The sequence below is a fragment of the Lepus europaeus genome, chromosome 23 (assembly GCF_033115175.1).
Source record: "Lepus europaeus isolate LE1 chromosome 23, mLepTim1.pri, whole genome shotgun sequence".
Lineage (NCBI taxonomy): Eukaryota > Metazoa > Chordata > Mammalia > Lagomorpha > Leporidae > Lepus > Lepus europaeus.
In genome coordinates this window covers 30,049,153-30,192,173 of record NC_084849.1, presented here as the reverse complement: position 1 = coordinate 30,192,173, position 143,021 = coordinate 30,049,153, and the positions used below count along the sequence as shown (strand labels likewise).

The 143,021-nt window shown below is 50.6% G+C and overlaps 2 protein-coding genes and 1 pseudogene across 11 annotated transcripts; 1 reads left to right on the top strand and 2 right to left on the bottom strand.

Moving 5' to 3' along the window:
• Window positions 1-27,610: 27,610 nt before the first annotated feature.
• Window positions 27,611-29,580, bottom strand: LOC133752166 (condensin-2 complex subunit H2-like). Its single transcript, XM_062182522.1, has one exon. The coding sequence runs from the start codon at window positions 29,538-29,540 to the stop codon at window positions 27,711-27,713; it is 1,830 nt and encodes a 609-aa protein (XP_062038506.1). The 5' UTR covers window positions 29,541-29,580; the 3' UTR covers window positions 27,611-27,710.
• Window positions 29,581-43,424: 13,844 nt separating this feature from the next.
• On the top strand, window positions 43,425-93,785 carry LOC133752191 (zinc finger protein OZF-like). Of its 10 annotated transcripts, none has more exons than XR_009864903.1 (6): window positions 43,425-43,643; window positions 72,167-72,293; window positions 72,536-72,628; window positions 73,838-75,806; window positions 90,933-90,967; window positions 93,304-93,785. XR_009864903.1 is itself a non-coding variant. In XM_062182562.1 (6 exons), the coding sequence occupies exons 2-6, from the start codon at window positions 72,167-72,169 to the stop codon at window positions 93,334-93,336; spliced, it is 1,671 nt and encodes a 556-aa protein (XP_062038546.1). In that variant the 5' UTR covers window positions 43,425-43,643; the 3' UTR covers window positions 93,337-93,785. The 10 variants fall into 10 exon arrangements, 5 of the variants coding, with proteins under 5 accessions (XP_062038546.1, XP_062038545.1, XP_062038547.1 ...); XR_009864899.1 differs by having other exon boundaries at window positions 85,924-90,967; window positions 93,307-93,785; XR_009864901.1 differs by having other exon boundaries at window positions 85,924-90,967.
• LOC133752071 (vasculin-like protein 1) lies at window positions 65,646-67,215 on the bottom strand (annotated as a pseudogene).
• Window positions 93,786-143,021: the final 49,236 nt, after the last annotated feature.

The window sequence follows — 143,021 nt, the reverse complement described above, 5'->3', positions numbered from 1 at the left end:
CATATCTTTTAAATAAACCGGTGTCCTCATCAAAGTAGGAGGTACCTTTCTCTGAAGGGAGGAGAGAACTTCCACTTTGACTATGGAACTGTTGGAATAGGATCGAAGTCAGCGAACCCTAAAGGCTTCCATAGCCTCGGCAACTCATGGCTAGAGCCTGAGGAGATTACTGACACAAGAAACAAGAGTGTTAAATTGTTAAATCAACATCAGGAGTCACTGTGTACTTACATCCCATGTGGGATCTGTCCTTAATAGGTTGTCCAAGGTGAGGTAATGATATAGATAGTACTGAAACCGTATTTTTACACTTTGTGGTTATGTGTGGGTGCAAACTGATGAAATATTTACTTAGTATATACTGAAGCGATCTTGTGTATATAAAGATAATTGAAAATTAAAAAAAAACACTTGGTGTTAAATTGGAAATTACATAGAAAAGTAATCAATCTTTTTAAAAATATATCATGCAGGATCTCTGTCATTAATGTGATGCACACTGTTATTTAATGGCATGTAATATCTTTTTCCAACCTTTAACTTTCAGTCTGCAGGCATCATTGTTGGAAAGATGAGTTTCTTGTAAGCAGCAAAAAGATGGGTTTTGTTCCTTAACCCAATCAGTCAGTCTGTGTCTTTTAACTGGAGAGTTGAGGCCATTAACATTCAATGTGACTACTGATATGTAGTAACTTTGCCCTGCCATTTTCCCAAAGATATTCCTAATATATGCTTTGAATTTTCTGTGATCTTTTACCAGGAGGTTTTCTTCTCTTACCTTCTTACATATTGATGACCGTGTTTCTGTGTTTCTGTGTGTAACACATCTTTAAGCATCTTTTGCAGGGCTGGACCAGTGGTGACAAATTCTTTCAATTTCTGTTTGCTGTGAAAGGTCTTTATTTCACCTTCATTCACAAATGAGAGCTTTGCAGGATATAATATTCTGGGCTGGCAGTTTTTTTTTCTCTAAGTACTTTGGCTATATCTCACCATTCCCTCCTAGACTGTAGGGTTTCTGATGAGAAGTCTGCTGTGAGTCTAATTGGAGATCCTCTGAGTGTAATCTGATGATTATCTCTTGCACATTTTAGAATCTCTTCGTTATGTGTCACTGTGGTGAGTTTGATTACAACGTGTCATGGTGAGGATTACTTTTGGTCATGTTTATTGGAGATTCTATGTGCTTCCTGCACTTGAATGTCTCTTTCTTTCTCCAAACCTCGGATGTTTTCTGCTAGTATCTCATTAAAAAGGACTTCTAATCCTTTCTCTCTCCATGCCCTCAGGATCTCCTAGAACACAAATTTTTTTAATAATATCTTGTAGATTCCCAACAATATTTTTTAGATTTCTAATTTCCTCTTCTTTTCTTTGGTTTGACTGTATACTTTCCTGTGCTCTCTCTTCTAAGTCTGATATTCTCTCTCCTGCTTCACTGATTCTGTTTTTAAGGCTCTCAAATGCGTTTGTCATTTGTTCCATTAAATTCTTCATTTCATTTCGATTTCTCTTCAATATCACAATTTCATGTTCTACTAAATTCCTTGTTTCATTTTAATGCTTCCTTAAGGTTTCATTTTCATGAGAGATTTTCTATCCTGTCCAGTAAGGATTTCTGTAGTTCATGAATTTATTTTTGATAACTTCTAAATGTTCTTATCATAAATTTTTTGAAATCCATATCTTGCATTTCTTCCATCTCATCATCTTCATAATCTTGTATTGGAGTGTCATGTTCATTTTGGGGGTGTCATAATGTCCTCCTTGTTCCTGTTTCCTCAGTTTCTGCGTTTGTTGTTTGGAATTGTGGAGATATTCTTTGGTTTCTTCTTTTTTTCCTCACTGTGGTGGCTTTTCTCATTATACTATGACTCTAGATTAAGTGGACTGCCTGCTTTTGGTGAATCTCTAGAGGCTTGTGGTGGGTGTGGCCAGAGAGCTCTGTTCAGTTCTGTTCATCAGGGTTATAGGTGTGCCAAAGGTAATGCACCCAGGTTTGGTGTGGTAAATCTTCTCTTTTTTTATTCAGAAGGGAAGTAATTCCACCCAGCTGAGCTATTCTCCTTGAAGGCAATCAGTGCCTGAGTGCTAGCCCCAGTGGGTATAATATTCATCTGCTCTGTCCCAAGGACCACACAAAGGATCTGTACAGTCCTCAGTGTAAGCTCAGATTCCTCTACAATGTCTCCCCCCATGTTGCCAAGGTTACTAAGTTTGTGGCATCTCCCACCAAGAGTACTCACATCTCAGGCACTCCATCAGTTCTCCCCTATACCCTCAGTTTTTTTTCACAGTCCCAGCTCATAAGCTCCACTCATAGAAGAGTTTGGCAAAGTAGCAGGATATAAAATCAATGCACAAATTTCAGCATCCTTTGTATACACAGGCAATGACACTGCTAGGAAAGAACTTTTAGATCAATCCCATTCACAATAGCCACAAAAACAATCAAATACCTTGGAGTAAACTTAGCCAATGACATTTTTTTTTACCACCAGACTATGTTTTATTCACTTTCAAACCATCACAAAATTTACAGGCAAAAAAGAATACATTTCCCATACAGTTATCATTATTGTCATTCTTCCTTGGTAAGTTTCCAACTTTTCTTTCAGTATCATTTCCCTTCTTTCTAAAGAATTTCCTTCAGCAGTTCTTTTGGAACACGGATGCTGGGGGAAATGAGAATTCCTTCATCAGAGCATGTCTTTAACTCATCTTCGTTCCTCAAGAATATTTTTCCTGGATTTAGAATTCTGGGTTGAGAGTTCTTTTCTTTCAGCACTTTCAAAATGTTGTTCCACTGCCTTCTGGCTTTCATGATTTCTAGTTATAAATACATAATCATTCCAATACTCCCCTATAAGCAAGCCATCATTTTCCTTGGGTTCTTTTTTTTTCTTGAGATTTGCTTTATCTGTAAAATTTAACAGTTAAATTATGCCATAACTTGGTATGGCATTTCTTTTTTTTTGAATTTTTTTTTAACTTTTATTTAATGAATATAAATTTCCAGTGTACAGCTTATGGATTACAATGGCTTCCCCCTCCCATAACTTCCCTCCCACCCGCAACCCTCCCCTCTCCTGCTCCCTCTCCCCTTCCATTTGCATCAAGATTCATTTTCAATTCTCTTTATATACAGATCAGTTTAGTATAAAGATTTCAACAGTTTGCACCCACATAGAAACACAAAGTGAAACATACTGTTTGAGTACTAGTTATAGCATTGAATCACAATGTACAGCACATTAAGGATAGAGATCCCACATGAGGAGCAAGTGCACAGTGGCTCCTGTTGTTGACCCAACAAATTGACACTCTAGTTTATGGCGCCAGTAACCATCCTAGGCTGTCGTCATGAGTTGCCAAGGCTATGGAAGCCTTCCAAGTTTACCGACTCTGATCATATTTAGACAAGGTCATAAAAGACAGAGTGAGGATAGTAACCAATGATCCTAAGAGTGGCATTTACCAGGTTTGAACAATTATACAGCATTAAGTGGGGAAGAGGACCATCAGTACACACAGGTTGGGAGTAGAGCCATTGGTGGTAGAGTAGAGGTTATGATTATGAAGGAATGAGGCCCAAGTGCACTAGATAGGGCCTAGAACAAAGGACAGAGTCATTATTAGAGGAGCTAAGAAAGGTGCTGTCTAAGCTACAAGTAATTTTTCTGATTGAGAGGCAAATAGAACCTGATAGAAGGGGCTTGATAATAATCTGGTGGGCTTTAGGCCTTGTAAATTCAGAGGCCCAGACCTATCTATCTCTTCACATGGGGTATATCCTAAGGGAGGTATTAAAGTTCTCTTTGATGAGAATTAAAAAATCTTGAAGAAAGTAATAGAAGAGGATACCAAAAATTGGAAAAATCTTCCAGGCTCATGGATTGGAAGAATCAATATCATCAAAATGTCTATTCTCCCAAAAGCAATTTCTAGATTCAATGTGATACCAATCAAAATACCAAAGACATTCTTCTCAGATCTGGAAAAAATGATGCTGAAATTCATATGGAGGCACAGAAGACCTCAAATAGTTAAAGCAATCTTGTACAACAAAAACAAAGGCGGAGGCATTACAATACCAGATTTCAGGACATACTACAGGACAGTTGTAATCAAAACAGCATGGCACTGGTACAGATGGATAGACCAATGGAACAGAATAGAAACACCAGAAATCAACCCAAACATCTATAGCTAACTTATATTTGATCAAGGATATAAAACCAATTCCTGGAGAAAGGACAGTCTTTTCAGTAAATGGTGCTGGGAAAACTGGATTTCCACATGCAGAATCATGAAGCAAGACCCCTACATAACACCTTACACAAAAATCCCCATGTAGGATCTCTGTCCTTAATGTGTTGCACAGTGTGAATCAATGGTATAACTAGTACTCAAACAAACTTTACACTTTTTGTTTCTGTGTGGGTGCAAACTGTTGAAATCTTTACTTAATATACACTAAATTGATGTTTTGTATATAAAGATAATTGAAAATAAATCTTGATGTGAATGTAATGGGAGAGGTTGTGGGAGATGGGAGGGTTACGGGTGTGAGGGAAGTTATGGGGGGGGGGGAAAGCCACTGTAATCCAAAAGCTGTACTTTGGAAATTTATATTTATTAAATAAAAGTTTTTTTTAAAAAAGAGTCAAAGGGATCACATAAACAAGACAAGAGTTTCCTAATACTCACTGATAGAATTAAAAAGGAATGAATGATCCAACGTGGGAAGCGGGATACACAGCAGACTCAAGGAATGGCAGATGTCCTAAACAGCACTCTGGCCTCAGAATCAGCCCTTAAGGCATTCAGATCCAGATGAAAAGCCCATGAGAGTATTTCAGGCATGGAAAGCCAAAACACTCTGGCAAAAAAACCTAAATGAAAGATCTCTGCAAGTGAGATCCCAGTGGAAAGAACGGGGCCATCAAAGAAGGAGGTACCTTTCTCTGAAGGCAGGAGAGAACTTCCACTTTGACTATGACCTTGTCTAAATGAGATCAAAGTTGGTAAACTCAAAAGGCTTCCCTAGCCTTGGCAACTCATGACAAGAGCCTTGGGTGATTACTGATGCCATAAACAAGAATGTCAATTTGTTTTGTCAACAATTTGAGTCACTGTGCAATTACTCCCATGTAGGATCTCTTTCCTTAATGTGTTGTACAATGTGAATTAATGCTATAAATAGTACTCAAAGAGTATTTTACACTTTGTGTTTCTGTGTGTGGGCACAAACTGTTGAAATCTTTACTTAATAAATACTAAATTAATCTTCTGTATATAAAGATAATTGAAAATGAATCTTTATGCGAATGAAATGGGAGGAGTGGGAGATGGAGGGTTGTGGTTGGGAGGGAAGTTAAGGGGGGAAAAAAGCCATTGTAATCCATAAACTGTACTTTAGAAATTTATATTTATGAAATAAAAGTTTAAAAAATAACTATCTTAAATGTAAATGGCTTAAATTAATAAATATTAATATTATCAAATTTATTATTAATAGAGTGATTGGATGAATAAAAAAAAAACTGCCTATAAGAAAATCACCTTGAAGCACATGCACAAACTGAAAGTGAAGGAAGAGATGGAAAATTCCATGTAAATTCAAGTGAAAGTTGGTTTAGTCATACTTAGGTCAGATGAAATGAATTTAAAATTAAAGGTAATACAAATACAGAAAAGGTCATTTCATAATAATGTAAAGGTCTGTCCAGCAGGAGGAAATAATACTTGAAAAATATATATACACCCTGGGGCAGGCATTGTGCTACAGTTGATTAAGCTTCCACTTGGATGACTGCATCCCATGGTAGTGCTTGTTCTAGTCTCCACTACTGAGATTTTGACTTCACATAAAAGGAAACAATCATCCAGTAAAGATATAATCAAAATAGTAGAAAAAATATTTGCAAGCTATTTGTAAGCTATTCATCTGACAAAGCATAAAATCCACAATACTGTAGGAACTCAAGGAATTTTTTTTAAAAAATTAAGCAATGAGAAAAGGATATGAATATGCATGTCTCAAAATAATAAATATAAGTGATGAAAATATGTATAAAACTCTCTATCATTATCCATCAACAAAATTCAAGTCAAAAGTACAATGCGACATTTTACATCAGCTAAAATGGACAATACCAACAAGACAAAACAAAGTCTAGTGAAGATGTAGAGAACAATGAACCTTTATACATTGTAGGTTTGATTGCAAATTTGTACAGACATTAGGAGGATGGTATGGAGGTTCCTCAAAGAAACAAAAAACAAATCTATTATGTGACCCAGCTATCCTGCTTGTCTTTATATGTAATCCAGAGGTAATGAATTCAGGATTTGGAAAAGACATGTGCACTCCCATATTCACTATAGCACTATTAGCAACAGCCAAGATTTGAAATCAATCTAGGGGTCCATCAATGGATGACTAGGTAATGTGGTATATACACACAATAGAGTTTTGTTCAGCTACAGATATGAAAGAAATTCATGGGGGCCAGCACCATGGCTCACTTGGTTAATCCTCCACCTGCGGTGCTGGCATCCCATATGGGTGCCAGGTTCTAGTACCAGTTGCACCTCTTCCAGTCCAGCTTTCTGCTCTGGCCCATGAAGGCAGTGGAGGATGGCCCAAGTACTTGGGCCCCTGTACCCACATGGGAGACCAGGAAGAAGCACCTGGCTCCTGGCTTCGGATTGGCATAGCTCCAGCCATAGCGGCCATTTGGGGGCTTAACCAATGGAAGGAAGACCTTTCTCTCTGCTCTGTCTCCCTCTCTCACTAACTCTGTCATATATAGAAAAAAGAAAGAAATCCTGATATGTGTAGCAAATGTATAGAACTGGAGGTCATTAGATTATGTGAAATAAGTCAGACACAGAAGGCAAATAAAATACATTCTGCCTCATATATGGATGCTTAAAAATGATGATCTGGCCAGTGCATGGCTCACTTGGCTAATCCTCCACCTTCGGCTCTGGCACACCAGGTTCTAGTCCTGGTCGGAGCACCAGATTCTGTCCTGGTTGCTCCTCTTCCAGTCCAGCTCTCTGCTGTGGCCCGGAAGTGCAGTGGAGGATGGCCCAAGCCCTTGGGCCCTGCACCCACGTGGGAGACCAGGAGAAGCACCTGGGAGCTGCACCAATACGAAGCCAGGAACCAGGTGCCTTTCCTGGTCTCCCATGTGGGTGCAGGCACCCAAGCTCCTGGGCCATCCTCCACTGACTTCCCGGGCCATAGCAGAGAGCTGGACTGGAAGAGCAGCAGCCAGGACTACAACCCAGTGCCCATATGGGATGCCAGCACCACAGGCAGAGGATTAACCAAGTAAGCCATGGCGCTTGCCCCAGAAAATACATTACAAACAACTGCAAAGATTTTCAAAAAAAAATTTGTGCTAAAACTTTAAACTTAGGCTTTTTTATTTGAAAGACAGAGGTAGAGGGAGTAGGGAAGAGGGAGGGAAAGAAGGAAGGAGAGACAGAGATCTTCTATTTACTGGTTCACACCCCCAAATGCTCAAAACAGCTGAGACTGGGCTTGGCCATAACCAAGAGCCAGGAACTGTATCTGGGTCTCCCATGTTGGTGGCAAGGAACCATGTACTTGGGCTATCACCTGCTGCCTCCCAGGATGTGCATTAACAGGAAGAGGGGTTGGAAACAAAGGCAAGACTCAAACCTAGGCACTCCAATATGAGATATGGGAGTCATAGTGATGTCCTAATTGCTTTGGCACAATGTCCATCCCTAACATTATCTTTTAATTCCATTTCCATAAACTTTTTGAAATTATCTCATACACCTTAGGAACAGAATAGAGGGCCTAAAGGTAAATTCAAACATCTCTAGCTAACTGACTTTCAACAAAAGTGCTAAGAATATGCATTGCAGAAAGGACAGTCTTCTCAAAAAACAGTGCTTGGAATATTGAATATCCACATGTAGAAGAATGAAACTAGACCTTACTTCTCACTGTGTACAAAAAAATAACTCAGGGATATTTATTTATCCTAGCGATTAAGATGCTGGTACTTCATATTAGAGTACCTCAGATGTTCCACCTCAACCCAGTTAGAATAGCTTTCATATAGAAATTTAAAAGTAACAAATGCTGGTGAGGATGTAGTGAAAAAGGTACCCTAATCCACTGCTGGCAGGAATGTAAACTAACACAGCCACTGTGGAAGACATTATGGAGATACCTCAGAAATCTGAATATAGGCCAGAGAATTTACTCAGAGGAAATGAAATCAGGATGTGAAAGAATAATCTGTACCCCCATATTTATTGCAGCTCAGTTCACAATAGCTAAGATATGGAATCAATTCAGATGTCCATCAACTGAAGACCGGATAAAGAAATTATGGGATATGTACACAATAAAATCCTAAAAAGTAGTAAAAAATGAAATACTGTCATTTGCAACAAAATGGATGCAACTGTAAACGATTATACTTAATGAAATACACCAGTACCCAAAAGACAAACACCATATATTCGCCCTGATCTGTGGTAACTAACAGAGTACCTAAGAAGTAATCTAAAGAAGTGATATTGACACTTTGAGATGCAATGATTTTTAACAATGCTTGTCTTGGTTGTTGAGAAACAGTTTTTTTTTTACTATTTGTTTAGCTTTTTAATTAGTGTACAGTTAATCTTGTGAGTATAAAGTTAATTGAAAATAGATCTTTGCACGGCCGGCACAATGGTGCAGGTTAATCCTTTGCCTGCAGCACCAGCATCCCATATGGTGCCAGTTCTAGTCCCAGCTGCTCCTCTTCCCATACAGCTCTCTGCTATGGCCTGGAATAGTAGTACAAGATGGCCCAAGACATTGGGCCCCTGCACCAACACGGAAGACCCAGAAGAAGCTGCTGGCTCCTGGCTTTGGATCAGCACAGCTCAAGCCATTGCGGCCAACTGGGGAGTGAACCAACAGAAGGAAGACCTTTCTCTCTGTCTCTCCCTCTCACTGTCTGTAACTCTACCTCTCAAATGAATAAATTTTAAAAAATCTTTAAGAAAAAAGAAAGAAAATACATCATTGCAAAAATAAGAATGTGAATAGGAGAGGAAGGAGAAAGAAGAATGGAAGTGCAAGAGGAAAAGAGGATGGGGTGGGAAGAATTACTATGTACATAAGTTTGTGAATATGAAGTACATGAAGTTTGTATATCTTAAATAAAATGTTTCTAGGTCTTTTAAAAATCTCAGTTGGATACCCAGGTCTGACTGCTGACTCATATTTCTTGTTAATACAGATGCTGAGAGGGAGTGGTGATAGTACTGAGTTCCTTCCACCCAGTTAGGAGAGCTGGATTTAATTCCCCACTACTAGCTTTGATCTAGCCCAGAGTCATCCTTTTTTTTTTTTTATTTGCAGCGTGGAACCCTGATTTCTAGAGAGAGACCTGCTTCCCCTCAGCTTAGTGGCCAGCCAATTACCTTTTGTCATATTCCTGTACTTCACTTATAAATTTTTTTCATTTATTAAACTTTTATTTAATGAATATAAATTTCCAAAGTACAGCTTGTGGGTTACAATGGCTTCCCCCTCCCAAAACTTCCTTTCCACCCACAACCCTCCCCTTTCCCGCTCCCTCTCCCCTTCCATTCACATCAAGATTCATTTTCAATTCTCTTTATATACAGAAGATCAGTTTAGTATATATTAGGTAAAGATTTCAACAGTTTGCCCCATATAGCAACACAAAGTGAAAAAATTACCGTTGGAGTACTAGTTATAGCATTAAATAACAGTGTACAGCACATTAAAGACAGAGATACTACATAATATTTTTAACATTAATTAATTTTCTATGCCATTTCCAATCTAACACCAGGTTGTTTTTTTCATTTCCATTATCTTTATATACAGAAGATCGATTCAGCATATAATTAGTAAAGACCTCATCAATTTGTACCCACACAGAAACACAAAGTATAAAAATACTGTTTCAGTACTAGTTATAGCATCACTTCACATTAGACAACACATTAAGGACAGATCCCACATGGGGTGTAAGTACACAGTGACTCCTGTTGCTGACTTAACAATTTGACACTCCTGTTCATGGCGTCAGTAATTTCCCTAGGCTCTAGTCATGAGTTGTAAGGGCTATGGAAGCCTTTAGAGTTCGCTGACTTTGATCTTATTCCGATAGGGTCATAGTCAAAGTGGAAGCTCTCTCCTACCTTCAGAGAAAGGTACCTCCTTCTTCGATGGCCCCGTTCTTTCCACTGGGATCTCACTCACAGAGATCTTTCCTGTAGGTCTTTTTTTCCCATGTAATCTTGGCTTTCCATGCTTACAATACTCTCATGAGCTCTTCAGCCAGATCCGAATGCCTTAAGGGCTGATTCTGAGGCCAGAGTGTTGTTTAGGACATCTGCCATTCTATGAGTCTGCTGTGTATCCCGCTTCCCTTGTTGGATCGTTCTCTCCCTTTTTGATTCTATCAGTTAGTATTAGCAGACACTTGTCTTGTTTGTGTGATCCCTTTGACTGTTAGACCTATCAGAGCCATCAATTGTGAGCTGAAATTGATCACTTGGACTAGTGAGATGGCATTGCTACATGCCACCTTGATGGGATTGTGTTGGAATCCCCTGGTACATTTCTAACTCCATCATTTGGGGCAAGACTGATTGTGCATGTCCCAAACTGTGCATCTCCTCCCTCTCTTTTTCCACTCTGAAATTTAACAGGGATCACTTTTCAGTTACAATTTAAACACCTAAGAATAATTGTGTGTTAATTACAGAGTTCAACCACTAGTACTAGAACAACAACAACAACAACAAATACTAAAAAGGATAAAGTATTACATTGTACATCTAGAGTCAGGACAACAGCTGATCAGGTCATGTTTCTTATAGTGTCCATTTCACTTCAACAGGTTTCCCCTTTGGTGCTCAGTTGTCACCGATCAGGGAAAACAAATGATATTTGTCTCTTTGGGACTGGCTTAATTCACTCAGCATGATGTTTTCCAGATTGCTCCATCTTGTTGCAAATGACCAGGTTTCGTTGTTTCTTACTGCTGTATCATATTCTATGGAGTACATGTCCCATAATTTCTTTATCCAGTCTACTGTTGATGGGCATTTGGGTTGGTTCCAGGTCTTAGCTATTGTGAATTGAGCTGCAATAAACATTAATGTGCAGATGGCATTTTTATTTGCCAAGTTAATTTCCTTTGGGTAAATTCCAAGGAGTGGGATGGCTGGGTTGTATGGTAGGGTTATGTTCAGGTTTTTGAGGAATCTCCAGACAGACTTCCATAGTGGCTTAACCAGTTTGCATTCCCACCAACAGTGGGTTAGTGTCCCTTTTTCCCCACATCCTCTCCAGCATCTGTTGTTGGTAGATTTCTGAATGTGAGCCATTCTCACCGGGGTGAGATGAAACCTCATTGTGGTTTTGATTTGCATTTCTCTGATTGCTAGTGATCTTGAACATTTTTTCATGTGTCTGTAGGCCATTTCAATAACCTCTTTCGAAAAATGTCTATTGAGGTCCTTGGCCCATCTCTTCAGTGGGTTGTTTGTTTTGTTGTTGTGGATTTTCTTGATTTCTTTGTAGATTCTGGTTTTCAACCCTTTATCTGTAGTATAGTTTGCAAATATTTTTTCCCATTCTGTTGGTTGCCTCTTCACTTTCCTGACTCTTTCTTTTAAGTACAGAAACTTCTCAATTTCATGCAATCCCAAATGTTAATACTTAATTTGACTGCCTGTGCTGCTGGAGTATATTCCAAGAAGTCTTTGCCTGTGCCTATATCTTTCAGGGTTTCTCCAATGCTCTCTAATAATTTGATGGTTTCAGGTCGTAGATTTAAGTCTTTAATCCATGTTGAGTGAATTTTGGTGTAAGGTGAAAGGTAGGGGTCTTGCTTCAAGCTTCTGCATGTGGAAATCCAATTTTCCCAGCACCATTTATTGAATAGGCTGTCCTTATTCCAGGGATTAATTTGGATCTTTGGTCAAATATAAGTTGGCCGTAGATGTTTGGATTGATTTCTGGTGTTTCTATTCTGTTCCATTGGTCTATCCATCTGTTTCTGTACCAGGACCATGCTGTTTTGATTACAACTGTCCTGTAGTATGTCCTGAAATCTGGTATTGTGATGCCTCCGGCTTTGTTTTTGTTGTACAAGATTGCTTTAGCTATTCAAGGTCTTCTGTGTCTCCATATGAATTTCAGCATCATTTGTTCCAGATCTGAGAAGAATGTCTTTGGTATCTTGATTGGTATTGCATTGAATGTATAAATTGCTTTTGGGAGAATGGACATTTTGATGATATTGATTCTTCCAATCCATGAGCATGGAAGATTTCTCCATTTTTTGGTATCCTCTTCTATTTCTTTCTCTACGGTTTTGTAGTTTTCATCGCAGAGATCTTTAACGTCCTTGGTTAAGTTTATTCCAAGGTATTTGATTGTTTTTGTAGCTATTGTGAATGGGACTGATCTTATAAGTTCTTCCTCAGCCATGGCATTGCCTGTGTATACAAAGGCTGTTGATTTTTGTGCATTGATTTTATATCCTGCTACTTTGCCAAACTGTTCTATGAGTTCCAATAGTCTCTTAGTAGAGTTCTTTGGATCCCCTCAATAAAGAATCATATCATCTGCAAAGAGGGACAGATAGAGTTCTTCCTTCCCATTTGTATCCCTTTAATTTCTTTCTTCCCTAATAGCTCTGGCTAAAACTTCGAGAACTGTATTGAATAGCAGTGGTGAGAGTGGGCATCCCTGTCTGGTACCAGATCTCAGCGGAAATGCTTCCAACATTTCCCCATTCAATAGGATGTTGGCCGTGGGTTTTTCATATATTCCTTTGATTGTATTGAGCAATGTTCCTTCCATACCCAGTTTGCTTAGAGTTTTCATCATGAAAGGGTGTTGTATTTTATCAAATGCTTTCTCTGCATCTATTGAGAGAATCATATGTTTTTTCTTCTGCAGTCTGTTAATGTAGTGTATTACGTTGATTGTTTTGTGAATGTTGAACCATCCTTGCATACTAGGGATAAATCCCACTTGGTCTGGGTGGATGATCTTTCTGATGTGTTGTTGCATTCTATTAGTCAGAATTTTATTGAGTATTTTTGCAACTATGTTCATCAGGGATATTAGTCTGTACTTCTCTTTCAATGCTGCATCTTTTTCTGGCTTAGGAATTAAGGTGATGGTGGCTTCATAGAAAGAATTTGGGAGGATTCCCTCTTTTTCTATTGTTCTGAATAGTTTGAGAAGAATTGGAGTTAGTTCTTCTCTAAATGTCTGGTAGAACTCAGCAGTGAATCCATCTGGTCCTGGGCTTTTCTTTGTTGGGAGGGCCTTTATTACTGTTTCAATTTCTGTGTCAGTTATGGGTCTGTTTAGGTTTTCTATGTCTTCTTGGCTCAATTTAGGGAGGTTGTATGTGTCCAAGAATCTGTCCATTTCTGATAGATTTCCCTGTTTGCTGGCATACAAGTCCTTGTAGTAATTTCCGATGATTCTTTTTATTTCTGTGGTGTCTGTTGTTACATTCCCTTTTTCATCTCTGATTTTATTGATTTGGGTCTTTTCTCTTCTTTTTTTAGTTGGTTGGGCCAATGGGGTGTCCATTTTGTTTATTTTTTCAAAAAACCAGCTCCTCGTTTGGCTGATTTTTTGTAATTTTTTTTATTCAATCCTGTTGATTTCTTCTTTGATTTTAATTATTTCTCTTCTCCTACTAGGTTTGGGTTTGGTTTGCTGCAGATTTTCTAGATCCTTGAGATGACTTGAAAGCTCATCTATTTGGTGCCTCTCCAATTTCTTGATGTAGGCACCTATTGATATAAACTTTCCTCTTAACACTGCTTTTGTTGTATCCCATAGGTTTTGGTGTGTTGTGCTTTTATCCTCATTTACTTCCAGAAAATTTTTGATTTCTCTTTTAATTTCTTCTATGACCCATTGTTCATTCAGGAGCATGTTGGTCAATCTCCATGTGTTTGCACGTGCTCTAGGGATTCCTGAGTTGCTAATTTCCAATTTCATTCCCTAGTGGTCTGAGAAGCTGCATGGTATGATTCTAATTCTTTTGAATTTGCTGAGACTTGCTTTATGGCCTAATATGTGGTCAATCCTAGAGAAGGTTCCATGTACTGCTGAGAAGAATGTAAAGTCTTTAGATGTAGGATGAAATATTCTGTAGATATCTGTTAGATCCATTTGGGCTATAGTGTCATTTAAATCTACTGTTTCCTTGTTGATCTTCTGTCCTGTTGATCTGTCTATCTCTGAGAGTGGAGTATTGAAGTCCCCCAGTACTATTGTATTGGGGTCAAAGTCTCCCTTTAAGTCCCTTAACAAGTCTTTTAAATAAGCTGGTGCCCTGTGATTAGGTGCATATACATTGATAATCATTATATCTTCCTATTGAATGGATCCCTTACTCATTAAATAGTGCCCCTCTTTGTCTCTCCTAACAGTTTTTGTGGTAAAGTTTATGTTGTCCGATATTAAGATGGCTACGCCTGCTCTTTTTTCATTTCTGTTGGCATGGTATATCTTTTTCCAGCCTTTCACTTTCAGTCTGTATGCATCATTGTTGGAAAGATGAGTTTCTTGTAAGCAGCAAATAGATGGGTTTTGTTCCTTAACCCAATCAGCCAATAGGTGTCTTTTAACTAGACTGTTCAAGCCATTAACATTCAATGTGACTATTGAGAAGGAGTAACTTTGCCCTGCCATTTGCCAAAGATTTTTTATAATATATGGTTTGAGATTCCTGTGTTCTTTTGCTGTGAGGTTTCCTTCCTTTACCTTCTTTCATATTGGTGACCGTGTTTCTGTGTTTCTGTATGTAACACATCTTTAAGCATCTTTTGCAGGGCTGGACGAGTGGCGACAAATTCTTTCAATTTCTGTTTGCTGTGAAAGGTCTTTATTTCACCTTCATTCACAAATGAGAGCTTTGCAGGATATAATATTCTGGGCTGGCAGTTTTTCTCTCTTAGTACCTGGGCTATATCTCGACATTCTCTCCTAGCTTGTAGGGTTTCTGAAGAGAAGTCAGCTGTGAGTCTAATTGGAGATCCTCTGAGAGTAATCTGGCGTTTCTCTCTTGCACATTTTAGGATCTTTTCTTTATGTTTCACTGTGGTGAGTTTGATTACAACGTGTCGTGGTGAGGATCTCTTTTGGTCATGTTTATTAGGGGTTCTATGAGCTTCCTGTACTAGGATGCCTCTGTCCTTCTCCAAACCTGGGAAAATTTCTGCTAGTATCTCACTAAAAAGGCCTTCTATTCCTTTCTCCCTCTCCATGCCTTCAGGAACTCCTAGAACCTGAATGTTGGTTTTTTAAGAGTATCCTGTAGATTCCTGACAGTATTTTTTGGATTTCTGATTTCTTCTTCTTTTCTTTGATTTGACTGTTTCCTTTCCTGTTCTCTGTCTTCTATTTCCGATATTCTCTCTTCTGCTTCACCCATTCTGTTTTTAAGGCTCTCTAATGTGTTTGTCATTTGATCTACTGAATTCTTCATTTTGTTATGGTTTCTTGTCACTATCACAGTTTCATATTCTACTAGTTGTTTCATGTCATTTTGATTCCTCCTTAATATTTCATTTTCACGAGAGAGATTTTCTATCTTGTCCATGAAGGATTTCTGTAGTTCAAGAATTTGTTTTTGAGAACTTCTTAATGTTCTTATCAGTTTTTTGAGATCCACTTCTCGCATTTCCTCTATCTCTTCATCTTCATAATCTTGGATTGGGGTGTCTTGTTCATTTGGGGGCATCATAGTGTCTTCCTTGCTCTTGTTACCTTGGCTTCTACGTTTGTTGTTTGGCATGTTGGAGATAATTTATGGTGGTTTTTTTTTTTGCTGTGGTGATTTTTTTCTCATTATACTATGCCTCTAAGTGGGCTCTCTGCTTTGATGGATCCTTAGAGGCTGTGATGGGTGTGGCCAGAGAGCTCTGCTTGATTCTTCAGGTTTAAGGCTGTGCAAAAAGTGACTCCAGACTCATCCTTTGTGAGCATTTGTAGGGTCAATCAATAAATGAGAGCCCTCTGTAACTCTTTTTGTGTGTTTCTGTTCTCAATTAAATAATTTTTAAATCAATTCAAATTGGATTAAAGACCTCAATGTAAGACTTAAAACTACTAGGAAAAAACATATGGAAACACTCCAGGACACTGTAACAGGCAAGCATTTTTGGGATAAGACACCAGTACATAATAATTTTTAAAAATCTAATAGTCAAATAGAATTTAATCAAATTAATAAGCTTCTGCACAGCAAGTAAAATAATCAGTTCAGCAAATAGACAACCTGTGACATTGGAGAAAATATTTGCAATCCATACATCTAATAAAGGGCTAATAATCAGAATATATAAGAAGTTTCAAAAATTCAGCAACAAATGAACAAGTCACATAATTTTTAGATAAGCAATGGACCTAAACACATTTGTCAAAGAAAGTCAATAAAATGGTCTGCAAGTGCAGGAAAAAAAATGCTCAGCATCACCAATCCACAAAGAAATGTAATTCAAAACCACAGTTAGATACTAAGTTACTTCAGTTAGCATGCCTATTATCAAAAGTATAACACAGATTTTATCCAAGATGGCTGAATAGGGTCCAGCCACAATAATTTAAACTCCTCTGGGATATGAAAAGAATAAAGGAAAGACTAGGTTTCCAGGGTCTGACTGATGGAAAATTTTCAGTGAAGAAGTAAAAAAAAAAAGACAAAGACTTCATGAGACAAGAGGAGAGAAGACAGAGAGACCACTGCAGCCAACCATGTGACACAGACATCTGCTGGCTGTGAGCCCCCATCTTACTATGTGAAAGTAGGAAGAAATTTCTGTGAACCCCACTACTTTCAGTTCTAGCTGACAAGGAATTCCACAGTCACTCACTGAGTTTTACTTACCTGGAGAGCTGACTGATGTCTGAGAACCTGCTGGCCTTGGAGCATAGAAACTGCCTTGCTTCCTTCCCCTCCCTCACTCCCACAGAACATAACACTCTGCAGTGGAAAGTAGTGCAGCAGGCCTCTGTTCTGCTCCTACCAGCACCACAGAGTCAGGGAAATATGTGGGTCAAAGGACAGATCTCCTACATCCTTCAATGGTGGGAATTTTTGGGCATTAGACCGAGAGCTAACTCATGAACTCTACATGAGCTACAGGGGATTCACCTTAGCTGCTGGAGACTAACAACCAATGCAGCCTGCAAAGAAAAATCCACTCTCACTCTGGAAGATCTGGGTAATGATCCCATTATACACTGCAAAAACAGGACTGTAACAGTTCATTCAAAATTTCTTAATGCCACTGGAATCTATCTGATGAACACAGGGAAAAACATGCCTGTATTCCACCTCTCTGGACTCATACCCTCCAGAGTAAAATATCATGTAAGCATTGTAGACACTCTGTAGGACTGGAATAAGGTTCAACTCACATATTCTAGTCCTAAGACTAGAGCTGTTTGTATTACAATCCACAGAACCAGTTAGACTCTCCCAGCAGGACCAGAGGAAGTATCCATCCATATCACTGTCTCTGAGCCTAGAAATTGGTGCAACAAGCCCTGGCATCCTCAGACTGGCCAGTAGGATAAGGAAGCAGCAACCCTTGTCTCCCTTAGCACCAAGAATGAGGCCCTGTCTGTCACATTCACTAGGGAGACTTACAAAGGACTCTGTGGATCAAAGATAAGCCCTTATTCATCTTAAATCTACAGTTCTATGCCTACAAACTGCAGCAGATTACAAAACAGGGTCATTTATAGACACAGCTGACTTTGATGAAGACAAAAGAAATCACCTAGAGACTACACTCCTGATCTTCTCTGGAACCAAAGCCAAACTATAAACTCTTTAATAAAATCTACTTCATAAAGAAGAAGGGATTATTTTACCTGAAAGGCAGACACCAATGTAGGGACCTAGAGACATAAAGAAGCAAGGTAGCATGATGCCTCCAAAAGAACAAATAACCCTCCAGGAGATCCTGAACTGAAGGAAATCTATGAAATGACAGATATAGAATTCAAAATAATGATTGTAAGAAAACTCAGTGGGATGTAAGAGCATACAGATATATTAAAGAAATGAGAAAATTAATGAGTGACAAGCATGGAAATATTACTAAGGAGCTAGAACTCTAAGAAGAACCAAATATGGGCTCAGTAATAGGGCTCAGCAGGTAAAGCCACTGTCTTTGGCGATGGCACCCCATATGGGCATGAGTTTGAGTCCTGGTTGCTCCACTCTCAATTCAGGTTCCTGCTAATGCACCTTGGAAATCAGTGTAGGATTTCTCAAATACGTGGGCCACAGCACCAATGATGGAGATCCAGAAGAAGTTCCTGGCTCTTTGCTTCAACTTGGTCCAGCCTTGGCCATTGAGGCTATTTGGGGAATGAGCCAGTGAATGGAAGATGCCTCTCTCTTTTTGTGCCCTTCCCACTCCACTCCTCCTTCCTCTCCCTTCCCTTTCCTCCTTCCTCTCCCCTCCCCCTTTCCCTCCCTATCCCTCTCCCCCTCCTTCTATCTGTAATTCTCTGTCACTCTGTGTTTTTGCCTTTCAAATAAATAAATACTTTTTAAAAAAGAACAAAATAGAAATATTGGAGATGAAATTGTCAATCAGTGAAATAAAAAATGAAGGAGAGCATTTTTTAAAAATGTATTTGAAAATTAGAATTGCAGAAAGAGAGAGAGAAAGAAAGAGAGAATCTTCCACCTGTTAGTTCACTCTCCAAAGGGCTTCAATTTCCGGTGCTGGGCTGGGCCATAGCCAGGAGCCTGAAGCTTCATTCAGGTCTCCTGTGTGGGTTCAAGGGCACAAGGACTGGTGTCATCTCTTGCTCTTTTCCCAGGCACATTAGTAAAGAGCTAGATCAGATGTGGGGCAGCCAGGATTCCCACTGTTGCCCATATGAGATGCTGGCACTGCAGATGTAGTTTAACCCATGTGAATACAACACTGGCTCCTGATTGAGAACTTTAACAGTAGAATAGGCCAAGTGGAAGAAAGAATTTTTGAACTTGAGGACAAGAATTTTGAAACAATGCAATCAGACAAAAATAAACAGAAAAGAAATAAAAAGAATGAAGTCTATGTGAAATATGGGATCCCATAAATGACTAAATATTCATATTATATGTATTCCTGAGATAGGAGCAAAGAAAAAAGGTGTTGAGAACCTTCTAAATGAAATAGTTGAAGATTTTCCATGTCTTGAAATAGACATGGACCTCCAGTTATAAGAAGCTCAAAGAACCCCAAGCAGATAAAAACAATAAAGGTCTTCTCCACAGCATATTGTTACCAAACTGTCAAAAGCTAAAGACAGGAGAAAGTTCTAAAGACAGTAAGAGAAAAGCATCATTACAGATAAAGGAAAATGCATTAGATTGACATCAAACTCCTCAGCAGAAACCCTACAGGCCAGAAGAGAGTGATATGATTTATTCAAAGTCTTAAAAGAAAGAAAACATTTCAACCCAAGAATATTATATCTAGTGAAGCTATACTTTAAAAGTGAAGGAGAAATAAAGTATTTTCCAGATAAGCAAAAACAGAGAATTCACCACCCCAGACCAGACTTACAAGAAATTCTGAAGGGTGCCCTTGCCTTAGAAGTAACCATGAAAACACATGACACCACCTAATTCACCAACAGCAGATAAAATAATTATCTAATCAACAAATAACAGCTATTAGTTCTTATTTATCAATACTAACTTGGAATGTAAATGTTAAATTAAATTCACCAACAAAAGACTTAGTTTGGTTAAACAGATAAAAACCACAACCCCACTATATGCTGCCTACAAGAAAATCACTTCACAAAGATACACACAGACTGAAAGTGAAGGGTTGGAAAAAGATATACTAGGCAAATGGAAATCAAAAGCAAGCTTGTTTAGCTATCCTGATATCAGGTAAAACATACTTTAAATCAAAAAATAAATAAAGAAGGACATTATATTTTGATTAAAGGCTCAATTCAGCAAGAAAACATATCATATATATATATATAAATATATACCTGACACAAGACCATCCATATATATATGAAAAATACCATTAGATCTAAAGGGAGTGATACATTCCAGTATAATAATATATGTTGATAGACAATAAAGGAATAAGACCAGAAAGAAACAATAGAACACTCACAATATTTGGAAATCAAACATTTTCTAGGATATCATATTGAGTGAAATAAGCTGGACCTAGAAAGACAAAATTCCAGATGTTCTGCCTTACATGTGGGAGCTAAAATTTTTTTAAAAATAAATTTCTATGTGTTACCAGTATTGCAGCAAATATAGTTTTCTAAAACTTTGTCCTATACCTTTGTCAAACCAATGGTTAGGAATGTTATACTACTGTAGACTTAAGGATCTGTGATTACTTTAAGCTTTACTGTATATGGGTGAAATGGTCATTTTTCTGTTCAAGTATTATTTATAGCCATTGTCTATATTCCCATTAAGTTAGGGTCTTTTTGCTTTTTACTTGTTAAGTTTCATATTGGTGAAGTATTAAGCCTTTTTATTGTAAAGTTTAAAATATGTTATCTCAAAAACTAAAAAAAAGGTGGTGAAGGAAGGTGGTAGAAAGAATGGTGAGAGGGATGAAGGGAGGTAGAAAGGAAGAGAATATCTTTTTGTTGTTAGAATTGTGTCTATGAATCATTGAATGTGTTAAAAACTAACTAAAAATTAAAATTAAACAATTAAAAAGAAGATGAAACAGGGGCTGATGTTGTGGCACTGCAGGTTAAGCCATGACCTGTGACACCAGCATCCCATATGAGCACCAGTTCAAGTCCCAACTGCTCTACTTTCCATCCAGCTCCATGCTATTTTGCCTTGGAAAGCAGCAACATATTGTCCAAGTTCTTGGGCTCCTGCCACCCATGTGGGAGATCTTGTTGGATGTCCAGGCTCTGGCTTCAGCCTGACTACAGGGGCCATGTAGGAAATGAAGCAGAAGATGGAAGATTTCTCTCTTTCTCTCTTTTTTAACTCTGCCTTTCATATAAATAAATCTTTTTAAGGAATTGCATGCAAATTTTACAAAGAACTTGTAAAATTCAATAAAAGAAGGAAATTCCCCAATTTAAATACTGATAGAATACACAGACACTTTAAACATATATATGTTTAGATGTATACACATATTAAAAATAAGCAAATAAAGCATTCTGAATATTAAGAGAATTATTAGAAAGTTAAATGCACTGTACATTAAGGACAAGCATATTTGAATAGCAATAAGATGGACACATCATGTATTAGGATGGTTTTATTTAAAAAGTCAACACGATAACAAAATTTTTGCAAGAATATAGAATAGCAGTATAGCTCATTCATTACTGGTGAGAATGCATAGAGGGACAGCCATTTTATCAGACATCTTGATGTGTTATTAGAAATCCAACCATAGTGTCACCATATCATACAGCATACAGGTTCCAATATCTTTAAAATGAGTAGATAAAAACTGATGTGAGGAGCCAGTGCTGCAACAAGTCCTGGCCTGAAGTGCCAGCTTCCCATATGGTTGCCAGTTCTAGTCCCAGCTGCTCCTCTTTGATCCAGCTCTCTGCTATGGCCTGGGAAAGCAGTAGAAGATGGCCCAAGTCCTTGGGCCTCTGCATCTGTGTGGGAGACCCAGAAAAACTTTCTGGCTCCTGACTTTGGATCAGCTCAGCTCCACCCTTTGCAGCCATCTGGGGAGTGAACCAGTGGGTGGAATACCTCTTTCTCTTTCTTTACCTCTACCTCTCTCTGTAACTCTGTCTTTCAAATAAATAAAATAAATCTTTAAAAAAATAAAAACTGATGTGAAATATATATAGCAACTTTATTCACAATGGCTAAAACTCATAGAATCAATTTGTTCTTCAGTAGTTAACCAGAAAACCAAATATTCAAAGTGGGTAGAGACCCTGGGAGAAAAGCAGGAGATACAGACATATGGGATGCTTAAGTTATGGTTATTGGGTGTGGGGACATAGAGAAAAACCTGGCTGCAATCAGAGGCATTCCAGAAGCCTAAGCATGACAGGGGTTCAAGCAAAGAGCAGAGAGGTGCATAAAGGTTACAATGAGCTGGAAGCACAGGCAATGAAGTTACTCCAGGGTAGTAGAAAGATTGCTCTGGAGAAGGAAAGCAGACAGTTGAGGGAAGATCATGGCTTCATGTAAGAGGAGCTGAAGGACATGATGATTTGCATGGTACAGGGAGACACTCAAGGAAATATGTGCTGGAGATGCAGGAAATGGAGACTCATGCAGTTGGCATATGCTGCAGGCACAAGAACTAGGGAATGTTGAAAGCTGACATGAAAGTCAGAGATTTTATAAATGGCAACATACCAAGGGTGAATAGTGGTCACAGTTAAATAAGAGATAGACACTGGAGAAAATACATGGGTTTCAGACATAAGACTGGAGACACATGGAGACCGATATGGCTGCAGGCACAGTGGGGATGGAGATAGTGGGGCAGATAGGGTTTGGAAATGTGAGAAAATTAAGGGATTGCAGAAAAATCAGTGCTGAGAGAAAATCCGCATCCTTAAGTGAATGTATTAGGACACACAAATCATCCCAGCTTCCTTCTAAAGAATTAAAAAAGAAAAATATTAGAAGAATATTTAAATAAAGTCAAGGAAAAGGTAATAGCAACCATCAATAAAATGCTGGTTTCACAAAAGTACTACAGAAACATATAAGCAAGGAAAAACATTTTTAAAAGTATTAAGAAAATTGGTTGTGTGAGTGCAGTCTGTTGAAATCTTTGCTTAGTATATACTAAGTTGATCTTCTGTATATAAAGATAATTGAAAATGAAACTCGATGAAGGGTGGGATGGGAGAGGGGGTGGGAGAGGAGAGGGCCATGGGAGGGAGGGAGGTTGGGGGGGAAAGCCACAATAATACAAAAATTGCACTTTGTAAATTCACATTTATTAAATAAAAAAGAAAAATTAAGAAAATTAATAAGCCAACAACCAATTTTAAGAGATTAAAACATCAGGCCGGTGCCATGGCTCACTTGGTTAATCCTCCACCTGCAGCACTGGCATCCCATATGGGCACCGGGTTCTAGTCCCAGTTGCTCCTCTTCCAGTCCAGCTCTCTGCTGTGGCCTGGGAAGGCAGTGGAGGATGGCCCAAGTGCTTGGGCCCTGCACCCACATGGGAGACCAGGAGGAAGTACCTGGCTTCTGGCTTCGGATTGGCACAGCACCAGCAAGAGCGACCATTTGGGGAGTAAACCATTGGATGGAAGACCTTTCTCTCTCTCTCTCTCTCTCTCTCTCTCTCTCTCTGTCTATAACTCTACCTGTAAAAAAAAAAAAAGAGAGAGAGAGAGAGATTAAAACATGGAGGCCGGTGCTGTGGTGCAGTGAGTTAAAGCTGGGCCTGCAGCACTGGCATCCTATATGGGCACTGATTTGAGTCCCAGTTGCTCCACTTCTGATCCAGCACTCTGCTATGTCCTGGGAAAGGGGCCAAGTGCTTGGGCCCCTTCTCCCACATGGGAGACCCAGAAAACACTCCTTGCGCCTTGCTTTGGATCAACTCAGCTCTGGCCATTGCAGTTATTTGGGGAGTGAATCAGTGGATGGAAGACCTCTCTCATTCTCTAGCTCTACCTCTTGCTGTAACTGTCTTTCAAATAAATAAAATACATCTTTAAAAACAAAGAAAAAGAAATTAAAACAGTGCTGTTCCTTACAGAGCTTATAGAACTCACCAAGATATTAAGATTCTGTTAAATTCTTATGAGTAAAAATTTGACTCCAAAGAGACAACTTACAGAATGGGAGAAAATATTTCCAAACTATGTAACTGATAAACTCAACACAACAACAAAGCAAACAATCCAGTTAAGAAATGGTTCAAAGGACTTGAACAGATATTTTTTTCAAATAGCCAATAGGCACATGAAAAAATGTTTATAGGCCGGTGCTATGGCTTAACAGGCTAATCCTCCGCCTTGCGGCGCCGGCACACCAGGTTCTAGTCCCAGTTGGGGTGCCGGATTCTATCCCGGTTGCCTTTCTTCCAGGCCAGCTCTCTGCTATGGCCCAAGTGCTTGGGCCCTGCACCCACATGGGAGACCAGGAGAAGCACCTGGCTCCTGGCTTAGGATCAGCGTGATGGCGCTGGCCGCAGCAGCCATTGGAGGGTGAACCAACGGCAAAAGAAGACCTTTCTCTCTGTCGCTCTCTCTCACTATCCACTCTGCCTGTCAAAAAAAAATGCTTATGATCACTAGCCATCAGGGAACTGAAAATAAAAACCACAATGAGGTTTTACCTCACCACAGTTTGAACAGCTTCATATAGCAACCAAAGAAACAATAAATGCTAGTAGGGATGTGGGGGGAAAATACACTTTTCTTGGAATGTAAACTAGGACAGCTGTTGTGGAAAACAGTATGGAGATTCTTCAGAAATATGAACATAGATCTACTATATGACCCAGCCATCCTACTCCTGGGAATTTACCCAAATGAAATAAAATCAGCTTGTGAAAGTTATCTGTACCTCCATGTTTACTGCAGCTCAATTCACAATAACTAAGATATGGAATCAACCTAGTTGTACATCAACTATTGACTGGATAAAGAAAATGTGTTATATATACACTATGAACTACTTCTCAGCTATAAAAAATAATGAAATTCTCTCCTTTGCAGTAAAATTATGCAACTGGAAGTCATTGTACTTAATGAAAAAAGCCAGTCCCTAAAATACAAATATATTATGTTTCCCTGATCTGTAATAATAAAGAGAACAAAAAATGTAATATATATGAATGAAACTGATGTTTTGATATCTGATTATTGTCTACAACCCTTATCTCTACTGTTGAGGAATTGGATTTTTTTCTTACTGTTGAATTCTTTACTTAGTGTTAGGGTAAGTTTATGAATATAAAATAAACTGAAAATGTGTCACTGTAAAAATTAAATGAAAGAATATGACAGGAATCAGGAGGGAGGATGGCAGCATGAATGGGAGGGAGGGTAGGGTGGAAATTAGCACTATGCTCCTAAATCTGTACATATGAAATTTATTCACCTTATATAAGTAGAAAATTATTTAAAAATTGACTTCAGAGTTCAAAATCTGCTACATTTTGAAATCCAATTTCCAAAAGCACAAATATAAGATGAAATAGGAAGATTCCTATATAATTTAATAAGTTGAATCAATATTTGGAAATCCAAACCAACCAATCAAAAAAAATGTTCCACAAGCAAAAACCTGGGTCCAGACTTTTGGAACATTATACACTTCTAAGAGAAAAAACACTGAATTTCCCTGACTTGTTCCAAGTGGACATACACAGAATGTTTTTGAATCTGTTTTGGGAAGCCAATGTGCAAATGAGACCAGGATATGCAATGAAAATGAAATCAAAAAGCATGTCTTTCCTAAACTGAGGTACATATATTCTAAGCAAAATATGATTATATGAATTCAATCACATAGGAAAGCATACCAGATCAATAACAAGTGAGCTACACTAAAAAGTAAAGATTTTTAGCATTCTCAAACAAACCCTATAAATCATCCAGATAGGTGAAAAATATGAGGAAATTACACGATCATTTAGATTAAATATTAAAAAACATTTAATAAAATTCAATATCCAACCAGAAAATAAATCAAACTTATAGCAGAATAGGAAAACACAGTGACTTCCTTCATGTGATCAAGATAGTATAAAATGGACCACAGCGCGCTGCTTAATACAGGGCAGTGAAAGCCTTCTTCCTGGGAACAGACCAGGACATAACTGGCTTCCTCCCCATCGCTCTTCAACACTATACTGGAGGAGTGATCAGAGAAATCAACAACAAAGAAACAAAGTTTAAATATCACCTTTTAAGCAATAAAACTCAATATATGAGGGTGACACCATTACATGGAGAGATAATCCCATCTGACCCCAGGCCAAATACAACCGGTAAGTGAATTTAGCAAGACTACCAGGTAGACAATCATTATAAGTCATAGCAAGAAACAGACAGGCAATATTAAAGGACAAAAGGCAAACTAGCGAACACATATCTACAAGAGAAATTTAAATTATGTAATATGTTTAAACATTGTTCAAATGCATATTAAACACACAGGCACACACACAAACAACACAACAGAGAAATAACTCCAGAACATGGAGAGAAGCAAAGACCCAGAAGTCAATAAAATACCAGTAGGTCAGGAAATTGTATCTTACCTGAATGCGGTTTTATATCACAAGAGCTGTGCCAGGGACACCGAAGTGATGGCGTCCACCTCTGGGGAGTCCAATAGTAGAGGAGGCGGCTTCAGACCCCAGCCGCAGCTCTCCTCACCTGGCAACAGTCCCCCACTACGCCAGGGAGCATACTGATTGGCTATGGCTTTATGACGTCATCCATGCCCACCCCCACCCCCCTTTGCAAACTGTCCAACCAGGCACACCTCGAGGGAGGGGAAACCATGTAATCTCGCGAGATCATCACGTCACTGTCCCTTCCAGGCTGCACTGGTCAAAGTGTCCGTGTGGTGGCGCATCTTTCTCCCGCTGCAAAGAGGAAGCCGGACACTTGAGAAGCAGGAAAGGCAGAGTGCTTAGAGTCAGGTGTCTGAGAAGGGAGAGGTGGAACTGCTGGATCCTGACGGAACTGATTGTCCAGTGACTCAGACTTCCCCATGGTGAGTTCTTGAATCTGCAGACTCCGGAGGTGAGGGATGGGCTGGCCCTGGAATATGGATGACATGCCTTGTCCATGCACACAGCAACTGTTAAATCGGATTGGAAAAGCCTTTGGGACTGCTGTTTGTCCAACATCATTCTAGTGTATTGGCCAGTCTGCCGAAGGGGCATCAGACCAGCCAGCGGTTAGAGCAGAAGGCAAGGCAACTTCCCCAGCAGGAGCCAAAGCTGGCTCACCCTCACAGACACACAGAGCCACACCTTCTCACAGGGAGGGGCCATCCAGGGAAACAGTCCCTGGTTCCATCCCCAGGATGCTGGTAAAGACCACGGCCCTGTGCTCTGGCAGCAGGTCTGTGTTTGCAAAACAGCTCTCCCCCCTCCTCCTTCCTGCAACAGTCTCTTAGGGGCAGCCCAGCTTTCCAGCATTGCTTCTATTTTAAAGCACCCTGACAGCTGGGCCAACACTAGCACAGCCTTCTGTGAGACTCAGGAGAATGCAGCTGACTGGGGGCAGTCCATCTGCCCACCAGCCCACCTGCCCACCCACCCATAGAGGGGAGAAAGCCCAGCCTGTGGCCAACACCCCATGGTCTGGGTCCTGCCTGACCCCTGGCACCTCACATTCATATAGCCATACTGCCTGGCTTGACTCAGCCTCAGGGTTGGAATGGAGCCAAATTTTTATCCTACATCACTTTCTAGGTGTGTAACCTTGAGCAAGTCAGAGCCTCTCCACCTGTCATTTCTCTGAAGCTCAAATATGGGAAAGGCATACCCTGCCTGGCATCATGATGAGGACTGAGGATGTTGGCACCACATTTTTTTTTTTTTTTGCGTGGTGACGCGACTTTATTAGGCTGGGCCAGCCAGGTGGCAGCACTGCAGGGACCACATGCTGGGGACAGGGCTCCCAAGCCCACGCCTCATCCACCCCCACTTCAGGGCGGGGCCATGGAGGGTGCTGCGTAGGTCTGGAAGCGTTTGTGGGTGCGCTGGTGCGTCAGCAGTCTTAGGGACATGGTGTCCACAGCCGCCTCCAACCCCGGCTGCTGGGTGATCTCCACTGTGTAGTCGTTGGCCAGCTGCAGGGAGGCCAGCATGGAGCGACAGACCTCAAAGGCAGGCTGGCCGGCCACCAGCTCTGCAAATGGACACCACTCGTTGAGCTGGGGGAACCGTGACACCACCTGGTCCCCGTAGGTGTGGATGTCAAAGGGCACGTGTTGCTCCTGCTCTTGCAGCAGGGGCTGGATGGTGTCCTCCCAGTCCCTGATGCGCTGGCTCAGCTCCATTTCCTGGACAAACTTCTGGGAGGTGGCAATGAAGAGCTCCACGTTCCTTCGAACCAGCTCCTCGTAGCTCAGGGAGGCAGGCAGGGCCTCTGCATCCAGGCCAGTGGCTTCCCCAGGCCTTGCGTCCTCAGCCTCCACACACCCATCAGCTTCCAGGTCATCTGCCGCCCCCAGGTCCTCCAGGGAGCCCTCCAGGCGGTCATCCTCTGCAGGCCACAGCTCCTCCTCGGCCCTTGGCAGCCAGCGTTCGGCCATCTCCCTCCTCTGCAGCCTGCGCAGGGTCTCCAGCTGCTCCTTCACGTGCCTCCAGTACAGGACCTCCATGTCTGCAAAGCTTGGGCCCTTTCGCCGGGACCTCCCACTGTCGTCAGGGTCTGCATAGGCAGCCAGGTACCACTGGTGGAAGTCCTGCAGCTTGGCTGGGCCCTTCCGCTTGCGCTTCTGTCCCGGGGCTTCCTCCACACAGAGGGGCACAGAGTAGGGCCTCCCTTTCTTGAAGGGCTTAGAGTCCAAGGAGTTGAAGGGGTCCAGGCTCTGCCAGGGGTCTGGAGTCTCCGTAGGTTGGGGTGGGGGCTCTGGGGCCCGCTCTCGGTCACGCAGCATGTACCTCCTGGGCAGCGTGGGGCTCTCCGGGCTCCTGGGCTCCTGGGCAGCCTTGGGGGTGACAGCCTCTGGGATCTCTGCGGCCTCCTGGGCATCATCGTCGTCACCCCCACCACTGGGCGCTGGGCCTTCTGGAGAGGAGCCTGGCTGCTGGGAGAAGCTGGGCACGGGGACAGGGCTCCTGCTCTCAGAGACTTCCATCGGCTGTTGCTCAGCCCTCCCAGCCTCATTCTGGTTCCTCGCCATGGGGAATGAGCCCCCTGGCTCCATGGGGGACACGCCCACCGGCTCCAACATGAAGGCCCCCTGGGGGTGGGGGGTGCACGTATTCATCCTGAAATCCTTCCGGCTGGCCAGGATCTCACCCTGACGGCTGTACAGGGGGTGGTGGTTCTTCACTGTCTCATCAGGGGCCACCAGGGCCATGGGCAGCAGAGGGACAATAAGCACTTCACTGGGTGCCTGGTCATTCTTCAGGTCCACGTTAGCCCGGGAGTCGGGGAAGTCGTCCAGCGACAGGAACTCGTCCTCTGCATCCTGGGGGGCCCTGGAGCCGGTGTCCCCACTGGCCCCATCTTCCTGCACTGAAGAGAGCTGCTTGGCTCGCCTCTTGCCAGAGATGAAATCAAGGGCCTGGTAGACCAGCGAGTACAGGTACTCCACCTTCTTGCTGTAGACGCACGCTGAACCCTGGATCAGCAGCGCTGCCTCAATGAAGTTCATTGTGGTTTTGCCTTCATCAAAAGAAATGCAGATCTGGTCCAGCTCCTCCAGGTACTCGCCCAGCTGGGCCGCCACGTCCACCTCCCAGTTCTTGGTGAGGTCGCGGATGGGCTGCAGGAGGTGGGCGAAGTGCGCCTCCACGTCCTCCATGTCCGGGAGGGGGCCGGGCGGCCCGAAGGCCACAGGGCGGACGTCCCTTTTTTTTTTTTTTTAACAACAAAAAAATCATTTATTTGCAACACAGCCCAGTCCCATTAATTTTTTTTATATTTGCGTTTATTCTTCATTCTTTCATTCATTTACTAGCTATGCCATAGCATTGGCCCCCTAAATAAAATTTTAAGATATAAACAACACACATATATCTAAGATTTCATAGTATTTAGACAGTCCCTTGAATTTAAACATAATAAAAAATGACCACATATAATAAACCAAGGATGAGATTTTGAGTCTCATTCCTTTTTGAAATAATTTTAATCCTATGTGGTTATGTATGGTTATCATTTCAGCTAGTCTTCCTTTCTCTCACCGTTTTTCCCCAGCTGAGAAATCTCAAAGTTTAGAAATTGAGCCAAAAGACAAACGGATGATTTCTTAAATCACTATTAGATTTTGCTTAGCCTCTCTTCTATCCTTTCTAACCATATTCCAGTGGACAAACTGTGAAAAACCATTTTCACTTCATTTTTCTTTTTGTAAACTTGTGATAATAGTGCCCCAGAATTAATCTAAGGATTGAATGAGATGGTATTTAGCATTTACTCCCTTAATCTGGCTTCTAGAAGATACTGAGTAATGTTCTCTATTCAGTTCCCCTGAAGATGGTGTAAAATAATTTGAAAAAAAAAATCCAGGAACAAAAGTATGATATTTCCAGAAGAAGGCATAGTTTATGGAGAGACCAGGATTTGGCTGGCATTTAGCAGCAGTGGTGTCACTCTTAAAGACTTTGGTTCAAATCAGGAAAAAGAGCACCAACCAATCCAATCAGATTTTTGTTGATGAAGGGGAGGGAAGGATGGGTGTTAACACAACAAAATCCTTTCTAGTTTCCATTCTGTCTCCACCTGCTGGAGGATTTGAAACTCTTAGGGAAGGCCCACAGGTCAGGTCTCTAGGAAATGCTCATAGACTCCATTTCTCAGAGTTCTTAGGTGTCCTAACACATTCCAAGCTCAGAGGGAGAGAGAGAGAGAGAGAGAGAGAGAGAGAGAGAGAGAGAGAGAGAGAGAGAGAGAGAGAGAGAGAATATGTGTGTGTGTATGTCTATGTGTGAATGTAGGAGGACATATGTGCTTACTTGTGGCTCTGAGTTCCTGAGACAGTGGAAGTTCAATCACTGATGACAGCCAGCCTTCAGAGGCAGTGCTGCTCCTAATCCCAAATTTGCAAGCAAACACCTGGCTGGCTCCCCGCCTCTTCCACTTCCTCTGCTACTGCCTCTGTAGCTTCTGCCAGCTCCAGGCACCAGGGACATTTCATAACCTACCTTGCTCCCAGCCTGTCCTGAAGAGAGCAGCCAGCTCCCCAGGTATTTCCACGACAAATAAGAATACCAGGAAAGAATGCAGATTGCAGGTGATTGGGAGACAAGACGTGTGGGTGCAAGGGAGAGAGGTGCATCTTGTGTGCTAAGACACTCAAACTTTCCTTCATGTGTTTTATTTGTGGAGGCTCAAGGTGAAGTAGGTTGAACTCTGTAATTAATACACAATTATTCTTAAGTGTTGAAATTTAACTGAAAAGTGATCCCTGTTAAATGTAAGACTGGGAAAAAGAGAGGGAAGAGATGTACAATTTGGGAAATGCTCAATCAGACTTTCCCCAAATGGTAGTTAGAAACCTGCCAGGGGATTCCAATTCAACCCCATCAAGGTGGTATGTACCAATGCCATCTCAATAGTCCAAGTGATCAATTTCTGTTCACAATTGATCATAATCATAGGATTAAGAGTCAAAGGGATCACATAAACAAGACTAGTGTCTGAAAATACTAACTGATAGAATAAAAAAGGGAGAGAACGATCCAACATGGGAAGTGGGACACACAGCAGACTCATAGAATGGCAGATGTCCTAAACTACACTCTGGCCTCAGAATCAGCCCTTAAGGCATTCAGATCTGGCTGAAGAGCCCATAAGAGTATTTCAGGCATGGAAAGCCAAGGCACTCTGGCCAAAAAAAAAAAAAACCTAAATGAAAGATCTCTGCAAGTGAGATCCCTGTGGAAAGAACGGGCCATCAAAGAAGGAGGTACCTTTCTCTGAAGGTAGGAGAGAACTTCCACTTTGACTGTGACCTTGTCTAAATAAGATCAGAGTCAGTGAACTCAAAAGGCCTCCATAGCCTTAGCAACTCATGACTAGAGCCTAGGGAGATTACTGACGCCATAAACAAGAGTGTCAATTTGTTAAGTCAACAACAGGAGTCACTGTGTACTTACTTCTCATGTAGGATCTCTGTCCTTAATGTGCTGTACATTGTGATTTAATGCTATAACTAGTACTCAAACAGTATTTTACACTTTGTGTTTCTGTGTGGGTGTAAACTGTTGAAAACTTTACTTAATATATGCTAATTGATCTTCTGTATATAAAGATAATTGAAAATGAATCTTGATGTGAATGGAAGGGGAGAAGGAGCAGGAGAGGGGAGGGTTGCGGGTGGGAGGGAAGTTATGAGGGGGAAAAAGCCATTGTAATCCATAAACTGTACTTTGGAAATTTATTTTCATTAAATAAAAGTTTTTTTTTTTTTAAGGTGAAGTAGGCAGGCATACAGGTTAAAATTGATTAGGTTTGTGAGCTGGAAGGCCACTCCTTCGCCACTGCCCCTGTGTGACCTCACGCCCTACCTGATACCTTCACCACACCCTTGTGTGACCTCATCCCCTACCAGCCACACCTGGGTGCCCACCAGCCAATCAGGTTAATTAACCACTCCCCTTTGGAAATGGGTTAAAAGCCTGGGACACAGTATGTCCCGGGCTTTCTCTTTTCCCTGGCCTCTTTCCAGGAGGAGGCTTGCTGCAGCCCTGTGCCTCCATGTTCTCATGGAGGACACATGTTCTTCCCCAAAGGCCACACACCCTAGGCTTCCTGGCCCAGATACTCCTCCACGTGGCTGGTTCCTGGTACTCGATATGAACCCATATTTACCTCTCTCTCTTAAATAAAGCACTCTGCCTCTGCTTTGCTGCCAGTGATAAGAAGTGGATAGCAGTTCAAGGTGCTTGCTGCATGTGGCTTTTGGCCTGCTCTCTGGTACGGATGCTACCTTATTTCCCAGACTTTCCTCTCTCCAACCTGAACTAATACCCTCACTTTCCTAGATACCTCTCACACTAAATAAAAGCTTAAAATGTACCATGCTGCCTTGTTTATCTGTGCCAGTATTTAGAATTCTTCTCTAAATATTAGGCAAGAACCCTCTTGGGCTAATTAATATTGGAGATTTAGTAATAATCCCACGGTGAAATCATATGGCACCCCAAATTCTGGTAGCACATGTGACACCCCAGATAGCACTTCTGGGGAACATTAAGGGCCACATGTCAGTGCAGATTTTAGTAGGTCATGTCTGATTTCAAAGTGAGAGGGACCTGACAGGGGAACTTGACAAGAGGGCAGGCCAGAAGATGGAGAAGGCAGGCGATGGGACACATGTTCTCCATATTTTTATTAACTCCATTGCCATTGTGGATCTGTAGCAAGAATGCTCTCTGGACCAGCTTCCAGGTGTATTCCATGGTGTTTCTTGCAGGGCTTGGAGGCCCTCAGCAGGGAGCCCAAGGTGGTCAGCAGGATGTGGAAGGAAGAGATGAGAATGTGAGGAAGTGATTAGCTGAGTACTCCGAGGACTTTCTCAACGGGAGTTAAGGGCAGGGTGTGCTGTGGCTTTGTGGATTGGTGCCTCCTCCTTGCTGGTTGTTGTTGTTGTTTTTTTTCTTAATATTGAGTTTGAGGCTGTGGAAAAGTAGCTGATGATCTGTTTGGCTGCTATCCAATTTCTGTTTTCAGCCTTTCTTTCTTCTTTTCTCAGGGATGTCAACTGTGTTGTTGTTGTTGTTGTTGTTGTTGTTGTTGTTGTTTTGACAGACAGATTTAGACAGTGAGAGAGAGAAGGACAGAGACAGAGTGAAAGATCTTCCTTCCATTGGTTCACCCCCCAAATAGCCATTACAGCTGGCATGCTGTGCCGATCCGAAGCCAGGAGCCAGGTGCTTCCTCTTGGTCTCCCATGCCTATGCAGGGCCCAAGCACTTGTACCATCCTCCACTGCCTTCCCACTGCCACAGCAGAGAGCTGGACAGAGGAGCAACCAGGACAGAATTTGGCACCCCAACCAGGACTAGAACCCAGGGTGCCGGCACCACAGGTGGAGGATTAGCCTAGTGAGTTGTGGCCTTGTCAACTGTTTTTACTTCTACTGATCCCTTTGTAAAGTGAGATTAACTGAAGTTAATGCACTCGACTAGTTGGCTCAATAAGTGGAGCTGTTTTCATCTGGATTTGCATGAAGTGCTAAGCTACAAAAACACCCAGGCAGAAAAATCACACTTTCCCTTTGCCCAAAACTCCACCCAGCAGGTTATCATACAATCTATCATTTTTAATTAAGAAGGTCAGTTTTATTTTGTATTCTGTGTTTAAGCCCATGAGTTTTTGACATCAGTAACCTATGATGGTTGATAGAACAAGGACAAAAAGCCTTAGGTCCTTGTTGATCTCACCTAGGTTACAACAAGCAGGCCTCCACTTCTCTGCCCTGCTAATACAGCCCCACCGTGCCTTTTCCAGCTCCACTCTGCCTAGACTGCTGGAAATAACACTATCGGAAGAGTCCAGCTGTCAGCCTGAGCTCTCCCCACTCCTCCCAAGCTTTCTGTCCCCAACTCACCAGCTCAGCCTCAGCACAAACCCCTCCCAGCTCACACTGTAACATGACAGGACCTTTAGAATTAGTCCAAGTTCTCCCTCTATGTTGGCCACCCAGCTTTAGTTCACACACCCAAGCATTCTCCTGCCACTTTGAACAATATAAACCACAAACCTGTAAGGGAAGGGACTCTCTGTCACGTGTTCACTGGCAAGTCTCTGCCATGTGTTCACCTGAGACTGAACCTCTCCCAGGCTTTACTCTCCTGACAACTCTCATCTCCTGAAGGCTCTGTACTAGTTATCCCTGTGAAGGAGTGGACTGAGAAGGAAACAGGAACAAAAATTCCTCCCTTTCCCCATGTAGCTGCCCACAAAATACAGTAAAAAGAAATGTGGCCTTGAGGGACCAGCATGGTGACTTAGTGGGTAAGGCCATCACCTGTAGTGCTGGCATCCCATATGGGCACCTGGCTGCTCCACTTCTGATCCAGTTCTCTGCTATGGCCTGGGAAAGCAGTAGAAGATGGCCCAAGTCCTTGGGCCCTTGAACCCACATGGGAGACCTGGATGAAGCTCCTGGCTCCTGGCTTTGGATCAGCACAGCTCCAGCAGTTGCAGTCAACTGGGGAGTGAACTAGCAAATAAAAGACCTCTCTCTCCCTCCCTCTCTCTCTCTCCTTCTCTTTGTGTGCAGCTCTGACTTTCCAGTAAATAAATAAATCTTTAAAAAAAAAAGAAATGTGGCCTTGAAAAATATGACTGCCTTATTTTTAGTGTGATGTTTTCACATGAATAACCTGGTTTATTTATATAGTACAAACTGGCTGGACGGGGCTTGAAGGTCTGAGCTAAAGCTGAGTTGCTGAGACAGATTCAGGCTGAGGCTGTACTCTGAGGCTGAGCTGCTGAGATGGGGTTACAGCTTGAGAGATCTGAGGCTGACAGCAGGGGTCTTCAGATAGTGCTGTGTAAAGGCAGGGTGGGGCTATATTAACATGGCAAAGAAAGAGGAGCTTGTTTGTTGTTATGTAGGTGAGGGGTCAATATTGGATCTAAGACTTTTTTGTCCTTGCTCCATCATTGTGTATGATAATATCAGAATAAAACAGACTTTGATGAAGGTAATTTCTAGTAGAAATTCTATAATAAAATTTTGGCCAATCAGACTCTATTGCAGTTCAGATAGATTTAACTCTTTAGCTGATAGGATTCATGTTTGGTGCCTTTCAACTGGGAACCTGAGGAAATGTCTAATAAAGGTGAATGCCCTGGGAGTGGCCAGACACTCTGGTAGAGACAATGATGTGCACCAACAGTAGCAAAAGCCAGCCCTAATGACAGAACTCCAAATCCCCAATGAGGGGCCACATAGCTAGCATCTTTCAAGTCAGCAAGGACTACTTAGATTTTACAAGAACTCTCAATCAAGCCTCAAGCTACGTGTATTCCTATTTTTGTCTTAAGGAAATATCATTTGCTGACCTTTTGCTGGAAAGACAAGCAGAAAGTTAGCCACATTAGGCACTTCATTCACAACTTCCAACATCACTACTATCACCAACTCAGGTTTAAGAAAATGTCAACTGATAACCTTTGGTGTGCATACTAATGAAGGGGCAAAGGAGATGTACTGTCTGCTATCTCTTTGCTCCATTTCTAGCCTGTACTCTTCTCCTCCCCTTCACTTGTAGTCCCAGGTACAAAGAAGTCTGCTTCACTTGCTCTCCAGCCTGTCTTGCAAATCCCATGCCCCACTCTCCCTCTGTCAGACCCTCAGAGTAGCTGTGTGGGTGAGCACATGGGTCAGCACCCAACATTGCGTATACTGTTGACACTATGACCCATAACCTGCGCACATTAACCAGAATGTCATCTGGTGGCTTCTCAGCATCACTCATACAGGTTGTTATGCTCAAACCAGGCTCATCTAAGTTCAGAAGTGTATAAGGGAAAGGACATGGGGTAAGGAGGCCAGTCCCCTTCCCAGAGCTGTCCCTGCTACTTCACCTCATGAAAATGCCATCTCTATGGTGACCCTCCAGCCTTAAGGCCAGTGCATCAGACTTCTTCGGACTGTAGATCCCTATAAATCCCTTGGTCTCAGCAGGTGCAGACTTGGTCCATGCATACTGCAGTGCTGGACAGAGGCAGGGCTAACTCAAACCACAGTGTACCACCCCTTCCTAGTGTGTCAACAGCTGCAGCCAGCACCATGAGCCCACAACCCATAACACAACTTCACAGACTCTGTGCCTGGCCTACCATGTGGCAAGTGTATGATGAGTCTGGCCTCTGAGGCGTCCACTGAATCTTTTGACCAGTGGATTCTGGAGGGGCAGGGCTTTTTCTCCTCAAATGCTTTCTTTCTTTCTTTTTTTTATTTAGTAAATATAAATTTCCAAAATACAGTTTATAAATTACAATGGCTTTCCCCCCCAATAAATTCCCTCCCACTCGCACCCCTCCCATCTCCAGCTCCCTCTCCCATTCCATTCACATCAAGATTCATTTTCAATTATCTTTATATACAGAAACACAAAGTGTAAAATCCTGCTTCAGTACTAGTTATAGCATTACTTCACATTGGACAACACATTAAGGACAGATCCCACATGAGAAGTAAGTACACAGTGACTCCTGTTGTTGACTTAACAATCTGACACTCTTGTTTATGGCATGGGTAATCTCCCTAGGCTCTAGTCATGAGTTGCCAAGGCTATGGAAACCTTTTGAGTTCACCGACTTAAATCTTATTCCGATAGGGTCATAGTCAAAGTGGAAGTTCTCTCCTCCCTTCAAAGGAAGGTACCTCCTTCTTTGATGGCCCCATTCTTTCCACCGGGATCTCACTTGCAGAGATCTTTCATTTACATGTTCTTTTTTTTTTCCAGAGTGTCTTGGCTTTCCATGCCTAAAATAAGCCCTTAAGGCATTCAGATATGGCTGAAGAGCCCATGAGAGTATTTTAGGCATGGAAAGTCAAATGCTTTCTATAATATTAAGAGAGTGACTGCCAGACTCTGGTCTTAGGGGATTTGTCATTTTCCAGGAGCAAGTACTCAGGAGATGGGTAGTTGCGTATTCTGAGCTGTGAAGGGATTTTCTCTCTCTCTCTCTTTCTTTCTTTCTTTCTTTCTGTTTTTGTTTTTTTTTTTTTGCTTTTACAGAAGGGCTCTAAGTTTGAGTGTGACCAATTCCACTGCCTCAGTTTTCTCATCTTGTGTTACAACCATATGATGTATCATAAAATGAGTCTTCTTTTAGATGACACTTCAAGATTCTGTTCAACAAGTCATTATCACCTGCCCTGTGGGAGATAATTAAAATTATCTGTGGGCCTGTGGGAGATCTGGTGGCAGGAGAGGTTTACACTAAGAAGAAAATGCTTGAAAGAGCCTTCTTTGAAAGAGGAAACCTCAGGGTAAAGAGATTCTGGCCTCAAATGTGGGGAGCTCCCACAGTCCTTCCAGTCAGCTAAAGCCAGATATGAGTTTCTTTTTCTTGGTTATGACTGCAAAGACATTGGTACCAGGACAGAAGCTGGGAGAGTTCAGCCTTGTCCAGATTAATAATGGGTTTGATAGCTTCTCAGGACCCATGTTCCAGTTCCAGCTTCAGTTAGCAAGCTTCTGCCTACCATCAGCCTATTTTCATTTCAGACAGTGGTGTCATTTCTGAGTTCTTCTACCTCTGAGATCTGACCTTATGTGATGATTCCTGCCTGACACGGGCATGACATCCACAAATGATGTAGGTGATTCTATTGTGCACCTACAGTTTTTGTCACATAGTTTTGTAATTGTGTGTGTCCTTGCCATCTGTCTTCCATGCCTGTAAGTGCCTGTAGGGTAGGCTTTAGATTCACATCACTCGTGTTGTATCAGTTATATCCAGGGGAGTACCAGGCATAGTTCAGACAAGTCACCCTTAACTTCCTCCATCATCTGCTCCTCACTCCTACCGTGCTAGGGCTCTTGCTCTTCTCCTCCTCCTCCACCCATGCACCTGCACAGCTACAACCAGCATGAGACCCTACACACCATGCTCTTCTACCTGCCCTGAGCTCATGTGCTTTGCAGTTCCAGTGGCTCCTAACAGGATGATCTAGCAAATGAGTGAGGCTAACGGCATCCATGAATTCAAGCTACTGTGTTCCATTATCACTAACTGAATTTTGGGTGCTGGCTTCAAATGCTCTGGCTGTGCTCAGTACTTACATCTCATGACAGTGAGAGCATGGCAATGTCCCAGAAGTCAAGAAGACGGCTGTCTCCATATTACATTCAGTTAGGGGCCATAGAGCTCTATGGTATTGTTGCTGATCTTTCCAGTTATTCACTGTTCACACTTACTACTTTCTTCTTTTTGTTTAAATCCACTCTCATCAGAGCAGCCAATACAGAGTGAGTTTATTTTAGAGCCATGATGCTGAGCCAGTGGCAGGCCACCTCACTTGGACTTAATAATGTGTATGTTGGCTATTCTGGGAAATTTTTACTTATTTCCTGATTCATTGTGCTTTGAGTACAGGTTGGTGGACACACCTACCATGAATTAATGATGTATTCCATATTCAGCTTTGAGTTATGGGTTTTTGAATTTAATTTTTTCACTAAGATTGTTCTTATAGACACTGATTATGGCTTCTCATTTCTAAGTCACTGCATCATAATGAGGACTATTGTATTTGGTCACAGTTAAAAATGCTTGGCTTGATGATTGACATAGGGCTTATAGATAGCATCTACCCATAATACTGTGTCCTGGATTTACAGAGATTTTATAAACTGACTGGAAGTAGCTTTTTATTTTTGTGGAGAATCCCACAGGAATCTCAAAAAGAATCATGGATCACTGCTTACCTAAAAAGGAGATGAACTGTGAAAACACAGTAAAACATTGAGTTAAGAAGTACCACTAGCCACAATATAAAAGTAAAGTGGAGTTATAAGTCAGGAGCTGAGGCAATGCCTAATGGCTGTTAGGGAGACACTCCTAATCATACCAAGCAGACATTTCTGGTCAGTCAGCTAACAGTGTGCTATGGACAATACCCTCTTACCCATGCTGACTGGACAGTTCAAACATAAGCAAGGAGGAAACAGCATTGATTGGACAAGTTGGAGGATGGCAAGCTAGAGAACTGCCGAAAATGAGGATAAAATGGGAGCCCTTGCACCACTCTTCTTCCTCTCAGGAATCATGGCCCAGTGTGTGTGAACCTCTGGATCTCCACACATCTGGAGCTGAAGTGGCAGCCTGCTACTCTGCACAGAGCAGGTAGCAGCACAAGCCAACCTGCAGAGCTGTGCCTGAGCCGTAACCCCATTGTCTGTGTGAGTGTGTGTGTGTGTGTGTGTGGCCCAGTGTGAGTGAATCTCTGGATCTCCTCGCATTTGGAGTCAAAGAGCCAGCCTGCTAGCTTTTGCTACGTGGCACAAAGCAACAATGGGATCAAGAGGCCAGTGGAGCTAGTGTTGCTGTCCTGCAGCCATGTCTGACCAGCCAATATGCCATCTCACCTCCTTGCCTGGAGTCCTTATCAGCCTGCTGCCAGACCTGATGGCAGAGCCAGACCAGGCCTCTCAACAGGGGACCTCTCCAACTTTTTGCCTGTTGCCCGCCTGGAATCTTGAGCCTACTGCCTAGAGAGATAACCTTCCCACAGCTTCCCACCTGTAAGTGACTGGTCCAAGTTCCGTCCCTGCTGAGACACTGAACTCTGGACACTGGACACTCCCCGAAGGAGAAACACATTCATGATAGTGATGCGAGCCTAGATAAACGTAGAAAACCAATGTTATGTATTGAATCTTTTGCTGTACTTGTATTGTTTATTGTGATAGTACTTAAGATTACTTTAATAGAGTTTGTTGTGACTTGTGGTATAATAATATTGATTGCCTAGCTGATAAGTGATATTGTTAAGATTGGGTAGATGTATTAAATTAAGTAGTTAAGTGGTTAAGTCAAGTAGTTAAGTGGTTAAGTAGTTGAGTAGTTAAATAGTTAAGTCACATTAAATAATAGTGTTAAGTTTAGTGATGAGTGTATTAAATAGGATAGATTGATGAGTATATTGATACTGATAAGTGTATTGACCCCAATGAGCATACTGATGAGTAGAGTGATATAAACCCCCTGGTGTGTCCCCAGTGTGTGAATAATAAAATTGGAAAAGACAGTCTTGTGTCCGTGTGTTCCTTTCTTCCCAGTGACTTAACAACTCATACGTCACACTTGCTACTGTTGAGCTACATAAAGTAGGCACTCACAACAATTTTTTTATTCTAGTTATTGAAGATTTATTTATTTGAAAGAAAGAGTTAACAGAGAGACAGAGACTCACACACACATAAACACACACACATACAGAGAGCGAGAGAGAGAGGTCTTCCACCCACTGGCTCACTCTCCAAATTGCTGCAATGGCCAGACCAGAGCTAGGGCAATCTGATACTAGGAGCCTGGAGCTTCTTCCAGGTCTCCTATGTGGGTGCAGGGGCCCAAGAATTTGAACCATTTTCCACTGCTTTCCTAGGCCATTGAAGAGAGCTGGATCAGAAGTGGAGCAGCCAGGACTCAAAATAAGCACCCATATGGAATGCTGGCACTGCAGGTGGCAGCTTTACCTGAACCACAGCACCAGCCCCAGAATTAACCTATTATTACTGATAAATATTAATGTACTGAAAACATCTTGTCCTTTAAATAATAGAATACAAATTAAACTTTACATGTGAATTTCATTCTGACTTCATATACTATGGTTAAGTGTTGAAATCCTGTTCATTCTACCTTGTAGATCTCACTGTAATGCTTTACTTCTTCTTTGTTCCCACTGCCACAGTACCTATTAAATTTCCTGTTATAGACCCATTATTTGACCTCCCTGCCTTTTGTCTTCCTTACCTTGGTGTCCAAAACCTTTTGTGATTCAGTCCACTCTCCCTGCCTATATTTGGTTGCTCAGTGTCTCTTACTACAATTTCTGGGGAAATCAAATGGCTGCTAGTTCTTTTCACACATCACACAAAAGATTGCTCAATAAATGATTAATAAATAAATGAATAAAATGCCTTACATAGCCAGGGTGAACATTTAATCTGATTGGCCCTGGATAGTTCCTGTTTATGCACTTCAACCCTGTGTAGTTATTATTATATTCCTTTTATGATCAAATTTGTCTCAAAACAACAAATTATATATTCACCCAATTGTGACAGTCATTAAATAGATTTCTATTTCCTTGTCTCCTCTACTTGGAAGTTCTTGGGGGTCAAAATCTTTTTTATTTTTTATCCTCATTTATGTATTCAACTAAGGGACTGACTCTGTCAAGATGCTGAGTTTTAATGTTCAAGCAAACAAGCTTCTTGCCTCATGAAGTTTTCAAGCTGTCAAGAAACAACAATCTACACAAAGAATATTAACTGATATAGGAAATACTAGTACAAAGTCAATGGGTAGAGTTAAGCATTCTGGGGGCTGATGCTGTGGGTAAAGACACTGCCTCCAGTGCCGGCATCTCATATGGCTCTGGTTCAAGTCCCAGCTGCTCCACTTCCAATCCAGCTCTCTGCTATGGCCTGAGAAGGTGGTAGAAGATGGCCCAAGTGTTTGGGCCCCTGCATCCATGTGGGAGAACCAGAGGAAGCTCCTTGCTCCTGGTTTTGGATTAGCACAGCTCTGGTTGTTGTGGCCTACTGAGTAATAAACCAGTGGATCTCTCTCTCTCTCTCTCTCTCTCTCTCTCTGTCTCTGCCTCTTCTCTTTCTGTGTAACTCTGACTTTCAAAAAAAAAAAAGAAAGAACACACATATATCTAAGAATGCATAATATTTATATGTTATCTTGATGTTAAGCATAAGAAAAAATGACCATGGAATAATAGCAACTTTGCATATCCTATCTTTTTTAAGATAAGTTATAATTCTATGTGATTCTCTACAGTGTAGATTACTGTTGTAGGTACTCTTCCTCTCTCTCACTGTTTTTTTCTGAATGAGAAATCTATGATTTAAAAACAGAGTCTCAAGGAAAAGGAAGATTTCTTAAACCAATATTAGGTTTCAGTTGGCCTTTAACCTAGACTTTTTTTGTTAAAGCTTTTATTTAATGAATACAGTTTTCATAGGTACAACTTTGGGAATATAGTGATTTTCCCCCCATACCCACCCTCCCTCTCTCACTCTTATCCCACCTCTTACTCCCCCATCCCATTCTTCTTTAAGATTCATTTTTAATTTACTTTATATATAGAAGACCAACTCTATACTAAGTAAAGATTTCAACAGTTTGCCACATACCTGTCAGCGATGTAAGAAATACTGTTTGAGAACATGTTTTGCAGTTAATTCTCATAGTACAACTCATTGAGGACAGAGGTCCTACATGGGGAGTAAGTGCACAGTGACTTCTGTTTACATAGACTTTTAACGATATTGCCATGGTCAAATACTAAACTTTTTCTACCTCAGTTTTGTCTTTGTGAACTCCTGATAATACTGTCTCCGGGATTAATCTAAGGTATAAATAATACAATGTAAGGAATTCTCAGAAGGTACTCAGTAATGTTAGTTCTGTATCCAATTCCCCTGTTTATTTCTGTATTTGGTGACTTAAGAATACTGTGAAATGATTTGCAAGGAACTATAAGTATCAATAAAACACAAATTAAAATTATTTTCTCAAATCTGGATGTTAAACTATGCCCTCTGCACCTCTGTTAAAAGTTAAACTGTATTCATGGTCATTTATTACTTAAGAGTCGTTTCCATGAACAAAGCAGCAAGTAAGATTTTTCTGGAAGGAGACAGAGTTTCTGAAGGAGCAAGGATTTGGGTGTCAGTTAGCAGCGGTGGGTGTCACTGTTTAAGATTTTGGTTCAGGAAAGACGGAGCACCAACTGATCTTTGAGATTTTTGGGGTGGGAAGGAAGGGAAGGAGGGATATAAACAAAAGCAGATGCCCTGTTCTCCTGTCTGTCTCCATCTGCTGCAGACAGAAGCCCTTGGGGAGGCCCATCTGGTCTCTTTGGGAAAGCCCCGGCCTGGACTCCATTTCCCAGAGTGCTAGGTGAGCTGATGTACTACGTGCTCCGAGTGCGCATGCTCCAAGTTTGGGCCCGAGGAAGTGCGTTGGGCGCTCTGAGTCAGCTCTACATGGCCGCACTGCTGCTTCTCCTGCGTTCGCTGCTTCTCGTGCCGGCAGTCACCAACCCAGCAGTTTGAGCGCACAAAGCCCCAGCCTGCCACCCGCTGCGTCTGTGCTTCAGCTTCTGCCGCCTGTGGGTCCCACGTGCCGGGGACTTTTCCTGCCCCCACACGCCGCTTCACTCCACGTGTGACCTGCTCCGGGGCTTTGCACGGCAAGTATGGAGGGAATGTGTTTGTGGGGCAGGGGTTTGGTGTGAGGTGGCTGGCGGCTCCCAGACGGGGCTCCCTGGTTTCTTAGCGATCCTGGCAGCTTTTCCTGGCAAGGCTGGGGATGGGGCCCTGGCTGCCCTGTCTCCCACTGCCGCTTCCCAGCCCCCAGCGCCCAGCCAGTCCGGCCGGCTACTTTGCTCCAATTTTCCTGAATGTGCTTTATTTAGTGGTTACAAGAGAAGGCACCGGTGGGGGAAATTAAACAAGCAGGGCCGGCGAGAGGACAGCGAAGGAAGGCAGAGATTCCAGTTCTCTACATTTAAATAAGCTCAGTTCCCACTTTGGGTGGGTCGCTGAATGCCTTCAGGCTGAGCCTCTGGCTGTGTCCCCAGGGTGCTTCTGGCGGGGCGGGGCTTGGAAGCCTAAAGCCTGGAGCCTGGGGCAGCAGGGGGCTGGGGAAGGAGGATCAGGCTAGGATCTGCTCCAGGGACCCCATCCTGCTTCTTATTGATTGGCCTGTGGGGTCCCTGGCGACTGCATCTGGCAGCTGTGGTCCTATGTGTTTGGCTTTTTCCCGATGGGAGCAGCGTGAAGGGCGTGCAGTAGCTTTGTGGATTGATCCCTCTTCGTTAAGTTAACAGACTTTTTTCAGTCTGGAGTTTGAGGCCATGGAAGCGTAGTTGATGATTTATTTGGCTGCTTTATGATTTCTGTCTTCAGCCTTTCTTTGTTCTCCTGTTAGCAAGGATGTCAACTGTTATCTGCCACTGATCCCTTTGCAAAATCAGAAGTGAACTGAAGTTAATGCAGATCTGTGTGTGTCAATAACGTGGAGTTAGTTTAATCTGGATTTGCATAAAGTGGAGAACTATAAAAAGCATACATGCAAAACAATAACACTCTCTGCCCCGTTCTTTACAGTAACCTTGCCAAGCTGACTATCTTAAGTCCATATAGTTTTAATTAAGAGGGCCTTGTCCGCCGGCACCGCAGCTCAATAGGCTAATCCTCCGCCTAGCGGCGCCGGCACACCGGGTTCTAGTCCCGGTCCGGGCGCCAGATTCTGTCCCGGTTGCCTCTCTTCCAGGCCAGCTCTCTGCTGTGGCCCGGGAGTGCAGTGGAGGATGGCCCAAGTCCTTGGGCCCTGCACCCCATGGGAGACCAGGAGAAGCACCTGCCTCCTGCCATCAGATCAGCGCGGTGCCATTGGAGGGTGAACCAACAGCAAAGGAAGACCTTTCTCTCTGTCTCTCTCACTGTCCACTCTGCCTGTCAAAAAAAAAAAAAAAAAGAGGGCCTTGTCTTACTTTGGGTTCTGTGTTTAAGCCCATGACACTTTTGACATGGGAGGATACTAGTTCCACATTTTCATAATCACTGTGTTCTCTGGAAATATCCATGGAAGTCACTAATGTGAGGAGGCTAAGAAGAGGAAAAACAAAAGTGTCCCTTTCCCCCCAGAGATTGCCCACATAATGGAGTAGAAGATGTGGCCTTGAAAACTATTGCTGACTGACTTTTAGTGTAATGGAGTTTTCACATAAATAATTTTGAGTGATTCAAATGTTCTATTAGAATGGTGTTGTCACCAGATTACTAATTTATGAAACTCATTTAGAATAATGCAGCCATCTGGGAAGTAAAACTAGAAAGTGACTCGTAAGTAGAGCCTCAAACACTGTTTGGGACTCCCATGTGGGTGGCAGGGACCCAAGTTTTGGGCTATCTTCTGCCTTTCCCAGGCATATTAGTAGGGAACTCGATTGGAAGTGGAGCAGCTGAGGCTTGAACTGGTGCTCATATGAGATGTTGGCATTGTGGGAGGTAGCTTAACACATTGCGCTACAATACTAGCCCATCAATAGACATTTTGGGTGGAATCAGTGGCTATGAAAATGCACAACCTAAAGTTACAAGGGAAGTGGAAAGAAGTTTCTTCTAACTGCAGTTGGTTCCAGGGGCCTTTATTGCACATCAGCTCTGACTGGGCCAGTAAGTGAAGAGTAAGAAGTCAGAACCTTAGTTAATATTCTACTCTAAATCAGGGATGGGGAACATCCAGCCTGTGGGCCATTTAGGGTCCATGAAATCATTTGTTCTGGACCTGCCAAGGCAACTGCATGTTGGATTGGATAATCAATCTACAGCATGCTAATTTTTAATTCAGTAATTTTGTATAGTCCATGAATGATGTTATAAATCTCCAAATGGCCTTGGCAGAAAAAACATTCCCACCCCTGCAAAATGTTAATGGTAAATCCAAGGCAACTTACAAATCTGTTTAAGAGTGAATGAATAGCTACAATTACCAATCCTGTGAAAGACACTTCTAGACAACACATTCCAGACATCGGTTATGTTTCTACACACTGCCAGAGATGCCAGGCATGTTGTTGAAATGGCTTTATTCCTTCTTAGAAAACAGAAGTGGGAATCCTGTGTGATGAGATAGGCATGTGCATCAAAAATAATGTTGCTGTCATTAGCTCATATAGAATCTGTTTCTGGAAACAGTGTTAGGTTGCATATGGAGATGCATGTTTGTGCATGTATACAATTTATACCAACTCGTATGTACAGATGTTATTTTCTGTATGCACATTATGTAGAAAGAAGAGACAATGCACATGTGAAGAAATTGCATAGCTCAAAACTGTTCTTTGCATGTATATGAGGCCTGCCATGAGTGGTGCTGCTTTAAAATATAGATTCCTCCACCTACTCTACTGGGTGACTTGGCTTTGCAAAGTTCATTTGCCATGAAATATTATATTTGAAGGTTTTATAAGTCTTTTTCTTTGCTTAACTTGGGTGCATTTCACCCAGAATGTGTACAGACCCAAGTCAGCTATGTATAGACAACAAGAAGCTGTCTGACTTTTCTGAGTGACCATGGAGTGTTGCTGCTGCCCAGTGGTTCTTAAAGCCTGTGGTGGCTCTTGGCTGAGCATCTGTAAGCCAGAAAGATGGAGTCTGTACCACATGGAGTTTCCATATTTTTCTCTGCATTTTTTCCCCCTTCTTTCTCTTTGCTGTTTCTGCTGGTCTGCAAAGGGGATGATTCCCCAGCAATAGTCATTGCCTTGATCTAAAATGCTACTTGGCCTGCCTTCTTAGGAAGACTATTTATTGTGTGACAGTGGGCATTGAAAGAGACTGATTGGTCACCTTCAAGGTGGACAACTTGTCATGCGTTCATTCCAACCCTTTGGCAGTGGAGTGAATGACACTACATTAGCAAATGTAGGTTTCTAAGGAATTTGATAGAGGAAAGGGGCTGAAGACACTCATCCATCCCTCATTTCATTGCTTTTCTTGTTATACTTCTCTAGTCTTGGGATCATTTTCAGGTTTTTCCATTAATTCACATCCAGTAGACTGTATGTGATTCTATTTCCCTACTCTCAGCCCTTGTTGACATCAGGCTATTCTTCAGAGAAGGGCAAAGTGTTTTCAGTCACCATGAAGCATTTTAAGTAGTTGTGTTTTCCTTGTGACTGCAGGACTAACAAGCTGACTTCTCTTGGGACCTAACAGGTTTGCTGTGTGCTTATCCTGGGGCTCACATTTAGCACCTAAAAATGTTTTCCTGTGTGACTGCTTCATATTTCACATTCTTTGTTGTGGAAAAGCTTTTCTCATGTTCTCAGCGCCTGGTTGGGCTACCTCTTCCCATAGTGGAAACTTAAGGACATTTTTTTGGCACTTGGAGACTCAGATTGCTGAGTGTAGTGATCTTCTGCATTCATTTAATCAGAAAATGTGTTTTAAAATATTTGGTCTGAGGGTAAGCAAGGCAGCTTTCCTGGATCCTGGTGAGAGCTGATGAACTGATGGTGTTTTCCAACCCACATTATGTTCTGAGACTTACTTCATTTTATTTTCTTCAGAAAACTATATCTGAGCTTTGCTCTCCCCCTTCTGAAATTCTTGTGCTTCCATCATGTTTATAACCACAGACATGAGTACATTTTTTTCCTTTTCTTTATGATGCTGAGATGAGCAATGGAGACGATTCAGCTCTCTCCCCTGTCAGCACAGGCTGACTCCTTGAATTAGGCACTGGGATAACTTGGCTGCACCAAAAAGCTTCTGCTTACACTCAGCATAATTTTTCTTTCTTTTTTTTTTTTTAATTATTTTTAAAGATTTATTTATTTGTTTGGAAGGCAGAGTTACAGAGAGGCAGAAGCAGACAGAGAGGTCTTCCATCGGCTGGTCCACTCCCCAACAGCCACAATGGCCAGAGTTGGGATGATCTGAAGTCAGGAGCTTCTTCCAGGTCTCCCACATGAGTGCAGGGGCCCAAGGACTTGAGCCATCTTCCACCACTTTCCCAGGCCACAGCAGAGAGCTAGACCGGAAGCGGAGCAGCCAGGACCCAAACTGGTTCCACATGGGATGCCGGCGCCACAGGCAGCTGCTTTACCTGCTTATGTCACAGTGCCACCCACTCTTTCAGTTCTTAATTCAAGAAGCCAGAAATTATTTCTTTTGGTAGAAATTCTTCCTGAGACAGCCTATATGCTAGAAAGTACAAAAGTTATAGTTCTGCTTCAGCCAATCAGGGAGTATGTTCAATGTAGCTTGAACAAATTCCCAACATCTCTTTAGACATCATCACCTTTTAAAAAGTGACTTCAACAATCACTATGCTTTCATCATTCTCCAGTTGTGCTCTGAAAAGTGTTTCTCATATTTAAACACCCATTTAAATGATCTCTATCACCTCCTTCACTTCACTCCTTAAAAAAAAAAAAAAATAGTCCACAAAATTAAACTTGTCAGCACTCTGATTTCATTTGCACAAAAACAAGCTCTTTAGAAAATGGAAACTCTATCAACCAAAACAGCAACAACCTTTCTTTTTGAAAGACAGAGAGATCTCCATATGCTGACACTCCCCAAATGTAACAGCTGGGACTGGTCAGAAATAGAGCTAGGGGGCCAGCACTGTGGCACAGTGGGTTAAAGCCTTGTCCGAAAACACCGGCATCCCATATGGGCACCAGTTTGAGACCCGGCTGCTCCACCTCCGATCCAGCTCTCTGCTATGGCCTGGGAAAGCAGTAGAAGACGGCCCAAGTCCCTGGGCCCCTGCACCTGCGTGGGAGACCCGGAAGAAGCTCCCAGCTTCGTTGCAGCCAATTGGGGAGTGAACCAGTGGATGGAAGACCTCTCTCTCTCTCTCTGTAACTCTGACAGGAAAGGAGAGGAGAGTAGAGGGGAGAGGAGGGGAGGGGAGGGGAGGAAAGAAAAAAGAAAAAAGCCAGGACTTGAACCTAAGCATTCCAACATGGAATGTGGCATTCACTCCTTTATGTATATATAATATATATATATATATATTATGTATATGTGTATATATCATGTATATACACATATACATAATACATATAATTGTATTACATGTATTTGAAAGGCAGAGAAAGAGGGTGAGAGATCTTTCATCTGCTGGTTTACTCTCCAAATGCCCACAGCAGTCATGGCTGGGTCCCTCAACTACTTGGGCCATCACTGCTGCCTCCCAGGGTGCATATTAGTGGAAAGCTAGAAGTAGAAGCAAAGCTAAGACTGGAACCGAGGTACCCCAATATAGGATGCAGTCATCCCAAGTCTTAACAGCTGCATCAAACTCTCACTCCCAGCACGTTTTTTAAAAATCATCTATTATATACTTAGAGCTAAAGAGGGTACCTACAAAAAGAAAAGCCCAAACCGGGTTCTTAAGTTTATGATCTTGTTCAGAAAATGACTTGTACCAGAAACATAAAAAACATGAGGGCCGGCGCCGTGGCTTAACAGGCTAATCCTCTGCCTTGCGGTGCCGGCACACCAGGTTCTAGTCCCGGTTGGGGCACCGGATTCTATCCCGGTTGCCCCTCCTCCAGGCCAGCTCTCCGCCATGGCCCGGGAAGGCAGTGGAGCATGGCCCAAGTGGTTGGGCCCTGCACCTGCGTGGGAGACCAGGAGAAGCACCTGGCTCCTGGCTTCAGATCAGCGAGATGCGCCGGCCGCAGCGGCCATTGGAGGGTGAACCAACGGCAAAAAGGAAGACCTTTCTCTCTCTCACTATCCATTCTGCCTGTCAAAAAAAAAAAAAAAAAAAAAGATACAGTGTGTGTCTAGGAGAAGTGCTACCATAAATTTAGAGCTCCCCCCAAAAAAACCTAGAGAGAAATTTCCTATTTCTCTATATAAATCAAATGTTTGTGTTATTTGATCATACTGCCCATTACAAAATATCATTTTTGCTACCATCCACTGAAATTAGTTGGCCTACCAGCAATTCTCCCTCCATCATTTCTTTTAAACAGATTTCCCTGTTAATCTGTCACATTCATGGAGGTTATAATTTATGTATTAGGCAAAATTTTCCAGTCTTCCTTTTCCCTGCACCCCCTGTAAAGGCATCTCCAGAAGATGTGTGGTCAGGAAATAAGAGTTAAGGAAGACAAAATTAATTCTGCTTTCCAAATCTTCAGTAAACGGTCTGGTACACAGATAAATGAATAATCCTGGGATGCTCCACAAACTTGCTATTAGACTTGCTGCTCTCTACTGTCACTAAATGAATTAGCATAGTTGATGGTGACCTCGCGTTCCAGCGCTGGTGGGTTGAGTCTGCCGCTGGTGTCCCGAACTTGGGCTCCCATGCTCTCCACGCAGGTCCACTGTGAATCACTAGTTCCGGAAGAGTTTCTGCTGCTGTTTCTTCCCCTACTCTTCCTTGACCCTGCAGTATCTCCACTTTTATTAACCTGTGTGTCTTGCTGAACTATCAATGTGCTCCCTGCCTATTCCACCATCTTGCCGCTCTCACTCAGCATAATTTTTCACTAAAAGGCATCCTAAAATCAACCTGCCTTGAAAACCTCTCCTCTGTTATTTTGAAATATGCTGTGAGTGTGTCTTTTATGTGAATGTCTGTAAGCTGGAGACTTCCCACTTGGAACAGAAGGCTGCTGAGGGACAGCACAACTGTAGCCTGGCTCTGTTGTTTGGATGTGGCTTCTTTTTCACCCCCCCCCCCCTTTTTTTTAGTACATTTTAAAATTTTTACTTTAAATTTTTACTTTAAAGGCAGATTTACAGAGAAAGAAAGAAGGCTGAGGATCTTGCATCTGCTGCTTCACTCCTCAAATGGCCACAGTGAACAGGGCTGGGCACGTTAATAGCCTGGATCCTAGGACTCCATCCATGTCTTTTATGTGATGCATGATCCATGGATGGCCCTAAAAGTGGTTTTTTAAAGAAGCTTATTTATTTGAAAGGCAGAATTGAAGAGAGGGAAAGACACCCTCCTCCACACACACACACACACTCAGAGAGAGGGAGAGAGAGAGAGAGAGGGAGATCAATCTTCTTCCATCCACTGGTTCACTTCTTCAGTGACCACAGTACTAAGTGCTGAGGATTCATTCAAGTTTCCCTTGAAGGAGGAGGGATACAAGTACTTGGGCTATTCTGTGGTGCTTTTCCAGGCTCATGACTAGGGAGCTGGATTAGAAGTAGGGTAACTAGGACATGAACCACAGCCCATGTTGAATCCAGTGTCACAGGCAGTGGCTTTACCTAAGATTCCACAATGCTGGCCCCACATATGCTGGCAACATATTTAAGGGATATTAGAAGGCCTGCGTATTGCCATTAGATGGCGTTCAGCCCTGTCTTTCTGAGCCATTTTGAAATAAGTAACATTTCTGCAGCAGTCCTGTAGACTGCTCCAAAGGGAGTGTGCTTCAGTGGCATGAGGGGCAGTGATGCAGAAAGGAGGTGAGGGGAAGGCCAGAAGGGAGATCGGGAAGTATTCAAAAGCACAGATAAGACATAGGTCATTTGTGCAGATTGCCAAAATTAAACTTCTATCTTTTAGGCTTTTAGGTTTTTTTTTTTTTTTTAAATTTAGGGTTAATTTCTAAAATAATTTGATATAGTTGACTCACTTTTCAGTATTCTTACATTGCTATTTCTATAAGCAGTAGAGAACTGGTGTAATTAAATGTAAAAAGACAATCCTAAATAAACAGCATGCAACAGAATTTTGTAGGAAAGGGTTGAATATGGCTGTGTGTGTGTCCTTTGCTAGGAGCAGAAGTTTTATGATTGCATCTGAGGTCACTGAAATCAGTTTTATGGAAACACTGACCACTTTCACTGCTGCAGTTACTCCTGACTCACACTCCACATTCCTGTGCAAATAGTCCACCTGTGAGCACAGTCAAAGGGGGTGCAGACCTGGAATAATGCACATGTGCCCTTTGCTTAAACTAGCGGATTGATAGACTGGAGTTCTTTATTTCAGTTTTCATTTTGTGTGTGTGTGTAGAGTGAAATACAGCAATTTGGGTTAAGTGTATAAGAGAAGTTGCTTGTAAAAAGAGGTTCCTTGGGGATGCATAACTCTCTATGAATGGGACTGAAATAATCACCTTTGATTGTCCCTTCTTGAGGTAGTTCCTGATGGTCATTGCTCAGAGAAATAATATTTATAGTCCAATTATGAGTAGTCCATGTATGTTTTACAGTCAAAGTGTTAACAGATATGTTTTCCAAAGCCTTTAAAATAAAGGAAGGGAACTTTACAACAAAAGAGAAGGTTGGCATGGTCTGCTATCTTGGGCTAGAATCTGTGCCTTTATTACCCCCTTAGCACTCTGGCTAACTCCTGTTTTGTGCATCTCTTTGTGGTGGTTCTTTTTAGGCCACTCCTGTGTCCAGATTCCTGAATGGGTGACACAATCTTTGGCCAGGATGCTGGTCTGTTCCCTCAGCCTAAATGTGAGTTGGCTAGTTTTTGTACCCACTCCAGGGTCAAGGGGGCCCAGAACTGCCCATGACTGGTGTTGTCTTCTTGCTCACTCCAGAGATGGACTCTGCACAGGTTCCAAGTGGCTTTGCTTGGGCCTCTTTCCTTGGTCTCCCTAGTGACCAGGCTGATTCTTAGGTAGGCAGGAAACCTGTTGATTCACATCAGCCTTTGGAACAATGTCTTCTCATCTGTGATGAGATCTCAAAACCATTCAAGAAGGGGTGTTATTTTATACTAAGATGTATCTATATAGAAGTAGGTATCACTGAGGACTGTGTGTCTTCAGGATCAGTTGAACTCACCCAGGCCTGGATGGAGTTCCAGAGTCCTGGCTTCAGGCTGGTGCATTCCCGGCTGTTGTGCGCATTTGGAATGTACCAGCAATGGAAATCTCTCTCCTTCTCCCTCTTCTTCTCTCCCTGCCTATCAAATGAAATGAAAAAATAAATGGATAAAATTGGGGGAAAAATGTTGTTCCTTGTGTCCTAAGGGGGAAAAATTACATTTACTGTATGTAGAACTCATTTTACAGTTTGCAAATATTCATAAATCTCAACTTAAAGGCTGCTTGACCACTTCTGTCTGGGCTGGCTACTTTAGCTCCCATTCTGGGATCCATCTCCTTCCATCATCTGTAGTTCAATGTGAGTGCTCATAAACCACAAAAATGCCTCCCAACTTTTTATTCTTGTGTTCTTTATACATAGCTTGGCCATAATCTCACTTTCTTTAGCAGCATGCTAATTCCTAAGATGTGTCATGGGCAAGGAGACAGTGAGGTCATTGATTTTTCTCCAAGTGTTCCCCATCACAGGTTTATTTTATGAAGTTTATTCTGGGTAGTTGGTAGACCTTGGCTGGATCTGAAGTTGGGATGCAGAGGTTGCTGTTAGAGAAATAGGGCTGTCACTGGCCCTTCCACTGTGCCCCAACCTGCAACTGATGCCTGCCTTGGGATTCTGTTTTTAGAGTGCTGGGATGAGGCAGTAGTGACACAGTAAAAGACAAAAAATCTTTTAATTTTTAAACAGTTTTATTTTTATTAATATAAAGAGAACAGATTCCATATTTTTCATGGATACAATTCTAAGAACATAACCATACTTCCTTACCTATTTCCCCCTTCTTCCTTTCTGTTTTTAAGGATTTACAAAGTTGGCTTTTATTCTTAACCTAATGTTTACAATCTCAACTCTAGCCTTCCTGTCCATTTGTTCCTTCTTTCAATCTAGTACTTTAGATGTTTAGATTTTTCCTTTCTTTCCTCTGTATTTTTGATTACTCCCAGTTCCACAGAAGGAATAATGGATAATTATCATGAACTATTGATTCAAATACAGGAATACTATCTAGTATGCAATATAGAAAAAAAAGATTCAATTTTTTAAATGATTTATTTATTTGAAAGAGTTACACAGAGAGAGGAGGAGAGGCAGAGAGAAAGAGATAGGTCTTCCATCTGATGATTCACTCCCCAGTTGGTTGCAATGGCCAGAGATGTGCTGATCTGAAGCTAGGAACCTGGAGCTTTTAGATCTCCCACATGGGTGCAGGGGCCCAACCACTTAGGCCATCTTTCATTGTTTTCCCAGGCCATAGCAGAGAGCTGGATCAGTAGTGGAGCAGCTGGGACTCCAAACAGTGCCCACAGGGGTTGCTGGCACTGCAGTCACAGAACTGACTATGTCACAGAACTGACCCACGCATTGATTTTTTTGTTTTGTTTTGTTTTGTTTTTGGACAGGCAGAGTTAGTGAGAGAGAGAGACAGAGAGAAAGGTCTTCCTTCCACTGGTTCATCCCCCAAATGACCAGCGCGCTGTGCTGATCTGAAGCCAGAGGCAGGTGCTTCCCCCTGGTCTCCCACACAGGTGCAGGGCCCAAGAACTTGGGCCATCCTCCACTGCCTTCCCAGGGTGGAAGAGGAGCAACCAGGACAGAACCGGTGCCCCAACCAGGACTAGAACCCGGTGTGCCAGCGCCGCAGGCTGAGGATTAGCCTACTGAGCCACAGCACAGGCCCCTGCATTGATTTTTAAGTTACTTGTAATTTCTTTTTCTTTTTTAAAAGTTTATTTGTTTATTTGAAAGGCAGAGTTACAGAAAAGGAGAGGCAGAGGCAGAAAGAGATCTTTCCTCTGGTCATTCACTGCCCCAAATGACCACAATGATCAGGCAGGCCTAAACTGATGCCAGGAGCTAGGATTACATCCACGTCTCCCATATGGAAAGAGGGACCCGAGCACCTAGGCCATCCTCTGCTTCTTTCTGAGGCTCATTAGCCAGGACTGGATTAGAAGTGAAGTAGGCACCCATATGGAATCCAGCACCGCAGGTGGCAGCTTTACTTGCTAAGCCACAGTGTCAGCTCCAGATTCCATTTTAACAAAAGACAATACAGAATTCTTCTAGATGACTTTTCCCCATGGCTACACCAATAGGAATTCATTTCTTGTTATAATGTGACCCTGATGAATTAGTTCCATGTTCTCTGATTAACATTCTCTGTTGGTTGAGGAGGCTGGCAGGTTGGGAGACCAGGGAAAGAGTACCTATTTTGTGTTTACTTGTGCTGAGCTTCAGGGAGGCTATTCAGGAAGTTTGTGAGCAGGAAAACTGAGGTTGGAGGTGTGAAACAAGGCAGCATAGAGGGTAAATATAGAGGAAATAAGTGCAAGGCCACATTCAGAGAGAAGTTTGGTAAGAAAGCCAAGTGTGATCAAAGAGCTAAAAAGCAGGAAGGGAAATTTGAAGATAGAGATCAGAAGAAATGGGAAATTGGAAGCATCTGAAGGAATTCTGACCCTGATCACACAGACTTGTTGAAGGTGTGGGGACACAGGCTCTTGCATTCATATTGGTAGGAATGTAATGCAGTAGAGTCTCTTTGGAGGATAACTTGGGAGATCTCTCTACAAAATACTTGAAATGCAAATGTCCCTTAGTATGATTCAATTGTAGAAACTTACCTTACATTAATTTGGTCAAATGCATAAAGACTGTAAGTTGTTTGTAATACTGTTCATGATGGGAATAAAACAGAAGCAACCTAAATGTATATTGATTGGGAATTGATAAACCCGTACAATCCAATGTTAAATATGTAATTGTTCTGAAAAATGATTTAAAGACAGATTGCTTATGTAATGCAAGGTACAGAAAAAATGCCCCCTTCTAAAGAAAAAAAGACACATGGGTATATATCTCATTTTAAATTTTATTTACTGGCCGGTGCTATGGCTCACTTGGCTAATCCTCCGCCTGTGGTGCCAGCACCCCAGGTTCTATCCCAGTTGGCGCGTCGGTTCTGTCCCAGTTGCTCCTCTTCCAGTCCAGCTCTCTGCTGTGGCCCAGGAAGGCAGTGGAGAATGGCCCAAGTGCTTGGGCACTGCACCCACATGAGAGACCAGGAGGAAGCACCTGGCTCTTGGCTTCAGATTGGCGCAGTGTGCCGACTGTAGCTGCCATTTGGTGGGAGGTGAACCAACGGAAAAGGAAGACCTTTCTCTCTGTCTCTCTCTCCCTCATTGTTTAACTCTGCCTGTCAAAAAATATTATTTAATTATTTTCATTTTATTCATAAAGCAGAGAGACAGGCTGGAAGAGATTTCTGCCTGCTAGTTCACTCCCCAAATGAATGCAATTGTTGGGACTTGGACAGGCCAAGCCAGGAGCCAGGAGCTTTAACTGGGTCTTCCACATGGGTACAGTAACCAAGGATTTCAGCCATCTTTCACTGCTTTGCCAGGCACATTAGCAGGGAGTTGTATCAGAAGTGGAACAGCCAGACACAAACCAGTGCCCATAAGGAATGCCAGCATCAAAGAAGGTATTTTGCCACAATACCAGCTCCCTAAATATGTCTATTACGAATGCACTTCAAAAGGATCATGGAAAATGGAGCTAAAAGATGACATTACTTTGGTGTAAATATTGAAATTCATTCTTTTTTATAACACATAGTACATAAATGTTTTTAAAACCTTCCAAAATTTATTACAGCAAGACAGACTTTTTAATGACACTATAAAGTACCCTTGTTTACATGTGTATAGATGTCTCGGAAGATAATATAGGATACTTTTAAGAGAAATATGTTCTGGGGGGCTGGCGCTCTGGTGCAGCATGTTAAAGCCCTGGTCTGAAGTGCCGGCATCCCAAAAGGGCACCAGTTCTAGTCCCAGCTGCTCCTCTTCCAATCCAGCTCTCTGCTGTGGCCTGGGAAAGCAGTGGAAGATGGCTCAAGTCCTTGGGCCCTGTACCCACATGGGAGACACGGAAGAAGCTCCTGTCTCCTGGCTTCAGATTGGTGCAGCTCTGGTCATTGCAGTCAATTGGGGAGTAAACCAGCAAATGGAAGACTTCTGTCTCTCTCTCTGCCTCTCTTTGTCTGTGTAACTCTGACTTTCAGGTAAATAAATCTTAAAAAAAAAAAAAAGTGTAATGTGTTCTGGGAAATATAACTAGTATAGAAAGAAGGGGTAATGTTTTTATTTTAGACTCTTCTGCAGTATTTAATAGCTAGTATGTGCATTATTGCTAAACATGTATTTTTTTATGGTAGAGAGAGGGAGAGAGAAATCTCCAATTATTGGTTTATTCCCCCAAATGGTTGTGACATCTAGGGTAGCCCAGGATGAAGCCAGGGACAAGAAACCCTATCTGGGTCTCCAACATAGGTTGTGGGGATCCAAGCACTTGGGCCATCTTCTGCTGCCTTCTCAGGTGCATTATCAGGAAGCTGGATTACCAGGAAGCTGGAACAGAAGAGTAGCCAAGACTGATATCAGGCTTTCTGTTATGGGATGCTGGCGTTGCAAGCAACAGCTTAACCTGCAGAATCACCATTCTGCCCTCATACATCATTTTTATAATGTCTTCCTTTAGATCCATTAACATCTCTTAAATTGTCAGGTGTCCTGTAATTGGGTGTATGTATATTTATTATAGTTACATCTTCCTGTTGAATTGACCCCTTAATCTTAGTGCCCTTTTTTTCCCCTTTTAATGGTTTTTGTGATAAAGTCTATTTTGTCTGAAATTAGGGTGATTACACTTACTCATTTTTGGTTTCCATAAGCATGTATACCTTTTCCATCCTTTCACTTTCTGACTGTGGCTTTCTTGGTGAGATGTGTTTCTTGTAGGCAGCAAATAGATGGGTCTTGTTTTTTAATCCATTTGGTCTGTCTGCCTCTTTTGGAGAGTAGAGACCACGTATATTCAAGGGTACTATTGATAAGTGATGACTTAGCCCTGCAATTTTTCATAAATATTTCCATTGTTTCCTTTGGATTTCCCTTACAATTTTACCAGGGGAGATTCTGCCTGTACATTCTTTCACAATGATGACCATTATTTCACTAAAATGTCATCCATTTTGTCATTCCACACCTTCAGGAACTCCTAAGACCCATATCTTTGGTCATTTATTATTATTCCATAAATCTCCATCCTGTTTTTTAATCTCTCTCTCTCTCTCTCTCTCTTCCTCCCTCCCTCCCTCCCTCCCTCCCTCCCTCCCTCCCTTTCTTTCTTTCTTTCTTTCTTTCTTTCTTTCTTTCTTTCTTTCTTTCTTTCTCTTTCTGTCTCTCTCTCTCTTGCTTTCTATCCATCTTTCTTTTCTTTTTTTTTTTGGGGGGGGGGTTGAATGCCCAGTCAGCCTAAGCCCTGGAGCCAGTGATGTCCTTGGAGTCTTGGGGCACCTCACAGTCTTACATGGGTGTGCAATCCCCTGTCAGTCCTACCAACCAGACTCAGATGCCTCCTCTCAGCTAGTTGCTGGGCTTGTGGATACAAGTTGTTGCAGTTTTCTTCTTAACTCCTCCCTGAGATTGCACTCTTTATACTTTTCTTAAACTTTCTTCCCTTAGACTAGAGCACTAAGCTCCCTACCTATTCTGCCATCTTGGAATCTCATGGTATTATCTTTAGATTTTTAACTCACCATGAGTTGACTTTTCTATAATGTAAGAGGTGTGGGAGTATATTTTCAGCCTTCAGTATATGGTTAGTCACTTTCTTTACTACTTGCTAAAGAAATTCTTTTTCCAAGCATTTTGGTTCCTTTGTTAAAGATGAGTTGCCTTTGGAAATGTGGGTTTATTTCTGCGCTGTCTATTCTGTATTCTGTTACACTGAACTATGTGTCTTTTTTTTTTTTTTTTTTTTTTGGCAGGCAGAGTTAGACAGTGAGAGAGAGAGACAGAGAGAAAGGTCTTCCTTCTGTTGGTTCACGCCCCAAATGGCCATCACAGCCAGTGTGCTGCGCTGATCCAAAGCCAAGAACCAGGTGCTTCTTCCTGGTCTCCTATGCGGGTGCAGGGCCCAAGCACTTGGGCCATCCTCCACTGCCTTCCCAGGCCACAGCAGAGAGCTGGACTGGAAGAGGAACAACCAGGACAGAATCCAGCACCCCAACTGGGACTAGAACCTGGGTGCTGGTCCCACAGGCAGAGGATTATCTTAGTGAGCTGTGGCACCGGCCTATGTGTTTTTATGCCAGTGCTTTCATGTTTCTGTAATATGTCTTGAAATCAGATACTGTAATTCCTTCAGATTTATTATGTTTTTAAAGATTGCTTGTACCATTTGAGGGTTTTCTTGTTTCAAATGAATTTTTAGTTTGCTTTTAGAGCTAAAAAGCAGGAAGGAAATTTTGAAGAATTTATTTTCTTTTTAAGAAGATTTATTTATTTCAAAGGCAGAGTGACAGAGAGATATAGTAAACGAGTTCTTGAATCTGCTAGTACACTTCCCAAATAGCAACCATTGCTGGGGTTGAGCCAGGTCAAATCCAGCATCTGGAGCTCCACCTAGGTTTCTCACATTGTTGGCAGGGATCCAGGAAGTTGGGTCATCTTTTGCTGCTTTTCCAAGCACATTAACAGGGTGTCGGATCAAAAGTATAGCTGTCAAGACTTGAACACTTGTTCTGATATGGGATACTGGCATTGCAAGTGGCAGCTTAACACATTGTGTCAAAGTGTTAAGCCCTCTATGAAGGATTTCATTGATGCTTTGATGATAATTGCATCAAATGTGTACATTATATTGGACAGTATAAAAATTTCAAAGATACAGTTTTTTCAGTATTGGAATGTGAGACATCTTTCCAATTGTTACATATTTAATTTCTTTCATCATTGCTTTGTGATTTTGTTGTAGGAGGCTTTCAAATCCTTAGTTGAATTGATTGTAAGATATTTTATGTTCTTGTCACAATTGTAAATATATTCTTATAATTTTTCCCAATGAGTTCCCTGTTATGTACAAAAGTCCTACTGATTTTGTTTTTATATTGTATTGCCAATTTTACTGAATTCATTTATCAGTTCCAGTTCTCCATTTTCCCAATAGACCTATGTTATCTACAACCAAAAATATAAATTTGAATTCTTATTTTCCTGTTTGAATAGGTACTGTTATTCTCTGATTTCATTCATTTGAATCATTTCCTATTTTTGTTAGTCTAGCTAGAGAATTATTTTTTCTTTTCAAAGAATCAGCTCTTCATTTTCATCAGTTTTAATATGCTTAAGATTCTTCCTTGTTTACTTCTGCTGTGATAATTATTATTCATTTTTCTCTACTGCCCTTGGATTTGACTCATTCTTGTTTTTTTCTGGGTCTTAGAGAAGGATAATAGTTGCTTATCTGGTTTCTTTCTTGGGTTTCTAGAAGTTTTGGCCATTTGAAGTTGTAGTTTGTAGTTTCTACATTTTAGTTTCTACATTTCTCTGATAATTAGACCTATGTGACTGCAGGACATGGTGGAAGCAATGAGGACGTATTGATTTACTAATAAACTACCACAGAGGATATGATTTAAGTCATGGAAAATTACTTCTCAGTGCTGTGGAGGTTGCAAATGTAAGATCAAATTCACAAGAGGCTTGATTTTTCCATATGCCATGCTCCCGATGGGCTTCACACATATGATGCTGTGTATGATGTTGCATTAGTTGTTAGCACTTCAGGGTATGAGTTTTTATGGAGGCACATTTCAGTTCATGACCATAAAAGGGCCCTATGTTTTGCTTCATAGACAGCCATCTCTGGAGGGGACAGAAAATTTGAAGTGGGTGTTAGGATTTCTCATAATATTACTTTCAATACTATCTCATCAAAAGTTGTACTTGCATGTACATATACAAACACAAAAATACTTGTATACTTGAACACATACTACAGAGGAAATGCCTGATGGCTGTGTACAGGTAGCATCAATACAATAATCCATAAGATTATCTTATTGGCAGACATTAAAAAGCAAATTAGAAGGAATGACAACAAAATCTACAGATCCATAATATATACATATATATATGTATATGTATAATATTCAGTGTTTATAGTTGTTAAAGAATAAATAATAACATGTGGGACATAAAACTTAAATCTATCTTACATTGTTACACACTAGTCTACGTGAAGGACGTCTCCCTAAAACCTTTTCCTAGGCCAATGCTGTGACCTAAGTTAAGCCTCCACCTGTAGCACTGGTGTCACATGGGCGCCAATTCATGTCCCTGCCATTGCACTTCTGATCCAGCTCTTTGCTAATGGTCTGGGAAAGAAGTGGAATATGGCCCAAGTGCCTGGGCTCCTGCATCCATGTGGGAGACCCAGAGGAACCTCCTAGCTCCTGGCTTCAGATCAGCCCACCTCCAGCTGTTGTGGCCATTTGGGGAGTGAATCAGTGGGTAGAAGACCTCTGTTCTCTGTCTCTTCATCTCTGTGTCTGTAACTCTGCCTCTCCAATTAATAAATAAATCTTTAAAAAGCAAAAGAGAAAACCTTTCACATCTTATAATTTCTGGCACGAAAAATTTACACAGGACTACAGTACACATAGGAAAGATACATTCTGAAAATCATAAATCTAGTTCATTGTAGCAGAAATTTTAACAAATACTTTTGATTTTCTCAACATTGTATTCTAAATTAATGACATAGTTAGTCATTGTGGGTTTTTCAGCTCTTTGGCAGCCACTCATACTACTTAACAGCTTTTCTAAATTTATCACTATGCATGTTTTTTAACACATGCATTGGATTTTACCAGTTTAGTGAACATGGAGTTGCCTATTACAGGATTTTTAAAAATTACATTTTAATGATACATGTAGTCAACATCTTCATAGTCTCCAAAACAACTAAATAATAACATGAATCAGTTTTAAGACTGACATTTGATTGTCATTAGCTAATTCAGCTAATTTGTCATTAGTATAATGTAATTACAAACATAATTAATAATTAGCTAAGCATGTAAGTATTAAAATTGAATGATTCATAGAATGTAGGCATGCCAGTGAGTAACAGTAGGGACACTTGTTAGTAAAATTTATGAGAATTACTTAACATCTAAACAAGAAGCTAGTAAAGTCCCAAAGATGTATAAGAAGCAAAGAAATACCACAGAAAATGTAAGATTCAATAAGAATAAGAGACTTGGTGCTCTCTGAACACAGGTCTGCTTACTTCTCCCGTATCCTGACACAGTGAAATGGAAACACCAGGACCCCTCTCCTGTCTGCTGCCCATTTGGGGGCAATCTATCCTCATTTGCTCTCTCTCCAGTTATCTGTTGCCAATAATATGCTCTGGGTGAATGTGGCTGAGAGGTAGGGTCTTGTCCTATCTGAAGTATGGAATCTCTTTGGTAAGATAACACATAGATCCCATCTTCCATTACATGTCATATTCAAAATAAGCATATCTACAGAAACATCACATTTTTAGTAACTTTAGACTGGAAGACATGGGGATAGGGAAGATTCTCTCTCTCTCTCTCTCTCTCTCTCTCTCTCTTTCAAATAAGTAATTTTATTTAGAAAAATAAATATACCCCCAGTCTCCAACATGTCTCTAAAGCTCCCACCTACTTGATCCCTTGATTCCCAGATTGTGTTCTTCAGGGTATGCTTTCACAGAAAACTGGAATTGTATCAAGAGTGGAGTTGGCACTCAAATCTGTGCATTGTGGAATGTGAGTGTCCATAGCAGCATCTTAAAAACTTGGTCAAATGCCCACTTTCAAATTTGCTTCAGGATGGACAACAATATTCTGTTGTTGAGAGTGGTGATATTTACACATAACTAAAATCCATGTAAAATATGACTTCCCTTTCCTAGGATACATTGCATCTTTTATGGAAAATCTGAATATTAATTCATGAGAAATTAATAGAGTAGTAGAAGGTGGTTCTAAAAGAATGACTCTGGATGGCCTTGTTAGGAATGGTGACATAAAATGTATCTGTCTTTTTAAAGAATGTAATTATAAAATAAGTAAATATAAAACTAAGTATGGTCAGACATGAGTGAAGACTAATACTTTTAATAGTGATGAATCAGAAAAATCTGATTTCAGGTTTTCTTTTTCTAGTATGAAGTTTATTTTTTATGTCTTCTTCTATTTCTTTAATGTTTTGCAATTTTCATTGTAGAGATCTTTCACCTGGTTGCTTAAATTTATTCCAAGATATTTGATTTTCTTTGGAGCTATTGTGAATGGTACTGATCTTATAAGTTCTTCCTCATGCATGGCGTTGTGTATGTATTGAATTTCTGTGTTAGTTTTATATCCTGCCACTTCACCACTATTATGAGTTTCAAAAGTCTTCTTTAAATGTTTGGTAGAATTCAGCAGTGAAGCCATCTGGCCCTGGGCTTTTCTTTGTTAGGAGGGTCTTTATTACTAATTCAGTCTCTATCTTGGTTACTGGTCCATTTAGATTTTCTATATCTTCATGACTAATTTTGGTAGATTGTATTTTTCTAGGACTCTCCCCATTTCCTCTAGGTTTCCTAGTTTGTTGGCATATACTCTTTGTAATAATTTCTCATGATTCTGTTTATAACTGTTGTTACATTTACTTTTTCATCTCTGACTTTATTGATTTGGTTCTTTTTTTGTTAGTTGCACCATGATGTATCAATTTTATTTGTTTTTAAAAAATCAACTTCTCATTTCACTGATTTTTTTGTGTTCTTTTATTGGTTTTGATTTTGTTTATTCTTTTTTAATTTATGCATGTATTCTAATAGTCTCTTTGTGGAGTCTTTTGGTTTCCCTATATATAAGGCTATGTTATCTGCAAACAGGGAAAATTTTAGTTTCTCCATTCTAATTTGTGTTTCTTTGATTTCCTTTTTGTTTTTTATTTTTGCTCTCGTTAAAACTTTCACAGTTGTATTGAATAGCAGTGGTGAGAGTGAACAACTTCATCTGGTTCCAGTTTTCAGTGGAGATGCTTCCAATTTTTCTCATTAAATATGATACTGTTGAAGATTTGCCATATATGGCCTTGATTTTGTTAAGGAATGTTCTTTCTACACCCAATATGTTTGCAGTTTTTATAATGAAAGAATTTTGTGTTTTATAAAATGCTTTTTATGCCTCTATTGAAATCATTATATGGTTTTCATTCAGTTTGTTAATGTGATGTATCACATTTATTGTTTTGCTTATATTGAGCTATATTCCCTCATACCAGTGATAAGTCCTTCTTGGTCTATGTGAATGATCTTTCTTATGTGTTGCTGGATTCAATAAGCAAGAACTTTGAAGAGGATTTTTGCATCTGTGTTCATCAGTGGTATTGTTCTCTATTTATCTTTCTGTATTGTATATTTTTTTTCTAGTTTGGGAATGGAGGTAATACTGGTCTCATCAAGGAGACCTGAAGTCAGGAGACTGGAGCTTCTTTCATATCTCTCACAGGGGTTCAGTGGCCCAAGCATTTGGCCCATTCTATGCTGCCTTCCTAAACACACTAGCAGTGAGCTGAATCAGTTTGAAGCATTAATGTTATGATACTATCCTTGTAGTTCAAGGATATAGAACCCATCTGGTACAAAGTCCCTTTTGTGGGTGGGCCTTGAGAACTAGTGGACTTCGCCTATGTTCCAGGTAATTTAAAAGGCATGTGAGCCCCTAGAATGAAGAAGACACAGAGAGCACTAAGGATAGCACCTATAGAATTTATTTTGATTGATTTTAGTACCTTTCATTGGAGAGGGTCCCATAAAAGTAGGGCTAATTTGTAGTATTAGTGACAATTAAGTTTTGAAATGAGGCATTCATTGCACCAGAACCCAAGAAGCATTGTAAGATATTAGCCTTGTATGTTCTTCACAAGTGTGTCAAATAGTCTTCTTCAGTAAGCATGTATCTTGTGCTCCTAATAAAAGTTGGGTGCAGTTAAATTCTTTGCAAAAATTGAGTCTGATGCCAAACTCAATGAGGTGCCCATGTATACCCTAGAAGAAATGTCTTTTCAAGGTGAAAACAAACTGAGCCTGAGGGGCTTTTGGGAAAGTGAACAAAACACAATTGCCATGCTTGTAATAGCCAAGACATGTCATTTATTTCTTGAGAGGCATCAGGTATGTTAATATTAGATATAAGGCATTGTAGACATAATGGATGCCATATAACATTAAGATTTTAGTCACCTACCATGAGGTGCCATATATTTTTTTCCAGATTTAAGTGGTAAATTAGTTTGCCAAATCATGAATTTTGGAAGAAAAACCTTATTTTTTCTTTTTTCCAAACTGATGCAAAATATTCCAAGTAAGTTATTTTATGCAGTAGTTTTCCCCCTTAACAGACCTGTGATAACCACATCTTTTAAATCTGTAAATAATATTATCAAAATAATCTTAATCTTTGAAATCTCACAAAAATTTATATTTTACAATCCACCCTGTATATCAAGGCTGCAAGAATAACACATTTCCTATATCCAAATATTTTACAGCTGTACCCAAAAAGAAAAACAAAAAACCACATATGCTTGGTTAAGGGCTAAAGTTACCCAAGCAGCCAAAAATAAAATAAAATATCCAAATTATTAGCATTAATTTAATACAATTATAACTTCAATAGTTACTTTGTCATTGACAATGATTGCTTGAGCACAGGGGTGCATGCCCCAGGGCTGGTAGTAGAAGCTGTTGCTGCAGACCAGTGTCTCCTCTGCATCTCTGCACTGCCAGCTCCCACCGTGTACACTGGGTGTATGTACACATATACTTTAAAAATCTTTCTCCACACAAACTTCTTTCTATTAAGCAGATAACATGGAAGAACAATGACAAAAGCTAAACAAGCCAATCGCTTTCTCTTTGGGTTACAATTATTTCCCTTGTGCATGAAGAAGTCAATGAAAACATAAGGAAAGGAAAAGAACGATTTCTCTTGTACACTCCCTAAACACACAGGCCGAGTTTGCTGGGTCAGAAATGACTGTGAGCATTTTTATGTCTACTTCCAGGCATCATCATCTGATGTTTCACTGCTACTGGTTTCCGTGTCTGAGTCCTCCTCAAACTCTGCTTTACCAGTGCTTCTCCAAGGGGAGAACAGGCCGGAACTGCGGCTCTGCAAGAAGCCATTTTTCCTGAAGCCATTTCTTCTCAGCTGCTCTGTCTTCCTGTGGAACTCTTTGAGCTCATCTTCTGTGAGGGGAAGGCAATTCTCATCATTTTCAGGGTACTCCTGCCATCCCATTGCTTTCAGTAACCTGTGCTCTGCTTCCAGGGAGTGTGAGAGGACCTCCCCTTCTTCCACTACAGGGAGAGAAAGACCATTCTGATGACAGCCTTCCTCTCCATTTTCCTTTGGTTCAGGTGTGCTGTTGTCCTCCAAATCCTCAGGTTTGTCACAGTCTCTGCTCTCTGAGAAGTCTCCATTTCGGTCATCCTTCAGAGTCTTCAGGAACTCACTCTTCCTGTCAGTGGTTCAGCGGCTCAACTTGGTCAGATGAGAGGAGCTGATCTCAATTGGAGGGGTGGTGCTGGAAGGACTCTCTTTGGGAGAGTTTAGAACTGCAGCACCAGCCAGTGCCACTGGCTTAGTAACAGAGATTGGACTGGTAAAAGCAGACTCCCGGCTAGAGGAAAGGGATCCTGATTTGTGTTCCAATCTGTTAGCTTTCCATGCATTTGGCTTGGAAGGAGGTGGTGCATACTTAGCAACCAAGTTCTTATAGACACTTGGAGCGATGGTTGATGCTTTGTTCCCACTTGCATGCTGAGATCCTGGTGAGGTGAATGCAGCAGAAAAGGCAGCAGCAGGATCCTTTTTGGAAATTTTTTTGATGACTAACATCTTGGAAAGTTGCTTGGCACTAGAGGGGTTTTCCCACAATCCAGAAAGGGTCCCAATAGGTCTGCATGGCTGATTCTGTGTGCCAGCTTCTGGATTCAAAGAAGGAAAATCTTCCTCTTCAAATTGTAGTTTTTCCACCTTGACTTCTTTCTTTTCTTCCCTAATCTCTGTTGGAGGCTTTTCCTGAAAGGCACAGCCTTTCTGGATATGCAAGCTGCCATTCCAGTGTCGATGGTTTCCTGCTCCACCTCCACTCCGCTGGCTCACACCATCGTGCTGACTTCGCGAAGAGCCATGCCAACCAGATGTGTTCCCTGTGATTCCAGCATATGCTCCTTTAGAGACACCAGAGTCCACAGAATCATGGCAGAACAGGGAGGGCTGGTGCCAGGAATCTGTAGTTCATAGGGGTCCATTGTTAAAAAAGCCATCAGAGGAATTGTGTCAATGGCGGCTTACTCCAAATCTACCTTCTCCTCAGGGAAGATGTTCTCTGTGTTTTTCAAAGGTGGCTGTAGGTGACTTAGCTGACTGTGGTGTTGAGAAATTTGGCCAAGCAGGAACAAAGTCATGCTGCGCCATTTAGGTCCAGAGTCTCTTTTTAGCAAGGTGAGGCATCCAACCTCATGGCCAGGATCCCAGAGTGTAACCTCTGTGGTCCTGTTCTTGAACTCCTTGAGTCTGCCAGCTGGATCTCCCATGAGATTTTCTTGTGAAAAGGGTGCTTAAGTAGCCTGGACAGCAGCATGCCTTGTGATGAAGCACAGAAAATGCCAGGCTCCGCGTGGATCTCTCAGTCCCTTCAATTGTTCATCTTAAACTATCTAGTTTCTGACACGTTTCCAAATGGGGGGAAGGGGGAAGAGGAAGGAGGAAGGGGACCATAAAAAGTATTTGTTAAATTTAAAAAAGGGGTGAAGGGGAAAGAGCTATGTCTACATTCACCTCATTCAACTTCCTTGAGTAATGGCACTATGATGTTGCTTAAATGGGTAATACATGGGCATTTGAACAGTGAGTGCAAACACTGTTCATAACAAGGTCATAGCTAGAGAGACAGGTAAGCTCATATGTGGGCAAACACTGTCATTAAGGTGATAAATGAAAAATAAAATATTAAAGCACTATAAAAGATCTTCTGAGTAGTCAACTCCAGTGGCAAAATATCCACATGACAAAGCCCTTAAAACATAAATCTCATTATTCTCACACAACTACTAAAAAGTGTGCAGATATATATTTATACTTGTCTTAACCTTCAAAATCTAAGGATAGGAATTTTGTTTATAAAGTTTTAAAAAAATCAGGAACTTGATATACTTTTCCCTCTAAGGAATAGCAGCTTTCAAGGCAGATTTCTTGGTATAAACCTCCTAAATGTATATTCTATTTCTTTGTTCTTCATAAATTCAGAGCAAAATTCAAATAAGTAAAAAGAGAGGAGTAAAGGATAGACAAGGAGAAAGTTCCAAAATGAGGTTTGCTTCTCTTCTGGTTTCTTTATTTTACTTGCTCTGCTCCTTCCCCCAAACTGTATCCAGCTACTGGAAGGTGATTGAAAGAATCTTCAATGCTTCAGTAGAGAAATCACTTATTATTTTGGATCCATTTCAGTCATTAAAAAGGCCACACAAATTCACCACTCGGGCAGTGGCAGGGCTACAACAGGGATGAGACGTGGCATCTGAAGACAGGGGCCCCAGCCTCTCAACCTGCCAGAGGTGACTAGCCCACAACCATAACAAAGCTCTTCCCAAAATGGCTGCCCAGCCCACAAGGCTCAGGAGGGGTAGAGCGGCTGGAGGAGGAGAAGCAACGACCAGCCTGGGTCCCCCTCCCCCAACCAACCCCCGGAATAAAAACCTTCTTATTAATTAAGTGTAATGTAGTACTTTTTCCCCAGAAAACTTTTATTTAAGGAATACAAATTTGATATATTTCATAATTAGAACTTTAGGATCATGTTGATTCTTCCCACTGTACCCACCATCCCACCCACTCTCCCACTGCTCCTCCTCCTCCCTCTCCTCTTCCAAGTCTGATTTTTTTTTTTGGGCAGGCAGAGTGGACAGTGAGAGACAAAGAGAAATGTCTTCCTTTTCCGTTGGTTCAACCCCGGATGGCTGCTGCAGCCGGCGCACCACACTGATCCACAGCCAGGAGCCAGGTGCTTCTCCTGGTCTCTCATGCAGGTGCAGAGCCCAAGGACCTGGGCCATCCTCCACTGCACTCCCTGGCCACAGCAGAGAGCTGGACTGGAAGAGGAGCAACTGGGACAGAATTCAGTGCCCTGACTGGGACTAGAACCTGGGGTGCTGGCACCACAGGTGGAGGATTAGCCTATTGAGCCACGACGCCAGCCACTAATATCAATTTTTAAATTAACTTCATACACATAATATAAGAGCTCAAAATATAGTATGGAAAAAATTAATTGTTCCTAAGTAGTTGAGAAAAGGGCTTTTCAAATTCACTACTTCTCAAAGTGTCACTTTGTCTTCTATAGATTACAATTTTGGTGTTCTATTTGTTATCAAAGGTCAGGCAGAACGTATGGTATTTGACCTTTTGGGACTGGCTTATTTCACTCAGTATGGTTTCCAGCTTCCTCCATTTGCTGCAAATGACTAAGTTTTTTTGTTTATTTTGTTTTGTTTTTTGTTTTTTAACTCTGTGTAGTACTCCATAGTGTCAATATTCCATAAGTTCTTTATCCAGTCTTCATTTGAATGACACTTGGGTTGCTTCTATGTCTTACTTATTGTTAATTCAGCTAGCTTCAATAAACATGGGAATACAGATAACTCTTTTATATGCTGATTTCATTTCCTTTGAGTAAATTCCCAGAAATAGAATGCTTCTGTCATATGATGGCTCTATATTCAGATTTCTGAGGTATCTCCAAACTGTCATCCATAGTGGCTTTACCAGTTTACATTCCCACCCAAAGTGAATTAGGGTACCTTTTTTCCCACATCCTTGTCAGCATTTGTTTGTTGATTTCTGTATGAAAGCCATTGTAATGGAGATGAGATGAAACCTCCTTGTGGTTTTTATTTGCATTTCCCTGGCAGCTAATGATTCTGGGCATTTTGTCATGGTCTCTTGGTCATTTGGATTTCCTCTTTTGAAAAATGCCAATTTGGGTGCTGACACTGTGGCAGAGTGGGTAAGGCTGCTGCCTGCAGTGCTCGCATCCCATATGGGCACCAGTTTGAGTCCCGATTGCTACACTTCCAATCCAGCTCTCTGCTATGGCCTGGAAAAATAGTAGAAGATGGCCCAAGTCCGTGGGTCCCTGCACCCATGTGGGTGGGAGACCTGGAAGAATCTCCTGGCTTCTGGATTTGGATCTGCAAAGCTCTGGCTGTTTTAGCCATCTGGGGAATGAACCAATGAATGGAAATCCTCTCTCTCTCTCTGCCTCTCTCAAACTCTTTCAAATAAAATAATATAATTTTTTTTTTTTTCAAAAAAGAGAAAGATGCCTGCTTAAGTCCTTACCTCATTTCTTAACTGGATTGTTTGTTTTGTTGTTGTTAAGTTTCTTGATCTCTTTATATATTCTGGTAATTAATCCTTTATCAGTTTCATAGTTTGCAAATAATATTTCTCATTCTGTTGGTTGCCTCTTCACTTTGCTGAGTAGAAATGTTTCCCATGCCAATGTTTTGCAGGGTTTCCCCAATGTTATCTGATTATTTGATGGTATCCAGTCATAGATTTACATCCATTTTGGGTGGATTTTTAATGTAATAAAATTTAATACCTGAAGACATTGAGTTTCCATTTATCAGGCCATTTAGGTAATTTATTTTGGGAATCTATGAATTCCTATTTTCTCTAGACAAGTTCTGACTTAAGAACTATATTTTATTACTCTCTCCTTTAAACTATCTCTTCCAGCTGTCAGATTGTTTTACTACACTTAACTATTGAAAATTAGGCAATACTATAGTTAAAGTGAGATATACCAAGTAAACTATTTTTCTTCTGATGCACATTTTAGAACTTATGAAAAATTTATATTGAGTACCCTGTTTAAATTCAGTAGGATGCTAGGGTAAGATTATTGTATACACTACTGATTATACCTTTGAAACTTTGTGAATAAGTGCATGCAGAACCAGAGAAAGTTGATGTATATTTCATGCTGTCAAGAATAAGAATCAGCATCTTTGTTATCTTTTTTAATTATACCATTTAAAAATAAATTTTAGATTTCCAAATGCATCAAACTATACACTTTTTAGAAATATTTACATATATACAAGTGTAGTTTATACCTTTTTCATTTTTCTGATTTATCTAGACTTTTAAAAAGATTTATTGGGGCCAGTGCTGTGGTGCTGCAGTTAAAGCCTCCACCTGTGGTGGCAGCATCCCATATGGGTAGTGATTCATGTCCCAGCTGCATCATTTCCAATCCAGCTCCATGGTAAAGTGTCTGGGAAAATAGGTCCCAAGTCCTTTAGCTTATTCACCCATGTAGGAGATGCAGAAGAAACCCCTGGCAGCGGGCTTCAGATTGGCCCAGCTCCACATGGCAGCTATATGGGCTGTGAACAAGCACATGAATGATCCTTATTTCTCTCTCTCTTGAAATCTGCCATTCAAATAAGTAACTTTTAAAGAATATTTATGTATTTGAAATAAATAGTTATGAGATCTTCCATCCATTGATTCTCTCCCCAAAATAGCTACTATGGCCAGAGGTGGGCCAGGCTGAATCTAAGAGGTGTGTCTGGGTCTGCTGTGTGGGTGGCAGAGGTGCACACACTTGTGCCATCTTTTGCTGCTTTCCCAGGAGCAGCAGCAAGGAGCTGGCTCAGAAGTGGAGCAACTAATACACAAACTTGCACACATATGGGTTGTTAGCATTGTTCATTCCCCTCATAGCGTCACATAAGGTTTCTAGTCTTTCCCGCTGAACACTTCTACATTCTTCTCCTTAACATTGCTCATTTATGGGTCAATATTGTCCCTCTTTCAGCCTGCCCTGCAATCCCCCTTGACAGATTCTGGCCATTTGTGACCTGAAACTCCTGTTCCTTGAAGTGGGTATTTTTTACAGTCTTTAGAATGCTTTTTACAGTCTTTGAATGCTTTTGTGTGGCTGCCCAATGCTCAATAAGTCTAAAAAGAAACCAGATCCTTGGGGCCGGTGCTGTGGCATAGAGTGTAAAGCCGCCACCTGCAGTGCTAGCATCCAAAATGGGTGTCAGTATGAGACACAGTGGTTCCACTTCTGATCCAGCTCTTTGCTATGGCCTGGCAAAGCAGTAGAAGATGGCCCAAGTGCTTGGGCCCCTGAACCCTTGTGGGAGACTCAGAAGAAACTCCTTGCTTCTGGGTTTGGATCGGTGCAGCTCTGGCCATTGCGGTCACCTGAGGAGTGAACTAGTGGATAGAAGAACTCTCCCCCTCTCTCTCTGCCTCTTCTTCTCTCTCTGTATAACTCTGACTTTAAAAATAAAAAGAAAAAAGAAATATCCTTAATTCCTCCTTCATACCCATGTAGAAAATACACAACTGTGAGTGTTGTTATGTGACAGAATTGATATGTTGACCAAAAGTGTTCTATCACAGATGATGATAACATTTGAAGACCTCGCTGTGTACTTTACCTGGGAAGAATGGCAGAATATGAACAAAGCTCAGAAAATCCTGTACAAGGATGTGATGCTAGAAACTTTCAGCAGTCTGTTCTCCTTGGGTGAGTGACATCCATCACAAGCTGAATGGCAATATTTTCTTGCTATTTGACAAATAAGTGAACACTTCATAAAATTTAATAATGGGCAGGTATAGAATTTAAGTCCATGAATAATCTGAAAACCTGCCATCGAGGAAAGGATTCACATTGGAACATCTGCTGCATAGCTCCTAGACCAAGCTGTACTCCTGTAGTTAACCCAAAATAAATTTCACAAAGTCTTACATTGTTTCCATTAATAGGAAAATGCATTAGCAAACCTGACTTGATCTTCAAGTTGGAGCAAGGTGCAGAGCCATGGATGATGGAAGAATGTCTAAATCAGAGCCTTCCAGGTCAGTTTGCACATAATGGGCAGGGGGGCCAAGGCAGAAAGAGTGCAACAGGTTTTGACTGGTGCTCTTTCCATGAATTATTACCAAGTCTTACTCCTGATGACAGCTGGTTTTGTGCACCAGACACTCAGACACAGAATATCTATGGCTACCAGTATTTCTCCAACTCTTTTGTTCTTGGATAAAGATGTTCTTTGATTTCAAAAAGACAAACAAAACCCTTCCAGTCCTCCTCTGATGTTACTAATGCACTTTTCTAGTTTAGATACATTCCACAAATGCTAATTTGTCCTTCTATACACTTTCATAACTTTTCCTTCATTAAGCTATTAATTCCTTTGGTGCTCATTAACTGGGTAACTTATAGAAATTTGTTACTCATCACTCAGATTGAGTTCCAATCATGTTTTCCTGGACAGGAAACTTGCTATTTTAGCATCTCAGGACTGAACCAGTAAATACTTTCTCTTTCTTTGTCTCTTTTAATTTTTTTCTCTCTCTGTGACTCAGATAAATAAGAAAATGATAGGTTGTTGGAAACATTTGAGAAGTGAGCCAGAGGCTGACAACCCCCTGTTTCATTCTCTTTTTGTGTCTCATTCTCTGTCTCTCTGATTCTCAAGTGAGTAAATAAGTAAGTAAAGGGCACATGATGGTCAGGAGTAAGCCTCTATGCTGTGATGTCATAAATCATGGAATTAAGCATGAAAAGCATGAAGCTAAGCATGCAAATAAGTGATTCTAGACTCATTAAGACAGTCGTGAGATTCTGAGTATCAAGGTCACATTCTTTCTGACGTACTACAGGGGATCAAGCACATGAACCATCATTTGCTGCCTTCCAGTTTACATAAGCAGATGTATTGGAAGCAGAATAGCCAGGGCTGAAACTCGCACTGTTTTTGGTTGCAGGCATCCTAAGCAGTGACTTAACACATGTTGCCACAAAACCCATTCTGCCACACTTGAAAAAAAATTCAGTTAGTAAACAAGATTATGTTGAACTTTGGGTTATATATTGGAACAAATTAAAATATGCATGTATTAGGGAGTAAAAACAATATAATTGTCATAAATTAGTATCTTGAACTAATATTGTAAAAATCTTATGCTACTTGGATAACAAGTAACTTCATTTCCTTTACATGAATATGCTAGAAGAAACAGTTATATGTGATTCATTGACATAGTTATATTTTATTCTTACAGTTTCCATGAAAAGGGGTGACCTGCCTAGGATCAACCAGGAAAGTCAGGACAAAAATATGAATCAGAATGTAATGAAAAATAATAAGACATCAACTCCCAAGAGAGCTGAATTAAGAAAAACACTTAATTTAAGTTCAAGCCATATTCCAAAACTGATTATTGAAAAGAGAAATAGTGAGCATGGAAAAGCTACATTCCATAAATCATACCTCATCATACATCAGAAAATTCACACAGAGGTTAAACCTCATAAATGTGATGACTGTGGAAAAGCCTTTGGCCAGAAGAAAAACCTCATAATGCATCAGAGAATCCACACAGGTGAGAAACCTTATGAATGTAATGAATGTGGAAAAGCCTTTGCTTATAAGTCCGAAGTCATCAGACATCAGAGAATTCACACAGGGGAGAAACCTTATGAATGTAATGACTGTGGAAAAGCCTTTGGCCGGAAGACAAACCTCATAATGCATCAGAGAATTCACACAGGGGAGAAACGTTATGAATGTAATGAGTGTGGAAAAGCCTTTGCTTATAAGTCGGAAGTCATCAGACATCAGAGAATTCACACAGGGGAGAAACCTTATGGATGTAATGACTGTGGAAAAGCCTTTGCTAATAAGTCACAACTCATCAATCATCAGAAAATTCACACAGGGGAGAAACCTTATGGATGTAATGACTGTGGAAAAGCCTTTGCTAGTAAGTCAGAAGTCATCATACATCAGAAAATTCACACAGAGGTTAAACCTCATAAATGTGATGACTGTGGAAAAGCCTTTGGCCAGAAGAAAAACCTCATAATGCAGCAGAGAATCCACACAGGTGAGAAACCTTATGAATGTAATGTCTGTGGAAAAGTCTTTGTCCAGAAGTCACACGTCATCAGACATCAGAGTATCCACACAGGGGAGAAACCTTATGAATGTAATGACTGTGGAAAAGCCTTTGCTAGTAAGTCAGAAGTCAACAGACATCAGAGAATCCACACAGGTGAGAAACCTTATGAATGTACTGACTGTGGAAAAGCCTTTGCTAATAAGTCACACCTCATCAGACCTTATGGATGTAAAGAGTGTGGAAAAGCCTTTGCTAATAAGTCACACCTCATCAGGCATCAGAGAATCCACACAGGGGAGAAACCTCATGAATGTAATGAGTGTGGAAAAGCCTTTGTCCAAAAGTCACAAGTCATCAGACATCAGAGAATCCACACAGGGGAGAAACCGTATGAATGTAATGACTGTGGAAAAGCATATGGCCATAAATCAGACCTCAGAACACATCAGAGAATTCACACAGAGGAGAATCCTTATGAATGTCATGACTGTGGAAAAGGCTTTGCAGCTAAGTCGGACCTCATCAAACATCAGAGAATTCACACAGGTGAGGAATCTTATGAAGATGACTGGAAAACCCTTGGCCAGAAATCAAAACTTAGAATGCATTAGAGAATTCACACAGGGGATAAACCTTATAAATGTAATTCCTGTGGGAAAGCCTTTGGCTAGAAGTCACAACTCATAATGCATTGGAGAATTCCCCCAAGGGAGAAACCTTATGAATGAGATGATTGTGAAAAAGCCTTTGGCCAGAAATCAAACCTCATAATGCATCTGAATATTCAGATAGGGGAGTATTCTTCTATATGTAATGACTATGTAAAACCCGTTGACTGTAAGTCAGAATTCTTCATCACAGAATTCATACATGGGTTGTTGCAGTTGATTTCTCAACAATGTTGCAGTAGATTCATTTCTGAGAGGAGGTGCGTGGTGGGGGCAAGAGGTGTGGGGTCACCACACAGACCCCGGGCATCAGATGAAAGCAGGCTTGAGGCAAGCAGCCCACAGACTCATTTATTTCAGTTGGTACAACAGCTTATATAGCCAAGACCAGCCTGTCCTGTCAATGGGCGCTGTATGCCCCAACCAATCACAGCCTGTTGCCAGGCCAACTCCATTGCCAGGTGGGTTTCAAAGCCATTCCTGAGTACCTGACGCTGGCTTGCCAGCGACCATCTTCTCATTCCACCACAAAGGGGAAAACCTCATGAATGTAATGATTGTGGGAAAGTGTTTTGCTATCTATTTTCGCACCTAAGACATCAGAGAATTCACAAGCAATTTCCCTCACAGTCACAACAGGGAGAACCTTATGAATAGAACAAGTGTAGAAAACCCTTTTGCTGTAAATCATACCTCTTTAAACCTAAGAAAATTTACATGAGGAGAAATTTTATGGGCGTAATTATTTAGAAAGCCGTAATTCAACCCGCATTGCACATCATGAAATTCATATAGATTGTAGGATCGCTGGCTGTAATGTTTTTGGAAAGCTGTGGCTGCTAGTGGCAGGATAGCTGGTATTGGCACTATAGCCAGGGATGCTGCTTTTCTTGCTGCTGTTGCTGCTGCCCCTGAGGGTGTCTGAGTAGGGCTATGCCTGGGTGGTAGCTGCAACTGCCATGATATTGACCATTTCCAAGTTGTAACAGCCTCAATTTCTGAGTTCTTGTTATGCTGGCTATTGTTAACCCAGCAGTTTTGGATGTATTTATTACCTTCACTGAATTGGAGAACTCCTTGGTGGTCATCTCCTCTACCACTATATCCACCTTGGTTCTGAAAGCCTCCTTGGTTACCTCTATGTCTTCAGTTGAATATACTTGATTTTTTTCAAGCTAGCAAAAATTGTTAGATCTTTATGACAAACATTATACAAACAACTTATAGCTTCTAAATCTGTGTTTTCACTGAACTAGTTTTTAGGTTCAGATTTTAGGTTCAGATTTTGGGATGTCAGCACTTCAGGCCAGTTCATTAACCCACTGCACAACAGTGCTGACCCCTGATTTTGTATCTTGCTACTTTACCAAAATCTTCTATAAATTCCAATAATATCTTAGAGCAGATTTTTTAATTTCATAAAAGAGAAGTCATATTGTCGGCAAATAGGAATAGTTTGATTTCTTCCTTCCCAGTTTGTATCCCTTTGATTTATTTTTCTTGACTAATGGCTATGGCTAAAACTTCCAATACTATATTGAATAGCAATGATGAGAGTGGGCATCCCTCTCTGGTGCCGGATCTCAGTGGGAATGCATCCAACTTTTTCTCATTGAATTTGACGCTGGCTGTGCATTTGTCATAAGTTGCCTTGATTCTGTTGAGGAATGTTCCTTCTATACCCAATTTCTTTATAGTTTTCATCATGAAAGGGTGTTGTATTGTATCAAATATTTTCTCCACATCTATTGAGATAATCATATGATTTTTCTTCTGCAGTTTGTTGAGGTGGTGTATCGCATTGATAAATTTACCAATGTTGAGGCCGGCACCGCGGCTCACTAGGCTAATCCTCCGCCTTGCGGCGCCGGCACACCGGGTTCTAGTCCCGGTCGGGGCACCGGATTCTGTCCCGGTTGCCCCTCTTCCAGGCTAGCTCTCTGCTGTGGCCCAGGAGTGCAGTGGAGGATGGCCCAAGTGCTTGGGCCCTGCACCCCATGGGAGACGAGGATAAACACCTGGCTCCTGCCATCGGATCAGCGCGGTGCGCCGGCCACAGTGCACCAACCGCGGCGACCATTGGAGGGTGAACCAACGGCAAAAGAAGACCTTTCTGTCTCTCTCTCTCACTGTCCACTCTGCCTGTCAAAAAAAAAATTTACCTATGTTGAACCATCCCTGCATATCAGGGGTAAATCCCAATTTGTCTGGGTGGATTACCTTTCTAGTGTGTTGTTGAATTCTATTGGCTAGAATTTTATTAGGATTTTTGCATCTATGTTCATCAGGGAAACTGGTCTATAATTCTCTTTCTCTGCTGCATCTTTTCCAGGTTTAGGGATTAAGGTGATGCTGGCTTTGTACAAAGAATTTGGGAGGATTTCCTCTCTTTCAATTGTTTTGAATAGTTTGAGAATAATTGGAGTTAGTTCTTTAAATGTCTGATAGAATTCAGCACTGAATCCATCCAGTCCTGGGCTTTAGTTTGTTGGGAGGGCCTTTATTACTGATTCAATTTCTATCTTAGTTATAGGTCTGTTTAGGTTTTCTATGTCTTCATGGTTCAATTTATGTAGGTTGTATGTGTCCAGGAATCTAGGCCATTTCGGCTAGATTTCCCAGTTTGTTAGCATACAACCCTTTGTAGTAGTTACTGATGACTTTTTTATTTCTGTGGTGTCTGTTGTTACATTCCCTTTTTCATTTCTAATTGTATTTATTTGGTCTTTTTCTACTCTTTTTGGTTTGTTGGGCCAATGGTGTGTAAATTTTGCTTATTTTTTCAAAAAAACAGCTCTTCATTTTGCCAATCACTTGTAATGCTGTTTTGGGTTCAATTTTGTTGATTTCTTCTCTAATTTTAATGATTTCTCTTCTACTAGCTTTGTCTTTGGTTTTCTCTAATTTTTCTAGATCTTTGAGATTCATTGATAGTTCATTTATTTGGTGCTTTTCTAATTTCTTGATGTAGGTAACTTTTGCTATAAGCTTTTCTCTTAACACTTCTTTGGATATATTCCATAAGTTCCCCCCCCCCCAAGGGAAAGGGTTTATTGGGAAAAACCCAGCAGACCAGAGGGAAGGGCTGAAGAAGGAAAAGGAGAGAGAAGGAGGGTGGACTGGCTTGTTGGGTCTCCTTGAGGTCTGCCACCTATCTTTACATTTCTGATGCCTAGTTTTCATTTCCTCCTAATTTTTGTTAAAACAGACCAGAGGATGCAATCAAGGGAGTGCTCAAGTCCCATCTCTAATCTTTGTGGCCTAAACTAGAAGCCTACAGTCACAGGCATGTTCTGCAGTGGTTTTTCTGAGGTAGACAATGCCCATAAGGAAAACTATGTTCTTACTTTAAAACTTTCTTTCCCTTTGGTCTGAAAGGGAGGTTTTCCCTGTTTACTGTTTACTTTGCTGATGGTGAAGTGAATCTAGCTATGAAATTATAATTAAAGCTCTCATTTTGGCTTTGCTATTACATAAGAATGTTAACCATCTCTTTTATAAGGTCTAAAGATTACTTTGTGCATCCTAGAGAGTCCTTCCACATAGCCAGTTTCCTACCTTGAAGAGAACAGATAAATGAGAGAACAAGTCAAGCTTAGAATAGAGAAATGTGGGAGTAAGTCCTAGATTGCCTACTGACAATAACAATATCAAATGAAAACTTAGCAAGTGATTTCAACCATTAGATAACAACGTAGGAAAACATTTACCAGAAGGTCCAATGCCTTCTGTAAATGTTAAGAATGCATGTATTTGGAAACATCTCTTATATATTTAATGTGGTGTAGCTGGTTTAACCAGCAAATTCAAGCAGAAGCATATAAAATGTTTCTAGTTTCTTTCTACCAACACTTTTAAAACATGATACAGAGATTCAGGTCACATGAATCAAAATGCATCTTTGATTCACTTCAGCTGTTTAAATTCATGGGCACTCTTTTCCTATAAGTCAATTAAAATAAAAATGAATTTTTCCATGTAGACATGCAATATGTGTACACATATAACATACCAGATAGAATAATAAAGCGTTTTCAGAATAGCTTTTTAAAAAAATCTTTAACTCCTTTTTGTAAATTGCCAGTTGACTCAAATTACTTTCTGCTCTTAGTAAACTTAGTTAACCATACTTTCTGTCAGTTGGTACCTGTAATACATTATTGGCTTCATCTGTTTACAGAGCAATTCCAAATTACTGAATACAACAAAAGTGGCTGGAAAAAGTCCATCAGGACCTATAGGAGGACAGCTAAACACAGAACCAACAAGAAATATGATATATAAAACTGTGGATGACAAGACCTTAAATAATCATGATTAAAATTATAATTACATTAACCAACAAGAGGCACTTGCTTACTTCACACAGTATTTTTTAAAGCACCTGTAGGATTTTACAAAGCATTTAACTCTTTTAGGCCTCTGGGGCTTTCTCATTAAAATAACCATCACATCTAGTAACACAAGGTCATTAGACTTTTTAATCAGACCATTTTATTTTATAGAAACTTAAAATTTAGCACCACTTCACATCTTGACAGTACTTCTAATATAGTCCAAATAGCCTGATTAGTTGGTGTCTCTACAAGATGAGAGACATGTATGTCCTTTGATTTTTTCCAGTTCAGCCCAAACTGGAAAAACTGAAGTCCAAAATTTACTCGAAATTTCAATCCAAATTCTTTGGAACTGTGATTTTTGATTTTTTGCATGTCTGTCAAGGATGCCAAGAAGGCTCCAAATCCAAAATATGTGGTTTAAATAACATTTCTTTACATGACATAATAGAGACCAAATCTGACATTGTTAAAAGGTGATTATTCAAATGTTTGAAAATAAGCATGTATTTAAATAACCCATAGATCTTCATAAAAACTCAGCTGTTTTCAAACAATTAGAATTTAACAGAGACATCAAAAGAAGATAATAGATTTCTTTCACTCATTGCTTTAAGAGAATCAGATTCTAATTCTATGTCAAAGAGAAATAGATTAGTGTACTTGTGATGTTTTCCATCTGCCAATGTCCTTGATGTACATTTTGAAATAACCTGTTAAAAATCTCCAGATTAAGATTAAGGTAACACAGCACATTTCAGCCTAAGTTACTCTAAGCATTGTTGAACTATTTTCATAGACAGTGTATAAACTAACCCAAACAGTTTTTTATACAATATAACATGCTGAGTATACAAAAGTTTACATTTAGATGCATTTATTTCATTTATCTTTACCCCATTTAAATTAGTAGTTACACCTAAATGACTTAGGATACTGTTATTATATATCTATCTGAATTTGATTAAAATTAAAATTGCATTAATCCAAAACAAGTACTAATTACCCATTGCTGATTACCCAGAAACCTGTTAAAATAAATTGCAAAAATAAGTGCAGTAAGTTACAAGCAATATTTTTAAAGGTAGTGATCTTCCTAGATTCAAAAAAAATTCCTTCAAACTCAGTGTCTAGTTATTTGCCTTTTACTTAAGAACACCTTAGGCCCATGACATCATAGTCAGCCACTTGGGAATGCATCAAGTCAGTTCCCAAAGGTGACAGTGGGCCAGAGGTCGATGCACCAAAAATAAGAAGTGGAATTCAGAAGACGTGATTTTCCTGTCTGGCTTGCTCATGATAAAACAAAAGAGCCATCAGAAGGGTGGGATACCTAATTTGTTTCACAGTAAGCAGGGAGCTCAAAAGGATGGGATTACTACTCCCTTGCTATTCTTATGGTAAAACTGCAACAAGAGAGAGAGGGACACAAGGACAGTTGGAGGACAAGGGCTGGAGAGTGAAAGCATGGAGACAATCATTCCCAAACTGTTAAGACAGAGAGAGTAGACTTTGGACCAGGCCTGGATCTAGGACCAGTCCTGGTTCTAAGATAAAGTCCAAATTCTAGTGAGAAGAGAGTGAGCAGAAAGTAGTGAGATGAAAGGGGGAGAGGAGAGGAGAGCCAATAGCACAGAGAAGAGAGAGCAAGAGAGAGAGAGAAGAGCCATGCAGTGCATGTTTAAAGATTCAAAACCAGAAATGCTCTGGTCTCTATAGCAGCATTCAGATAGAGTTCTTTAGAGTTTAAATAAAACCCAAGAGGTGCATGTTTCTGGGGCAAGGGTTAAGACCCAACTAGGGGTGCACACACACCCTGCTAGGTGTTTGTGTCCCCATCTGGCACTGCATTTGATTTCACATTCCTACTCCCACACATTCTAGAAAGGGAGCAGGTGAGCACCCAAGTCCTTGGGTCCCTGACACCCAATATGGGAGACCCAGATTCAGTTTGAGATACTGGTTTTGTGACTCGGGCCTGCTCACTTCTCAGGGAGGAAAGAGCACATGCAAAGGCCCAGAGGTGGCCCAATATCTGTGTCTAACAAGGGCATCCAATGTGTGCAGAGGGATAGATGGGCAGGAGGGCAGGTGAGTGAAGGTCTCCAATGTTAGGAGAGGAGCTGAGTCCTGCCCTGAAGGGGACAGAGCCTGGTATGGGTTTTAAGGACAGCAATGCTGGGAGTCCACACTTTGGGCCGCTGGGCATAAAGAAAATCCACACCAGGGAGCAGATGGGGGCAACAAGCCTGCCACCTCATCCCCTGCCTGCTTGCTTCCTCAGCCTTGCCCCCAGGTGAAGGACAATTACCTGAATGAGGGGAACCCAGGTCTATACCTGGCCAATGACAGCTGTAGGTCAATGCAAAGGAAAGACTTGCCCAGAGAAAGTTCCAGAGGCACTTTCCCAACCACACATTCACTGCCTGTCATGGAAATACAGGTGACTGGGCCTTGAAACCTGACTTAGCAAAAGCACCTGCCCACTAGCCCCTCAGGGCTGCTGTGTTTAAGTATCAATCTCCCTTCTGGCACCCAGGGTCCAGGGAACCTGAGTGGTAAGTGGCAAAGACTCACAGATTTGTTCAAGGCCACAGATTGGGGAGAACACGTCTTAGGGAAGGAGCTATGATACTGGACATGACCAGTTATGGAATGAGAAGCAAGATCAGGAGAACCAAGCCCACTGCAGGCCCAACCTAGGCCACCTCTGTGATACTCAACTGCAGCCGCTTCTTGGGGGACTTGTCATGGTGTTGTGGACTTAGGGCAGGTGCATGCATGCCAGCAGGACCTGTGTTCCCATTGCACCTCTGACATCAGTAGCCAGATCACATGTGTGCTGGGAACTCACACAGAAAATCTGTGTGTCCTGCATGTGGCTCACAGCCTTATCCATCATGATCACCATGAACTGTTTATCACTCTTGGAGGTGACCTTGAGATTTCTCTGAAATCATTTTCTACTGTAACTTCCCAGAGCTCCTCCAAGAATAGCCTGACCACTGCTCAAGCTGAAGCACTCACAGTCCTGATTCTGTCCTGGAAGGAGGCTGAACACCAAAAGGGCTGTGATCCATCTTGGTGGAGCATCCATGTTACCTTCAGATTTGAAAGAAATGATCATGAACTAAGAATAATCTGAAATCCCCCAGAAACATGGAGTTAAGACATGTAAATGGGTGTGGAGAGCTTCCCTGGGTGGAACCCGAGGGGCCCTCTCCTCTACAGGCAGCCCCCAGCTTTCCTTTCTGCTCCCTCCTGTTTCAAAGGTACTTTTTGAAGGCCAGGGTGTGGCCAGGTGCCCCATTGTCCTGACATTTGCAGAGAAAACCCCAGTACAGGGCCTGCCATGTTCTTTGCTAAACCCAGGCCACAGTTAGAATTCCTGCCCAGCTCCCACCTGCAGCTGCCTGAGTCCACACCTGTCCAATCCTGTACACTGTGATACGATGAACTTTAGCCTTCAGGGGTGGGGTCTTGTTCTCCATTGGCAATGCAGGTGGACTTTGGGAATAGACACTCTCAGCTCTGCCTCAATGCACATCACTAATGGCAGGACTTCCCTGCTGTGTCACAGTTGCATGGACCCTCCTTCCTGTGCAGGAGCAACTGAGCAGGTTTGAGCCTCTCACTACCACCATTGACTCCCTCCCCCTCACAAGCCTCACCATGCTCACCTCTAACCCCTTAAGATCCCACACCCCAGACACTCCACACTCCCACCTTGCCCCAAACCTCACACCCAATCCCCCACCCACCACTAGCCCCCATCAGCCCCCCCCCCCAGCCAGCTTCTGGGAACCATTGCTCTCATCTCAGGGCCAGGAGGTCAGCCTTTGTGTTAGCCCCAGAGCAACGAGAGGGGTCTGTACTTGTTCAGGTGAGATCCATCTGGTAGTCAACTCCATCCAACCATGCCAAGGTGAACACCGGACCCAAACACCACACAGGACCAGTTCCATGGATACAGATAAGATTTTTATTGATGAGAAGATAAAAAAGTCTCAAGCAATGAAAGTCCTCAGGCATCTCAGCTTACACACTGAGGTAGACTACCTGAAGACCACAATTCAGCTGCGGGGGCCAGGGCTACTGACTGGGGCTGACAGACAGCAACCACACAGGAGGAATCTGAGGATCCTCCTGCCCAGCCCCTGCCAGCCCTTGCTCAGGACAGAGGCCAATGCTGATGTCCCAGCCTCCTCAGACTCAGCTGCTGGGAACTCTGGTACCACCAAGTGTAAACTGCTCCTGGGCTGGGGCTGGGGGTGGAGAGGGCAGCCACAGGGATGGGCTCAGGGCTTGGGCTGGTGCCCGGGCTCCTCTCCTGCACCTGTCTATGGAAGGAAAATACAACCACTGGGGCAGCAACAGCAGCCTTCAGCTCCAGCTCTGGTAGTGACTCCGACTCTGGCTCTTATTCAAGATGCTACACGGACTCCAGCTCTGAATCTGAATCTGACTCAGACTCCAGCTCAGGCTTGTGCTCTCTCTGTTCCTGAGGTGACAGGGGGGAGTAGGTGATAAGGACAGGTGCACTCTGTACCTCCCTCATGCCCACAAAACCATGAGGCTGTGCGGGAAGACCACTGCCAGAACCACGCTCTGCCAACAGGGCTGTACCTGCTACGGGCTCCACCATTCCAATGGCAGGGACATCCAGCTGGATCCTCCAGGGCCAGATGGCTCCGAGGCTCCAGCGTCTGGCAGCAGACCCAGGCCCACCAGGTACTCCTGGGCCTCTGGGTCCTCGGGAACCCCCAGGGGCTGCACTATGGTCACCTCCTTGACCTCAGCTCCTGCTTATAAGGGGTCAAACCACCATTACTGGTTGGAGATTTCTGGTGTAGGCCTGCTGCAGGGGTCCGGGCTGAGCAGCCAGCTCAGTAGCTCCTCCAAGGCTGGGCACAAGCACAAAGAAAGATGGGTCCAAGTCATATAGGTCACCGAAATAACTCCCTGGTAAAGCAGACAAAAACCTGGGTCTTGCAGCCACTTAGGTAGGCATGTGGAATTCTGTTGTCATAGGGCTCCTTATGAAGTCAGATTGAGAAATGGACCAATGGCAGTCTGGCGGGGACTTGCATGAATTCCTATTTTACGGGAGTTGGTCCTTATGAAGTCAGAGATGGGCAGGGACCAATCAGCCACAGCTAATCCTTGGGGCTTCCTCTTAATATCAAAGACCCCAAGAGCTTTTGCTTAGATTGGTGATACAGACTGATGTTTATAATTTGAACATTAAACACATAGGATGTACCTATGGCCTTTTCATTTCTAGTATAATGAGTGATAACAATTGTTGGGTCTTTAAGACCTCTGATTGTCTACATGAAGAGACACATCCCATTTTCTTGAACCTTTGAATGATAGGTCTCAGAATAATGTTACAACTTTTCTGGCATCAGGATGACCTTGACAAAGTGTTCTGTTATCCATGACACCACCAGGCACATTATTCACATGGGCAGAGCTGAGAGGAAGGGATCTTTTATCATCCTTTTCCACTAAGATCCTCAACAGATTTATTAGAAACCCTAGGGGACAAGAAGGTAGCTGGGTTGGTATAGTCCAGTTGTGGAAGGCCATCTAAGTGTCAACTGAGAGAGCTGTAGCCTCCAAATTGTCCTTAGAATCAGAGGGAGAAATTGAGGCATTTCCTGATGTCTCAGGGTTCCTAGGCTACTCTAACAAAGTGTCTTGAACTGAGACATTGAAAAAGAACTGAAATTCTTTCCTCAGTGTTTGTTCTGGAGGCTGGAAGATGAAGGTCAGAGCTCCAGCAGACTTGATGTCTGGAAGGAACTCAATCTCTGCTGCTGACCTGTTTTAATGGGGTGTCTTCAGATTTTGAAAGCACAGACCTCACCCCACCTAGCCCTTTAGACAGACAGGTAGCCTGTGGCCTACACTGGGATCCAGATTAAACCCTGCTACATCAGCATCCCATGTGGCACTGGGGGAGGCCTGGCTCCACTTCCAAACCAGCTCTCTACTATATTCCCAGGGTAAGCAACAGAAGATGGCCCATGGGGAGACCTGGATGGAGTTCTAGCCTCCTGGCTTTGGCCTGACCCAGAGGTGGCAATTGTGACTATTTGGGGAGTGAACCAGCAGTTGGAAGCTATCTCTCCCTCTTCTTCCCTCAGTCTTGCCACCTTTTCTCTCTGTCTCCTGCCTTCACTCTCCATAACTGTGACTTTCAAATAAATAAATGTCTTTTTTTTTTTTTTTTTAGAAAACAGAAACTCATTCATCCTGTAAAAGAGATTGGAGCACTAGTCCTGTGTTCCCCACCTCTGTATACTGTAGCATGGACCTTGAAGTTCGATCATGAAGTTTGCAGGGATACGGACAGTTTCACCACTAGATCTGCTCTGCATAAAAGGGATCTTTGTGGTTGTACAGCAGGAACCCAGACTGGAAGCCAAAGCCATAAAGAAAGATCTCTGGGAAGGCTGATTGTCTGGTAGGATCACATTGTGCTGGGTATGTGTTAGAATAGTGTACTTTGGCCCTTAAGTCTACAAGTATTGCATGCTACTCCCAAATTTAAAAATATTCTTCAATTTCTTAAATCTATGATTTTTAAGCTTTGTTTTAGAGATCTTTTGTCTCCTTGGTTACATTTATTCTTGGGCATTCTTTTTCTTTATTGTAGCTATTCAGCATGGAATTGCTCTCTAGGTTTCTTTTCCAGATGATTCACTATCAGTATATAACAGTGCTACTGGTTTTGTACATCGACCTTTTTGCAGCTTTGCACAATGTCTTAGTTCTATCAGGTTTTTGGTTGAACCTTAGGGGTTTTCTAAGATCACGTCATTTGCCAACAGTGATGATTTGACTTCTCCTTTCCAATTTGGAGGTCCGTTATTTTTCTTGCCCAATTTCTTTAGGTAGGCCTTCCAGTATCATGTTGACTAAAATTTCAAAAAATAATTTGTGTGTATTTTATGTTTTAAAAATTTGACAGGTAGAGTTAGAGAGAGAGAGAGAGAAAGTTCTTTCTTCCATTGGTTCACTCCCCAAATGGCCACTGTGGCTGGCACTGCGCGAATCCAAAGCCAGGAGCCAGGCAATTTCTCCTGGTCTCCCATGCAGGTGCAGGGGCCCAAGCACTTGGGCCATCCTCCATTGCCCTCCTGGGCCACAGCAGAGAGCTGGACTGGAAGAGGACAACCGGGACTAGAACCAGCACTCATATGGGATGCCAGCACCACAGGCGGACCACCGGCACCCCTTGTGTATATTTCACTGCCTTTTAGCATTTATCTGTAATTTGCAATGTCTAGAAATAGATTGTTATTTCAATGCATATTGTTAATTTTTAAACTGAAAATCTATAAGGAGTTATAGAAATCAAATTATGATAGATAGAATTAAAGAGGAGAGAATTATCCAACACAGGAAGTAGGCTACACAGCCGACTCAGAATGACAAATGCACTTAGCAGCAGTCTGACCTCAGAATCAGCCCTTCAGGCATTTGGATCTGGCGGAAAAGCCCATGAGAGCATTTCAGGCATGGGAAACCAAGAAACTGTTGCAAAAAAATGATCACATGAAAGATCTGTGAATGAGATCCCAGTGGAAAGAAGTGGCCATCAAAGAAGGAGGTACTTTTTTCTGAAGAGAGGAGAGAACTTTCACTTTATTTATGACTCTGTCTATGCACTGACAGAGTTTGTAGACTCAAAGGGCTTCCATGGCCTTGGCAGCTCATGACAAGAGTCTTGGGTGATCACTGATGTCATAAATAAGTGCATCAATTCTTAAATCAACAACAGGAGTCACTGTACACTTACTCCCCATGTAGGCCTTCTGTCCTTAATGAGTTGTAATATGAGAATTAATGGTAACACTTGTTTCCAAAGAATATTTTATATTGTGTGTGGGGGGAGTGCAAACTGTTGAGATCTTTACTTAGAGTTGGTCTTTGTATATAAAGATAATTAAAAATGAATCTTAATGAATAGTGGGATGGGAGAGGGATTAGGAGGTGGGACAGGAGTTGGGGGTGGGAGTATGGCTATGGGAGGAAGAACTGCTATGTTTTCCTAAAACTTTACCTATGAAATTTGTATTCATTAAATAAAAGCTTTCTAAAAAAAAACATGTAAAACAAAATCTCAGGGAGAATTATTGTATAAGTTTTTATGTAAACATTAAAACATTTTATTAACAGTAAAAAAGAAATCTATAATAAAATAATAAAAATAATAAAGAAGTCATCCTCTGAAAGCTGAAGAATGGCCAATTCTGGTGGAGTCACCAGTCCAAGTTCAAAGAATCAGGGGAACATCACTGTGTAGGTTGTGGTCTGTGTGCAAAGGCTGAGTTGTAGGGGCAGGATAAGAAGAATGCCCTATGTGTGTCTCTTTGTTGCATTCATATGGCCAGTGTCCTCCTTCAGGAAGTGCCCAAATATAATGCAGAATGTCCTGCAAACCAGCCCCGAGACATCTCATCCTCTGTTGATCACAGCGAACTTCTCAGTGACCACAGGCAGAGTCTGGAGCAGGGAAGACAGAGTGGCAGCAGTGGGGACCAGGGGCATTTGGGCCAGTTCTCCCTGTAACTTGCTTGTGTCTCCAGGGTCTGCTCAGAGTGGATGAGGAGTATTCAGCTTGATGAGAGCATGTTGCTGTGCACACCCAGTGGCTTGCTGTGTCAGATGACACCCAGTTCATGATGGGCCTTTGAGACAGAGCACCAAGTGGGCAGCCAACCTTTCTATCTATGGAAACTTGAATCTCTCCTCTTGATCACTGTCTTTCCCAAAAACCTTTTAGCTTTCCTCATCATTTTATAAGGAAAAATATATATCTAGTGGACATCATGGATGAAGGTCCTCCTAGTATGTGAAAACTTGTCTTTGTGCATGGCTTCTTTGGCATGAATTATTTTTATATATAAAAGACTTATTTGTTTATTTGAAAGGCAGAGTTGGGGGAGGGGGGACTTCCATCTGCTGTTTCATTTCCCAAATTGCTGCAATGGCCAGAGCTGGGTCTGTACAAAGCTAGGATCCAGGAGCTTCATGCAAGGCTCCAGGAACTTGGGGCATATTCTGCAGCTTTCCCTGGCTATTTGTAGAGAGCTAGATCAGAAGTATAGCAGCTGGGACTTAAACCAGCACCCATATGGGATGATGCAACTGCAGGCAGTAGCTTTACCCATTACACCACAGTGCTAGCCCCTGAAAATTATTTTTAAAGTGTACGAATGGTGATGCTTTAGTTGACAATGGGAATTTGAGATAATATAATAATTGGTAGGCAGTGGAAGGTATTTACTACTCCCTTTCCTTAGATGTAAGTTCTAGCGGTGCTTTAGTAACACACACAAATATAAAAGCAGACTTTTATGGAAAGTAGTTTTGGTTAACCTTGCCTATATAAAATGAAAGAATAATATTTTAAAAGGCTAACAAGCCAGTGAAATAGTGATCATTCACAAAGACTTGCTGATATGGATGAGGAAATTCCATTTTTCTCAGTACTCAGTTATTTCAAGATTGGAACATATATTAGCTGAGGTGAAATCATTAACAACTAAATTAATTGTGTAATTAAATCTGGAATTAAACACAAACTATGTTTTATTTAACTTTTCTCCAACTAGGAGACATAAATGTTAAAATTAGCATTTTGGAAAGTATTAAATTTACCTATTATTTGATAGCAAAAACGAGGGAGAGGAGAGGGAATGAGAGAGAGAGAAAGAGATCATCTGCTAATTGATTCACTCCTTAAAGACCAGCAACAACTGGGGCAGGGCCGGGCTGAAGCCATGAGCTGGTTACTGCATCTGAGTCTCCCATGTGGGTGGCAGGGACTCAGGTACTTGATCCATGACCTGTTGCCTTCTAGGGTGCATATTGACAGGAAGCTGGAGTTGGAAGTAGAGCTAGGAGTCCAGTACAGAATGGGGGCATCTTTTTTTTTTAATCTTTTTTTTTAACTTTTATTTAGTAAATATAAATTTCCAAAGTACAGTTTATGGAATAAAATGCCCCCCCCATAATTTCCCTCTCACTCACACCCCTCCCATTGCCCACTCCCTCTCCCATTCCATTCACATCAAGATTCATTTTCAATTATCTTTATATACAGAAGATCGATTTAGTATATATTAAATAAAGATTTCATCAGTTTGCACTCACACAGAAACAAAAGTGCAAAATACTGTTTCAGTACTAGTTATAGCATTACTTCAAATTGGACAACACATTTAGGACAGATCCCACATAAGAAGTAAGTACACAGTGACTCCTGTTGTTGACTTAACAATTTGGCACTCTTGTTTATAGTGTCAGAAATCTCCCTAGGCTCTAGTCATGAGTTTCCAAGGGTATGGAAGCCTCTTGAGTTCATGGACATTGATCTTATTTAGAAACGGTCATAGTCAAAGTGGAAGTCCTCCCCTCCCTTCAGAGAAAGGTACCTCCTTTGATGGCTCATTCTTTCTACAGGGATCTCACTTGCAGAGAGATTTCAGTTAGGTGTTTTTTGTTTTGTTTTGTTTTTGTTTTTTTGTTTTTTTTGCCAGTGTCTTGGCTTTCCATGCCTAAAATACTCTCATGGGCTCTTCAGCCAGATCTGAATGCCTTAAGGGCTGATTCTGAGGCCAGAGTGCTATTTAGGTCTGCCTTTCTATGAGGCTGCTGTGTATCCTACTTTCCATGTTGGATCATTCTCTCCCTTTTTTATTCTATCAGTTAGTATTAGCAGACACTAGTCTTGTTTGTGTGATCCCTTTGACTCTTAAACTTATCAGTGTAATCAATTGTGAACTGAAATTGATCACTTGGACTAGTGAGATGGCATTGGTACATGCCACCTTGATGGGATTGTATTGGAATCCCTGGCACGTTTCTAACTCCACCATTTGGGGCAAGTCCGATTGAGCATGTCCCAAATTGTACATTTCCTCTCTTTTTTCCTGCTCTTATATTTAACAGGGATTACGTTTCCATTAAAATTTAAACACCTAAGAATAATTTTGTTTTAATTACAGAGTTCAACCAATACTACTAGAACAAAAAAATACTAAAAGGAATAAAGTATTACATTGTACATCAACAGTCAGAACAAGGGCTGATCAAGTCACTGTTTCTCATAGTGTCCATTTCACTTCAACAGGTTTCCCCTGTAGTGCTCAGTTAGTTGTCGCTGATCAGGGAGAACATATGATGTTTGTCTCTTTGGGACTTGCTTAATTCACTCAGCATAATGTTTTCCAGATTCCTCCATCTTGTTGCAAATGACCAGATTTCAGGTAAGTGAAGAGGCAACTGATAGAATGGGAAAAAATATTTGCAAACTATGCAACAGATAAAGGGTTGATAACCAGAATCTACAAAGAAATCATGAAACTCCACAACAACAAAACAAACAACCCACCTAAAAGATGGGCCAAGGACCTCAATAGACATTTTTCAAATGAGGAAATCCAAATGGCCAACAGACACATTAAAAAACATTCAAGATCACTAGCAATCAGGGAAATGCAAATCAAAACCACAGTGAGGTTTCACCTACCCCGGTTAGAATGGCTCACATTCAGAAATCTACCAACAATAGATGCTGGAGAGGATGTGGGGAGAAAGGGACACTAACCCCCTGTTGGTGGGAATGCAAACTGGTTAAGCCACTATGGAAGTCAGTCTGGAGATTCCTCAGAAACCTGAATATAACCCTACCATACAACCCAGCCATCCCACTCCTTGAAATTTACCCAAAGGGCTTTAAATTGGCAAACAAAAAAGCTGTCTGCACATTGTTAGCATCTGAAAATCTTATTCAAACTGTTTAATTGTTTACAGATAACATGGTTATTTTCCTGGTGATAAAGTACATAAATATATGTTCATTATAACTCATAATCTAATTATAAAAATTATAAGAAAATTGTGAAACATTTTAGGATATAATACATGAATATTCACTAATCCCATCAACCAGAGATGCGATTAAATTATTGTCCTTTTGAGTGTATATTTGATGTCAGATATCTATTTAAATTATATATAAAAACACATAATGTGAATGCACTTCAATTATTTTAAACATAGGCGTGAAACCTACTCTTGGCTTTATATGATGACCAACTTTTCATATTCTTCCTTATTTTAGATCTGATTTTTAGGACTTGCTGTGCATTTATAATAATTTACCTTGCTGTATTTAATAAATTTTTACTGTTTGACACATATTAATATGATAATACTTCAGATACACAGAGAATTATTTCAATATGTCTGATCATTTACATTTAATATATTGATTCATCTGGAATTAGTAGAATTTGATGTGCTGCTAATTCCTCTTGGAGATGCATTTTACATATTATCTCACTAGTAGTGAATGTGATTTATGATTTTCCTAAGCCTCTGCTACTACCACCTATTGTGGTTCGACTTTGTCAGATTAGTAACTGGTAAGCACTATCCGTTTGACTTGTTATACCACTGCGAGTGAGGCTGCAGTAGTTTTCTTCTGCTCATTGTTTATATTTCTTCACTAAATAAGGGATTCCTGTCCTTCACCTCCTTTTCCAATAGTCACTCTGATTTACTGGCATTGAATACCGTGGGATTCAGTTTGCTTAGACCTACTGAATAATATTTTATTGTTCAGACTTTATAGAGCTGTTCTACACATAGACTTTGAAAAAATTATTTAGTTATTTCCATGGGAAAGAGAGAAAGGGAGAGAAGCGTTCCATTCCACTGGTTCACTCTCCAGATTCCTGCAATGACGAACTGAGCCAAACTCTAAACCAGGAGCCAAGAACTCAATCCAGATCTCCCATGTCAGTGGCAGGTATCCAACCACTTCAGGTATTCTGTCTGCCTCCCACAGTCTGCATTGTCAGGAAGCTGGAATCAGGAGCCAGAGCTTGGAATTAAGCCCACATGATCAGGCGCAGGATGTGGGCTTCTTAACTAGTGTCTTGCTGCCATGGCAAAAGTCCATCCAGATATGTATTTCTTATTTGACTCTTAATTCATATTCAAGTGGAGTAATGGACCTTGAAAACCTAGCTATGACTTTTCTGTGGGCATTGGAGAGATGAGTAGTTTTCAAGTTGTATCCAGATCCATTATCTTCCTTGTAGTTGCCACACATGAACCTGTAATAGGTGTGAAGAAGGGAAACCACTGCAAAAGAACTCAGGGTCCCTTTTACTGCATCTTCTGCAGCAGCTGTGCATCCCACAGTCTTTGTCACAGCTGGATTCCATCACAAATTCAAGTGGCAAAAACAGATCTTCTTATAACCAAGGCTTGGAAACAACTTTAGAACTTCTCCTGTGTTCATTTAAAATTACTTTCTTCTAGTATATTTTATCATGAACCTTTCTAGAACTAGGAAGATTCAGTTATAAATTAGTATGTACTTTAGTCGGTAGTAATTAGTATGAGCAGCTTATATAAGTTCGCTGTATAAATGAAGCATATATTATGTAAATATATGTTAAATCCCAAATTCTGTGTTGTTTAAGGGGCTTTTTATTTTATTGTTAGTATGCCTGATTATTTGGACTTAAGGGAGTTGAATATGACATTGAAAATGAGCATACAATTTGTCTCACTAAATCTCTTTTGTCAGCAGACTGTTCATCATCTGAGAGCCAAAGACTAGGTCCAGTAAAAGCTACAATCACAAGAGTCAAATAGCACTGAAAAGTCATTCCAAAGTGCTATAGGCTTGCAACAGTGTGTCTTCTTCCTGGGAATCTAATAGTCCTTTTGAGATGGGTTAGAAGCAGGATTCACTCAATCTAGCCCTTCCTGACCTGACCTGGATGCATTGCCAACTCCAGACCCATCAGAAGCAAGCACTGTCCAGAACCTTTCTGTAAAAGACCCCTTGTGTGTTCATACATAAGCTCCCATTAAACCTTGTCTGAGTTGCACATTGGCCTCTTATCAATTTCCATTACAAGGAAATCAAATAACTTGGGATCAGTATAACTTTTGGCCACATGGAGCATCTTGTCAGTCATCTCAAACCCAAGATTCTATATGCTGAGAACTTTTGTTTTAATCTTATTTTGAAACAAATATAAAAATAAAATTAAACATGCACAATCTTAATGTATGGTAATTACATTAAAAGTTTCCCACTGGGGAGAGTTTGCCAGGCTGACTGGAGGAGAGAAAAAAATGAATAAATGAGGGGAACCAGCATGGACACTAGCCTCTCTCTCCTCTCACCTTACTAAACCAAGCAAGACAAAGAGCAGGTGCCATTTTACATATGTAAAGTGGCAACCACCAGCAGCCAAGCAGAAAAGCTTGACTCTGGTCGGGAGAAATAACAGGAGGTTAGAATCTAGTGAAAATAGGTGTAGTTAATGATCTGTGACTGTGAAAATCCAAGGGGGGGGGCAAGAGAACTCACCGAGTACACAAACTCAGTAACCTTGGCAACCCAGTGAGAGACTGGAGAAATTTGAGAACACACTGAAGGCTGCATAAACTCTTTGTGTGGTCCCAGGGGTAGATCAAACAAATACCCACAGAGGCCAAATTTCAACTACCCTCAATTCCACTCAGCTATGCAGAATTACTTCCCAACTCAGTCAAAAAAAAAAAAAAAAGAGCGAGTGATGGAGACAACAATCTGACTGAGTCACCTTTGGCACACCCTTAACCCTGAAGAATCAAACAGAGCTCTCTGGCCATACCCATCACAGCCTCTAAGGATCTATCAAAGCAGACAGCCCACTTAATCTAGAGTCATAGTATAATGAGAAAAAAACACCACAGCAAAGAAACCAAAGAATATCTCCAATATGCCAAACAGAAAATGCAGAAACCGAGGTAACAAGAGCAAGGAAGACAGTATGATACCCCCAAATGAACAAGACACCCCAATTCAAGATTATGAAGATGAAGAGATAGAGGAAATTCAAAAAGCACATCTCAAAAAATTAATAGGAACATTGAGACGTTCTCAAAAACAAATTCTTGAGCTACAGAAAACCTTAATGGACAAGATAGAAAATCTCTCTCATGAAAATGAAATATTAAGGAGCAATCAAAATGAAATGAAACAACTAGTAGAACATGAAACTGTGGTAGTGACAAGAAACCATAATGAAATGAAGAATTCAATAGATCAAATGACAAACATATTAGAGAGCCTTAAAAACAGAATGGGTGAAGCAGATGAGAGAATATCAGAAGACAGAGAACAGGAAAGGAAACAGGCAAGCCAATGAAAAGAAGAGAAAGTCAGAAATCTAAAGAATATTGTCAGGAATCTACAGGATACTATTAAAAAACCCAACATTCAGGTTCTAGGAGTTCCTGAAGGCATGGAGAGGGAGAAAGGATTAAAAGCACTTTTTAGTGAGATATTAGCAGAAAATTTCCCAGGTTTGGAGGACAGAGGCATCCTAGTACAGGAAGCTCATAGAACCCCTAATAAACATGACCAAAAGAGATCCTCACCACGACACGTTGTAATTAAATTCACCACAGTGAAACATAAAGAAAAGGTCCTAAAATGTGCAAGAGAGAAATGTCAGATTACTCTCAGAGGATCTCCAATTAGACTCACAGCTGACCTCTCATCAGAAACCCTACAAGCTAGGAGGGAATGTGAGATATAGCCCAGGTACTAAGAGAGAAAAACTGCCAGCCCAGAATATTATATCCTGCAAAGCTCTCATTTGTGAATGAAGGTGAAATAAAGACCTTTCACAGCAAACAGAAATTGAAAGTATTTGTCGCCACTCGTCCAGCCCTGCAAAAGATGCTTAAAGATGTGTTACCTACAGAAACACAGTCACCAATGTGAAAGAAGGTAAAGGAAGCAAACCTCACAGCAAAAGATCACAGGAATCTCAAAGCATATATTAGAAAATAGCTTTGGCAAATGGCAGGGCAAAGTTAGTCCTTCTCAATCGTCACATTGAACGTTAATGGCCTGAACTGTCCAGTTAAAAGACACCAATTGGCTGATTGGGTTAATGAACAAAACCCATCTATTTGCTGCTTACAAGAAACACATCTTTCCAATAAAGATGCATACAGACTGAAAGTGAAAGGCTGGAAAAAGATATACCAAGCCAACAGAAATGAAAAAAGAGCAGGCATAGCCATCTTAAAATCAGACAACATAAACTTCACCACAAAAACTGTTAGGAGAGACAAAGAGGGGCACGATATAATGATTAAGAGATCCATTCAACAGGAAGATATAACGATTATCAACGTATATGCACCTAATTACAGGGCACCAGTTTATTTAAAAGATTTGTTAAGGGACTAAAGGTATACTTAGACCCCTATACAAAAGTACTGGGGGAGTTCAACACTCCACTCTAGGAGAAGAACAGATCAACAGGACAGAAGATCAACAAGGAGACAGTAGATTTAAATGATACTATAGCCCAAGTGGATCTAACAGATCTCTACAGAACTTTTCATCCTACACAGAAAGCATTTACATTCTTCTAAGCCCCCAAGGACCGCGGGCGTGCCCAACCCTGCAGCCCCGCTGCAGCCCCAGGGAACGGGATGTCTGAGTGGGCAGCCCCCACACCCAAGCCTCCACTGCCAGTACACCGAAGGGCTGGTGGCGGCTGCACCTCAGCTGCCAGCCTTCCTGCCTTCCTCTGGTCGGGCACTGCAAGCCACACAGCCACTTGTGTCCCCTGTGTCCCTCCCTGGAGGCCGCAGCGCGTTTTGGGTTTTGGCGCGGACGGGCCCCTCTCGGCTTCCGTAGTCCATTTGCCCCCGGAGCCTGCCAGACCCCTGGCTCTAGGAGGCTGCCCAGGGGCGCAGCCAACAGCCCCCAGGTGCTGGCTAGCCGCCTCGGCCGGCCATGGGTGGAGCACACACACCTGCGGGTGTCCCCGGGCCGCACACACGAACTGCCCCGCGCTTCCCGGCGTTGCAAATAGGCCCCCCGGGAAGCCCCACCCGCCCTAGGGGCTTGTCGGGCGGGGCCAACGCACGGTGAGTGAGTGGGGAGACCTGCTGCTGGCACACACCCACTCCTGAAGCCCACTGGGGAGGTACAAGGGCGAGGAGCTCGGAGCTCGGTCAGGGCTGTCCCAGCAGAGCTTTCTGAGGGTGGACAGACACGCCCGCGGGCAATCAGGTGTTGGGGGCAGGCCCCGGGGGCGGGCCCTGCTGAGTCCCCGAGCGCCACCTCGGTTCCTGCCACCACCCTTGGGCCGGGATGACGTGCCACCTTGTGCGTAGAAGCCCGGCACACAGGCAAGAAGCCCCCCAGGCCCGCGGCGCACCCGACCCTGGAGCCCCCTGACCGGCTGCAACCACAGGGAACGGGGATTCTGAGTTGGCAGGCCCCATTCCCGATGCATCCACGGGCAGTTCCCCGAAGGGCTGACACCTGCTGCGCCTCAGCAGCCAGCCAACCTCCCTCCCTCTGGTCGGGCACTGCAAGCCACACAGCCACTTGTGTCCCCTGTGTCCCTCCCTGGAGGCCGCAGCGCATTTTGGGTTTTGGAACGGACGGGCCCCTCTCGGCTTCCGTAGTCTATTTGCCCCCAGAGCCTGCCAGACCCCTGGCTCTAGGAGGCTGCCCAGGCGGCGCTGCCAACAGCCCCCAGGTGCTGGCTAGCCGCAGAACCGACCACGGGGGGAGCACACACACCTGCGGGTGTCCCCGGGCCGCACACACGGACTGCCCCGCGCCTCCCCGGGTTGCAAATAGGGCCCCCGGGAAGCCCTGCATACCCTAGGGGCTTGTCGGGTGGGGCCAACGCACGGTGGGTGAGTGGGAAGGGCTGCTGCTGGCACACACCCACTCCTGAAGCCCACTGGGGCGGTCCAAGGGCGAGGAGCTCGGAGCTCGGTCAGGGCTGTCCCAGCAGAGCTTTCTGAGGTTGGACAAACACGCCCGCGGGCAATCAGGTGTTGGGGGCAGGCCCCGGGGGCGGGCCCTGCTGAGTCCCCGAGCGCCACCTGGGTTCCTGCCACCACCCTTGGGCCGGGATGAGGTGCCACCTTGTGCGTGGAAGCCCTGCACACAGGCAAGAAGCCCCCAGGCCCGTGGGTCACCCGACCCTGGAGCCCCCTGGCCGGCTGCAGCCACAGGGAACGGGGGTTCTGAGTTGGCAGGCCCCATTCCCGAAGCATCCACATGCAGTTCCCGAAGGGCTGACACCTGCTGCGCCTCAGCAGCCAGCCAACCTCCCTCCATCTGGTCGGGCACTGCAAACCACACAGCCACTTGTGTCCCCTGTGTCCCTCCCTGGAGGCCGCAGCGCGTTTTGGGTTTTGGCGCGGACGGGCCCCTCTCGGCTTCCGTAGTCCATTTGCCCCCCGAGCCTGCCAGACCCCTGGCTCTAGGAGGCTGCCCAGGCGGCGCTGCCAACAGCCCCCAGGTGCTGGCTAGCCGCAGCGGCCGGCCACCGGGGGAGCACACACACCTGCGGGTGTCCCCGGGCCGCACACACGGACTGCCCCGCGCCTCCCCGGGTTGCAAATAGGCCCCCCGTGAAGACCCGCCCCCCCTAGGGTCTTGTCGGGAGGGGCCGACGCACGGTGGGTGAGTGGGAAGGGCTGCTGCTGGCACACACACACTCCTGAAGCCCACTGGGGCGGACCAAGGGCGATGAGCTCGGAGCTCGGTCAGGGCTGTTCCAGCAGAGCTTTCTGAGCGTGGACGGACACGCCCGCGGCAATCAGGTGTTGGGGGCAGGCCCCGGGGGCGGGCCCTGCTGAGTCCCCGAGCGCCACCTGGGTTCCTGCCACCACCCTTGGGCCGGGAAGAGGTGCCACCTTGTGCGTGGAAGCCCTGCACACAGGCAAGAAGCCCCCCAGGCCCGCGGCGCACCCGACCCTGGAGCCCCCTGGCCGGCTGCAGCCACAGGGAATGGGGGTCTGAGTTGGCAGGCCCCATTCCCGAAGCATCCACGGGCAGTTCCCCGAAGGGCTGACACCTGCTGCGCCTCAGCAGCCAGCCAACCTCCCTCCCTCTGGTCGGGCACTGCAAGCCACACAGCCACTTGTGTCCCCTGTGTCCCTCCCTGGAGGCCGCAGCGCGTTTTGGGTTTTGGCGCGGACGGGCCCCTCTCGGCTTCCGTAGTCCATTTGCCCCCAGAGCCTGCCAGACCCCTGGCTCTAGGAGGCTGCCCAGGCGGCACTGCCAACAGCCCCCAGGTGCTGGCTAGCCGCAGCGGCCGGCCACGGGGGGAGCACACACACCTGCGGGTGTCCCCGGGCCGCACACACGGACTGCCCCGCACCTCCCAGCATTGCAAATAGGACCCCCGGGAAGCCCCGCACACCCTAGGGGCTTGTCGGGCGGGGCCGACGCACGGTGGGTGAGTGGGGAGGGCTGCTGCTGGCACACACCCACTCCTGAAGCCCACTGGGGCGGTCCAAGGGCGATGAGCGCGGAGCTCGGTCAGGGCTGTCCCAGCAGAGCTTTCTGAGGGTGGACGGACACGCCCGCGGGCAATCAGGTGTTGGGGCCAGGCCCCGGGGATGGGCCCTGCTGAGTCCCCGAGCGCCACCTCGGTTCCTGCCACCACCCTTGGGCCGGGATGAGGTGCCACCTTGTGCGTGGAAGCCCTGCACACAGGCAAGAAGCCCCCCAGGCCCGCGGTGCACCCGACCCTGGAGCCCCCTGGCCGGCTGCAGCCACAGGGAACGGGGGTTCTGAGTTGGCAGGCCCCATTCCCGAAGCATCCACGGGCAGTTCCCCGAAGGGCTGACACCTGCTGCGCCTCAGCAGCCAGCCAACCTCCCTCCATCTGGTCGGGCACTGCAAACCACACAGCCACTTGTGTCCCCTGTGTCCCTCCCTGGAGGCCGCAGCGCGTTTTGGGTTTTGGCGCGGACGGGCCCCTCTCGGCATCCGTAGTCCATTTGCCCCGGAGCCTGCCAGACCCCTGGCTCTAGGAGGCTGCCCAGGCGGCGCTGCCAACAGCCCCCAGGTGCTGGCTAGCCGCAGCGGCCGGCCACCGGGGGAGCACACACACCTGCGGGTGTCCCCGGGCCGCACACACGGACTGCCCCGCGCCTCCCCGGGTTGCAAATAGGCCCCCCGTGAAGACCCGCCCCCCCTAGCGTCTTGTCGGGAGGGGCCGACGCACGGTGGGTGAGTGGGGAGGGCTGCTGCTGGCCCACACCCACTCCTGAAGCCCACTGGGGCGGACCAAGGGCGATGAGCTCAGAGCTCGGTCAGGGCTGTTCCAGCAGAGCTTTCTGAGGGTGGACGGACACGCCCGCGGGCAATCAGGTGTTGGGGGCAGGCCCCGGGGGCGGGCCCTGCTGAGTCCCCGAGCGCCACCTGGGTTCCTGCCACCACCCTTGGGCCGGGAAGAGGTGCCACCTTGTGCGTGGAAGCCCTGCACACAGGCAAGAAGCCCCCCAGGCCCGCGGCGCACCCGACCCTGGAGCCCCCTGGCCGGCTGCAGCCACAGGGAACGGGGGTTCTGAGTTGGCAGGCCCCATTCCTGAAGCATCCACGGGCAGTTCCCGAAGGGCTGACACCTGCTGCGCCTCAGCAGCCAGCCAACCTCCCTCCTTCTGGTCGGGCACTGCAAGCAACACAGCCACTTGTGTCCCCTGTGTCCCTCCCTGGAGGCCGCAGCGCGTTTTGGGTTTTGGCGCGGACGGGCCCCTCTCGGCTTCCGTAGTCCATTTGCCCCCGGAGCCTGCCAGACCCCTGGCTCTAGGAGGCTGCCCAGGCGGCGCTGCCAACAGCCCCCAGGTGCTGGCTAGCCGCAGCGGCCGGCCACGGGGGGAGCACACACAACTGCGGGTGTCCCCGGGCCGCACACACGGACTGCCCCGCGCCTCCTCGTGTTGCAAATAGGACCCCTGGGAAGCCCCGCACACCCTAGGGGCTTGTCGGGCGGGGCCGACGCACTGTGGGTGAGTGGGGAGGGCTGCTGCTGGCACACACCCACTCCTGAAGCCCACTGGGGCGGTCCAAGGGCGATGAGCGCGGAGCTCGGTCAGGGCTGTCCCAGCAGAGCTTTCTGAGGGTGGACGGACACGCCCGCAGGCAATCAGGTGTTGGGGGCAGGCCCCGGGGGCGGGCCCTGCTGAGTCCCCGACCACCACCTGGGTTCCTGCCACCACCCTTGGGCCGGGATGAGGTGCCACCTTGTGCGTGGAAGCCCTGCACACAGGCAAGAAGCCCCCCATGCCCGCGGCGCACCCGACCCTGGAGCCCCCTGGCCGGCTGCAGCCACAGGGAACGGGGGTTCTGAGTTGGCAGGCCCCATTCCCGAAGCATCCACGGGCAGTTCCCCGAAGGGCTGACACCTGCTGCGCCTCAGCAACCAGCCAACCTCCCTCCCTCTGGTCGGGCACTGCAAACCACACAGCCACTTGTGTCCCCTGTGTCCCTCCCTGAAGGCTGCAGCGCGTTTTGGGTTTTGGGGCGGACGGGCCCCTCTCGGCTTCCGTAGTCCATTTGCCCCCGGAGCCTTGCAGACCCCTGGCTCTTGGAGGCTGCCCAGGGGCGCTACCAACAGCCCCCAGGTACTGGCTAGCCGCAGCGGCCGGCCACGGGGGAAGCACACACACATGTGGGTGTCCCCGGGCCGCACACACGGACTTCCCCGCGCCTCCCCGTGTTCCAATGAGCTCGGAGCTCGGTCAGGGCTGTTCCAGCAGAGCTTTCTGAGGGTGCACGGACACGCCCGCGGGAAATCAGGTGTTGGGGGCCGGCCACGGGGACGGGCCCTGCTGAGTCCACGAGCCTGCCAGACCCCTGGCTCTAGGAGGCTGCCCAGGCGGCGCTGCCAACAGCCCACAGGTGCTGGCTAGCCGCAGCGTCTGACCACGGGGGGAGCACACACACATGCGGGTGTCCCCGGGCCGCACACACGGACTGCCCCGCGCCTCCCCGCGTTGCAAATAGGCCCCCCGAGAAGCCGCGCCCACCCTAGCGTCTTGTCGGGCGGGGCCGATGCACGTTGGGTGAGTGGGGAGGGCTGCTGCTGGCACACACCCACTCCTGAAGCCCACTGGGGCGGTCCAAGGGCGATGAGCTCGGAGCTCGGTCAGGGCTGTCCCAGCAGAGCTTTCTGAGGGTGGACGGACACGCCCGCAGGCAATCAGGTGTTGGGGGCAGGCCCCGGGGGCGGGCCCTGCTGAGTCCCCGAGTGCCACCTGGGTTCCTGCCACCACCCTTGGGCCGGGAAGAGGTGCCACCTTGTGCGTGGAAGCCCTGCACACAGGCAAGAAGCCCCCCAGGCCCGGGTCGCACCCAACCCTGGAGCCCCCTGGCCGGATGCAGCCACAGGGAACGGGGGTTCTGAGTTGGCAGGCCCCATTCCCGAAGCATCCACGGGCACTTCCCGAAGGGCTGACACCTGCTGCGCCTCAGCAGCCAGCCAACCTCCCTCCCTCTGGTCGGGCACTGCAAGCCACACAGCCACTTGTGTCCCCTGTGTCCCTCCCTGGAAGCCGCAGCGCGTTTTGGGTTTTGGCGCGGACGGGCCCCTCTCGGCTTCCGTAGTCCATTTGCCCCCGGAGCCTGCCAGACCCCTGGCTCTAGGAGGCTGCCCAGGGGCGCAGCCAACAGCCCCCAGGTGCTGGCTAGCCGCCTCGGCCGGCCATGGGGGGAGCACACACACCTGCGGGTGTCCCCGGGCCGCACACACGAACTGCCCCGCGCTTCCCGGCGTTGCAAATAGGTCCCCCGGGAAGCCCCACCCGCCCTAGGAGCTTGTCGGGTGGGGCCGACGCACGGTGGTTGACTGGGGAGGGCTGCTGCTGGCACACACCCACTCCTGAAGCCCACTGGGGCGGTCCAAGGGCGAGGAGCTCGGAGCTCGGTCAGGGCTGTCCCAGCAGAACTTTTTGAGGGTGGACGGACACGGCGGGGGCAATCAGGTGTTGCGGGCAGGCCCCGGGGGCAGGCCCTGCTGAGTCCCCGAGCGCCACCTGGGTTCCTGCCACCACCCTTGGGCCGGGATGAGGTGCCACCTTGTGCGTAGAAGCCCTGCACACAGGCAAGAAGCCCCCCAGGCCCGCGGCGCACCCGACCCTGGAGCCCCCTGGCCGGCTGCAGCCACAGGGAACGGGGGTTCTGAGTTGGCAGGCCCCATTCCCGAAGCATCCACGGGCACTTCCCGAAGGGCTGACACCTGCTGCGCCTCAGCAGCCAGCCAACCTCCCTCCCTCTGGTCGGGCACTGCAAGCCACACAGCCACTTGTGTCCCCTGTGTCCCTCCCTGGAAGCCGCAGCGCGTTTTGGGTTTTGGCGCGGACGGGCCCCTCTCGGCTTCCGTAGTCCATTTGCCCCCGGAGCCTGCCAGACCCCTGGCTCTAGGAGGCTGCCCAGGGGCGCAGCCAACAGCCCCCAGGTGCTGGCTAGCCGCCTGGGCCGGCCATGGGGGGAGCACACACACCTGCGGGTGTCCCCGGGCCGCACACACGAACTGCCCCGCGCTTCCCGGCGTTGCAAATAGGTCCCCCGGGAAGCCCCACCCGCCCTAGGAGCTTGTCGGGTGGGGCCGACGCACGGTGGTTGACTGGGGAGGGCTGCTGCTGGCACACACCCACTCCTGAAGCCCACTGGGGCGGTCCAAGGGCGAGGAGCTCGGAGCTCGGTCAGGGCTGTCCCAGCAGAACTTTTTGAGGGTGGACGGACACGGTGCGGGCAATCAGGTGTTGCGGGCAGGCCCCGGGGGCAGGCCCTGCTGAGTCCCCGAGCGCCACCTGGGTTCCTGCCACCACCCTTGGGCCGGGATGAGGTGCCACCTTGTGCGTAGAAGCCCTGCACACAGGCAAGAAGCCCCCCAGGCCCGCGGCGCACCCGACCCTGGAGCCCCCTGGCCGGCTGCAGCCACAGGGAACGGGGGTTCTGAGTTGGCAGGCCCCATTCCCGAAGCATCCACGGGCACTTCCCGAAGGGCTGACACCTGCTGCGCCTCAGCAGCCAGCCAACCTCCCTCCCTCTGGTCGGGCACTGCAAGCCACACAGCCACTTGTGTCCCCTGTGTCCCTCCCTGGAAGCCGCAGCGCGTTTTGGGTTTTGGCGCGGACGGGCCCCTCTCGGCTTCCGTAGTCCATTTGCCCCCGGAGCCTGCCAGACCCCTGGCTCTAGGAGGCTGCCCAGGGGCGCAGCCAACAGCCCCCAGGTGCTGGCTAGCTGCCTCAGCCGGCCATGGGGGGAGCACACACACCTGCGGGTGTCCCCGGGCCGCACACACGAACTGCCCCGCGCTTCCCGGCGTTGCAAATAGGTCCCCCGGGAAGCCCCACCCGCCCTAGGAGCTTGTCGGGTGGGGCCGACGCACGGTGGTTGACTGGGGAGGGCTGCTGCTGGCACACACCCACTCCTGAAGCCCACTGGGGCGGTCCAAAGGCGAGGAGCTCGGAGCTGGGTCAGGGCTGTCCCAGCAGAACTTTTTGAGGGTGGACGGACACGGCGCGGGCAATCAGGTGTTGCGGGCAGGCCCCGGGGGCAGGCCCTGCTGAGTCCCCGAGCGCCACCTGGGTTCCTGCCACCACCCTTGGGCCGGGATGAGGTGCCACCGTGTGCGTAGAAGCCCTGCACACAGGCAAGAAGCCCCCCAGGCCCGCGGCGCACCCGACCCTGGAGCCCCCTGGCCGGATGCAGCCACAGGGAACCGGGGTTCTGAGTTGGCAGGCCCCATTCCCGAAGCATCCACGGGCACTTCCCGAAGGGCTGACACCTGCTGCGCCTCAGCAGCCAGCCAACCTCCCTCCCTCTGGCCGGGCACTGCAAGCCACACAGCCACTTGTGTCCCCTGTGTCCCTCCCTGGAGGCTGCAGCGCGTTTTGGGTTTTGGCGCGGACGGGCCCCTCTCGGCTTCCGTAGTCCATTTGCCCCCGGAGCCTGCCAGACCCCTGGCTCTAGGAGGATGCCCAGGGGCGCTGCCAACAGCCTCCAGGTGCTGGCTAGCCGCAGCAGCCGGCCACGGGGGAGCACAAACACCTGCGGGTGTCCCCAGGCCGCACACACGGACTGCCCCGCGCTTCCCGGCGTTGCAAATAGGTCCCCCGGGAAGCCCTGCCGGCTCTAGGGGCTTGTCGGGCGGGGCCGACGCATGGTGGGTGAGTGGGGAGGGCTGCTGCTGGCACACACCCACTCCTGAAGCCCACTGGGGCGGTCCAAGGGCGAGGAGCTCGGAGCTCGGTCAGGGCTGTCCCAGCAGAACTTTTTGAGGGTGGACGGACACGCCCGCGGGCCATCAGGTGTTGCGGGCAGGCCCCGGGGGCAGGCCCTGCTGAGTCCCCGAGCACCACCTGGGTTCCTGCCACCACCCTTGGGCCGGGATGAGGTGCCACCTTGTGCGTAGAAGCCCTGCACACAGGCAAGAAGCCCCCCAGGCCCGCGGCGCACCCGACCCTGGAGCCCACTGGCCGGATGCAGCCACAGGGAACGGGGGTTCTGAGTTGGCAGGCCCCATTCCCGAAGCATCCACGGGCACTTCCCGAAGGGCTGACACCTGCTGCGCCTCAGCAGCCAGCCAACCTCCCTCCCTCTGGTCGGGCACTGCAAGCCACACAGCCACTTGTGTCCCCTGTGTCCCTCCCTGGAAGCCGCAGCGCGTTTTGGGTTTTGGCGCGGACGGGCCCCTCTCGGCTTCCGTAGTCCATTTGCCCCCGGAGCCTGCCAGACCCCTGGCTCTAGGAGGCTGCCCAGGGGCGCAGCCAACAGCCCCCAGGTGCTGGCTAGCCGCCTCGGCCGGCCATGGGGGGAGCACACACACCTGCGGGTGTCCCCGGGCCGCACACACGAACTGCCCCGCGCTTCCCGGCGTTGCAAATAGGTCCCCCGGGAAGCCCCACCCGCCCTAGGAGCTTGTCGGGTGGGGCCGACGCACGGTGGTTGACTGGGGAGGGCTGCTGCTGGCACACACCCACTCCTGAAGCCCACTGGGGCGGTCCAAGGGCGAGGAGCTCGGAGCTCGGTCAGGGCTGTCCCAGCAGAACTTTTTGAGGGTGGACGGACACGGTGCGGGCAATCAGGTGTTGCGGGCAGGCCCCGGGGGCAGGCCCTGCTGAGTCCCCGAGCGCCACCTGGGTTCCTGCCACCACCCTTGGGCCGGGATGAGGTGCCACCTTGTGCGTAGAAGCCCTGCACACAGGCAAGAAGCCCCACAGGCCCGCGGCGCACCCGACCCTGGAGCCCCCTGGCCGGATGCAGCCACAGGGAACGGGGGTTCTGAGTTGGCAGGCCCCATTCCCGAAGCATCCACGGGCACTTCCCGAAGGGCTGACACCTGCTGCGCCTCAGCAGCCAGCCAACCTCCCTCCCTCTGGCCGGGCACTGCAAGCCACACAGCCACTTGTGTCCCCTGTGTCCCTCCCTGGAGGCCGCAGCGCGTTTTGGGTTTTGGCGCGGACGGGCCCCTCTCGGCTTCCGTAGTCCATTTGCCCCCGGAGCCTGCCAGATCCCTGGCTCTAGGAGGCTGCCCAGGGGCGCTGCCAACAGCCTCCAGGTGCTGGCTAGCCGCAGCAGCCGGCCACGGGGGAGCACACACACCTGCGGGTGTCCCCAAGCCGCACACACGGACTGCCCCGCGCTTCCCGGCATTGCAAATAGGTCCCCCGGGAAGCCCTGCCAGCCCTAGGGGCTTGTCGGGCGGGGCCGACGCACGGTGGGTGAGGGGAGAGGGCTGCTGCTGGCACACACCCACTCCTGAAGCCCACTGGGGCGTTCCAAGGGCGAGGAGCTCGGGGCTCGGTCAGGGCTGTCCCAGCAGAACTTTTTGAGGGTGGACGGACACGCCCGCGGGCCATCAGGTGTTGCGGGAAGGCCCCGGGGGCAGGCCCTGCTGAGTCCCCGAGCGCCACCTGGGTTCCTGCCACCACCCTTGGGCCGGGATGAGGTGCCACCTTGTGCGTAGAAGCCCTGCACACAGGCAAGAAGCCCCCCAGGCCCGCGGCGCACCCGACCCTGGAGCCCCCTGGCCGGCTGCAGCCACAGGGAACGGGGGTTCTGAGTTGGCAGGCCCCATTCCCGAAGCATCCACGGGCACTTCCCGAAGGGCTGACACCTGCTGCGCCTCAGCAGCCAGCCAACCTCCCTCCCTCTGGTCGGGCACTGCAAGCCACACAGCCACTTGTGTCCCCTGTGTCCCTCCCTGGAGGCCGCAGCGCGTTTTGGGTTTTGGCGCGGACGGGCCCCTCTCGGCTTCCGTAGTCCATTTGCCCCCGGAGCCTGCCAGACCCCTGGCTCTAGGAGGCTGCCCAGGCATGCAGCCAACAGCCCCCAGGTGCTGGCTAGCCGCCTCGGCCGGCCATGGGGGGAGCACACACACCTGCGGGTGTCCCCGGGCCGCACACACGAACTGCCCCGCGCTTCCCGGCGTTGCAAATAGGCCCCCCGGGAAGCCCCACCCGCCCTAGGGGCTTGTCGGGCAGGGCCGACGCAAGGTGGGTGAGTGGGGAGGGCTGCTGCTGGCACACACCCACTCCTGAAGCCCACTGGGGCGGTCCAAGGGCGAGGAGCTCGGAGCTCGGTCAGGGCTGTCCCAGAAGAACTTTTTGAGGGTGGACGGACACGCCCGCGGGCCATCAGGTGTTGCGGGCAGGCCCCGGGGGCAGGCCCTGCTGAGTCCCCGAGCGCCACCTGGGTTCCTGCCACCACCCTTGGGCCGGGATGAGGTGCCACCTTGTGCATAGAAGCCCTGCACACAGGCAAGAAGCCCCCCAGGCCCGCGGCGCACCCGACCCTGGAGCCCCCTGGCCGGATGCAGCCACAGGGAACGGGGGTTCTGAGTTGGCAGGCCCCATTCCCGAAGCATCCACGGGCACTTCCCGAAGGGCTGACACCTGCTGCGCCTCAGCAGCCAGCCAACCTCCCTCCCTCTGGCCGGGCACTGCAAGCCACACAGCCACTTGTGTCCCCTGTGTCCCTCCCTGGAAGCCGCAGCGCGTTTTGGGTTTTGGCGCGGACGGGCCCCTCTCGGCTTCCGTAGTCCATTTGCCCCCGGAGCCTGCCAGACCCCTGGCTCTAGGAGGCTGCCCAGGGGCGCAGCCAACAGCCCCCAGGTGCTGGCTAGCCGCCTCGGCCGGCCATGGGGGGAGCACACACACCTGCGGGTGTCCCCGGGCCGCACACACGAACTGCCCCGCGCTTCCCGGCGTTGCAAATAGGCCCCCCGGGAAGCCCCACCCGCCCTAGAGGCTTGTCGGGCAGGGCCGACGCACGGTGGTTGACTGGGGAGGGCTGCTGCTGGCACACACCCACTCCTGAAGCCCACTGGGGCGGTCCAAGGGCGAGGAGCTCGGAGCTCGGTCAGGGCTGTCCCAGCAGAACTTTTTGAGGGTGGACGGACACGCCCGCGGGCCATCAGGTGTTGCGGGCAGGCCCCGGGGGCAGGCCCTGCTGAGTCCCCGAGCGCCACCTGGATTCCTGCCACCACCCTTGGGCCGGGATGAGGTGCCACCTTGTGCGTAGAAGCCCTGCACACAGGCAAGAAGCCCCCCAGGCCCGCGGCGCACCCGACCCTGGAGCCCCCTGGCCGGATGCAGCCACAGGGAACGGGGGTTCTTTGTTGGCAGGCCCCATTCCCGAAGCATCCACGGGCACTTCCCGAAGGGCTGACACCTGCTGCGCCTCAGCAGCCAGCCAACCTCCCTCCCTCTGGCCGGGCACTGCAAGCCACACAGCCACTTGTGTCCCCTGTGTCCCTCCCTGGAAGCCGCAGCGCGTTTTGGGTTTTGGCGCGGACGGGCCCCTCTCGGCTTCCGTAGTCCATTTGCCCCCGGAGCCTGCCAGACCCCTGGCTCTAGGAGGCTGCCCAGGGGCGCTGCCAACAGCCTCCAGGTGCTGGCTAGCCGCATCAGCCGGCCACGGGGGAGCACACACACCTGCGGGTGTCCCCAGGCCGCACACACACGGACTGCCCCGCGCTTCCCGGCGTTGCAAATAGGTCCCCCGGGAAGCCCCACCCGCCCTAGGAGCTTGTCGGGTGGGGCCGACGCACGGTGGTTGACTGGGGAGGGCTGCTGCTGGCACACACCCACTCCTGAAGCCCACTGGGGCGGTCCAAGGGCGAGGAGCTCGGAGCTCGGTCAGGGCTGTCCCAGCAGAACTTTTTGAGGGTGGACGGACACGGCGCGGGCAATCAGGTGTTGCGGGCAGGCCCCGGGGGCAGGCCCTGCTGAGTCCCCGAGCGCCACCTGGGTTCCTGCCACCACCCTTGGGCCGGGATGAGGTGCCACCTTGTGCGTAGAAGCCCTGCACACAGGCAAGAAGCCCCCCAGGCCCGCGGCGCACCCGACCCTGGAGCCCCCTGGCCGGATGCAGCCACAGGGAACGGGGGTTCTTTGTTGGCAGGCCCCATTCCCGAAGCATCCACGGGCACTTCCCGAAGGGCTGACACCTGCTGCGCCTCAGCAGCCAGCCAACCTCCCTCCCTCTGGTCGGGCACTGCAAGCCACACAGCCACTTGTGTCCCCTGTGTCCCTCCCTGGAGGCCGCAGCGCGTTTTGGGTTTTGGCGCGGACGGGCCCCTCTCGGCTTCCGTAGTCCATTTGCCCCCGGAGCCTGCCAGACCCCTGGCTCTAGGAGGCTGCCCAGGGGCGCTGCCAACAGCCTCCAGGTGCTGGCTAGCCGCAGCAGCCGGCCACGGGGGAGCACACACACCTGCGGGTGTCCCCAGGCCGCACACACGGACTGCCCCGCGCTTCCCGGCGTTGCAAATAGGTCCCCCGGGAAGCCCTGCCAGCTCTAGGGGCTTGTCGGGCGGGGCCGACGCACGGTGGGTGAGTGGGGAGGGCTGCTGCTGGCACACACCCACTGCTGAAGCCCACTGGGGCGGTCCAAGGGCGAGGAGCTCGGAGCTCGGTCAAGGCTGTCCCAGCAGAACTTTTTGAGGGTGGACGGACACGCCCGCGGGCCATCAGGTGTTGCGGGCAGGCCCCGGGGGCAGGCCCTGCTGAGTCCCCGAGCGCCACCTGGGTTCCTGCCACCACCCTTGGGCCGGGATGAGGTGCCACCTTGTGCGTAGAAGCCCTGCACACAGGCAAGAAGCCCCCCAGGCCCGCGGCGCACCCGACCCTGGAGCCCCCTGGCCGGATGCAGCCACAGGGAACGGGGGTTCTGAGTTGGCAGGCCCCATTCCCGAAGCATCCACGGGCACTTCCCGAAGGGCTGACACCTGCTGCGCCTCAGCAGCCAGCCAACCTCCCTCCCTCTGGTCGGGCACTGCAAGCCACACAGCCACTTGTGTCCCCTGTGTCCCTCCCTGGAAGCCGCAGCGCGTTTTGGGTTTTGGCGCGGACGGGCCCCTCTCGGCTTCCGTAGTCCATTTGCCCCCGGAGCCTGCCAGACCCCTGGCTTTAGGAGGCTGCCCAGGGGCGCAGCCAACAGCCCCCAGGTGCTGGCTAGCCGCCTCGGCCGGCCATGGGGGGAGCACACACACCTGCGGGTGTCCCCGGGCCGCACACACGAACTGCCCCGCGCTTCCCGGCGTTGCAAATAGGCCCCCCGGGAAGCCCCACCCGCCCTAGAGGCTTGTCGGGCAGGGCCGACGGACGGTGGGTGAGTGGGGAGGGCTGCTGCTGGCACACACCCACTCCTGAAGCCCACTGGGGCGGTCCAAGGGCGAGGAGCTCGGAGCTCGGTCAGGGCTGTCCCAGCAGAACTTTTTGAGGGTGGACGGACACGCCCGCGGGCCATCAGGTGTTGCGGGCAGGCCCCGGGGGCAGGCCCTGCTGAGTCCCCGAGCGCCACCTGGATTCCTGCCACCACCCTTGGGCCGGGATGAGGTGCCACCTTGTGCGTAGAAGCCCTGCACACAGGCAAGAAGCCCCCCAGGCCCGCGGCGCACCCGACCCTGGAGCCCCCTGGCCGGATGCAGCCACAGGGAACGGGGGTTCTTTGTTGGCAGGCCCCATTCCCGAAGCATCCACGGGCACTTCCCGAAGGGCTGACACCTGCTGCGCCTCAGCAGCCAGCCAACCTCCCTCCCTCTGGCCAGGCACTGCAAGCCACACAGCCACTTGTGTCCCCTGTGTCCCTCCCTGGAGGCCGCAGCGCGTTTTGGGTTTTGGCGCGGACGGGCCCCTCTCGGCTTCCGTAGTCCATTTGCCCCCGGAGCCTGCCAGACCCCTGGCTCTAGGAGGCTGCCCAGGGGCGCTGCCAACAGCCTCCAGGTGCTGGCTAGCCGCATCAGCCGGCCACGGGGGAGCACACACACCTGCGGGTGTCCCCAGGCCGCACACACACGGACTGCCCCGCGCTTCCCGGCGTTGCAAATAGGTCCCCCGGGAAGCCCCACCCGCCCTAGGAGCTTGTTGGGTGGGGCCGACGCACGGTGGTTGACTGGGGAGGGCTGCTGCTGGCACACACCCACTCCTGAAGCCCACTGGGGCGGTCCAAGGGCGAGGAGCTCGGAGCTCGGTCAGGGCTGTCCCAGCAGAACTTTTTGAGGGTGGACGGACACGGCGCGGGCAATCAGGTGTTGCGGGCAGGCCCCGGGGGCAGGCCCTGCTGAGTCCCCGAGCGCCACCTGGGTTCCTGCCACCACCCTTGGGCCGGGATGAGGTGCCACCTTGTGCGTAGAAGCCCTGCACACAGGCAAGAAGCCCCCCAGGCCCGCGGCGCACCCGACCCTGGAGCCCCCTGGCCGGATGCAGCCACAGGGAACGGGGGTTCTTTGTTGGCAGGCCCCATTCCCGAAGCATCCACGGGCACTTCCCGAAGGGCTGACACCTGCTGCGCCTCAGCAGCCAGCCAACCTCCCTCCCTCTGGTCGGGCACTGCAAGCCACACAGCCACTTGTGTCCCCTGTGTCCCTCCCTGGAGGCCGCAGCGCGTTTTGGGTTTTGGCGCGGACGGGCCCCTCTCGGCTTCCGTAGTCCATTTGCCCCCGGAGCCTGCCAGACCCCTGGCTCTAGGAGGCTGCCCAGGGGCGCTGCCAACAGCCTCCAGGTGCTGGCTAGCCGCAGCAGCCGGCCATGGGGGAGCACACACACCTGCGGGTGTCCCCAGGCCGCACACACGGACTGCCCCGCGCTTCCCGGCGTTGCAAATAGGCCCCCCGGAAGCCCTGCCAGCTCTAGGGGCTTGTCGGGCGGGGCCGACGCACGGTGGGTGAGTGGGGAGGGCTGCTGCTGGCACACACCCACTCCTGAAGCCCACTGGGGCGGTCCAAGGGCGAGGAGCTCGGAGCTCGGTCAAGGCTGTCCCAGCAGAACTTTTTGAGGGTGGACGGACACGCCCGCGGGCCATCAGGTGTTGCGGGCAGGCCCCGGGGGCAGGCCCTGCTGAGTCCCCGAGCGCCTCCTGGGTTCCTGCCACCACCCTTGGGCCGGGATGAGGTGCCACCTTGTGCGTAGAAGCCCTGCACACAGGCAAGAAGCCCCCCAGGCCCGCGGCGCACCCGACCCTGGAGCCCCCTGGCCGGATGCAGCCACAGGGAACGGGGGTTCTGAGTTGGCAGGCCCCATTCCCGAAGCATCCACGGGCACTTCCCGAAGGGCTGACACCTGCTGCGCCTCAGCAGCCAGCCAACCTCCCTCCCTCTGGTCGGGCACTGCAAGCCACACAGCCACTTGTGTCCCCTGTGTCCCTCCCTGGAAGCCGCAGCGCGTTTTGGGTTTTGGCGCGGACGGGCCCCTCTCGGCTTCCGTAGTCCATTTGCCCCCGGAGCCTGCCAGACCCCTGGCTTTAGGAGGCTGCCCAGGGGCGCAGCCAACAGCCCCCAGGTGCTGGCTAGCCGCCTCGGCCGGCCATGGGGGGAGCACACACACCTGCGGGTGTCCCCGGGCCGCACACACGAACTGCCCCGCGCTTCCCGGCGTTGCAAATAGGCCCCCCGGGAAGCCCCACCCGCCCTAGAGGCTTGTCGGGCAGGGCCGACACACGGTGGTTGACTGGGGAGGGCTGCTGCTGGCACACACCCACTCCTGAAGCCCACTGGGGCGGTCCAAGGGCGAGGAGCTCGGAGCTCGGTCAGGGCTGTCCCAGCAGAACTTTTTGAGGGTGGACGGACACGCCCGCGGGCCATCAGGTGTTGCGGGCAGGCCCCGGGGGCAGGCCCTGCTGAGTCCCCGAGCGCCACCTGGATTCCTGCCACCACCCTTGGGCCGGGATGAGGTGCCACCTTGTGCGTAGAAGCCCTGCACACAGGCAAGAAGCCCCCCAGGCCCGCGGCGCACCCGACCCTGGAGCCCCCTGGCCGGATGCAGCCACAGGGAACGGGGGTTCTTTGTTGGCAGGCCCCATTCCCGAAGCATCCACGGGCACTTCCCGAAGGGCTGACACCTGCTGCGCCTCAGCAGCCAGCCAACCTCCCTCCCTCTGGTCGGGCACTGCAAGCCACACAGCCACTTGTGTCCCCTGTGTCCCTCCCTGGAGGCCGCAGCGCGTTTTGGGTTTTGGCGCGGACGGGCCCCTCTCGGCTTCCGTAGTCCATTTGCCCCCGGAGCCTGCCAGACCCCTGGCTCTAGGAGGCTGCCCAGGGGCGCTGCCAACAGCCTCCAGGTGCTGGCTAGCCGCAGCAGCCGGCCACGGGGGAGCACACACACCTGCGGGTGTCCCCAGGCCGCACACACGGACTGCCCCGCGCTTCCCGGCGTTGCAAATAGGTCCCCCGGGAAGCCCTGCCAGCTCTAGGGGCTTGTCGGGCGGGGCCGACGCACGGTGGGTGAGTGGGGAGGGCTGCTGCTGGCACACACCCACTCCTGAAGCCCACTGGGGCGGTCCAAGGGCGAGGAGCTCGGAGCTCGGTCAAGGCTGTCCCAGCAGAACTTTTTGAGGGTGGACGGACACGCCCGCGGGCCATCAGGTGTTGCGGGCAGGCCCCAGGGGCAGGCCCTGCTGAGTCCCCGAGCGCCACCTGGGTTCCTGCCACCACCCTTGGGCCGGGATGAGGTGCCACCTTGTGCGTAGAAGCCCTGCACACAGGCAAGAAGCCCCCCAGGCCCGCGGCGCACCCGACCCTGGAGCCCCCTGGCCGGATGCAGCCACAGGGAACGGGGGTTCTGAGTTGGCAGGCCCCATTCCCGAAGCATCCACGGGCACTTCCCGAAGGGCTGACACCTGCTGCGCCTCAGCAGCCAGCCAACCTCCCTCCCTCTGGTCGGGCACTGCAAGCCACACAGCCACTTGTGTCCCCTGTGTCCCTCCCTGGAAGCCGCAGCGCGTTTTGGGTTTTGGCGCGGACGGGCCCCTCTCGGCTTCCGTAGTCCATTTGCCCCCGGAGCCTGCCAGACCCCTGGCTCTAGGAGGCTGCCCAGGGGCGCTGCCAACAGCCCCCAGGTGCTGGCTAGCCGCCTCGGCAGGCCATGGGGGGAGCACACACACCTGCGGGTGTCCCCGGGCCGCACACACGAACTGCCCCGCGCTTCCCGGCGTTGCAAATAGGTCCCCCGGGAAGCCCCACCCGCCCTAGGAGCTTGTCGGGTGGGGCCGACGCACGGTGGTTGACTGGGGAGGGCTGCTGCTGGCACACACCCACTCCTGAAGCCCACTGGGGCGGTCCAAGGGCGATGAGCTCGGAGCTCGGTCAGGGCTGTCCCAGCAGAACTTTTTGAGGGTGGACGGACACGCCCGCGGGCCATCAAGTGTTGCGGGCAGGCCCTGGGGGCAGGCCCTGCTGAGTCCCCGAGCGCCACCTGGGTTCCTGCCACCACCCTTGGGCCGGGATGAGGTGCCACCTTGTGCGTAGAAGCCCTGCACACAGGCAAGAAGCCCCCCAGGCCCGCGGAGCACCCGACCCTGGAGCCCCCTGGACGGATGCAGCCACAGGGAACGGGGGTTCTGAGTTGGCAGGCCCCATTCCCGAAGCATCCACGGGCACTTCCCGAAGGGCTGACACCTGCTGCGCCTCAGCAGCCACCCAACCTCCCTCCCTCTGGCCGGGCACTGCAAGCCACACAGCCACTTGTGTCCCCTGTGTCCCTCCCTGTAGGCCGCAGCGCGTTTTGGGTTTTGGCGCGGACGGGCCCCTCTCGGCTTCCGTAGTCCATTTGCCCCCGGAGCCTGCCAGACCCCTGGCTCTAGGAGGCTGCCCAGGGGCGCAGCCAACAGCCCCCAGGTGCTGGCTAGCCGCCTCGGCCGGCCATGGGGGGAGCACACACACCTGCGGGTGTCCCCGGGCCGCACACACGAACTGCCCCGCGCTTCCCGGCGTTGCAAATAGGCCCCCCGGGAAGCCCCACCCGCCCTAGGGGCTTGTCGGGCGGGGCCGACGCACGGTGGGTGAGTGGGGAGGGCTGCTGCTGGCACACACCCACTCCTGAAGCCCACTGGGGCGGTCCAAGGGCGAGGAGCTCGGAGCTCGGTCAGGGCTGTCCCAGCAGAACTTTTTGAGGGTGGACGGACACGCCCGCGGGCCATCAGGTGTTGCGGGCAGGCCCCGGGGGCAGGCCCTGCTGAGTCCCCGAGCGCCACCTGGGTTCCTGCCACCACCCTTGGGCCGGGATGAGGTGCCACCTTGTGCGTAGAAGCCCTGCACACAGGCAAGAAGCCCCCCAGGCCCGCGGCGCACCCGACCCTGGAGCCCCCTGGCCGGATGCAGCCACAGGGAACGGGGGTTCTGAGTTGGCAGGCCCCATTCCCGAAGCATCCACGGGCACTTCCCGAAGGGCTGACACCTGCTGCGCCTCAGCAGCCAGCCAACCTCCCTCCCTCTGGTCGGGCACTGCAAGCCACACAGCCACTTGTGTCCCCTGTGTCCCTCCCTGGAAGCCGCAGCGCGTTTTGGGTTTTGGCGCGGACGGGCCCCTCTCGGCTTCCGTAGTCCATTTGCCCCCGGAGCCTGCCAGACCCCTGGCTTTAGGAGGCTGCCCAGGGGCGCAGCCAACAGCCCCCAGGTGCTGGCTAGCCGCCTCGGCCGGCCATGGGGGGAGCACACACACCTGCGGGTGTCCCCGGGCCGCACACACGAACTGCCCCGCGCTTCCCGGCGTTGCAAATAGGCCCCCCGGGAAGCCCCACCCGCCCTAGAGGCTTGTCGGGCAGGGCCGACGCACGGTGGTTGACTGGGGAGGGCTGCTGCTGGCACACACCCACTCCTGAAGCCCACTGGGGCGGTCCAAGGGCGAGGAGCTCGGAGCTCGGTCAGGGCTGTCCCAGCAGAACTTTTTGAGGGTGGACGGACACGCCCGCGGCCATCAGGTGTTGCGGGCAGGCCCCGGGGGCAGGCCCTGCTGAGTCCCCGAGCGCCACCTGGATTCCTGCCACCACCCTTGGGCCGGGATGAGGTGCCACCTTGTGCGTAGAAGCCCTGCACACAGGCAAGAAGCCCCCCAGGCCCGCGGCGCACCCGACCCTGGAGCCCCCTGGCCGGATGCAGCCACAGGGAACGGGGGTTCTTTGTTGGCAGGCCCCATTCCCGAAGCATCCACGGGCACTTCCCGAAGGGCTGACACCTGCTGCGCCTCAGCAGCCAGCCAACCTCCCTCCCTCTGGCCGGGCACTGCAAGCCACACAGCCACTTGTGTCCCCTGTGTCCCTCCCTGGAGGCCGCAGCGCGTTTTGGGGTGGCGCGGACGGGCCCCTCTCGGCTTCCGTAGTCCATTTGCCCCCGGAGCCTGCCAGACCCCTGGCTCTAGGAGGCTGCCCAGGGGCGCTGCCAACAGCCTCCAGGTGCTGGCTAGCCGCATCAGCCGGCCACGGGGGAGCACACACACCTGCGGGTGTCCCCAGGCCGCACACACACGGACTGCCCCGCGCTTCCCGGCGTTGCAAATAGGTCCCCCGGGAAGCCCCACCCGCCCTAGGAGCTTGTTGGGTGGGGCCGACGCACGGTGGTTGACTGGGGAGGGCTGCTGCTGGCACACACCCACTCCTGAAGCCCACTGGGGCGGTCCAAGGGCGAGGAGCTCGGAGCTCGGTCAGGGCTGTCCCAGCAGAACTTTTTGAGGGTGGACGGACACGGCGCGGGCCATCAGGTGTTGCGGGCAGGCCCCGGGGGCAGGCCCTGCTGAGTCCCCGAGCGCCACCTGGGTTCCTGCCACCACCCTTGGGCCGGGATGAGGTGCCACCTTGTGCGTAGAAGCCCTGCACACAGGCAAGAAGCCCCCCAGGCCCGCGGCGCACCCGACCCTGGAGCCCCCTGGCCGGATGCAGCCACAGGGAACGGGGGTTCTTTGTTGGCAGGCCCCATTCCCGAAGCATCCACGGGCACTTCCCGAAGGGCTGACACCTGCTGCGCCTCAGCAGCCAGCCAACCTCCCTCCCTCTGGTCGGGCACTGCAAGCCACACAGCCACTTGTGTCCCCTGTGTCCCTCCCTGGAGGCCGCAGCGCGTTTTGGGTTTTGGCGCGGACGGGCCCCTCTCGGCTTCCGTAGTCCATTTGCCCCCGGAGCCTGCCAGACCCCTGGCTCTAGGAGGCTGCCCAGGGGCGCTGCCAACAGCCTCCAGGTGCTGGCTAGCCGCAGCAGCCGGCCACGGGGGAGCACACACACCTGCGGGTGTCCCCAGGCCGCACACACGGACTGCCCCGCGCTTCCCGGCGTTGCAAATAGGTCCCCCGGGAAGCCCTGCCAGCTCTAGGGGCTTGTCGGGCGGGGCCGACGCCCGGTGGGTGAGTGGGGAGGGCTGCTGCTGGCACACACCCACTCCTGAAGCCCACTGGGGCGGTCCAAGGGCGAGGAGCTCGGAGCTCGGTCAAGGCTGTCCCAGCAGAACTTTTTGAGGGTGGACGGACACGCCCGCGGGCCATCAGGTGTTGCGGGCAGGCCCCGGGGGCAGGCCCTGCTGAGTCCCCGAGCGCCACCTGGGTTCCTGCCACCACCCTTGGGCCGGGATGAGGTGCCACCTTGTGCGTAGAAGCCCTGCACACAGGCAAGAAGCCCCCCAGGCCCGCGGCGCACCCGACCCTGGAGCCCCCTGGCCGGATGCAGCCACAGGGAACGGGGGTTCTGAGTTGGCAGGCCCCATTCCCGAAGCATCCACGGGCACTTCCCGAAGGGCTGACACCTGCTGCGCCTCAGCAGCCAGCCAACCTCCCTCCCTCTGGTCGGGCACTGCAAGCCACACAGCCACTTGTGTCCCCTGTGTCCCTCCCTGGAAGCCGCAGCGCGTTTTGGGTTTTGGCGCGGACGGGCCCCTCTCGGCTTCCGTAGTCCATTTGCCCCCGGAGCCTGCCAGACCCCTGGCTCTAGGAGGCTGCCCAGGGGCGCTGCCAACAGCCCCCAGGTGCTGGCTAGCCGCCTCGGCAGGCCATGGGGGGAGCACACACACCTGCGGGTGTCCCCGGGCCGCACACACGAACTGCCCCGCGCTTCCCGGCGTTGCAAATAGGTCCCCCGGGAAGCCCCACCCGCCCTAGGAGCTTGTCGGGTGGGGCCGACGCACGGTGGTTGACTGGGGAGGGCTGCTGCTGGCACACACCCACTCCTGAAGCCCACTGGGGCGGTCCAAGGGCGAGGAGCTCGGAGCTCGGTCAGGGCTGTCCCAGCAGAACTTTTTGAGGGTGGACGGACACGGCGCGGGCCATCAGGTGTTGCGGGCAGGCCCCGGGGGCAGGCCCTGCTGAGTCCCCGAGCGCCACCTGGGTTCCTGCCACCACCCTTGGGCCGGGATGAGGTGCCACCTTGTGCGTAGAAGCCCTGCACACAGGCAAGAAGCCCCCCAGGCCCGCGGCGCACCCGACCCTGGAGCCCCCTGGCCGGATGCAGCCACAGGGAACGGGGGTTCTTTGTTGGCAGGCCCCATTCCCGAAGCATCCACGGGCACTTCCCGAAGGGCTGACACCTGCTGCGCCTCAGCAGCCAGCCAACCTCCCTCCCTCTGGTCGGGCACTGCAAGCCACACAGCCACTTGTGTCCCCTGTGTCCCTCCCTGGAGGCCGCAGCGCGTTTTGGGTTTTGGCGCGGACGGGCCCCTCTCGGCTTCCGTAGTCCATTTGCCCCCGGAGCCTGCCAGACCCCTGGCTCTAGGAGGCTGCCCAGGGGCGCTGCCAACAGCCTCCAGGTGCTGGCTAGCCGCAGCAGCCGGCCACGGGGGAGCACACACACCTGCGGGTGTCCCCAGGCCGCACACACGGACTGCCCCGCGCTTCCCGGCGTTGCAAATAGGTCCCCCGGGAAGCCCTGCCAGCTCTAGGGGCTTGTCGGGCGGGGCCGACGCCCGGTGGGTGAGTGGGGAGGGCTGCTGCTGGCACACACCCACTCCTGAAGCCCACTGGGGCGGTCCAAGGGCGAGGAGCTCGGAGCTCGGTCAAGGCTGTCCCAGCAGAACTTTTTGAGGGTGGACGGACACGCCCGCGGGCCATCAGGTGTTGCGGGCAGGCCCCGGGGGCAGGCCCTGCTGAGTCCCCGAGCGCCACCTGGGTTCCTGCCACCACCCTTGGGCCGGGATGAGGTGCCACCTTGTGCGTAGAAGCCCTGCACACAGGCAAGAAGCCCCCCAGGCCCGCGGCGCACCCGACCCTGGAGCCCCCTGGCCGGATGCAGCCACAGGGAACGGGGGTTCTGAGTTGGCAGGCCCCATTCCCGAAGCATCCACGGGCACTTCCCGAAGGGCTGACACCTGCTGCGCCTCAGCAGCCAGCCAACCTCCCTCCCTCTGGTCGGGCACTGCAAGCCACACAGCCACTTGTGTCCCCTGTGTCCCTCCCTGGAAGCCGCAGCGCGTTTTGGGTTTTGGCGCGGACGGGCCCCTCTCGGCTTCCGTAGTCCATTTGCCCCCGGAGCCTGCCAGACCCCTGGCTCTAGGAGGCTGCCCAGGGGCGCTGCCAACAGCCCCCAGGTGCTGGCTAGCCGCCTCGGCAGGCCATGGGGGGAGCACACACACCTGCGGGTGTCCCCGGGCCGCACACACGAACTGCCCCGCGCTTCCCGGCGTTGCAAATAGGTCCCCCGGGAAGCCCCACCCGCCCTAGGAGCTTGTCGGGTGGGGCCGACGCACGGTGGTTGACTGGGGAGGGCTGCTGCTGGCACACACCCACTCCTGAAGCCCACTGGGGCGGTCCAAGGGCGAGGAGCTCGGAGCTCGGTCAGGGCTGTCCCAGCAGAACTTTTTGAGGGTGGACGGACACGGCGCGGGCCATCAGGTGTTGCGGGCAGGCCCCGGGGGCAGGCCCTGCTGAGTCCCCGAGCGCCACCTGGGTTCCTGCCACCACCCTTGGGCCGGGATGAGGTGCCACCTTGTGCGTAGAAGCCCTGCACACAGGCAAGAAGCCCCCCAGGCCCGCGGCGCACCCGACCCTGGAGCCCCCTGGCCGGATGCAGCCACAGGGAACGGGGGTTCTTTGTTGGCAGGCCCCATTCCCGAAGCATCCACGGGCACTTCCCGAAGGGCTGACACCTGCTGCGCCTCAGCAGCCAGCCAACCTCCCTCCCTCTGGTCGGGCACTGCAAGCCACACAGCCACTTGTGTCCCCTGTGTCCCTCCCTGGAGGCCGCAGCGCGTTTTGGGTTTTGGCGCGGACGGGCCCCTCTCGGCTTCCGTAGTCCATTTGCCCCCGGAGCCTGCCAGACCCCTGGCTCTAGGAGGCTGCCCAGGGGCGCTGCCAACAGCCTCCAGGTGCTGGCTAGCCGCAGCAGCCGGCCACGGGGGAGCACACACACCTGCGGGTGTCCCCAGGCCGCACACACGGACTGCCCCGCGCTTCCCGGCGTTGCAAATAGGTCCCCCGGGAAGCCCTGCCAGCTCTAGGGGCTTGTCGGGCGGGGCCGACGCCCGGTGGGTGAGTGGGGAGGGCTGCTGCTGGCACACACCCACTCCTGAAGCCCACTGGGGCGGTCCAAGGGCGAGGAGCTCGGAGCTCGGTCAAGGCTGTCCCAGCAGAACTTTTTGAGGGTGGACGGACACGCCCGCGGGCCATCAGGTGTTGCGGGCAGGCCCCGGGGGCAGGCCCTGCTGAGTCCCCGAGCGCCACCTGGGTTCCTGCCACCACCCTTGGGCCGGGATGAGGTGCCACCTTGTGCGTAGAAGCCCTGCACACAGGCAAGAAGCCCCCCAGGCCCGCGGCGCACCCGACCCTGGAGCCCCCTGGCCGGATGCAGCCACAGGGAACGGGGGTTCTGAGTTGGCAGGCCCCATTCCCGAAGCATCCACGGGCACTTCCCGAAGGGCTGACACCTGCTGCGCCTCAGCAGCCAGCCAACCTCCCTCCCTCTGGTCGGGCACTGCAAGCCACACAGCCACTTGTGTCCCCTGTGTCCCTCCCTGGAAGCCGCAGCGCGTTTTGGGTTTTGGCGCGGACGGGCCCCTCTCGGCTTCCGTAGTCCATTTGCCCCCGGAGCCTGCCAGACCCCTGGCTCTAGGAGGCTGCCCAGGGGCGCTGCCAACAGCCCCCAGGTGCTGGCTAGCCGCCTCGGCAGGCCATGGGGGGAGCACACACACCTGCGGGTGTCCCCGGGCCGCACACACGAACTGCCCCGCGCTTCCCGGCGTTGCAAATAGGTCCCCCGGGAAGCCCCACCCGCCCTAGGAGCTTGTCGGGTGGGGCCGACGCACGGTGGTTGACTGGGGAGGGCTGCTGCTGGCACACACCCACTCCTGAAGCCCACTGGGGCGGTCCAAGGGCGATGAGCTCGGAGCTCGGTCAGGGCTGTCCCAGCAGAACTTTTTGAGGGTGGACGGACACGCCCGCGGGCCATCAAGTGTTGCGGGCAGGCCCTGGGGGCAGGCCCTGCTGAGTCCCCGAGCGCCACCTGGGTTCCTGCCACCACCCTTGGGCCGGGATGAGGTGCCACCTTGTGCGTAGAAGCCCTGCACACAGGCAAGAAGCCCCCCAGGCCCGCGGCGCACCCGACCCTGGAGCCCCCTGGCCGGCTGCAGCCACAGGGAACGGGGGTTCTGAGTTGGCAGGCCCCATTCCCGAAGCATCCACGGGCACTTCCCGAAGGGCTGACACCTGCTGCGCCTCAGCAGCCACCCAACCTCCCTCCCTCTGGCCGGGCACTGCAAGCCACACAGCCACTTGTGTCCCCTGTGTCCCTCCCTGTAGGCCGCAGCGCGTTTTGGGTTTTGGCGCGGACGGGCCCCTCTCGGCTTCCGTAGTCCATTTGCCCCCGGAGCCTGCCAGACCCCTGGCTCTAGGAGGCTGCCCAGGGGCGCAGCCAACAGCCCCCAGGTGCTGGCTAGCCGCCTCGGCCGGCCATGGGGGGAGCACACACACCTGCGGGTGTCCCCGGGCCGCACACACGAACTGCCCCGCGCTTCCCGGCGTTGCAAATAGGCCCCCCGGGAAGCCCCACCCGCCCTAGGGGCTTGTCGGGCAGGGCCGACGCACGGTGGGTGAGTGGGGAGGGCTGCTGCTGGCACACACCCACTCCTGAAGCCCACTGGGGCGGTCCAAGGGCGAGGAGCTCGGAGCTCGGTCAGGGCTGTCCCAGCAGAACTTTTTGAGGGTGGACGGACACGCCCGCGGGCCATCAGGTGTTGCGGGCAGGCCCCGGGGGCAGGCCCTGCTGAGTCCCCGAGCGCCACCTGGGTTCCTGCCACCACCCTTGGGCCGGGATGAGGTGCCACCTTGTGCGTAGAAGCCCTGCACACAGGCAAGAAGCCCCCCAGGCCCGCGGCGCACCCGACCCTGGAGCCCCCTGGCCGGCTGCAGCCACAGGGAACGGGGCTTCTTTGTTGGCAGGCCCCATTCCTGAAGCATCCACGGGCACTTCCCGAAGGGCTGACACCTGCTGCGCCTCAGCAGCCAGCCAACCTCCCTCCCTCTGGTCGGGCACTGCAAGCCACAAAGCCACTTGTGTCCCCTGTGTCCCTCCCTGGAGGCCGCAGCGCGTTTTGGGTTTTGGCGCGGACGGGCCCCTCTCGGCTTCCGTAGTCCATTTGCCCCCGGAGCCTGCCAGACCCCTGGCTCTAGGAGGCTGCCCAGGGGCGCTGCCAACAGCCCCCAGGTGCTGGCTAGCCGCAGCAGCCGGCCACGGGGGAGCACACACACCTGCGGGTGTCCCCAGGCCGCACACACGGACTGCCCCAAGCTTCCCGGCGTTGCAAATAGGTCCCCCGGGAAGCCCCGCCGGCCCTAGGGGCTTGTCGGGCGGGGCCGACGCACGGTGGGTGAGTGGGGAGGGCTGCTGCTGGCACACACCCACTCCTGAAGCCCACTGGGGCGGTCCAAGGGCGAGGAGCTCGGAGCTCGGTCAGGGCTGTCCCAGCAGAACATTTTGAGGGTGGACGGACACGCCCGCGGGCCATCAGGTGTTGCGGGCAGGGCCGGGGGCAGGCCCTGCTGAGTCGCCGAGCGCTACCTGGGTTCCTGCCACCACCCTTGGGCCGGGATGAGGTGCCACCTTGTGCGTAGAAGCCCTGCACACAGGCAAGAAGCCCCCCAGGCCCGCGGCGCACCCGACCCTGGAGCCCCCTGGCCGGCTGCAGCCACAGGGAACGGGGGTTCTGAGTTGGCAGGCCCCATTCCCGAAGCATCCACGGGCACTTCCCGAAGGGCAGACACCTGCTGCGCCTCAGCAGACAGCCAACCTCCCTCCCTCTGGCCAGCCACTGCAAGCCACACAGCCACTTGTGTCCCCTGTGTCCCTCCCTGGAGGCCGCAGCGCGTTTTGGGTTTTGGCGCGGACGGGCCCCTCTCGGCTTCCGTAGTCCATTTGCCCCTGGAGCCTGCCAGACCCCTGGCTCTAGGAGGCTGCCCAGGGGCGCAGCCAACAGCCCCCAGGTGCTGGCTAGCTGCCTCGGCCGGCCATGGGGGGAGCACACACACCTGCGGGTGTCCCCGGGCCGCACACACGAACTGCCCCGCGCTTCCCGGCGTTGCAAATAGGCCCCCCGGGAAGCCCCACCCGCCCTAGGGGCTTGTCGGGTGGGGCCGACACACGGTGGTTGACTGGGGAGGGCTGCTGCTGGCACACACCCACTCCTGAAGCCCACTGGGGCGGTCCAAGTGGGAGGAGCTCGGAGCTCGGTCAGGGCTGTCCCAGCAGAACTTTTTGAGGGTTGACGGACACGCCCGCGGGCCATCAGGTGTTGCGGGCAGGCCCCGGGGGCAGGCCCTGCTGAGTCCCCGAGCGCCACCTGGGTTCCTGCCACCACCCTTGGGCCGGGATGAGGTGCCACCTTGTGCGTAGAAGCCCTGCACACAGGCAAGAAGCCCCCCAGGCCCGCGGCGCACCCGACCCTGGAGCCCCCTGGCCGGATGCAGCCACAGGGAACCGGGGTTCTTTGTTGGCAGGCCCCATTTGAAGCATCCACGGGCACTTCCCGAAGGGCTGACACCTGCTGCGCCTCAGCAGCCAGCCAACCTCCCTCCCTCTGGTTGGGCACTGCAAGCCACACAGCCACTTGTGTCCCCTGTGTCCCTCCCTGGAGGCCGCAGCGCGTTTTGGGTTTTGGCGCGGACGGGCCCCTCTCGGCTTCCGTAGTCCATTTGCCCCCGGAGCCTGCCAGACCCCTGGCTCTAGGAGGCTGCCCAGGGGCGCTGCCAACAGCCCCCAGGTGCTGGCTAGCCGCAGCAGCCGGCCACGGGGGAGCACACACACCTGCGGGTGTCCCCAGGCCGCACACACGGACTGCCCCGCGCTTCCCGGCGTTGCAAATAGGTCCCCCGGGAAGCCCCGCCGGCCCTAGGGGCTTGTCGGGCGGGGCAGACGCACGGTGGGTGAGTGGGGAGGGCTGCTGCTGGCACACACCCACTCCTGAAGCCCACTGGGGCGGTCCAAGGGCGAGGAGCTCGGAGCTCGGTCAGGGCTGTCCCAGCAGAACTTTTTGAGGGTGGACGGACACGCCCGCGGGCCATCAGGTGTTGCGGGCAGGCCCCGGGGGCAGGCCCTGCTGAGTCCCCGAGCGCCACCTGGGTTCCTGCCACCACCCTTGGGCCGGGATGAGGTGCCACCTTGTGCGTAGAAGCCCTGCACACAGGCAAGAAGCCCCCCAGGCCCGCGGCGCACCCGACCCTGGAGCCCCCTGGCCGGATGCAGCCACAGGGAACGGGGGTTCTTTGTTGGCAGGCCCCATTCCCGAAGCATCCACGGGCACTTCCCGAAGGGCTGACACCTGCTGCGCCTCAGCAGCCAGCCAACCTCCCTCCCTCTGGTCGGGCACTGCAAGCCACCCAGCCACTTGTGTCCCCTGTGTCCCTCCCTGGATGCCGCAGCGCGTTTTGGGTTTTGGCGCGGATGGGCCCCTCTCGGCTTCCGTAGTCCATTTGCCCCCGGAGACTGCCAGACCCCTGGCTCTAGGAGGCTGCCCAGGGGCGCTGCCAACAGCCCCCAGGTGCTGGCTAGCCGCCTCGGCGGGCCATGGGGGGAGCACACACACCTGCGGGTGTCCCCAGGCTGCACACACGGACTGCCCCGTGCTTCCCGGCGTTGCAAATAGGTCCCCCGGGAAGCCCCGCCGGGCCTAGGGGCTAGTCGGGCGGGGCCGACGCACGGTGGGTGAGTGGGGAGGGCTGCTGCTGGCACACACCCACTCCTGAAGCCCACTGGGGCGGTCCAAGGGCGAGGAGCTCGGAGCTCGGTCATGGCTGTCCCAGCAGAACTTTTTGAGGGTGGACGGACACGTCCGCGGGCCATCAGGTGTTGCGGGCAGGCCCCGGGGGCAGGCCCTGCTGAGTCCCCGAGCGCCACCTGGGTTCCTGCCACCACCCTTGGGCCGGGATGAGGTGCCACCTTGTGCGTAGAAGCCCTGCACACAGGCAAGAAGCCCCCCATGCCCGCGGCGCACCCGACCCTGGAGCCCCCTGGCCGGATGCAGCCACAGGGAACGGGGGTTCTTTGTTGGCAGGCGCCATTCCCGAAGCATCCACGGGCACTTCCCGAAGGGAAGACACCTGCTGCACCTCAGCAGCCAGCCAACCTCCCTCCCTCTGGTCGGGCACTGCAAGCCACACAGCCACTTGTGTCCCCTGTGTCCCTCCCTGGATGCCGCAGCGCATTTTGGGTTTTGGCGCGGACGGGCCCCTCTCGGCTTCTGTAGTCCATTTGCCCCCGGAGCCTGCCAGACCCCTGGCTCTAGGAGGCTGCCCAGGGGCGCTGCCAACAGCCCCCAGGTGCTGGCTAGCCGCAGCAGCCGGCCACGGGTGTGCACACACACCTGCGGGTGTCCCCAGGCCGCACACACGGACTGCCCCGCGCTTCCCGGCGTTGCAAATAGGTCCCCCGGGAAGCCCCGCCGGCCCTAGGGGCTTGTCAGGTGGGGCCGACGCACGGTGGGTGAGTGGGGAGGGCTGCTGCTGGCACACACCCACTCCTGAAGCCCACTGGGGCGGTCCAAGGGCGAGGAGCTCGGAGCTCGGTCAGGGCTGTCCCAGCAGAACTTTTTGAGGGTGGACGGACACGCCCCCGGGCAATCAGGTGTTGCGGGCAGGCCCCGGGGGCAGGCCCTGCTGAGTCCCCGAGCGCCACCTGGGTTCCTGCCACCACCCTTGGGCCGGGATGAGGTGCCACCTTGTGCGTAGAAGCCCTGCACACAGGCAAGAAGCCCCCCAGGCCCGCGGCGCACCCGACCCTGGAGCCCCCAGGCCGGATGCAGCCACAGGGAACGGGGGTTCTTTGTTGGCAGGCCCCATTCCCGAAGCATCCACGGGCACTTCCCGAAGGGCTGACACCTGCTGCGCCTCAGCAGCCAGCCAACCTCCCTCCCTCTGGCCGGGCACTGCAAGCCACACAGCCACTTGTGTCCCCTGTGTCCCTCCCTGGAGGCCGCAGCGCGTTTTGGGTTTTGGCGCGGACGGGCCCCTCTCGGCTTCCGTAGTCCATTTGCCCCCGGAGCCTGCCAGACCCCTGGCTCTAGGAGGCTGCCCAGGGGCGCTGCCAACAGCCCCCAGGTGCTGGCTAGCCGCAGCAGCCGGCAACGGGGGAGCACACACACCTGCGGGTGTCCCCAGGCCGCACACACGGACTGCCCCGCGCTTCCCGGCGTTGCAAATAGGTCACCCGGGAAGCCCCGCCGGCCCTAGGGGCTTGTCGGGCGGGGCCGACGCACGGTGGGTGAGTGGGGAGGGCTGCTGCTGGCACACACCCACTCCTGAAGCCCACTGGGGCGGTCCAAGGGCGAGGAGCTCGGAGCTCGGTCAGGGCTGTCCCAGCAGAACTTTTTGAGGGTGGACGGACACACCCGCGGGCCATCAGGTGTTGCGGGCAGGCCCCGGGGGCAGGCCCTGCTGAGTCCCCGAGCGCCACCTGGGTTCCTGCCACCACCCTTGGGCCGGGATGAGGTGCCACCTTGTGCGTAGAAGCCCTGCACACAGGCAAGAAGCCCCCCAGGCCCGCGGCGCACCCGAGCCTGGAGCCCCCTGGCCGGCTGCAGCCACAGGGAACGGGGGTTCTGAGTTGGCAGGCCCCATTCCCGAAGCATCCACGGGCACTTCCCGAAGGGCTGACACCTGCTGCGCCTCAGCAGCCAGCCAACCTCCCTCCCTCTGGCCGGGCACTGCAAGCCACACAGCCACTTGTGTCCCCTGTGTCCCTCCCTGTAGGCCGCAGCGCGTTTTGGGTTTTGGCGCGGACGGGCCCCTCTCGGCTTCCGTAGTCCATTTGCCCCCGGAGCCTGCCAGACCCCTGGCTCTAGGAGGCTGCCCAGGGGCGCAGCCAACAGCCCCCAGGTGATGGCTAGCCGCCTCGGCCGGCCATGGGGGGAGCACACACACCTGCGGGTGTCCCCGGGCCGCACACACGAACTGCCCCGCGCTTCCCGGCGTTGCAAATAGGTCCCCCGGGAAGCCCCACCCGCCCTAGGAGCTTGTCGGGTGGGGCGACACACGGTGGTTGACTGGGAGGGCTGCTGCTGGCACACACCCACTCCTGAAGCCCACTGGGGCGGTCCAAGGGCGAGGAGCTCGGAGCTCGGTCAGGGCTGTCCCAGCAGAACTTTTTGAGGGTGGACGGACACGGCGCGGGCAATCAGGTGTTGCGGGCAGGCCCCGGGGGCAGGCCCTGCTGAGTCCCCGAGCGCCACCTGGGTTCCTGCCACCACCCTTGGACCGGGATGAGGTGCCACCTTGTGCGTAGAAGCCCTGCACACAGGCAAGAAGCCCCCCAGGCCTGCGGCGCACCCGACCCTGGAGCCCCCTGGCCGGCTGCAGCCACAGGGAACGGGGGTTCTGAGTTGGCAGGCCCCATTCCCGAAGCATCCACGGGCACTTCCCGAAGGGCTGACACCTGCTGCGCCTCAGCAGCCAGCCAACCTCCCTCCCTCTGGCCGGGCACTGCAAGCCACACAGCCACTTGTGTCCCCTGTGTCCCTCCCTGGAGGCCGCAGCGTGTTTTGGGTTTTGGCGCGGACGGGCCCCTCTCGGCTTCCGTAGTCCATTTGCCCCCGGAGCCTGCCAGACCCCTGGCTCTAGGAGGCTGCCCAAGGGCGCTGCCAACAGCCTCCAGGTGCTGGCTAGCCGCAGCAGCCGGCCACGGGGGAGCACACACACCTGCGGGTGTCCCCAGGCCGCACACACGGACTGCCCCGCGCTTCCCGGCGTTGCAAATAGGCCCCCCGGGAAGCCCCACCCGCCCTAGGGGCTTGTCGGGTGGGGCCGACGCACGGTGGTTGACTGGGGAGGGCTGCTGCTGGCACACACCCACTCCTGAAGCCCACTGGGGCGGTCCAAGGGCGAGGAGCTCGGAGCTCGGTCAGGGCTGTCCCAGCAGAACTTTTTGAGGGTGGACGGACACGCCCGCGGGCCATCAGGTGTTGCGGGCAGGCCCTGGGGGCAGGCCCTGCTGAGTCCCCGAGCGCCACCTGGGTTCCTGCCACCACCCTTGGGCCGGGATGAGGTGCCACCTTGTGCGTAGAAGCCCTGCACACAGGCAAGAAGCCCCCCATGCCCGCGGCGCACCCGACCCTGGAGCCCCCTGGCCGGATGCAGCCACAGGGAACGGGGGTACTTTGTTGGCAGGCGCCATTCCCGAAGCATCCACGGGCACTTCCCGAAGGGAAGACACCTGCTGCGCCTCAGCAGCCAGCCAACCTCCCTCCCTCTGGTCGGGCACTGCAAGCCACACAGCCACTTGTGTCCCCTGTGTCCCTCCCTGGAGGCCGCAGCGCGTTTTGGGTTTTGGCGCGGACGGGCCCCTCTCGGCTTCCGTAGTCCATTTGCCCCCGGAGCCTGCCAGACCCCTGGCTCTAGGAGGCTGCCCAGGGGCGCTGCCAACAGCCCCCAGGTGCTGGCTAGCCGCAGCAGCCGGCCACGGGGGTGCACACACACCTGCGGGTGTCCCCAGGCCGCACACACGGACTGCCCCGCGCTTCCCGGCGTTGCAAATAGGTCCCCCGGGAAGCCCCGCCGGCCCTAGGGGCTTGTCGGGCGGGGCCGACGCACGGTGGGTGAGTGGGGAGGGCTGCTGCTGGCACACACCCACTCCTGAAGCCCACTGGGGCGGTCCAAGGGCGAGGAGCTCGGAGCTCGGTCAGGGCTGTCCCAGCAGAACTTTTTGAGGGTGGATGGACACGCCCGCGGGCCATCAGGTGTTGCGGGCAGGCCCCGGGGGCAGGCCCTGCTGAGTCCCCGAGCGCCACCTGGGTTCCTGCCACCACCCTTGGGCCGGGATGAGGTGCCACCTTGTGCGTAGAAGCCCTGCACACAGGCAAGAAGCCCCCCATGCCCGCGGCGCACCCGACCCTGGAGCCCCCTGGCCGGATGCAGCCACAGGGAACGGGGGTTCTTTGTTGGCAGGCGCCATTCCCGAAGCATCCACGGGCACTTCCCGAAGGGAAGACACCTGCTGCGCCTCAGCAGCCAGCCAACCTGCCTCCCTCTGGTCGGGCACTGCAAGCCACACAGCCACTTGTGTCCCCTGTGTCCCTCCCTGGAGGCCGCAGCGCATTTTGGGTTTTGGCGCGGACGGGCCCCTCTCGGCTTCCGTAGTCCATTTGCCCCCGGAGCCTGCCAGACCCCTGGCTCTAGGAGGCTGCCCAGGGGCGCTGCCAACAGCCCCCAGGTGCTGGCTAGCCGCAGCAGCCGGCCACGGGTGTGCACACACACCTGCGGGTGTCCCCAGGCCGCACACACGGACTGCCCCGCGCTTCCCGGCGTTGCAAATAGGTCCCCCGGGAAGCCCCGCCGGCCCTAGGGGCTTGTCGGGTGGGGCCGACGCACGGTGGGTGAATGGGGAGGGCTGCTGCTGGCACACACCCACTCCTGAAGCCCACTGGGGCGGTCCAAGGGCGAGGAGCTCGGAGCTCGGTCAGGGCTGTCCCAGCAGAACTTTTTGACGGTTGAACGGACACGCACGCGGGAAATCAGGTGTTGCGGGCAGGCCCCGGGGGCAGGCCCTGCTGAGTCCCCGAGCGCCACCTGGGTTCCTGCCACCACCCTTGGGCCGGGATGAGGTGCCACCTTGTGCGTAGAAGCCCTGCACACAGGCAAGAAGCCCCCCAGGCCCGCGGCGCACCCGACCCTGGAGCCCCCTGGCCGGCTGCAGCCACAGGGAACGGGGGTTCTGAGTTGGCAGGCCCCATTCCCGAAGCATCCACGGGCACTCCCCGAAGGGCTGACACCTGCTGCGCCTCAGCAGCAAGCCAACCTCCCTCCCTCTGGCCAGGCACTGCAAGCCACACAGCCACTTGTGTCCCCTGTGTCCCTCCCTGGAGGCCGCAGCGCGTTTTGGGTTTTGGCGCGGACGGGCCCCTCTCGGCTTCCGTAGTCCATTTGCCCCCGGAGCCTGCCAGACCCCTGGCTCTAGGAGGCTGCCCAGGGGCGCTGCCAACAGCCCCCAGGTGCTGGCTAGCCGCAGCAGCCGGCCACGGGGGAGCACACACACCTGCGGGTGCCCCAGGCCGCACACACGGACTGCCCCGCGCTTCCTGGCGTTGCAAATAGGTCCCCTGGGAAGCCCCGCCGGCCCTAGGGGCTTGTCGGGCGGGGCCGACGCACGGTGGGTGAGTGGGGAGGGCTGCTGCTGGCACACACCCACTCCTGAAGCCCACTGGGGCGGTCCAAGGGCGAGGAGCTCGGAGCTCGGTCAGGGCTGTCCCAGCAGAACTTTTTGAGGGTGGATGGACACGCCCGCGGGCCATCAGGTGTTGCGGGCAGGCCCCGGGGGCAGGCCCTGCTGAGTCCCCGAGCGCCACCTGGGTTCCTGCCACCACCCTTGGGCCGGGATGAGGTGCCACCTTGTGCGTAGAAGCCCTGCACACAGGCAAGAAGCCCCCCAGGCCAGCGGCGCACCCGACCCTGGAGCACCCTGGACGGATGCAGCCACAGGGAACCGGGGTTCTTTGTTGGCAGGCCCCATTCCTGAAGCATCCACGGGCAGTTCCCCGAAGGGCTGACACCTGCTGCGCCTCAGCAGCCAGCCAACCTCCCTCCCTCCGGTCGGGCACTGCAAGCCACACAGCCACTTGTGTCCCCTGTGTCCCTCCCTGGAGGCCGCAGCGCGTTTTGGGTTTTGGCGCGGACGGGCCCCTCTCGGCTTCCGTAGTCCATTTGCCCCCGGAGCCTGCCAGACCCCTGGCTCTAGGAGGCTGCCCAGGGGCGCTGCCAACAGCCCCCAGGTGCTGGCTAGCCGCAGCAGCCGGCAACGGGGAGCACACACACCTGCGGGTGTCCCCAGGCCGCACACACGGACTGCCCCGCGCTTCCCGGCGTTGCAAATAGGTCCCCCGGGAAGCCCCGCCGGCCCTAGGGGCTTGTCGGGTGGGGCCGACGCACGGTGGGTGAGTGGGGAGGGCTGCTGCTGGCACACACCCACTCCTGAAGCCCACTGGGGCGGTCCAAGGGCGAGGAGCTCGGAGCTCGGTCAGGGCTGTCCCAGCAGAACTTTTTGAGGGTGGACGGACACGCCCGCGGGCAATCAGGTGTTGCGGGCAGGCCCCGGGGGCAGGCCCTGCTGAGTCCCCGAGCGCCACCTGGGTTCCTGCCACCACCCTTGGGCCGGGATGAGGTGCCACCTTGTGCGTAGAAGCCCTGCACACAGGCAAGAAGCCCCCCAGGCCCGCGGCGCACCCGACCCTGGAGCCCCCTGGCCGGATGCAGCCACAGGGAACGGGGGTTCTGAGTTGGCAGGCCCCATTCCCGAAGCATCCACGGGCACTTCCCGAAGGGCTGACACCTGCTGCGCCTCAGCAGCCAGCCAACCTCCCTCCCTCTGGTCGGGCACTGCAAGCCACACAGCCACTTGTGTCCCCTGTGTCCCTCCCTGGAGGCCGCAGCGCGTTTTGGGTTTTGGCGCGGACGGGCCCCTCTCGGCTTCCGTAGTCCATTTGCCCCTGTAGCCTGCCAGATCCCTGGCTCTAGGAGGCTGCCCAGGGCCACTGCCAACAGCCTCCAGGTGCTGGCTAGCCGCAGCAGACGGCCACGGGGGAGCACACACACCTGCGGGTGTCCCCAGGCCGCACACACGGACTGCCCCACGCTTCCCGGCATTGCAAATAGGTCCCCGGGGAAGCCCCGCCGGCCCTAGGGGCTTGTCGGGCGGGGCCGACGCACGGTGGGTGAGTGGGGAGGGCTGCTGCTGGCACACACCCACTCCTGAAGCCCACTGGGGCGGTCCAAGGACGATGAGCTCGGAGCTCGGTCAGGGCTGTCCCAGCAGAACTTTTTGAGGGTGGACGGACACGCCCGCGGGCAATCAGGTGTTGCGGGCAGGCCCCGGGGGCAGGCCCTGCTGAGACCCCGAGCGCCACCTGGGTTCCTGCCACCACCCTTTTGCCGGGATGAGGTGCCACCTTGTGCGTAGAAGCCCTGTACACAGGCAAGAAGCCCCCCAGGCCCGCGGCGCACCCGACCCTGGAGCCCCCTGGCCGGCTGCAGCCACAGGGAACGGGGGTTCTGAGTTGGCAGGCCCCATTCCCGAAGCATCCACGGGCACTTCCCGAAGGGCTGACACCTGCTGCGCCTCAGCAGCCAGCCAACCTCCCTCCCTCTGGCCGGGCACTGCAAGCCACTCAGCCACTTGTGTCCCCTGTGTCCCTCCCTGGATGCCGCAGCGCGTTTTGGGTTTTGGCGCGGACGGGCCCCTCTCGGCTTCCGTAGTCCATTTGCCCCCGGAGCCTGCCAGACCCCTGGCTCTAGGAGGCTGCCCAGGGGCGCTGCCAACAGCCCCCAGGTGCTGGCTAGCCGCCTGGGCTGGCCATGGGGGGAGCACACACAACTGCGGGTGTCCACGGGCCGCACACACTGACTGCCCCACGCTTCCTGGCGTTGCAAATAGGCCCCCCTGGAAGCCCCGCCGGCCCTAGGGGCTTGTCGGGCGGAGCCGACGCACAGTGGGTGAGTGGGGAGGGCTGCTGCTGGCACACACCCACTCCTGAAGCCCACTGGGGCGGTACAAGGACGATGAGCTCGGAGCTCGGTCAGGGCTGTCCCAGCAGAACTTTTTGAGGGTGGACGGACACGCCCGCGGGCAATCAGGTGTTGCGGGCAGGCCCCGGGGGCAGGCCCTGCTGAGTCCCCGAGTGCCACCTGGGTTCCTGCCACCACCCTTGGGCCGGGATGAGGTGCCACCTTGTGCGTAGAAGCCCTGCACACAGGCAAGAAGCCCCCCAGGCCCGCGGCGCACCCGACCCTGGAGCCCCCTGGCCGGCTGCAGCCACAGGGAACGGGGGTTCTGTGTTGGCAGGTCCCATTCCCGAAGCATCCACGGGCACTTCCCGAAGGGCTGACACCTGCTGCGCCTCAGCAGCCAGCCAACCTCCCTCCCTCTGGCCGGGCACTGCAAGCCACACAGCCACTTGTGTCCCCTGTGTCCCTCCCTGGAGGCCGCAGCGCGTTTTGTGTTTTGGCGCAGACGGGCCCCTCTCGGCTTCCGTAGTCCATTTGCCCCCGGAGCCTGCCAGACCCCTGGCTCTAGGAGGCTGCCCAGGGGCGCTGCCAACAGCCCCCAGGTGCTGGCTAGCCGCCTCGGCCGGCCATGGGGGGAGCACACACACCTGCGGGTGTCCCCGGGCCGCACACACGAACTGCCCCGCGCTTCCCGTTGTTGCAAATAGGCCCCCCGGGAAGCCCCGCCGGCCCTAGGGTCTTGTCGGGCGGAGCCGACGCACGGTGGGTGAGTGGGGAGGGCTGCTGCTGGCACACACCCACTCCTGAAGCCCACTGGGGCGGTCCAAGGGCGAGGAGCTCGGAGCTCGGTCAGGGCTGTCCCAGCAGAACTTTTTGAGGGTGGACGGACACGCCCGCTGGCAATCAGGTGTTGCGGGCAGGCCCTGGGGGCAGGCCCTGCTGAGTCCCCGAGCGCCACCTGGGTTCCTGCCACCACCCTTGGGCCGGGATGAGGTGCCACCTTGTGCGTAGAAGCCCTGCACACAGGCAAGAAGCCCCCCAGGCCCGCGGAACACCCGACCCTGGAGCCCCCTGGCCGGCTGCAGCCACAGGGAACGGGGGTTCTGAGTTGGCAGGCCCCATTCCCGAAGCATCCACGGGCACTTCCCGAAGGGCTGACACCTGCTGCGCCTCAGCAGCCAGCCAACCTCCCTCCCTCTGGCCGGGCACTGCAAGCCACACAGCCACTTGTGTCCCCTGTGTCCCTCCCTGGAGGCCGCAGCGCGTTTTGGGTTTTGGCGCGGACGGGCCCCTCTCGGCTTCCGTAGTCCATTTGCCCCCGGAGCCTGCCAGACCCCTGGCTCTAGGAGGCTGCCCAGGGGCGCTGCCAACAGCCCCCAGGTGCTGGCTAGCCGCCTGGGCTGGCCATGGGGGGAGCACACACACCTGCGGGTGTCCCCGGGCCGCACACACGGACTGCCCCGCGCTTCCCGGCGTTGCAAATAGGCCCCCCTGGAAGCCCCGCCGGCCCTAGGGGCTTGTCGGGCGGAGCCGACGCACGGTGGGTGAGTGGGGAGGGCTGCTGCTGGCACACACCCACTCCTGAAGCCCACTGCGGCGGTACAAGGACGATGAGCTCGGAGCTCGGTCAGGGCTGTCCCAGCAGAACTTTTTGAGGGTGGACGGACACGCCCGCGGGCAATCAGGTATTGCGGGCTGGCCCCGGGGGCAGGCCCTGCTGAGTCCCCGAGTGGCACCTGGGTTCCTGCCACCACCCTTGGGCCGGGATGAGGTGCCACCTTGTGCGTAGAAGCCCTGCACACAGGCAAGAAGCCCCCCAGGCCCGCGGCACACCCGACCCTGGAGCCCCCTGGCCGGCTGCAGCCACAGGGAACGGGGGTTCTGTGTTGGCAGGCCCCATTCCCGAAGCATCCACGGGCACTTCCCGAAGGGCTGACACCTGCTGCGCCTCAGCAGCCAGCCAACCTCCCTCCCTCTGGCCGGGCACTGCAAGCCACACAGCCACTTGTGTCCCCTGTGTCCCTCCGTGGAGGCCGCAGCGCGTTTTGGGTTTTGGCGCAGACGGGCCCCTCTCGGCTTCCGTAGTCCATTTGCCCCCGGAGCCTGCCAGACCCCTGGCTCTAGGAGGCTGCCCAGGGGCGCTGCCAACAGCCCCCAGGTGCTGGCTAGCCGCCTCGGCCGGCCATGGGGGGAGCACACACACCTGCGGGTGTCCCCGGGCCGCACACACGAACTGACCCGCGCTTCCCGGCGTTGCAAATAGGCCCCCCGGGAAGCCCCGCCGGCCCTAGGGTCTTGTCGGGCGGAGCCGACGCACGGTGGGTGAGTGGGGAGGGCTGCTGCTGGCACACACCCACTCCTGAAGCCCACTGGGGCGGTCCAAGGGCAAGGAGCTCTGAGCTCGGTCAGGGCTGTCCCAGCAGAACTTTTTGAGGGTGGACGGACACGCCCGCTGGCAATCAGGTGTTGCGGGCAGGCCCCGGGGGCAGGCCCTGCTGAGTCCCCGAGCGCCACCTGGGTTCCTGCCACCACCCTTGGGCCGGGATGAGGTGCCACCTTGTGCGTAGAAGCCCTGCACACAGGCAAGAAGCCCCCCAGGCCCGCGGCGCACCCGACCCTGGAGCCCCCTGGCCGGCTGCAGCCACAGGGAACGGGGGTTCTGAGTTGGCAGGCCCCATTCCCGAAGCATCCACGGGCACTTCCCGAAGGGCTGACACCTGCTGCGCCTCAGCAGCCAGCCAACCTCCCTCCCTCTGGCCGGGCACTGCAAGCCACACAGCCACTTGTGTCCCCTGTGTCCCTCCCTGGAGGCCGCAGCGCGTTTTGGGTTTTGGCGCGGACGGGCCCCTCTCGGCTTCCGTAGTCCATTTGCCCCCGGAGCCTGCCAGACCCCTGGCTCTAGGAGGCTGCCCAGGGGCGCTGCCAACAGCCCCCAGGTGCTGGCTAGCCGCCTGGGCTGGACATGGGGGGAGCACACACACCTGCGGGTGTCCCCAGGCCGCACACACGGACTGCCCCGCGCTTCCCGGCGTTGCAAATAGGCCCCCCTGGAAGCCCCGCCGGCCCTAGGGGCTTGTCGGGCGGAGCCGACGCACGGTGGGTGAGTGGGGAGGGCTGCTGCTGGCACACACCCACTCCTGAAGCCCACTGGGGCGGTACAAGGACGATGAGCTCGGAGCTCGGTCAGGGCTGTCCCAGCAGAACTTTTTGAGGGTGGACGGACACGCCCGCGGGCAATCAGGTGTTGCGGGCAGGCCCCGGGGGCAGGCCCTGCTGAGTCCCCGAGTGCCACCTGGGTTCCTGCCACCACCCTTGGGCCGGGATGAGGTGCCACCTTGTGCGTAGAAGCCCTGCACACAGGCAAGAAGCCCCCCAGGCCCGCGGCGCACCCGACCCTTGAGCCCCCTGGCCGGCTGCAGCCACAGGGAACGGGGGTTCTGTGTTGGCAGGCCCCATTCCCGAAGCATCCACGGGCACTTCCCGAAGGGCTGACACCTGCTGCGCCTCAGCAGCCAGCCAACCTCCCTCCCTCTGGCCGGGCACTGCAAGCCACACAGCCACATGTGTCCCCTGTGTCCCTCCCTGGAGGCCGCAGCGCGTTTTGGGTTTTGGCGCGGACGGGCCCCTCTCGGCTTCCGTAGTCCATTTGCCCCCGGAGCCTGCCAGACCCCTGGCTCTAGGAGGCTGCCCAGGGGCGCTGCCAACAGCCCCCAGGTGCTGGCTAGCCGCCTCGGCCGGCCATGGGGGGAGCACACACACCTGCGGGTGTCCCCAGGCCGCACACACGAACTGACCCGCGCTTCCCGGCGTTGCAAATAGGTCCCCGGGGAAGCCCCGCCGGCCCTAGGGGCTTGTCGGGTGGGGCCGACGCATGGTGGGTGAGTGGGGAGGGCTGCTGCTGGCACACACCCACTCCTGAAGCCCACTGGGGCGGTCCAAGGGCGAGGAGCTCAGAGCTCGGTCAGGGCTGTCCCAGCAGAACTTTTTGAGGGTGGACGGACACGCCCCCGGGCAATCAGGTGTTGCGGGCAGGCCCCGGGGGCAGGCCCTGCTGAGTCCCCGAGCGCCACCTGGGTTCCTGCCACCACCCTTGGGCCGGGATGAGGTGCCACCTTGTGCGTAGAAGCCCTGCACACAGGCAAGAAGCCCCCCAGGCCCGCGGCGCACCCGACCCTGGAGCCCCCTGGCCGGCTGCAGCCACAGGGAACGGGGGTTCTGAGTTGGCAGGCCCCATTCCCGAAGCATCCACGGGCACTTCCCGAAGGGCTGACACCTGCTGCGCCTCAGCAGCCAGCCAACCTCCCTCCCTCTGGCCGGGCACTGCAAGCCACACAGCCACTTGTGTCCCCTGTGTCCCTCCCTGGAGGCCGCAGCGCGTTTTGGGTTTTGGCGCGGACGGGCCCCTCTCGGCTTCCGTAGTCCATTTGCCCCTGGAGCCTGCCAGACCCCTGGCTCTAGGAGGCTGCCCAGGGGCGCTGCCAACAGCCCCCAGGTGCTGGCTAGCCGCCTGGGCCGGCCATGGGGGGAGCACACACACCTGCGGGTGTCCCCGGGCCGCACACACGGACTGCCCCGCGCTTCCCGGCGTTGCAAATAGGCCCCCCTTGAAGCCCCGCCTGCCCTAGGGTTTGTCGGGCGGAGCCGATGCATGGTGGGTGAGTGGAGAGGGCTGCTGCTGGCACACACCCACTCCTGAAGCCCATTGGGGCGGTCCAAGTACGATGAGCTCGGAGCTCGGTCAGGGCTGTCCCAGCAGAACTTTTTGAGGGTGGACGGACACGCCCGCGGGCAATCAGGTGTTGCGGGCAGGCCCCGGGGGCAGGCCCTGCTGAGTCCCCGAGCGCCACCTGGGTTCCTGCCACCACCCTTGGGCCGGGATGAGGTGCCACTTTGTGCGTAGAAGCCCTGCACACAGGCAAGAAGCCCCCCAGGCCCGCGGCGCACCCGACCCTGGAGCCCCCTGGCCGGCTGCAGCCACAGGGAACGGGGGTTCTGAGTTGGCAGGCCCCATTCCCGAAGCATCCACGGGCACTTCCCGAAGGGCTGACACCTGCTGCGCCTCAGCAGCCAGCCAACCTCCCTCCCTCTGGCCGGGCACTGCAAGCCACACAGCCACTTGTGTCCCCTGTGTCCCTCCCTGGAGGCTGCAGCGCGTTTTGGGTTTTGACGCGGACGGGCCCCTCTCGGCTTCCGTAGTCCATTTGCCCCCGGAGCCTGCCAGACCCCTGGCTCTAGGAGGCTGCCCAGGGGCGCTGCCAACAGCCCCCAGGTGCTGGCTAGCCGCCTGGGCCGGCCATGGGTGGAGCACACACAGCTGCGGGTGTCCCCGGGCCGCACACACGAACTGCCCCGCGCTTCCCGGCGTTGCAAATAGGCCCCCCGGGAAGCCCCGCCCACCCTAGGGGATTTCGGGTGGGGCTGACGCACGGTGGTTGACTGGGGAGGGCTGCTGCTGGCACACACCCACTCCTGAAGCCCACTGGGGCTGTCCAAGGGCGAGGAGCTCGGAGCTCGGTCAGGGCTGTCCCAGCAGAACTTTTTGAGGGTGGACGGACACGCCCGCGGGCAATCAGGTGTTGCGGGCAGGCCCCGGGGGCAGGCCCTGCTGAGTCCCCGAGCGCCACCTGGGTTCCTGCCACCACCCTTGGGCCGGGATGAGGTGCCACCTTGTGCGTAGAAGCCCTGCACACAGGCAAGAAGCCCCCCAGGCCCGCGGCGCACCCGACCCTGGAGCCCCCTGGCCGGCTGCAGCCACAGGGAACGGGGGTTCTGAGTTGGCAGGCCCCATTCCCGAAGCATCCACGGGCACTTCCCGAAGGGCTGACACCTGCTGCGCCTCAGCAGCCAGCCAACCTCCCTCCCTCTGGTCGGGCACTGCAAGCCACACAGCCACTTGTGTCCCCTGTGTCCCTCCCTGGAGGCCGCAGCGCGTTTTGGGTTTTGGCGCGGACGGGCCCCTCTCGGCTTCCGTAGTCCATTTGCCCCTGTAGCCTGCCAGATCCCTGGCTCTAGGAGGCTGCCCAGGGGCACTGCCAACAGCCTCCAGGTGCTGGCTACCCGCAGCAGCCGGCCACGGGGGAGCACACACACCTGTGGGTGTCCCCAGGCCGCACACACGGACTGCCCCGCGCTTCCCGGCGATGCAAATAGGTCCCCGGGGAAGCCCCGCCGGCCCTAGGGGCTAGTCGGGCGGGGCTGATGCACGGTGGGTGAGTGGGGAGGGCTGCTGCTGGCACACACCCACTCCTGAAGCCCACTGGGGCGGTCCAAGGACGATGAGCTCGGAGCTCGGTCAGGGCTGTCCCAGCAGAATTTTTTGAGGGTGGACGGACACGCCCGCGCGCAATCAGGTGTTGTTGGCAGGCCCCGGGTGCAGGCCCTGCTAAGTCCCCGAGCGCCACCTGGGTTCCTGCCACCACCCTTGGGCCGGGATGAGGTGCCACCTTGTGCGTAGAAGCCCTGCACACAGGCAAGAAGCCCCCCAGGCCCGCGGCGCACCCGACCCTGGAGCCCCCTGGCCAGCTGCAGCCACAGGGAACGGGGGTTCTGAGTTGGCAGGCCCCATTCCAGAAGCATCCACGGGCACTTCCCGAAGGGCTGACACCTGCCGCGCCTCAGCAGCCAGCCAACCTCCCTCCCTCTGGCCGGGCACTGCAAGCCACACAGCCACTTGTGTCCCCTGTGTCCCTCCCTGGAGGCCGCAGCGCGTTTTGGGTTTTGGCGCGGACGGGCCCCTCTCGGCTTCCGTAGTCCATTTGCCCCCGGAGCCTGCCAGACCCCTGGCTCTAGGAGGCTGCCCAGGGGCGCTGCCAACAGCCCCCAGGTGCTGGCTAGCCGCCTGGGCTGGCCATGGGGGGAGCACACACACCTGCGGGTGTCCCCGGGCCGCACACACGGACTGCCCCGTGCTTCCCGGCGTTGCAAATATGCCCCCCTGGAAGCCCCGCCGGCCCTAGGGGCTTGTCGGGCGGAGCCGACGCACGGTGGGTGAGTGGGGAGGGCTGCTGCTGGCACACACCCACTCCTGAAGCCCACTGGGGCGGTCCATGGACGATGAGCTCGGAGCTCGGTCAGGGCTGTCCCAGCAGAACTTTTTGAGGGTGGACGGACACGCCCGCGGGCAATCAGGTGTTGCGGGCAGGCCCCGGGGGCAGGCCCTGCTGAGTCCCCGAGCGCCACCTGGGTTCCTGCCACCACCCTTGGGCCGGGATGAGGTGCCACTTTGTGCGTAGAAGCCCTGCACACAGGCAAGAAGCCCCCCAGGCCCGCGGCGCACCCGACCCTGGAGCCCCCTGGCCGGCTGCAGCCACAGGGAACGGGGGTTCTGAGTTGGCAGGCCCCATTCCCGAAGCATCCACGGGCACTTCCCGAAGGGCTGACACCTGCTGCGCCTCAGCAGCCAGCCAACCTCCCTCCCTCTGGCCGGGCACTGCAAGCCACACAGCCACTTGTGTCCCCTGTGTCCCTCCCTGGAGGCTGCAGCGCGTTTTGGGTTTTGGCGCGGACGGGCCCCTCTCGGCTTCCGTAGTCCATTTGCACCCGGAGCCTGCCAGACCCCTGGCTCTAGGAGGCTGCCCAGGGGCGCTGCCAACAGCCCCCAGGTGCTGGCTAGCCGCCTGGGCCGGCCATGGGTGGAGCACACACAGCTGCGGGTGTCCCCGGGCCGCACACACGAACTGCCCCGCGCTTCCCGGCGTTGCAAATAGGCCCCCCGGGAAGCCCCGCCCACCCTAGGGGATTTCGGGTGGGGCTGACGCACGGTGGTTGACTGGGGAGGGCTGCTGCTGGCACACACCCACTCCTGAAGCCCACTGGGGCTGTCCAAGGGCGAGGAGCTCGGAGCTCGGTCAGGGCTGTCCCAGCAGAACTTTTTGAGGGTGGACGGACACGCCCGCGGGCAATCAGGTGTTGCGGGCAGGCCCCGGGGGCAGGCCCTGCTGAGTCCCCGAGCGCCACCTGGGTTCCTGCCACCACCCTTGGGCCGGGATGAGGTGCCACCTTGTGCGTAGAAGCCCTGCACACAGGCAAGAAGCCCCCCAGGCCCGCGGCGCACCCGACCCTGGAGCCCCCTGGCCGGCTGCAGCCACAGGGAACGGGGGTTCTGAGTTGGCAGGCCCCATTCCCGAAGCATCCACGGGCACTTCCCGAAGGGCTGACACCTGCTGCGCCTCAGCAGCCAGCCAACCTCCCTCCCTCTGGTCGGGCACTGCAAGCCACACAGCCACTTGTGTCCCCTGTGTCCCTCCCTGGAGGCCGCAGCGCGTTTTGGGTTTTGGCGCGGACGGGCCCCTCTCGGCTTCCATAGTCCATTTGCCCCTGTAGCCTGCCAGATCCCTGGCTCTAGGAGGCTGCCCAGGGGCACTGCCAACAGCCTCCAGGTGCTGGCTACCCGCAGCAGCCGGCCACGGGGGAGCACACACACCTGTGGGTGTCCCCAGGCCGCACACACGGACTGCCCCGCGCTTCCCGGCGATGCAAATAGGTCCCCGGGGAAGCCCCGCCGGCCCTAGGGGCTAGTCGGGCGGGGCCGATGCACGGTGGGTGAGTGGGGAGGGCTGCTGCTGGCACACACCCACTCCTGAAGCCCACTGGGGCGGTCCAAGGACGATGAGCTCGGAGCTCGGTCAGGGCTGTCCCAGCAGAATTTTTTGAGGGTGGACGGACACGCCCGCGCGCAATCAGGTGTTGTTGGCAGGCCCCGGGGGCAGGCCCTGCTAAGTCCCCGAGCGCCACCTGGGTTCCTGCCACCACCCTTGGGCCGGGATGAGGTGCCACCTTGTGCGTAGAAGCCCTGCACACAGGCAAGAAGCCCCCCAGGCCCGCGGCGCACCCGACCCTGGAGCCCCCTGGCCAGCTGCAGCCACAGGGAACGGGGGTTCTGAGTTGGCAGGCCCCATTCCAGAAGCATCCACGGGCACTTCCCGAAGGGCTGACACCTGCCGCGCCTCAGCAGCCAGCCAACCTCCCTCCCTCTGGCCGGGCACTGCAAGCCACACAGCCACTTGTGTCCCCTGTGTCCCTCCCTGGAGGCCGCAGCGCGTTTTGGGTTTTGGCGCGGACGGGCCCCTCTTGGCTTCCATAGTCCATTTGCCCCCGGAGCCTGCCAGACCCCTGGCTCTAGGAGGCTGCCCAGGGGCGCTGCCAACAGCCCCCAGGTGCTGGCTAGCCGCCTGGGCTGGCCATGGGGGGAGCACACACACCTGCGGGTGTCCCCGGGCCGCACACACGGACTGCCCCGCGCTTCCCGGCGTTGCAAATATGCCCCCCTGGAAGCCCCGCCGGCCCTAGGGGCTTGTCGGGCGGAGCCGACGCACGGTGGGTGAGTGGGGAGGGCTGCTGCTGGCACACACCCACTCCTGAAGCCCACTGGGGCGGTCCATGGACGATGAGCTCGGAGCTCGGTCAGGGCTGTCCCAGCAGAACTTTTTGAGGGTGGACGGACACGCCCGCGGGCAATCAGGTGTTGCGGGCAGGCCCCGGGGGCAGGCCCTGCTGAGTCCCCGAGCGCCACCTGGGTTCCTGCCACCACCCTTGGGCCGGGATGAGGTGCCACTTTGTGCGTAGAAGCCCTGCACACAGGCAAGAAGCCCCCCAGGCCCGCGGCGCACCCGACCCTGGAGCCCCCTGGCCGGCTGCAGCCACAGGGAACGGGGGTTCTGAGTTGGCAGGCCCCATTCCCGAAGCATCCACGGGCACTTCCCGAAGGGCTGACACCTGCTGCGCCTCAGCAGCCAGCCAACCTCCCTCCCTCTGGCCGGGCACTGCAAGCCACACAGCCACTTGTGTCCCCTGTGTCCCTCCCTGGAGGCTGCAGCGCGTTTTGGGTTTTGGCGCGGACGGGCCCCTCTCGGCTTCCGTAGTCCATTTGCCCCCGGAGCCTGCCAGACCCCTGGCTCTAGGAGGCTGCCCAGGGGCGCTGCCAACAGCCCCCAGGTGCTGGCTAGCCGCCTGGGCCGGCCATGGGTGGAGCACACACAGCTGCGGGTGTCCCCGGGCCGCACACACGAACTGCCCCGCGCTTCCCGGCGTTGCAAATAGGCCCCCCGGGAAGCCCCGCCCACCCTAGGGGATTTCGGGTGGGGCTGACGCACGGTGGTTGACTGGGGAGGGCTGCTGCTGGCACACACCCACTCCTGAAGCCCACTGGGGCTGTCCAAGGGCGAGGAGCTCGGAGCTCGGTCAGGGCTGTCCCAGCAGAACTTTTTGAGGGTGGACGGACACGCCCGCGGGCAATCAGGTGTTGCGGGCAGGCCCCGGGGGCAGGCCCTGCTGAGTCCCCGAGCGCCACCTGGGTTCCTGCCACCA

What these genes read in the sequence shown, in the direction of transcription:
- LOC133752166 (XM_062182522.1), bottom strand. Translation starts at nt 29,540, where the DNA reads ATGGAGGACGTGGAGGCGCACTTCGCCCACCTCCTGCAGCCCATCCGC.
- LOC133752191 (XM_062182560.1), top strand. Translation starts at nt 72,167, where the DNA reads ATGATGATAACATTTGAAGACCTCGCTGTGTACTTTACCTGGGAAGAA. An exon ending in TCTAAATCAGAGCCTTCCAG is followed by an intron (nt 72,629 to 73,837) that starts GTCAGTTTGCAC and finishes TTATTCTTACAG; the next exon opens with TTTCCATGAAAAGGGGTGAC. An exon ending in ACATCAGAGAATTCACACAG is followed by an intron (nt 75,224 to 79,525) that starts GTGAGGAATCTT and finishes ATCTGTTTACAG; the next exon opens with AGCAATTCCAAATTACTGAA.